Genomic DNA, 121896 nt, shown 5'->3' on the forward strand with positions numbered 1-121896 from the left:
CTGGGGACTATAAAGTAGAGTCCCCAAGTTCAGTTCGCTCTCTTGGCAGCTCTCAAAGAACTCTTGACCGTGACTCTCAACAAGGAGAGACCTGCCTAGCAGCTGCACCAACCAAGTAAGTCCCCAGTCAACGCACGCTACGAGATAGGCGCTCCTAGCTACTATTCCATACCAGCTTGAAACCCGCAGACTCAGAACCGGCCAAAGGCCATTGTTCCTCTGACCTGGTGGGCCATTTGAAAGCTAAGTATAGGCCTTTAGTTATAGTGATAATCTAGTAAGTAGAGTTTTATACATGAGTAGTGATTGACTGTGTGTATAATAAATGTGTTTTGATTTGAAACTTACTAACTGGTGTATTGAGTTATTGATCAGCACTTGGCTTTGAACCTCGTGATGGTATCAGAAAGAGACCTGGCGACTCTAGAACAAAGGTTATTAAAACAGAGCAATTAAGTAAAAGCATAACGAGCAACAGGCCTCAGCAATTTCCTCTCTTGCCTTCTTCAGTATTCTGGGGTAGATCCCATCAGGCCCTGGAGACTTATCTGCCTTAATATTTTTCAAGACGCCCAACACCTCGTCTTTCTGGATCTCAATGCGACCCAGACTATCGACACACCCTTCTCCAGTCTCAACGTCCACCAATTCCTTCTCTTTGGTGAATACTGATGCACAGTATTCATTTAGTACCTCGCCCATTTACTCTGGCTCCACACATAGATTCCCTCTCCTGTCCTTCAGTGGGCCAACCCTTTCCCTGGCTACCCTCCTGCTTTTTATGTACGTGTAAAAAGCCTTGGGATTTTCCTTAACCCTATTTGCCACTGGCTTTTCTTGACCCCTTTTAGCCCTCCTGACTCCTTGCTTAAGTTCCTTCCTACTTTCCTTATATTCCACAGGCTTTGCCTGTTCCCAGGATGAAGGCATTGTGCACACTGCCTGGATCCCGGACACAGACATGCATGATGTGCAGTCGGTGGTCACACACCAACTGCATATTGAGGGAGTGGAAGCCATTCTGGATTGTGAAGAGCATCCACTCAGGCAGCGGTGCTCATAGGGGGACATGCATCCGTTGATTAGCCTTTGGACCTGGGGCATCTCAGCAATGGTGGCGAATCCAGCTACCCAGGCAACCTGGTCGGCTCAGTCTATCTTCAGGTTGATGTATTGTGCCCACCCCCCGGCCTCCGTTATAGCGCAAATGCACCTGTGCACAGAGATCTGGGATATCCCAACAGGTCCCCATTCGGGCCTGTGGCATAAACATTTAGGCCAAACATTACCTTGAGGGCTACCAGGAGAGGGCATCCTCCCACAAAAGCCACAGTTCCAGATGTTCCATGATCCGGCAGATATGCCGTACGGTCTCCCTGGTTGGACAGAGTCTTCGGCAAAATGCACGGTCTGGCAGTCCTTCAAACGATAGGCATTGTAGGTATACATGAGACCTGATGTGATGTCTCCGTCCCATCTCCTCCTCAGCCTGTTGAGGGGCTGGCTCTCCATCCTCACCAGCTGACCCCTGCTGTTCTGGAGCAAGCTCCAGTTCTGCACGGCCTTCCACAAGCAACTCCAGCTTGTGCAGCCTATGTGTGGCCACTAGGGCTGTGGTGGCTAGGCTGATGTCAACCATTCCTGGTTGGATACTGAACTCCATTATCTTTAGGGGGTGAAGGCCAGTCATGTTAGCATGGTGAGTACTCCCATGCCCAACCAGGTCCAACAGGCTCCATGGTGGCCCTGGCTTGCACTGCAGTGCTTGCCCCCGCATGCCTACCCCGGCCGTTCTCCGCAACATACTCCTGGCCCTGTCTGTGCCTGGCACCAGGGGGCCTCTAACCCCGCAACCTGTCCCTGCTGGCAGGGGTACCAGTGGCTGACACTACCAATGCCAGCCATATGCTCTGCGGCCCTGTCCTGTAGCTCCTGTGGTGTCTACTGTTGGGGTCCTCCTTGGGTGGGTCGTGTGATACCCCGTTAGCAGGATGGTGCCAGGTTGAGGTGGGGTAGCGCAGTGCACTACCAACCAACGCATGCTTAGTGGCATGCGTGCGGGCAGGACCCACGGATGGGTTTGATTTGATTTGATTTATTATTGTCACATGTATTAATATTAAGTGAAAAGTATTGTTTTTTTGCATGCTGTACAAACAATGCATACCGTACATAGGGAAGGAAGGAGAGACTGCAGAATATAATGTTACAGTTACAGCAAGGTGTAGAGAAAAGATCAACTTAATACGAGGTAGGACTATTCAAAAGTCTGATGGCAGTAGGGAAGAAGCAGTTCTTGAGTCAGTTGGTCCATAACCTCAAACTTTGGTATCTTTTTCCTGACGGAAGAAGGTGGAAGAGAATATGCCCGGGGTGCGTGGGGTCCTTAATTATGCTGTCTTCCTTTCTGAGACAGCGGGAATTATAGATAGAGTCAATGGATGGGAGGCTGGTTTGCGTGATGGACTGGGCTACATTCACGACCTTTTGTAGTTTCCTGCGGTCTTGGGCAGAGCAGGATCCATACCAAGCTGTGATACAACCAGAAAGAATGTTTTCTATGGTGCATCTGTAGAAGTTGGTGAGAGTCGTAGCTGACATGCCAAATTTCCTTAGTCTTCTGAGAAAGTAGAGTCATTGGTGGGCTTTCTTAACTATAGTGTCGGCATGGGGGGACCAAGACAGGCTCTTGGGGATCTGTATACCTAAAATCTTGAAGCGCTCAACCTTTTCTGCTTCATTCCCATTGATGTAGACAGAGGCATGTTCTCCACTATGCTTCCTGAAGTCGATGATAATCTCCTGTTTTGTTGACATTGAGGGAGAGATTATTGTCGTCGCACCAGTTCACCAGATTTGCTATCTCATTTCTATACTCTGTCCCGTCATTGTTTGAAATCCGACCCACGACGGTGGTGTCATCAGCAAATTTGAAAATTGAGTTGGAGGGGAATTTGGCCACACAGTCATAGGTGTATAAGTATAGTAGGGGGCTGAGGACACAGCCTTGTGGGGCACCGGTGTTGAGGATGATCATGGAGGAGGTGTTGTTGCCTATCTTTACTGATTGTGGTCTGTGGGTTAGAAAGTTCAGGATCCAGTTACAGAGGGAGGAGCCAAGGCCTAGGCCATGGAGTTTGGAGATGAGTTTCGTAGGAATTATGGTGTTGAATGCTGAGCTGTAGTCAATAAATAGGAGTCTGACATAGGTGTCTTTGTTATCTAGGTGTTCCAGGGTGGAGTGCAGGGCCATGGAGATGGCGTCTGCTGTGGACCTGTTCCAGCGGTAGGAAAACTGTAGTGGATCAAGGCAGTCTGGGAGGCTGGAGATAATTTATGCCATGACTAACCTTTCGAAGCACTTCATGATGATGGATGTCAGAGCCACTGGACGATAGTCATTAAGGCATGCTGCTTGACTTTTTTTGGTACACGGATGATGGTTGTCTTCTTGAAGCAGATAGGGACCGCAGATTGTTTTAAAGAGAGGTTGAAGATATCTGCTCTCAGTTCCTCTGGTCGCAGGCTGGCTTAGTTGTAAGACTATTAAAACCACAGTTTACTTCCAATTGTGTGTTTAGTGAATTGATGATCACATCAATTTAATAGTCTTAGAAAACTTTCAGAAAACTACTTTGGAATCAGCCCTCAAATCTGACCGACTAAAACTCGACCCGCAGGCTGCAGAGGCGAAGGAAATCTTTCTGCACTGGCTCAGATGTTTCAAGGCCTACCTGGCTGAATCAAGCACTTCCGAAACTACAGAGGAGCAGAAACTCAGTCTACTGCACGCAAGGGTGAGCCATCGTATCTCTACGCAACTTAATTGTACCACCTCATATACTGAGGCCCTGGCCATGCTCGACCGAATGTACGTGTGGCCCATCAACAAGGTCTACGCGCGGCACATTTTCACGACCCGCCGCCAGCGCCCCGCAGAGTCGCTGGAAGACTTTCTGCACGATTTAAAAGCCCTTGCTCGGGACTGCAATTTTCAGGCTGTAACAGCCGCCCAGCATATGGATCTCGCTGTACGTGATGTATACGTTGCAGGGCTCAGGTCCAACTATGTGCGCCAACGGTTGCTTGAGAAAGGAGCCCAGAACTTGGAGAACACTGTAGAGTTAGCTACAACTATGGAGGTCTCGTTCCGCAGTCTGAACTCGTTCCCCGCGGACCAAGCGACCCCATCATGGGCTCCCAACCAGCGACTGCCCCAGGCCTGCGCCGCGCGGCCACCCACTCACTATGCAGCACCAGTGTGCCATTTATGTGGGCAGCCCTAACACCCACGGCAGCACTGCCCGGCCCGCAACGTGACCTGCAGCAGCTGCAGTCGGAAAGGACATTATGCCAGAGTATGCCTAGCAAAGTCGAAAACTCCAAACTCCCCCACAGTCCACAACACTCCCCTCCCAAACTCACAGGCCCGCAGACCCCGTAATGCTGCATCGTGTCTGCCGACTCCGCCCCCACCCGACATGTGCGTCTCATGGGGGCCGCCATCTTGGCAACCCTCCTCCACGCGGCCGGCCATGTGCGACTCATGGGGGCCGCCATTTTGGATGCCATCTTCCTCGCCGCCCGCCACGTGCGATCCACATGAGTGGCCATCTTGGGCTCCATCCTCTCCAGTCTCTGAACCTCATCTCGAAGACTACGACCTCAGCGGACAGTCATCACGGGGCCACTCCAGCACAGCTGATCGAGCCGTCGACTACCCGTAACTCAGCACTTTCACGTTAGACCAGTCGCGTCCGAAACACCACCAGAACTCGATGATGACCATTAAAATCAACGGGTACAGGACACCATGCCTCTTCTACTCCGGGAGCACCGAGAGCTTCGTACACCCTGAACTGGTAAGACGCTGTTCGCTCCCTATCTTCCCTGCACGCAAACAATCTCACTCGCCTCGGGCTCACACTCAGTCCACATACAAGGGCGCACCGTCGCAACCCAAACGATTCAGGGCGCCAGCTACTCTAATTTCCAGCTGTACGTACTCCCCGAACTCTGCGCCCCACTCTTATTTGGACTCGACTTCCAATGTAATCTCAAGAGCCTCACACTCAGTTTCGGCGGACCCCTGCCCCCACTCACTATCTGCAGTCTAGCGACGCTAAAAGTCGACCCCTCTCCACTCTTTGCTAACCTCACTCTGGACTGCAAACTCGTAGCCATTCGCAGCAGGCGGTATAGCCTGCAGGACAGGGTGTTTATTAGAACTGAGGTCCAGAAGCTCTTACGTGAGGGAGTCATAGAGGCCAGTAACAGCCCCTGGAGAGCTCAGATGGTGGTCGTCAAGACCGGGGAAAAATTCCGAATGTTAGTGGACTATAGCCAAACCATTAACCGGTTCACGCTCCTCGATGCATACCCCCTCCCCACGATTGCAGACATGGTTAATCAGATCGCCCAGTACCGCATATTCTCCACGGTGGAACTGAAGTCTGCTTACCACCAGCTCCCAATTTGCCTGGAGGACCGCCACTACACCACGTTCGAGGCAGATGGCCGCCTCCTCCGTTTCCTCCGGGTTCCCTTTGGCGTCACGAATGGGGTCTCGGTGTTCCAACGAGCGATGGACCGAATGGTGGACTAGTACGGGCTGCGGGCCACGTTTCCGTACTTGGATAACGTCACCATCTGTGGCCATGATCAGCAGGACCATGACGCCAACCTCCATCGATTTCTCCAAACTGCCCAGAAACTTAATCTCACTTATAACACGGAGAAATGCGTTTTCCGCACGACCAGGCTAGCCATCCTCGACTATGTCGTGGAAAACGGAGTCCTGGGCCCCGACCCGGACTCTTACAACTACCTCTCCCTCATTGCCCCAGGGCCCTCAAGACGTGCCTGGGATTTTTCTCTTATTATGCCCAGTGGGTCCCTCAGTATGCGGACAAAGCCCGCCCACTATTTAAGGCCACACTCTTTCCTCTGTCAGCGGAGGCCCGCCAGGCCTTCAACTGCATCAAGGAGGACATCGCCAAAGCGACCATGCGGGCAGTGGCTGAATCCGTCCCCTTTCAAGTGGAGAGCGACGCCTCAGCGGTTGCTCTCGCAGCCACTCTGAATCTGGCAGGGAGACCAGTCGCCTTCTTCTCCCGAACCCTCTCCGCTTCGGAACTTCGACACTCCTCTGTCGAAAATGAAGCCCAAGCCATCGTGGAAGCCATACGACACTGGAGGCAGTACCTCGCAGGTAGGAGGTTTACCCTCATCACTGACCAAAGATCGGTTGCCTTCATGTTTGACAACTCGCAAAGGGGCAAAATTAAAAATGATAAAATCCTGCGTTGGAGGATCGAACTCTCCACCTACAATTACGATATTATGTATCAACCAGGGAAGCTCGACGAGCCCCCAGATGCCCTGTCCCGCGGCACGTGCGCCTGCGCGCAAGACGACCGCCTGAAAGCGATCCACAATGACCTCTGCCACCCGGGGATCACCCGGCTCGCCCACTACGTCAGAGCCCGAAATCTGCCTTTCTCCACCGAGGTAAAAGCCATCACCAGGGATTGCTCGATCTGCGCGGAGTGCAAACCGCACTTCTATAAACCAGACAAGGCCCACCTGGTAAAGGCATCCCGGCCCTTTGAACGCCTGAGCATCGATTTCAAAGGGCCACTCCCCTCGACCAATCGAAATGTGTACTTTCTGAATGTCATCGATGAGTTCTCCCGCTTCACGTTTGCCATCCCGTGCCCCGATATGACCTCCCACACAGTCATCAGAGCCCTGCACAATATCTTCACCCTGTTCGGTTCCCCCCCAGCTACGTACACAGCGACAGGGATTTGTCCTTTATGAGCGACGAGCTGCGTCAGTACCTGCTCGACAAGGGCATCGCCTCGAGCAGGACTACCAGCTACAACCCCAGGGGGAACGGCAGGTAGAGAGGGAGAACGCGACGGTCTGGAAGACCATCCTACTGACCCTCCGGTACAGGAATCCCCCGACCTCCCACTGGCAGGAGGTCCTCCCCGATGCGCTCCATGCTATAAGGTCCCTCCTATCCACCGCCACATACCAGACCCCTCACAAACGACTATTTGTTTTTTCTCGGGGCACTACCACGGGGGTCTCGCTCCCAGCCTGGTTGAGGACACCGGGCCCAGTTCTCCTCCGGAAGTACGTCCAGGCACACAAAACAGATCCGCTCGTAGACAGAGTGCTACTACTCCATTCGAACCCCCAATACGCTTTCATTGAATACCCCGACAGCCGTCAGGACACCGTTTCCCTCCGGGACCTGGCGCCTGCAGGATCCAACTCCACCACCACTACCGCCGAGGTACCCCCCACACTACACCCCACCCAACCCCCCGCGCCCTGCGCCCCCACACCTATATGTTCACTGCCCATGCTCCGTGCCACCCCCGTCGCCCGTCGCACCGGTCAGGTATGAACGCTTGGACCAAATCACCCCCGGAGTCCACCATCATACCCTCACCGGCCGCCACCACCCAGCCAGCCAAAGAGGCTGCAACCCCGGTGCTTTGTGATCCCAAAGGACGACTCGGCCACCGGACCAGCTCAATTTTAGTCCCGTCACCTCCGCCGGACTTGATTTTTTTTACAGGGGGTGAATGTGGTGAATTATATGCATCGTAATTCACACTGTATTGTCTTGCGTTGTATTGTGTCCTTGTGGGCTCTGTATGTGAGCCGTTGCACGGCTCTGCCTATAGGGGGAGATGAGGAGTTTGTACTTGGCTCCACCCTTGACTCCGCCCATGGCTCCTCCCACTAACCGGAAGTATAAAGTACTGCAGCCAGAAGGCTGCTCTCAGTTCCTCTGGTCGCAGGCTGGCTTAGTTGTAAGACTATTAAAACCACAGTTTACTTCCAATCGTGTGTCTAGTGAATTGATGGTCACATCACAAGACCTCAGGATGTTTCGTTTCAAGGCTATTTGTGGTGGTGAATATTTTGTCCCGTGCGATTTTCACATTCGCATGGGGTGGGATGTAAACTGTCATCAGGATAACGGAGCTGAACTCCCGCGGAAGGGCTGGGGGGAGTAGCGTGCGACGACCAGGGGATGGGCCATGGGATTGGGATGGGGCTCAGCCGGGGGGAGGGTGGGCACCTGTTGGGACCATACCTGCAGTGTGCCATATGTCCTTTGTGTGGCACACTGGCTGTGCCTACTTGTCAGGGGCAGGCTGGATGGGGGCAGGGGTGTTGTGGGCAAGCAGCACTCGGTGAGAGTCGGTGGTGTTGCAAGGTGGGCTAGCTGATGGAGCCACTATTGGGATGTCTGCCCTGCGAGGGGCAGTGTGCCAGGCTGGGTGCTGATGGCCATGGTGCATGTATCTGCCGGTCGGAGCACGCTCCGCAACTCCCTTGCTGACCCTGCAGGGGGCAGCGTTTGAATGGGTGCATTGGGGTGTGCCAACACCTGGTGGGCAACGGACTGCACTGGACCACACCTATCCATTAATGGGGCAGCTGGGGTCTGTGGATCCGTCGGGGGGATGGCCAGGGGAAGGGAAGGGCACCCAAATGGGCAGTGGCACTCTGCGCATCTACAGGCCACAGTTGCCACTCAGTGTGGTCCGCAGCCAAATGGCTGCCTTACAAACCGTGACAATGTAGGTCCGTGCCTGGACAGCACAATCCCGGAGATCACCCCAACCCCAAGGCCCATCCCCTGGTCGTCGCCCGCTACTCCCCCCAGCCCTAGCAGGCACTCCCCAGCCAGTGGCACACATGTCAGTCCACCATTGCGCTTTTGGATAAATTACCTACCTCCTCTATCTCCCTCAGCAGCCACGGCTGTTTCCCGATTTTAAATACCACAAGTGAGCCACACCATCGTCACTTCAGCCTTGCGGAGGCGGAGCATCGTGGGAGGCCAGAGACAATGGCCAGGCCCGTTAAAAAGTTGTTAATGCATACTACTGTACATTTTGATTGCCCATGCCGGAACGCAGTGTGGAGTGCATTCATGCCACTATTGAGGCACTGGAGCATGGCGCTCTGTTGGATGCCCAGTGCCGACCTCAATTTTCGGCTGAGGCCATATTCACCACGCGATTCGCAATTCCAGCGTCGGCCGACAGAGAATCCCGCACAATAAATGTGAGATGATTCATCTCAGTCTCCTCTGGTGGTCCCCAACATCACAGATGTCAGTCTTCAGCTGATACGATTCACTCACCATGATATCAAGAAACAGTGAAGGCACTTGATATTGCAAAGGCTGTGGGCTCTGACAATATTCCGCCAATAATACTGAAAACTTGTGCTCCAGAACTTGCCACACCCCTAGCCAAGTTGTTCCAGTACAGCTACAATACTGGCATCTACCCGGCAATGTGGAAAATTGCCCAGGTGTGTCCTGTACACAAGAAACACAAATGCAGTTACCACCTTATTAGTCTACTCTCCATCATTAGCCAAGTGATGGAAGGAGTCATCAACAGAGCTATCAAGTGGCACTCACTTAGCAATAACCTGCTCACGGATCCTCAGTTTGGGACCCGTCAGGGTTACTCAGCACCTGACCTCATTATAGTCTTGGTTAAAACATTGACAAAAGAGCCGAATGCCAGAGGTGAGGTGAGAGCGACTGTCTAGACACCAAGGTAGCATTTGACCGAGTATGGTATCAAGGAGCCCGAGCAAAACTGGAATCAATGGGAGTCAGGGGGAAAACTCTCCGCTGGTTGGAGTGATACCTGGCACAAAGCAGGATGGTTGTGGTAGTTGGAGGTTGGAGTTCCTCAGGGTAGTGTCCTAGGCCCAACCATCTTCAGTAGCTTCATCAATGACCTCCGTTCCATAAGGTCAGAAGTGGGGATGATTGTGGATGACTGCACAATGTTCAGCATCATTCGCGACTCCTCAGATAATGAAGCAATCCATGTCCAAATGCAGCAAGACCTGAGCAATATCAAGACTTGGGCTGACAAGTGGCCACTTACATTCGCGCCATGCAAGTTCCAGGCATTGAACATCTACAAGAGAGGATCTAACCATTGCCCCTTGACATTCAATGGTACTCAGGAACTGAACGGGACTAGATATATTAATACTGTGGCTACCAGGGCAGGTCAAAGGCTAGGATTTCTATGGTGAGTAACTCACCTCCTGACCCCCCCCCCCCCCCCCCCCCAAAAAGCAGATCCACCATCTACAAGGCAGAAGTCAGGGGTGTAATGGAATACTCTCCACTTGCTTGGATGAGTTCAGCTCCAACAACACTCAAGAAGCTCGACACCATCCAGGACAAAGCAGCCACTTGATTGCTCCCCCTTCCACAAACATTCAAACCCTCCACCACCAACGAACAGTGGCAGCCGTGTGTACCATCTACAAGATGCACTGCAGGTTCCTCAGAGAGCACCTTCCAATGGCCACTACCATCTAGAAGGACAAGAGCAGCAGATATCTGGGAACCCCACCACCTGGAGGTTCCTCTCCAATTCACTCACCATCCTGACTTGGAAATATATTGCCGTTCCTTCACTGTCGCTGTGGCAAAATCCTGGAACTCCCTCCCTAACAGCACAGTGGGTGTACCCACACCTCAGGGACTGCAGTAGTTCAAGAAGGCAGCTCGCCACCACTTTCTGAAGGGCAACTAGGGATGGGCAATAACTGCTGGCCTAAAAAGTGACGCCCACATCCTATAAATTTATTTTCAACATTATGGCCTCAGGACACCTACTCCCAACCCGTCCGAGGAAGAGTCCCTTATTTTCCGGGATTGGGTGGAGGCGTGACGGTGCAGGCCGGATGGGCCAAATGACCACATTCTGCACTGCAAATTTTATGATTTTGTATTCCATAAAGGTTTCCCTGTCGAGCACTGTGTACATTATGGACTAAGATTGTCCTCAAACTCTCCAGGGGCAACGCCTAGGGACAGCCGCGAATGTAAATGCGTCGAACTGTGGGTGATTTGTTCAATGAGGTTAACTTTCAGTTTTCCTCAGTGTGCAATCCGGAGGTAGCCTTCCAGCAGCATGAGGAAATTCAAGAGCAGGAACTACAACTCCCGCAATGCAATGTCAAATGAGGCCGGGTGACTTTCGGGTCGTAAATGATTAAATTTCAGAACTTCACTGATTTCTGACTTTAATAGGAACGAAGCTCGGTACTCCAAGAAACGCAGGTTTGGCACATTTCAGCCGTGAGCCCCCACCCCTCCTGTCAGTGTGAGCTGTTACCAGGGAAGGGGAAGCTGCAGCTTTCTCACTGAGACACTGACCGCTCCCAGCCTGACTTGTCCGGCTCGCTTCTCGCTGTAAGTTTGCGCGCTTCCCTCCTGTTTGCAGCCGTGACCTTTAAACATCGGCTCGGTACCGGGGAATGTGTCCCATTCGCCCAGTGCCCGCTGTCCGCTCATTCTAGCCAGTCATTTATTTGCTGTTTAGAAGGGCATCTGAGTGGTATCATCTCGGGCAAAGAAATAAGAATATACCCTTATTTTTACTTTGATTTGCAGTCCGGGCAGTTTCCCCATTTTATCAGGGGGAGAGTTTTGGGAGTTGCAGTGATGTTGCCGGAGCAGAAACATCGTGACCTGGAAGGTGTAAACTCAGTTTCCCTCGCCGCAGATAACAAACTCCAGGCTGCTGAATCAATGCAGAGGAGACAAGCTGGTCACGCAAAAGCCAAATATCTCACTCCTACAATCCAGAATCCTTACAGTGCAGAAGGAGTTAGGCCCATGGAGTCTGTACCAGCCCCCTGCCCTATCCCCGTAACCCCACCTAACCTTTGGACACCGAGGGGCAATTTAGCATGGCCAATCCACCTAACCCGCACATTTTTGGACTGTGGGAGGAAACCAGAACATCTGGTGTAAACCCACACACACCGGGAGAGTGTGCAAACAATCACTGTGGAACTCTTTGCTGCAGGAGACTGGAGACCAACTCACTGAGTGTCTTTAAGATAGTGATGGATAGGAAGGCACAAGGGGCAGTGTACGAACATGGTGAAAAGGCGAGTAGGATGCTGGCTCATCAGCTCCGTAAGCGGGATGCGGCTAAGGAGATTGCTGGAGTGAGAGACAAGAGTGGGAATGTGGTGCGGAAGGGGGTAGAGGTGAATGAGGTCTTCAAGGACTTTTACGGGGAACTGTACCAGTCGGAGCCAACGGGGGAGAGGAGGGGAATAGAGAGGTTCCTTGACAGGCTTTCTTTCCCGAAGGTGCAGGAGGAGAAGGTGGAGGGGCTGGATGCGCCGATTGAGCTGGAGGAGCTAGTTAAGGGGATCAGGCAGATGCAGTCAGGGAAGGCACCGGGGCCGGATGGGTTCCCGGTGGGATTTTATAAAAAGTTTGTGGACCTAGTGGGCCCCTTGCTGGTGCGGACACTCAACGAAGCGTGGGAAGGGGGGACTTTGCCCCCGACGATGTCACGGGCGCTGATCTCGTTAATTTTAAAGAAGGACAAGGACCCCCAGCAGTGTGGGTCATACAGGCCCATATCTCTCCTCAACGTGGATGCTAAGGTGCTGGCAAAAATCCTGGCCACCAGGATAGAGGACTGTGTGCCAGGGGTTGTGCATGAGGACCAGACAGGTTTTGTGAAGGGAAGGCAGCTGAACACGAATGTGCGGAGATTGCTGAATGTCACTATGATGCCGGCGATTGAGGGGGAGGCAGAGATAGTGGTGGCGCTGGATGCAGAGAAGGCCTTCGATAGAGTGGAGTGGGGGTACCTATGGGAGGTGTTGGGGAGGTTTGGATTTGGTGAAGGGTTCATTAGATGGGTAAGGCTGTTATATGAGGCCCCGATGGCATGCGTGGCTACGAATAGGAGGAGGTCGGAGTACTTCCGGCTTTACCGAGGGACCAGGCAGGGTTGCCCCTTGTCCCCCTTGTTGTTTGCACTGGCAATCGAGCCGCTGGCGATGGCATTGAGAGATTCAGAGAGGTGGAGAGGCTTGGTGCGAGGTGGAGAGGAACATTTATTGGCGGGAGGTTTGCGGGCCTGGGGGAACTGGAAGATAAATTTGGCCTTCCCCAGGGGAACATGTTCAGATACCTGCAGGTAAAGGCGTTTGCTAGGCGGCAGGTAGAGGGATTCCCTTTGCTGCCCTCGCAGGGGACGATGGACAGAGTGCTTTCGGGGGTGTGGGTAGGAGAGGGGAAGGTGTCTGACATCTATAAGGTAATGCAGGAGGTTGAGAAGTCGTCAGTGGAGGAGCTGAAGGCTAAATGGGAGGAGGAACTCGGGGAGCAGATAGAGGATGGGACTTGGGCGGAGGCCTTGGAGAGAGTCAACTCCTCCTCCTCATGTGCGAGGCTTAGTCTCATCCAATTTAAGGTGCTGCACCGGGCCCATATGTCCGGGACTAGGATGAGTAGGTTCTTCGGGGGTGAGGACAGGTGCACCAGATGTTCGGGGAGTCCTGCGAACCACGCCCATATGTTCTGGGCATGCCCAGCACTGGAAGAATTCTGGAAGGGGGTGGCGGGGACGGTGTCGAGGGTGGTTGGATCCAGGGTCAAACCAGGGTGGGGACTCGCGATTTTTGGGGTTGGGGTGGAGCCGGGAGTGCAGGAGGCGAAAGAGGCCGGTGTCCTGGCCTTTGTGTCCCTAGTAGCCCGTCGAAGGATTCTGTTACAATGGAAGGATGCAAGGCCCCCAAGCGTGGAGACCTGGATCAGTGACATGGCGGGATTTATAAAATTGGAAAAGGTCAAATTTGCCCTGAGAGGATCAATACAAGGGTTCTATAAACGATGGCAGCCTTTTCTGGACTTCCTGGCTCAGAGATAGGTAACTGGGTCAATAGCAGCAGCAACCCGGGGGGGGGGGGGGGGGGGGGGGTTGCATTATTGTAGTGTTTATTCTGTAACTGTATAGTGTGTTAATTTGCGTTGTTGTTAAAATGCTGGGTTGTTCATGGGGATGGGGCGAATGTATATGATTGTTAATATTATTGTTATTTTCGGTATTTTACTAAGGTGCGTTATTGTTGTATAAAATCAAAATTTCTCAATAAAAATTATTTTTAAAAAAAAGATAGTGATGGATAGGTTCTTGATTTTAATTGGGGGATTAGGGGTTATGGGTAGAAGGCAGGAGAATAGGGATGAGAAACATAGCCATGATTGAATGGCAGAGCAGACTGGATGGACCGAATGGCCTAATTCTGCTCCTCAATCTTATGGTCACCGAAGGTTGGAATTGAACCCAAGATTATGTCGCTGTGAGGCAGTAGTGCTAACCACTCAGCCGCCCTGCTGCAATGAAGGATATAGGGGGTGGGGGTGTTGTTATGCTGTTCGGATAACACAGGCTGCTACTTGATGCAGTCTTAATTAAAGGATGCTCCAGACTCTGAAATGAGTTCAACGTGTTTATTGAACTATTAACACAGTTCTGAAATGACTCTCTGCTAATCTAACTGTAGTAACTCAGTCTAACTGTACCAGCTTCCTCAAAGCCACGTGCTGGAGTGTGATGCTGCTGATCAACCCTGTCTAACTCTCTAGATGTCTGTCTGTGGAAAGAGGCAGGGTGTGAGTGCCTCATCCCTTTTATAGTGTTAATGTCATGCCCCCTTGTGGTGATGCCACCTCTGAGTGTCCTGACTGCCCATTGGTTGTGTCCTATTCTTAGCTTAGTGCTCATTGGTTGCATGTTTGCATATCATGGGGGGGGGGGGGGGGGGGTTTCAAGAAAGAGATGAATTTTATTAGGAGCAAAATGTTTATATATATATATATATGTTGTAAGGGCATTTTCTTCCATGACAAATCAAAGGGCAAATCGGTTACTCAGTTTTTTATCCCACACCATTTCACACATTGATTTTGTTTAGCTTTCTAGCAAGCAGCTTTTATGCTTCAGCAGAAGGGTAATAAACCCTCTTCACCCATCCCCACTCTGCACAAGGGAGTAAATAGACTTCAAGTCAACGGATGATTTACTGCACACAATAAAGTCCAAATGTTGGATTCTGCAGTAAAACCTGACAAATCTGAGCAGGGCAGACAGCATCTGTGAAGGAATTAAAGCTGGATTAGCATATCAGATGCAAGACCTTTCATCAGTACTAGAAGATGTTACAGATAAACAGCTTATAAAGAGAAACAAAACGAAGGAACTGCGAAGTGAGGCAAATAAGCACATCCATAAAAAATCTGTAAAATTATTAGGTTAAAAACGGGGTGATTAAATGGCAGATGTGATAAAAAGATAAAAGGAGACACAATGAGGAAAAGTACAAAAATAAAAGATATATAACAGATGCAGAAGTGGTGAGAAGCTTGTGAAGTCCAGCAGATTCTAGTGGCCCAGGGACATAGCAAAATAAAAATGCAGGTAAGCACCAAAGGTGCAAATCATCCTGCTGACTTTGTGCCCATCCCCATACACCAACCCACAACCTCCTCCATACACAATCCTACATTAACAGTCCCTATTGGCCAAGACAAAATGGAAGCTGGGGTTAAAATCATAACTTGTTCATTTTAATGCTGGAGGACAGCAAAAAGAACAAGGTTCTCCTCCTCAAGCTTCAAGGTGCAAGGAGGGAGTTCGGAGTGACAGATAATTAAAGTGACCAGTGACTCTGCTCTTGCAGATGAAACAGATGTTTGGCTTTCGTTTGTGTCTCCAGTGTGGATGAGTCCACACTATGAGCAGTGAATACAGTGTACAATGTTGAAAGAAGTACAAGTAAATCACTGTCTCATCCAGAAGAATATTTGAGGTAATTTGCTATTCATGAGAGCAGCGGCAAGCCACGGGTGATAAAGTAGTAAGAAAATTGCATGAACCTATCACACAAGGTCATTGTGAAATCTCTGTTCCCCCAAGCTTTTTGTTTGTAAAACTGACTTTTAAAATTGTACATGGCCAAACCTTCCGAGGAGTGGTGATCACCATTGGATTGCCACTCTACTACTTTTGCAATAAGATGGAGCTCCGCACTTCTGGCCTGGATGTCTGAAAATGTTCCCTTCAACGCATACCTGTTCTCAGAGTCCTTCGGTGCAGTGCAGGATCATTGTGGGAAGCTAAGCCATCCCCTGTTGCTATGGCACATGTTGCCATATTAGTGAGGTAAGTGGGTAGGATAGTGAGGTAGAGTCAGGTGGTAATCGGAGAGGCAGGGGAGTTAGCTGTATATTACTTAGGAACCCTCCAAAATGTTTTGACTCTAACTAGGGAGTTTTCCATGGACAGCTGAAACTTCCCGGGCAATTCCTGCAGAGTCCTTGTATTGAGACTTCAGAAAAGTTACTTAGTGCATCCTCTTGGAATACATCCAGTTCCCAATCATCCAGAGATCAGAAGATCAGGCTCTATTCATTATCCATATGGAGAGTATTTATTTTTGAGTCATTTCTTACTTCCTTTATCATATTGATCTTTAATGGATGGTATCTATGTATTTTTAGTAAAACTTTTGATGGGAAAAATAAATAGCAGGAGTGTACCATATGGCCTGCTGAGCCTGCTCATCATTCAATGCGATCATAGAATCCCTACAGTGCAGAAGGAGGCCTTTCGGCACATCGAGTCTGCACTGACACTCTGAAAGAACACCCTACCTAGGCCCCACTCTATTCCTGTCACCAAGTAACCTCACCTGACCTTTTGGACACTAAGGGGCAATTTAGCATGGTCATTCCACCTAACCTGCACATCTTTGGACTGTGGGAGGAACCGGAACACCCGGAGGAACCCCACGGAGACACGGGGAGAATGTGCAAACTCCACACAGACAGTGACCTGAGGTCATAATCAAACCCGGATGCCTGGTTCTGTGAGGCAGCAGTGCTGACCATTATGCTACTGTGCTGCCCCAGACTAATCTTGGGCTTCAACTCCATCTTCCCGTCGACCCCTAATATCCCTTAATTTTCATACAGACCAAAAATTTGTCTATAGTCTTAAATGTACTCAAAGATGGAGCATCCACATCCCTCATGGATAGAGAATTCCAAACATTCATGACCCTTTAAGTGAAGTAATTGTACCTTATCTCAGACCTACATGATTGAACCCTTATGCTGAGACTGTGTCCCACTATTTTACGCTCCCAGAATTGCAGTGGCAATCTCATTGCACCTACCCTGTAAGCCCTCTCAGAATTTTGTAGGTTTCAGTGACATTGGCTCTTATTCTTCCAAAGTAAAATAAATTCACCATAGTCCCAGATGGCCATAGGCTGCTTTCCCTTTTGAGGGGGAGAATTGCCTGGTGGTGATTTAACCTGAGGGTCACCACACATCAGGCAAGAGGCAAGGTTGAGAAGTTGGGCCTTCATGAATAACCTCAGCCTGCAGAGGAATTGAACCCGTTCTGCTGGCAAAAGCACCCATTAAGGAATATTACTGAAATAAAAACTGAAAATTCTGGAAATGCACAACTGGCCAGTCATTGTTTCAGAGAAAGGGTGGGTAATATTGTTTTGTGTGTGACCTATCATCAGAGCTAGAAATGTATAGCTCTGATGAAAGAATTCACCTGAAAAATCCTGGCCTATCTTTGTGTTTCTCATATTTTCAGTTTTTAAATCATGTTTCTAATATTTGTTTAAATTTTTTATAAAGAGTTATTTCTGTTCAGCACTAAAAGAAATTGGTAGCCTTTGGATTTTTTAAGTATTTACAAATCCCACATCCTTCACATTCATTGCTCAAATGCCACAGTCTACACTTTCCACATTGAAAATAATTTACTCATTATATATATGTTTGCCAGTTTAGGCAAAGCAAGGATGGCAGAAGCTGAAAACAATCCTGAGAAAGAAATGGTCAAACAGTTCCATGAGAATGCAGCTAAAGGAGATGCAGCAAAATTGTCGACTCTGCTAAACTATTCCACCTTTCTTGTGGATGAAGTGGATGAAAAAGGCTGGACTGCTTTGATGTACGCTAGCAGGAATGGACATTCCCAGGTTGCTCAGCTGCTTCTTGAAAAGGGGTAAAAAAGCAGAATTTAATGAATAGGTTGAGTTATCTGTCAGAACTATAGCTGTGAACAATGCAGCTGTCTTGCTGGCTCAGGTTAGATGAAATTAATCAGGTTTCCAGGAACTTTGGGGTTCATGATCTTTCTGAGCTTAAACAGTAAAAAAAAATGTATATTTAGAAAGTTACAAATAATTGGGTATGTACTTTTGAAAATATAATTAAATAAGCACCTAGTCATTTGTTAGTTTGTGATTCAGATCAGGAACTTAAATAAAGTTCTGCTTGGCATTCCAGCCTGTTTCTACAGCCTCGTGCTTTGGGGATATTGCTGCACAGCCTTCAGTTGAGTCTATGAATGCAAACGTCTGCATTATAGAGTTTAGAATGGGCAATTTGCTGCTGTTCTATGCATTGGTGCCATTTCTTTTCTTTAAAGTATAGTATTTTTATTCTCCTTTTTCACATTTTCTCCCAAATTTACAACCAACCAACAATAAACAATAATCAGCAATGAATGCAATGTCAATCCCCATATCAATAACAACAATCCTGCCTCCCACCAAACCCCCAAACATTAGCCCGCATGATAACATAAACAAATGACAACAAGGAATCAGGAATCACCCATAGTCAACATTAACACATACAGTTCCCCTGACCCTTCCAGCTCCCCTCCCCCCGTAATGTTCGATGTAATCCAATTCGCGAAAGTGCACAATGAATAACGCCCATGAATTGTAGAACCCCTCCATCCTTCCCCTCAGTTCAAATTTGACCTTCTCAAGCATCAGGTCCCCCCGCTGCGCCAGGGCACAGGGTGGAGAGGTTGATCTTCACCCTAACAGGATCAGCCTTCGGGTGATCAATAAGGCGAAGGCTACAACATCTGCCCCTGCGCCCGTTTCCAACCCCAGCTAGTCCGACACCCCGAATATGGCCTCCCGAGGTCCCAGGTCCAGTTTCACGTGCGCCACTTTAGAGATTACTTTACCCTAAAAACCTTCCAGTAATCCTCCAGCTTTGGACAGGACCAAAACATATGAATGTGGCCAAATCAGTGTAATATCGTCCAGGTTAAAACATTTCAGCAACGATCAACAAAGACCGACTATGTCGCCTGTTTTAACCACCATGGCAGCATCAATTTAGTTCACAGCTAGTTTGTAAACTTTTGGAAAAAAACATGGTTTAAAAACAACGGTCAGATTCCTGAGTGTGCAAAGCCTAATTTCGTACATGGTGCGCTTTTTTTGTTTTCTTCCAGGTGCAACACGTCGTTTTCAAATAATTCAGGACAAACAGCTCTAGATATTGCAAAATTCTGGGGGCACAAGAATGTTGCTGGTTTGTTGGCAAATCCTAAACCTGGTGCTCGGTCAAGAATGTGGTCTGACAGCCCAGAAGAAAGTGAGAATTATTTCAGCAGAACTTTGCTCAATAGGCTGAGTGAAAAAAGAAGCAACTCTGACTGGTTAAAGGACAAGGAGCTTCAACCAACCACTGTCTACATTTTGTTTTCCAATTTAAATCCATTGGTTACTTCAGCAAAATGTGAAGATTCCAGAAAAGCTGGCATCCACCTCTGCAGATTGCAGTACGAGGACGTAGAGCAGACCTTGACCAAATCAGAATTCACTTCTATTTTCCTCGGAGCAGAGCTGCAGAGAAACCATTCTGGATCTTGTGTTAAATTGGGAGAAGGAGGTGCCTTCGCCGAAGATGATGGACTTGTTGCTTGGTTTGCGATAAATGCAGATTTTGTTGCTATAGAAAAATTTAAGGTTAAATACCCAGATTGTCGCTTTCTCCAGCCACTCATCCCACATATATTGAATTTAAATAAAGAGGAAGCCGGTGAGTATTCACGTATTTCATAACTGAATTAAAGTCTGGATGCATGGAAGTAAATAGAAAAACCTATTCAGCCAATTGCTTTACCTGCATTTTCAGACATAAAATTACTGCAAAAACCTCAGTTAAAAACAATAAAGGCAGGGAATAAGGAAAGTGCATGAACTCAATCCTTTCAATCTCCCGAAGATAGGTTCTGCAAAATTTCTCACTGACGCTCCCCAGAGTAAATTTGAAACTTGAATTCTCTGTAATGTATTAAGCAGTTGCCTTCCTTGATATGATATTGCACTGGCCCAAATCATCAATAACTCAATTGATTATCTTTTCTTTTTTTATTCTTAACCATCAATTTCACTCCTAAACAGATCTTTATAGAGTCATAGAGGTTCACAACATAAAAACAGGCCCTTTTGGCCCAACTTGTCCATGCCGCCCAGTTTTACTACTAACCTAATCCAAATTGCCCACAATTGGCCCATATCCCTCTATACCCATCTTTCCCATATAACTGTCCAAATGCTGTTTAAAAGACAAAATTGTACCCACCTCTACTACTGCCTCTGGCAGCTTGTTCCAGACACTCACCACCCTCTGTGAACGTATTTATGAATACAGCATTAACTATAGTAACTAGGAGTCTAATCCGTCACTTACAGAATCATAGAATGGTTACAGCACAGAACGAGGCCATTTGACCTGTCTATGTCCATGCCACCTGTCTGCGAGAGGCAGTGGCATAGTGGTATTGTAATTGGACTAGTAACCCAGAGACCCAGGGTATTGCTCTGTAGACATGGGTTCGAATCTCACCAGGACAGATGGTGGAATTTGAATTCAATACAAATCTGGAATTAAAAGTCTTAATGATGGCCATGAAACCATTGTCGATTGTTGTAAAAACCCATCTGGTTCATTAATGTCCTTTAGAGAAGGAAATCTGTCATCCTTACCTTGTCTGGCCTATATGTGACTCGAGACCCACAACAATGTGGTTGACTCTTAAATGCCCTCAGGGGTGGGCAATAAATGCTGACCCAGCCAGCGTCGCCCACATCCCATGAACGAATAAAAAAAAACTCAGCCAGAGTTTCCTCGGAGCCCTGCCAACTTTTTACCATTAGATAATTCTCCAATTCCTTTTTGAAAGGTACAATTGAATCTGCCTCCTTTGCAATCTCAGGTAGGACATTCCAGGCCCTAACCACTACTGCATAAAAACAGTTTTCCCCTTGTTGCCTCTGGTTCTTTTGCAAATATTTTAAATTGGTGTCCTCTGGTTCTCAACCATTCTAACAATGGGAACAGTTTCTCCCTATCAGCTCTGTCCAGACCTCACATGATTTTGAACACCTCTCACTATACAAAACTCAGGACTCTCCTCATCTGGAAACTTTTAAAGATATGTTCACTTTATTCTTATGTCCCCCAGTTCTACATTCACAGTCCAAATGCAATGATTTTTCAATCTGTGTAATCCCTTTTAACATTTGAAAAACCTGGTCCATATTTCCTTTTCACTAATGAAAACCAATTCAGTTCCACAACACATGATTGTTATGGGATAAAGATGGCTTCAATAAGAGGGATCAAGAACACTCATGGAAACATTTTACATTCATAGTTTGAAGTTGTCCATTAACATAGCGATTTTATAGCCGTATTCAATCCACCGCCCTTGTAAATTATTAATAATATTATACTTAGAACATATAAATGTTGAAGGCCTTCTTTTGAAGATTAGTTTTATGGCTTAAGTTCAGTCTTATCCAATTCTTGATTCGTGACAGTTTCCTTTACTAGGAATCTGCCCAGTGTTCAGTGCTTCAATCTTGCGTGTTCTTTAGGTTTGCCAAACTCACTCTGCTTAAATGCATTTTGGCACCCATATGTTTAAAATGTGTAGCATATTGAGGTTGTAGGTAGTAGAATCAATAATGCAGGAATGTTTTAGAATTGAAAATAAGTAACACTGCATTCTCACACCATTTCCCAGATCTCCCATGGTACTGGGGCAATTATAATCAGCTCCCAATCATGAATAGAGCGAAAAGAAATATCAGGCACAATGCAAAATGGGAAACCAAATTACTGTGAGCTCATTTCACTCTACTAGCCATCAATGTTCTATTTCCGGACACTTTATACCTTTCCTTGGATATTTACATTATTAAGAAAGTGAGATTCTGATTTAAAAGCTTTTGTTATGACCAAGGGAATCATATAAAAGCATATCAAAAGAAATACGCTGGAAACACCCAGGCAGCAGTTTTTCTTTATTCCTTCACAGGGATGTGAGCGTCGCTGACTAGACCAGCATTTTCGTGCCTGTAATTGCCCTTGAGTAGGGCGATGAGTCACTTTCTTGAACTGCTGCAGCCCATGTGGTGTAGTCAAACTCACAATGGAGAGAGTTCCAGGATTTTGACCCAGCGACAGTGAAAGAACGGCGATATAGTTTCAAGTCAGGATGGTCTGTGGCTTGGATGGGAACTTGCAGGTGGTGTGTTGGAAGGTGCTGTCGAAGGAACCTTGGTGAGTTGCTGCAATGCACCTTATAAATGGTACTGCTGCCACTGTGTGTTGGTGCTGGAGGCATTGGATGTTGAAGATGGTGGAGGGGGTGTTAATCAAGCAGGCTGCTTTGCCCTGGATGATGTTAAGCTTCTTGAGTGTTGTTGGAGCTACGTCATCCAAACGAGTGAAGAGCATTCAATCACACCCATGACTTGTGCCTTGTAGATTGTAGACAGGCTTTGAGAAGTCAGGAGATGACTTACTCTCTGCAGAATTCACAGCCCCTGACCTTAATAACCACTATTAGTGTCACAACTAGGCTATATTAACAGTGCAATGAAGTTACTGTGAAAATCCCCTAGTCACCACATTCCGGCACCTGTTCGGGTACACTGGGGGAGAATTTAGAATCTCCAATTCAATAACAGCACGTCTTTCAGGACATTTGGGAGGAAACCAGAACACCCGGAGGAAACCCACGCAGACACAGGGAGAACATGCAGACACCGCAGACAGTGACCCAAGCTGGGAATCCAACCCGGGTCACTGGCGCTGTGAAGAAGCAGTGCTAACCACTCTGCTACCGTGCCACCCTGCTCTTGTAGCTACAGTATTTATATCAATTACCCAGTTCAATTTCTAGTCAATGGTTGCCCCAGAATGTTGATAGTGGGCTATTCAGCAATGGTAATGCCATTGAATGTTAAGGGAAGATGGTTGGATTCTCTCTTGTCGGAGGTGGTCAGTGCCTGGCACGTATGTGCGACAAATATTACTTGTCACTTAATAGACAAGACCTTAAAATTGCCCAGGTCTTTCTGCATAAGGGAAAGGTTGCTTCAGTGTCTGAGGAGTCACAAATTGTGTTGAACGTTGTGCAATCAGCGAACATCCCCACATCTGATCGTATTGATGAAGGGACTGAAGATGGGCCTAGGACACTACCCTGACGTCTGCAGCTGGGATGTCCCAAGACTGAGATGACTAATCTCCAACAACCACAGCAATCTTCCTTTGAGCCAGTTTTGACTCTTAGGAACAATTTAGCATGGTCAATCCACCTAACCTGCTCATCCTTGGACTGTGCTCATATTGAATCATAGAATTTACAGTCCAGAAGGAGGCCATTAAGCCCATTGACTCTACACTAGCCCTTGGAAAGAGCACCCTACCTAAGCCCACAACTCCATCCACCCTATCCTCGTAACCTAGTAACCCCACCTAACCTTTTTGGACACTAAGGGCAATTTATCATGTCCTGCACTTTTTTGGACTGTGGGAGGAAACCGGCGCACCCGGAGGAAACCCACGCAGACACGGGGAGAACGTGCAGACTCTGCACAGAGAGTGACCCAAGCTGGGAATCGAACCTGGGACCCTGGAGCTGCGAAGCAACTGTGCTTACTGAGTCAATGAAAAGTGCGGGAAGTGCAGGTTAGGTGGATTGGCCATGCTAAATTGCCCCTTAGTACACGTTAGGTTACGGGGTGGGGTGGATGGGGGAGTGGACCTGAGTGGATTGTTCTTTCGGAAGGTTGGTGCATATTGGATGGGCGAAATGGCCTCCTTCTGCACTTTAGAGATTCTATCACATGGTGTGATGGTAGAGTGGGGGATATGGTGAGGTTACAGATTCTGGGTATATATGGTTCTGCTGCTGATGATGGCCCAAGGCGCATGACGGTTGTCCAGTTTTGAATTGCTGTATCTGTTCAAAATCCATCCCACTTAGCTTGCTGGTAGTGCCACACAACAAAATGGAGGGCATCCTCAATGTGAAGACAGGACTTCATCTCCAAGAGGACTGTGTGGTAGTCACTCCTACCAATAATGTCATGGACAGATGCATCTGTGACAGGTACATTGGTGAGGATGCGGTCTAATACGTTTTTCCTTCTTTTTGGTTCCTTCTCCACCTGCTGGAGACCCAGTGTAGCAGTTATGCCCTTTAGCACTCAAACAACTTGGTCAGTAGTGGTGCTACCGAGCCAGTCTAGATGATGAACATTAAGTCCCCACCCACGGTACATTCTGTGCCTTGGACCCCCTCTTTGCTTCCTCTAAGTGGTGTTCAACATGGAGGAGTACTTATTCATCAGCTGAGGTGAGAAGGGGTGAGTGCTCATGTTTGACCTGATGCCATGAGACTTCATGGAATTCAGAGTCAATGTTGAGGATTCCCGGGGCAACTTCCTCCTGACTGTATCCCACTGTGCTGCTACTTCCGGTGGGTCTGACCTGCTGGTTGACATCAGGGATGGTGATGTCTGGGACATTGTCTGTAAGGTATGATTCCGTGAGTATGACTAAGTCAGGCTGTTGCTTCACTAGTCTGTGGGACAACTCTGCTGAATTTGGCACAAGTCCCCAAATGCTCGTAAGAAGGACTATGTAGTGTCAACAGATCTGATTTCGCCATTGTCATTTCCAATGCTTAGGTTGATGCAAGGTGACACATCCACCAGTTTCATTCCTTTTCGAAGAAGTTGTAGCAGTTTGATGCAACTGAGTGGCTTATCAGGCCATCCCAGAGCGCATTTAAGAGTCAACCACGGAATAGTTTTTACGACAATTGACACTAATTTCATGGTCACCATTACTGAGATTTTTTTAAAATTCCATATTTATTAACTGAATTTAAATTCTGCCAGCTGCCATGATGGGATTCATATCTGTAACCTCGGAGCATTAGCCTTGACTTCTGGATTGCTAATCTGATGCCATTCACCCCATGCCCTTCCGTAGACAGTGAACAATAAAGTTAATGTTTCAAGTTGATAACTTTCGTCGAACCAGAAGATGTTGCACAATAACAATTACAAGTTTTTTAACTGGTACATAGCCAAGAAAAAGGCAGTAACGGTCTGGAGTTGAGGGAAGGACAGGAAAGGATAAGATGAGAGAAGTTGTGGCGGTGCAAGGCATGTAGAGGCAATAGTGAAAGACGTCTTGCATTTATATAGCACATTTTACTATCGCAAGTCATCCCAAAATGCTTTGCAGTTAATTAATACTCTGAAGTGTAGTCGTTGTTGTTGCAAAACATGGCAGCCAATTTGCGCACAGCAAGCTCCCACAAACAGCAATGCAAAAATGACCAGATAATCTGTTTCTAGTGATGTTTATTGGGGGATGGATTATGGCATGACACCAGGGATAACTCCCCTGGCCTTCTCTGAAATAGTGCCATGGAATCTTTTGTACTCACCTGGAAGAGCAGAAGATTTAATTCAAACGACAGTGCATCCACCTATACAGTAATCCCCAGTACCGCAGCAGAGTATTGGCCTTGATTTCTGTGCTGAAGTCATAAAATGGGACTGCAGCCAACAAACATCTGACTAAGAGAGTCGAAAGTGCTGCCTCTAAGCTGCCATTCTGACAAGATGAGAAATTAAAGGGGAAAAAATGTATCCAGAGGATGTGTGGATAGTACAGCAGAGTAGCAGAGGGGAAAGAAAGCATTGGAAATCTGGCAGAAAGGAAAAGACCAACAGGATAATGCTTAAAGTCCACCATCATCACTTCTGTCAGTTCATTATCTGACCTCCACCGAATCAAGGATACTTTTTTTCATGCCTTTTCCCCAGCTATGTACCCACTGGTTATCTATTCACCTGTATCATCTCTGAGTTCTGAAGAGAGATGTTTGACCTTAATAATGAACCCTCTGCTGCTCTTTCTGCAAGTGCTACCTGAGCTGATGAGTGGTTCTAATATTTGATGTGTTTACTTCAGATTTCACCTGTAATATTTTGCAAATTTTGTGTCTATATTTCTTGATGCAGGTTGTATGTATTTTCTTTTAGGTGTGGTGGCGCAGGCCAGGTCTGTCCTTGCCTGGCACAGTAGGTACATGTTCTGTCCTACCTGTGGAAGTCATACAAAAGTTCTAGATGGTGGTTATAAGAGGGCATGCTTGAAGGAAAACTGTCCGAGTCTCCAGGGTATTCATAATACTTGCTATCCACGTGTAGGTATGAGAAATTTGTGCAAAGCACACCTTCTTCTTATATTTGGTTTGCTAAGAGATTGTGCAATTTTGGTTTAGTTTACTGTCAGTTTGTAAATTTAATTTTGCACTGTAACAAACAATGAAATTGATCATTTCCAGAGCAGCACAGTAACTTAGCACATTGGGCAACGAGTGCTAGTCAGCGCAGAACAGGGGGTTAAAGGTTTTGTACTCTTTTTCTCACTTAACAAAGTTCCCAATCTCAGCAATGCTATAGGAGAGTCAAATAAAAGACATGTGGGCTTCAGTGATCCATTTCCTACACCTGGATCAGTGCAGCAGTGTCAAAAGCCTTTGAGCAGAACAGCCAAAACTATTGCTCAGCCAAGAAATATCAGGGTTTGATAGGGGAGCGAGTAACGTGATTTCATAGTAACCAAATGAAATACTAATGTTAGTTTTTATTCACATTCATGCTGATCATGAATAAACAGAGTGAAGTGCAGAAGATAACAGTTTCATTATGTCTTCAATTTGGCAGAAGTGCACAAAATCTTAGAGGAAGTGGAGCAATCTGTGTATTATGTACATGTTATGCCTGTTTGTCCAAGAAGTTATCACAATGTTGTGGATGTGGTAGATCGTGGGAATTCTGTGGGATCCAGTTGTTACATTGCTACCGACACAGTTACTCCTTCATGAATTAGGTTTGGAAGTCATTACACAGCAGAACTGGAACATGATTCAATGGCTTGACACTACACATTTTGATGCTGTATTTCTAATACTACAAATGCAAAGTCAGCACAATATTTTTGGTATACTGCAGGCTTCTGTTTTTCGCAAATGAAATTAAATTCATGTAAAGCAAAGGTAGATTGGGTTACGATTTGAATGGTACACATATTATTTTTTTCAATACATCTTTGTGCCAAAGACTTTCTTGTTTAAAAGTAACTAGAAATTAACCAAATTACATGATCATACAATTTTACGTCTCTTACTAAATATGTAACTAGCTCCACTGCAGGATGTTTTTTTAATTCATTGGCTGTGGGCGTCGCTGGCTGGGCCAGCATTTATTGCCCATCCTTAATTGCCCTTGAGGGGGCAGTTAAAAGTCAACCACATTTAGTGGGTCTGGACTGGAGTCACATATAGGCCAGACCAGGTAAGGATGGCAGATTTCCTTCCCTAAAGGGCATTAGTGAACAAGATTGTTTTTTACGGCAATGGTTTCATGGTCATCATTAGACTTCTAATTCCATAATTTTTTAATTGAATTCAAATATCACCATCTGCAGTGGCAGGATTCAAACTCGGGCCCCAAGAGCATTACCCTGGTTTTCTGGTTTACTAGTCAATACTACTATGCCACCGCCTCCTCATGTTACGTTGTAAGGGTCCAGCTTACCTCTGCACATTCCTCTCCCTTCAGAAATAGGTGTTGCAAAATCACAAATGCACTTTCCATGAACTTTTGTCCATTGAAAATGTATTGTTGGAAATTGTTGGCTGCTGGCTGCGGTTTGTGAAGGTGTGCTGAGTTGCAGGTGATATATCTGCCATTATTGAACATTTAAAAAATAGGTATCATAGAGGCAGGATATGAATCTTCCTTCACTACATTCCAATCTGGTGGATCTACTCAAGTACTGAGATTGCAGGAGGATATAGTTGGGTTCATGGAGTAGACAAATAAGCAGATAAAGTGTAATGAAGAGAACTGTGAAGCGTATTAAGGATAAAAGAACAATGAAAGAGTGCTGTAGCTTTATATGGTCAGAGGCTTAGGAAAACCTATACATAGAGTGAGTGACGCTAAAATGATTTTTAAAGGTTCAGTGTGGGTAGAAAAGGCCATTCACAAGAAAAAGCTGTTGGAATTCCTGGTTTTATATGAGTTAGAATTTTCTCTAGATATTGGGTTATGCTGTAGGTCGAATATTTCATACAATTCTGCACACCCCATTTTAGATGTACATACCTGTTTCAGCTAGAGGGGTGAAATTTAACATAGCAGCACCCTTTAATTAAGTGCCTATCAGGCAGTTAATGGGGCAGTCCCAGGTTTTCCCTGAGGTGGTAATCCTGCCCCTGACATCTGCAAGTCAATCAGTGGCCGACAGCTGTGCCTTGTTTGGCAGTGCCACCGAGAGGCATTGGCTGCTGCTGGGAATGCATCCACCTACCACAGGACCACCCAGGATTGTCAAGGGACCAAGGCCCAAGTGAGGGGGCATCATGGGGGAGGAAGGGGAGATGGGTAAGAAAGAAGGCAAAGGAGTGGCTGTTGGAGCCCCTCTCCCCATCCCCCACCTCTTCCTGCTGCAAGATTCCTTGATCAGACATGAGTGCCGGATAAAAAGGGACCAACCCCTACTAGCAGCAGGGGGATGAGGTATTAAGTGGGCATCAATTTCTCACATAAATACCTCAATCAGTGGTAGGGCAGGAAAACTGTCCATGAGCCTTCCCAAACCCCAGACAGTGGTGGGAAGGCAACAAGTTCCCACTTCACTCACCTGATTAAATGCTTTCCCTGTTGCCCAGAGAGGGCATAAGTTCTGCCCGTGGTCTCTCTTTTGTCCTGTTGTTTGATGTGTGACATACAATACTTGAAAGAGACAATTTCAAGCCTGATTTGTTTTGTGCTAATAAAGGAAAATGAAGAGATGTAGCACGTCTTCACATCTATTAGTTCTCACACGAACAAGTGAAATGACTATTCTTTGAGCAAACAATACAAATATTTTGCACCAGCAAAATCCCCAAAATAACAATGAGATGGGTGGCATTTGAGAGAGGAATGTTGTGAAAGCTCAAAGGTGAATTCAATTTTCCAACATGGTTGAGGAGAAAGTGGGTCAGAGAAAAAAAGTTTGGCATGTTACAGACTGGTCTCTGAGCCATGATATTCAGGGGGGGGGGAGGTGGTCAGAGGAAAAAAAGACAGCCATGTTACAGACTGGTCTCTGAGCCACGATGTTCGAAGGGGGGGGGGGGGGGGGTCAGAGAAGAAAAGGCTGCCATGTTACAGACTGGTCTCTGAGCCACGATGTTCGAGTGGGGGGGGGGGGGGGGGGGGGTCAATGCTGGAAATATAGGATTTCTAAATTTTCCTCCTGAAGAACTCCCTGGTTTCCTCATGATGTGGAGATGCCGGCGTTGGACTGGGGTGAGCACAGTAAGAAGTCTTACAACACCAGGTTAAAGTCCAACAGGTTTGTTTCAAACACGAGCTTTCGGAGCACGGCTCCTTCTTCAGGTGACCTGAAGAAGGAGCCGTGCTCCGAAAGCTCGTGTTTGAAACAAACCTGTTGGACTTTAACCTGGTTTCCTCAGATACTGGATCAACAAATTCTAGCAGCTATGTGAACAGCTCGAGGCTGATCGCTCCTCCATTTATCTCATCTGTCGGACATAACCACTTTATCCCAAATATTGGAGTACAGTCTGAGTCCCTATCTTCTCACACCGAGGCAAGAGCACTGCCAAAGTGCCAAGCTTTGTGAGGTTCATCCATCTGAAGTTTCACTTAATTCCTTCTGTCATATTTTCAGTCACTTCCATTTATGGAACAAAGGATGGATTGTATAACTGACTGTGCAGAGCATTCTGGTGTATCAACCTGGATGTATAAGTTTTGAACAGGCATCTTTTTCAAGCATTTATCCCGTTAAGGTATGCATATATTTTATTAAACTATTATGATATTTTTATTTTCTACAGATCCAGTTGTACTAATGCTGGTCATTCATCCTGATGGCAATAGTTGCCTTCTGGGAAGACAGAAGAGTTATCCTCCAGGAATGTTTTCCTGTCTGGCAGGATTTATTGAACCAGGTAAGAGAAGGTTTTGTGTCATATGAAAAATCAATTTCGCTGTTTTATTTTGAGATGTCTTTATGAAAGCAATGTAGTTTAACAGGCTTGGAAAAAGTGATGCATTTGACTGCTTGGCCTTATAATGGTTGTGGTGAATGTAACATGATAATTCACACTATATCTTTGTAAGCGCAGTAGCGTTATCCAACCACTAGGGGGAGTAGCTCTGGGAATGTGCAGGAGCTTGTACAGGGCTCCACCCTTGGCTCTTCCCACGACTCCTCCCCCTAGTGCTGCTGTATAAATACCCTTGTCCAGAGTCAGCCTGCAGTTCACTGAGAGTTCATCAATGGGTAACAGGCTGGCTCTGTAGTAAGTCGATTAAGCCTAGATTCATATCGGAAACACGTGTCTGGTGAATTGAAGGCTCCATCAATGATGCAGCTCTGCTGCCTTGCAACAGATTCTCCGAAATAGCCAGATGGAAGAAACTAGTAGAAAATATGTCCCTTAACTTAACCGAGACACATCATCAAGTTCACTGTCACTGTCCATGTGGAGTTTGCACATTCTCCCCGTGTACGCGTGGGTTTCGCCCCCCAACCCAAAGGTGTGCGGGGTAGATGGATTGGCCACGCTAAATTGCCCCTTAATTGGAAAAAATTAATTGGGTACTCTAAATTTTTAAAAAAATAGTGGTAATATGTTAATAGGAAAACAGTGGGAGAAAAACTGAACAACCAGGGACTATGGCCATGTGGGGAGTTTGGTAGGATGTGTTGGGACAAGCCAGGGGAACTGAATAACAAAAAGCAAAAGAAGGGATTCAAGATGGAGGGGAAAGTTCACAGCCTAAAGTTGTTGAGCTCAATGTTGATTTGTAGGATGGTTATACGGACTCGAAACATTAACTGTATTTTTCTCTCCACAAATTCTGTCAGACCTGCTGAGTTTATCCAGCATTTTCTGTTTTTATTTCCGATTTCCAGCATGAAATGAAATGAAATGAAAATCGCTTATTGTCACGAGTAGGCTTCAATGAAGTTACTGTGAAAAGCCCCTAGTCGCCACATTCTGGCGCCTGTTCGGGGAGGCTGTTACGGGAATCGAACCATGCTGCTGGTCTGATTTCAAAGCCAGCGATTTAGCCCAGTGTGCTAAACAGCCCCTTAGCATTATTTTAGCATTATTTTGCTTTTATGCCCTTAAGTGTGGCTCTGTATACATAAAGCTATTGCCTAAAATAATAAGAGGGAATATTCATGAGAATCGAGACAAGGTATAAATTTGACGAAAAATTCAGATTTTTGGGGTGGAGGTGATGAATCATGGTTTAGAGAAATCATGGAGGAAGAGGATTCAGCTTGTGTTTGTCACTTTAAATGAAGTCATTTTTTAAAAAGCAACAACCGTCCTGTTTCTCGTAAGCGTCCAAAAGCCGATACCAGCAGAATAGGGTGCTCTTACCAAGGGCCGGTGCAGACGCAATGGGCCGAATGCTTCCTTGTGCACTGTAAATTCTATGATTCAACTTTCAACTTTAATTTAGCAACCACTATAACCTGATAGCAAGAGAACATTTGTATTCCATAACAAGAACCAATGTATAACATAAATATTTAACAGGCTTGTTCTTCAATATGACAAAAATATCTATAACAAATCTGGGGCGGGATTCTCCCGCAATCGGCAGGATGGCCTGACGTCGGAGTAAAAAGTGGCACGAACCACTCTGGCGTCAGGCCGACTGGAAGTTGTGGAATTCTCCGCACTTCCAGGGGCTAGGCCGGCGCAGAGGGGTTGGCACCGTGCAAACTGGCGGCGAAGGGCTGGCGTGCTACGCGCATGCGCGGGCTGGCGTGCTACGCGCATGCGCAGACTGGCCGGAATGTTCTGGCGCATGCGCAGGGGGGTGTCTTCTCCATGCCGGTCATGGCAGAGCCCTACAGAGGCCAGTGCGGAAGGAAGAGGTGCCCCCACGGCAAAGGCCCGCCCGCAGATCGGTGGGACCCGATCGCGGGCCAGGGCACCGTGGGGGCCCTACCCGGCGCCAGATCGCCCCGCGCCCCCCCAAGGACTGCACAAGCCGGCCTACCAGCCAAGTCCTGCCGTATGGGACCCTGTCCATTTCAGGCCGGCGGGTCTGCCAGAGTGTGGTTCCAGGGATGAGAAATGTAAGTTCTGAGTATAGATTGGGGCGGTTGGGAGTGTTCACTTTGGAGAGAAAGCTCAGAGGAGATTTGGTAGAGATGTTCAAAATCATGGGGGGCTCAACAGAGTAGATAGGGAGAAACTGTTCATGCTCGTAAAAGGATCAAGAATAAATGGGCACAGATTTAAAGTGATTTTCAAAAGAAGTAAATATGTGAGAAAAAGAAAATTCACACAGCGAGTGGTTCAAGTCTGGAATGCACGACCTGGAAGTGTGGTGGATGCAGATTCAATTGAGACATTCAAGAGGGCAATAGATTATTATTTTAATAGAAACGATGTGCAGGGGTACTGGGAAAAGGCAGGAGAATGGCACGATTGTCATAATGCTCATTTGGGGACGTGAAGGGCCAAATGGCCTTCTGCACCGGAAACATCCTGTTATCTCCCTTCAATTTGTAAACCTGAATATTAACAGAGGGAATTATTGGGAAAATGGCAATCTTTGTGGTAGTTTTATAAAGCACTTTACTTTCGTTAACAGGGGAAACAATAGAGGATGCTGTTCGAAGAGAGGTCGCAGAAGAAACTGCAGTCAAGGTTGGGCATGTTAAATATGTTTCCAGTCAGCCCTGGCCAATGCCTTCATCTCTCATGATTGGTTGCCAAGCTATTGCAGTAACAACAGAAATTATTGTGGACAAAGAGGAAATTATAGATGCCCGCTGGTTCAGTCGTCAGCAGGTAGGGAAAACTATTGACACTCTTGGACTACAACCAGATTAACTGATGCTGTTTTTGTTACTAGCTGTGTGAAATAATAAAATATGATCTGAGCAAGTATAAGTTGGTTCATTGGGAGATTAAATGGCAGAGGAGTTGATGGTGCAGGACCAGGGGGCGCTCTGGGACAAGTAAATAAATATTTTTGCTTTCTGATGCAGCTATTCATAATTCTGCTATTCATATCTTCTCTAGACATATCTTTGTTTTTTTAGTTGCCCCAAGTGCCACTCCCTTTGGCCTGGCATCACCAACTCTTTTGTCCTTTAATTTCTCCTGTCTTCTGTTGCACGTTTTACTATGGGCGTAAAACGCGTTTATTGGAGTGTATTAACACGCCTCCGAGTTCGACGTGTGCTTAACACTACTAGGCTCTGTTCTATGTAATTATTTAGCTCTGGAGTCGCCAGTTGCCGTATAGGCAACGTCACAAGTATTCCAAGGTCAAGTTCAAAGTAATAAAGACGATACACCGATTAGTAAAGTTCAAACGATCAATATTTATTATACAGTTATAATAAATACTCATGCACACACTAAGAGACTAAGCTATAACTAAACTTAAGCAAACAGAATACTTATCTAACAGGAACAGGCAAGGTCAGAGAACGAGGCCTTCGTCCTGGTCTGGCACTGCAGCCTTCAGCAAGCGTTCTGGTACTTGGGAGTCTAGTGGGCTTGGATCGCGTAGCGAGCGTTGAACTTACGGTTTCGGCGGCTGGTGCTCAACGGCTGGAGTCAGGATGCAAGATGTCAGTCAGAACCGGAGCACGGGTTTAACAGACCGGGCTCTGTGGGGGATTTGCTTTTATACCCCTCTCTAATGTCCTTGCCCCCTTCTAGGCGGGCTCTACCTTTCGGTACCGATTGGAACGTTTCCAAACGGCTACCTTCGAAATCCTCCAATGCGGGGCTTCCCTCGATGTTGGGGGGTGGTTTCGATATTCGTTACTCTGGTGCCATCCTGTCTGCTCCACCAATTAAGTGCTACATTGAGATGGAAATGTTGCCATTGTGTGTGCCTGGATCTGGGCCGCCTCATCAGAATGTTAAGCGCTTTGCCATTAACACCTTTGGCTTGGAGATCTGCACCTGGCCAGAAAACTGGTTTGCTGCTTGCAAAATGCTAATTAGTTGAGAGCAGGCTGTCTGTTCTCACTAAACAGGCTTTCCCTGCTGTCTTCCATTTTAGTTTGGCTCAGTGTCCATTTTGCGTGGCCAGCATGGCTACATTCCCTCCTTGTGATCCTCACAATCATACTATTGTGAAGGATCACCTATGTACTTTGCCTTCCTTGTGTTCTGACCTCTTGCCAGTTCCTGTTCTACTCTGTTCCTAAACTATGGGAAGAAGAGAAAAAAAAATTTTAACTAACATTTCTACTTGGCCCTATGTCAAAGGGACATGCATTACTACAACTGGGAACCTCTACCTATCACTATTAACCTTAACCTTAACTTAACATTTCATCACTCTAAAATCTTAACCATTCACACCACAACATCACACTTCCCAACTCGGCAGTCGAGTATGGAACAATATAATACATGGCTGAATTTTTATTTACAGAGTGTTGTAATCAGTGAGGGGTTGAGGGGTTTGGTGGAATCCGAAGATGGGGGATTGAACTCTATAGATGGGTGAGGTGCTGGAACGAGAGGCTCTCCTCTTCCATTTCCTCAACCTGAGGGTCTGCACTAGTATGATGAGGATCGCGATCACCAACAGTGATTCGATTATATAGGACATGGAGTACCACGTCATGAATTTAGTACACCAGGTCTGAACCTCGCTGATCAGAGCTGAGCACTGGGGGTTTGCTGTAATTGAAACATTTACGGTGGGGGTTGTGGGGGAAACGTGTCTTGTTTCCACACATATACATATGACATTAAACAGTAATAAGTGGGCTTCCATCATTTTGCTGTTCTTCTTCTTTCTCTTCCTTCTTCCTCCGGTATTGACAATCCTGGCTTCGACCTCTGTCTCGTCCTTTGAAACCTTTGGGATCAAGCACAGTATCTGTCAATACACGGTTTAAGACCTTTACTTGTTAGTGCATCTGTCTTTCAAAACCCAATTGACCCTTTAAAATGACTGGCTAAGTCACACCCTGTGACTCCCCTCATTTTTTTCAAAAAGCGAATTTAAAGACCAGCATACACCTAACAATCCTTCCTTCTGCGAGCCGTCTCGCAGGCTTTGCTGATTTACCATCCGAATGTTCCCGGATGTAAATAGCATGTGGGATGGTGGCCGAAGGGCTACCTAACGTAAAATGAAAACAAACTTTGAAATAAACATCCGAATGAGTAGCGTATGGGCCGCGACGGGTACGAGTTGGATGGGATCCCCGGGTAGGGCGTGCTGTGCCATACCCGAGCTTGGCTGACCAAGGGTTGGTTCTCAGACAGGGCGGGTCCTCAGTGCCGTTTGTCCACTGCCTGAGTAACCTGGAAAGAAACGGGTACGAATGTGTTGACCATGACTTGCAGCCTCTATTTCGCCGAATAGAGGGGCACCTAAAAAACCAAGGGAGCCAAGATGCTCCAACTGAGGACATCACTGAAGTTCTCAGAGATATCTGCGGACAAGCTATTTGGCGTGTGGCCTTACAACTTTGGAAAAGATCTCCAATCAAACCGAAGTTCTCAAAGGTATCTGCGGACAAGCTAACGTGTATGTGAGGTGGTCACAATCTTTTCAGCTGAAAAGAAGATGTCCATCCTCCAGCTGAACAATGTACAATCCTGAGACAAACAAACATAAAACGAAGACAAACATACGTGCAGGTTCCATCAGAAAGGACATCGTTTCCCTCAAACGATTCCTATTTTACATCATCTGGACACCTCACTTTGATTCTGCCTCTGTGAACAGGGTCACAAAGGGGTTGCCGTGTCGGGAGTCAGACACCGTGTCGTCCTGCTCTCCCGGATCCCACACCCTTGTGTGGATCAGGCATGCAACTTTGGAATTGTGTGACCGGGGGTCACTCTCGTCATTGCGGACAAGTCTGGAGGAATTGTCCCTGTGCCATTGTGTAGTGTCGAGTGTGTTGTCGGGGTAGTCGGGGTCGGGTGGTGGTTCTGGATATTTGAGGTAGGTGACTTCCATGGGGTCACTGGAGTCGGGGTCGTAGTTGGTGCAGTGTGGGCTGTATGGCTGTGTGCTGTCGCTGTCTTCAGAGTCAGTGTCAGTCCTGCTGTCTCTGCTGTGGCAGCTTGTGGGCGTGTCGGGGCGTGGTCTGTTGTGGTCTGGGGGCGGAGTCGTGGGCGAGTCCGTGGATGAACTGGTCTGTGAGGGGGATGGTGGAAAAGTGTCTCTGGTGGGCGGGGTGAAGTGTTCTGCTGCATCCAGCAGGACATGGTGAGCATGGTTGGCCTGTGTTCCATATGCCTTTAACTGGTTTATATGGAACCACGCGGTCTTCCCATTAGGATACTTTATCCTGTAAACGGAGGGGCTAATTTTGTCCGAAATTGAGTAGGGACCGGAATATTTTGGAGCCAAAAAACTGCTGGGGTTATAAACAGATAACATTACCTGTTGCCCAACCTGGAATTCTGTAGTGTGTACGGTCTTATTGAAACAGGCAGTACGTTGCTGTCGGCGTTTCCCTAGCTGGACTGCGGCTGCGAGCTGTGCAGACCTCACAGTCTCAACTAGATCTTTAACTGCCTTTTCATGTGTGAGGGCCGTCACTTCGGGGCTTGTCATGTCCAGTCCTAAAAGGAATTCTGTACCTTTCATAGGGCATCCGGTCATGAGTGTATGTGGTGTGTATCCTGTAGATGTGGAGACAGTGTTCCTTATGAACATGAGTGCAAAGGGGAGCACTGAATCCCATGTGGAATTATTCTCTTGAACCATTTTCCTAAGGGTAGTTTTTAGGGTCCGATTCATGCGCTCCACAATCCCGCTGGACTGTGGATGATACGCAATATGGAAGTTCTGTTTGATTCCGAATATTGTCAGGACATTCCTCATGACCCGTCCTGTAAAGTGAGATCCCTGGTCCGAATCGATACTTCGTGGTAAACCCCATCTCGTGAAGATGTGGTGGGTCAGGATCTTTGCAGCTGTCTTTGCTGTGTTTGTTCGTGAGGGAAATGCCTCTACCCATTTGGTAAAGGTATCTATCACCACCAGAACGTATTTATAGCCATTCCGACAAGGGGGCAATGGACCTATAAAATCGATCTGGAGGTTTGTCCAAGGGCCGTTAACTGGGCGAGTATGCCGAAGTTGTGCCTTCTTAGAATACCTCTCCGGGTTATTCTGAGCACAAATCAGGCAATTCTCTATGTAATGTGTGACATCGGTCCTGAGATTAGGCCACCAACAGAGTTGCCTGAGGTGCCTTGTTGTTGCATCAATTCCCTGATGCCCGTGTCCGTCATGGAACAAGGCAATCATCTGATTCCTGTCCTGCTTCGGGACCACATAAAGTTGGTCCTTAATGATCACACCCTCATGTGTGGTCAGTGTGTGTTTAAAGTGCTCGTACGCAGGCACAAAGTTTCCCTTGAAAACCTCCCTGAGGTCTCCGTCCTGTTTCTGTGCTGCTACGAGATCTTTAACCTCTGTTTGTGAGACTTGTACTGCGCTCACAGGGGCGCTAGCTGGTGCGCTAGCTGGGGGGGTCCATAAGTGTCCTCTCCTGGAACCTGCCTTAGCCAATGCGTCGGCTTTTACATTCCCAGGGGGTGATGACCTATGGTGGCTGCGAACTTTTATTATGCCGAAGGTCCTGTCCTTCGCTTTCTCTAGGATATGCTGGAGTAAGGAGGCTGATGGAAGGGGTTTTCCGTCTGCGGAGACAAAACCTCGTGTCCTCCACAGGGGCAGAAAATCTGTTAGGCTATTGCAGACATATAAGCTGTCTGAATATATGTCTGCTGGGCTGGGGAAAGAATCGGGGTGGTCCACTATGTACGCTATGGCTGCTAGCTCTGCTGCCTGCGCGCCTAAGTGACCTGGTAACTTAAGAGCTATCTCTTCGAGAGCGCGCCCCTGCGCGTCCTCTACATAGATGCCGCATCCTGTGATACGCTCACCATTTAAAACTGTGGAGGAACCGTCTACATAAATCCTCAAGGGTCCACACGTGTCTGTGGGCTGGGGGCTTTGTGCGGGGTTTCCTAGCTTCCTGGGGGGTGTTTTTGCTAAAAAGGGTCCTGTGTTATGCAGGGGAGCTACAATTTCACAGTCATGGGGCTGTCCGGGGTATTGGAGGTTGTCTGCTAAATATGTGTGTGTGCGTGTCCGTTTTACAGTAATGTCCCGTCCTTGTAAAAGTAGGGTCCACCTAGCTGCCCTAATCTGGCTAACTGAACCGTCCTTCAGTCGACCGTCTAGTAGTAGCTGTGTGGGTGTATGTTCGGTTAGAATGGTGATGGGGTTTAGTCCGGTTATGTATGAAAAATACTGTACTGCCCAGAAGACAGCAAGGAGGTGCCTCTCACAGGCTGAAAATCCTTGTTCTACCGGGTCTAACAGTCGGGAGGCATAAGCCACTGGTCTTAGCTGCTCGTGCCGTTCCTGAAGCAACACGGCCGAGAGGGTTAGATCTGTGCTAGCTACCTCGATTGCGTACGGGGAAAGTTGGTCGGGGACTAGCAGCGCGGGTGCTGCACTAAGGGCTCGTTTCAACTCTTCCACAGCGCCGGTATGCTGCGGAAGCCATTCCCAGGGGGCTCCTTTCTTAAGGAGGTCTGAAAGTGGGGCGGCTTTTGTCGCGAATCCGTCTATGTGGTTCCGACAATAGCCAACCAGTCCTAAAAACGACCGGAGGGCTGAAACATTCTGGGGAAGGGGCAATTTGACAATCGAATCAATTCTTTTGAATTCGATCTCGCGTTTGCCGTGCGTCATGACTGTTCCCAAATACATCACTTTACTTTCCAATATTTGGGCCTTTTTCGGGTTAACTTTACAGCCAATTTCAGTCAAGAGTCCCAGGAGTTCGGCCAGAAGCGAAATGTGCTCTGCCTTTGTGTCTGTCTGCAGTAGTAGGTCGTCTACATACTGTACCAGACATTCGGGTCGGGAAAATTTTTCTAATCCACTTGCCAGCTGTCGGTGGAAAATGGAGGGGGAATTGTGGAATCCTTGTGGGAGGCATGTCCACGTGTACTGCTGAGTTTTGAAAGTGAATGCGAATTTGTATTGGCACGCTTTTGCCAATGGTATGGACCAGAATCCGTTACTGATGTCCAATACCGTGAAGTACTTGGCGTTGAGACCCTGCTTGAGCATGGTCTCGGGACTAGTAGCTACCGTTGGGGCTACTGCGGGGGTTACTTTGTTGAGTTCCCGATAATCGATGGTCAGACGCCATGATCCATCGGGCTTCCTCACTGGCCAAATAGGGGCATTGTTGGTGGAGGCTACCGTTCTCAGTACACCTTGGTCCAACAAGCTACCTATAACTTTTTCTATTTCCACCTCTGCTTCAAGGGGAAATCTGTATTGCTTTTGCGGTCGGGGGTCCTGTCCGGTAACATGAACTTGTCCAGTCATTCTGCCACAGTCATGACGGTGACTTGCAAATGCTGTCCTGTGTTTGTTTAGTAGGGCCTTAATTTGTCTGTCGGTGTGGAGCGTAGTCAGGTCGAATGAGTACTCTCCCACTGCGCTAATCCGATTAGCGTAGTCTCCTACTGTGAGGGTGGCTGGGGCTCTGTCTGATCTAGCCATTCGCCAGACACACTGGTTCACTGGGTCAAACGACAAGCTATGAGCGTTCATAAAATCGATCCCCAGGATGTGTTCTGCTGTCCGGGGAAGATTTACTAGAACTACGGGGTGCCTTGTGCTAATGTTCCCTAGCTGGATCGCTACGGGTGCTGTGATATGTCCCTGCTGCGAGTGTCCGGTGAACCCGCTAAGTGTGATGGTGGAGGTGGTCGGCCACGTGTCGGAGTGTGCCGTGGTTGTGGAGTTAATGGTGGTGCGGGATCCTCTTGTGTCCCACAGTAACTCTATGGGCTTCCCTTTGACTTTTGCTGTGACTACGGGCCTCCCTGATGAGTCCCATAGTGTGTCACAGACCCAAGTGGGGGAGCCCGAACACCGTCAGTTCGTCTCGTCCACATTGGTGGGTCCTGACTGTACTGCTACATTGTGGATGGGTTTTGCCTTACTGCGGTTCAGAGTGCCTGTCTGCTGGCCTCTCTGAGATCGCTGGGGTGCATTACACTCTTTTGCCCAATGCCCTAACTGTCCACAGTTATAGCATTCCTGTCCTTTCTGTTGTGGGCTGCTCTTGCCTTCATTTACCCATGCGGGCTTCTGGTGCTCTCTGACTGCTTGGATATCTGCAGCAGCCTGAGCCTCTTCTGGGGATCTAACTTTTCCTTTTCCCTGAAGCGATTGCTCCCAAGCGCGGGACAATCTTTTCAGGACCCATTTTTCGTTATGGCCTCTTCTGAGGGGTCATAGCTATTGCAAGCGCTCTGTCCTGCTTCTGTTGCGTGTGAGATAATTGTGCGCGTCCACTTAACCATGTTTTCGCGGGTTAAATGCGCTCTATCTAGCTGTCCGAAAACTGCGCTGAAATGAATCCACAGCCTTCCTGCGAATGCTGTGGGGTGTTCGGATCTCTTCTGCCTGCACTTATTCAATCCTTCTACGGGGTCACCTCTATTGTACCCGATGGCATCTAAAATGGCGGTGTGCATCTCCTCTAGGCTGCCTCCTGCCACGTTCTGTGGGTCGGGGAGGGCTGCTACTACGCTCTGGTCTAAGCTCAGCACGGTGAGCTTAACCTGCTCTCTCTCATCCAGGCCGTACATGGTAGCCTGCTGTTTCACTTTTGCGAAAAACTGGTGGGGGTCTGCGGTGGGGAGGAACGGAGTGATCTTTTCACAAGCGTCCCTTAGCTGGGTTACTGTTAAAGGGGTGGTGTAAGTTATGTCTGGGGCGCCTTCTGATTCGGCTTTCCTCTGTGTGGTTACGGGATTCATGGGTGCGGTTATGGTCTGAGCTGTGGGGGGTTGGGGTGCCTGTCGTTTCTGCTGAGCTGCGGGCGCACATGTTCCCTGAACATAACGCTGCGCTGTCTCGCTTAATTCCTGCCAATCTGGGGCATTTTCCCCATCTAACTGTGCTCCAAAGGTGCTTTGGAAGCCATTCTGCACCGAAAGCAGAGATTGCAGTTCCGCAATCTGTTCCCTGCATTTCGCGTGGTCAACTGTGCTTTGTCTTTGTTCGGTCGTTGCAGCATGGAGTGCTCTCAAAGCTGCTTTGAGATCAGAACATTGCCTCTGCAATGCCTCCACCTGCTTCTCCGATTCCTGTCTTATCAGAACGGCACGTTGCACGTCCTGATAGGCTTTCTCATACTGGGTCTGGGAACTGTTCAGATGGGCTAGACAAGACTGGTGAGCCCTCTTGGCATCATCCACCTCTCTATCCTTCTCTGCCAACTTCCCTTTAAGATCCAGGTTCTCCTTCTCGATGTCCCTGACATCGACCTTACTCATCCTATTCCTCTCTTCTAAATCTGTCCGGAGCGTCCTGATGACCTCCTCTGCGCCTCGCAACTGTGCCAAACAGGACACAATCGCCATCGGCTTGCGTGCTTTACTTAGATTCCTTTTGTGTATTTGAGAGAGGTTCTCCCACCAAGTATGACCTATACTCCCGGGACCTGTCTCCTCATTTGCACAAAACTCTTTCCAAAGGGGCCATCCCTTTCCTTGTAAATATTTGCGGAGTTCCAGCTCCCACGTGGGACACTGGCCTACCCTGCTACTGCTGCTGGTCGCTGCGACCACAAACTTTGCTGGATCCATCAGACGTTCCATTGCCTGCATGGCCATTTCCTCTGACTCTCTTTTTATAATTTGGAACAGGGGGTTGCTGGGGTGGTGTTTCGAGAAAAGGGTACGGCTTACGCTATTTTCCGATCACAAAACTACCGAAAGTTTGTCGCAACAAAAAGCTTTCAGTTTTACCTTACAGCCCTGTTAGTACGCATGCACTAAACACACTTCCGAATTTCGCTTATTATTTTGAACACCTTGAATACTTGTGATCTCTTTCTTTCTCTGCAATTTGGAGTTCTAATTCAAATTTCAGGGTCCTGGACACTGTGGTGTTTCCACTTACAACAGGGTCCCGGCGGATGTCGCCACTAAATGTTGCACGTTTTACTATGGGCGTAAAACGCGTTTATTGGAGTGTATTAACACGCCTCCGAGTTCGACGTGTGCTTAACACTACTAGGCTCTGTTCTATGTAATTATTTAGCTCTGGAGTCGCCAGTTGCCGTATAGGCAACGTCACAAGTATTCCAAGGTCAAGTTCAAAGTAATAAAGACGATACACCGATTAGTAAAGTTCAAACGATCAATATTTATTATACAGTTATAATAAATACTCATGCACACACTAAGAGACTAAGCTATAACTAAACTTAAGCAAACAGAATACTTATCTAACAGGAACAGGCAAGGTCAGAGAACGAGGCCTTCGTCCTGGTCTGGCACTGCAGCCTTCAGTAAGCGTTCTGGTACTTGGGAGTCTAGTGGGCTTGGATCGCGTAGCGAGCGTTGAACTTACGGTTTCGGCGGCTGGTGCTCAACGGCTGGAGTCAGGATGCAAGATGTCAGTCAGAGCCGGAGCACGGGTTTAACAGACCGGGCTCTGTGGGGGATTTGCTTTTATACCCCTCTCTAATGTCCTTGCCCCCTTCTAGGCGGGCTCTACCTTTCGGTACCGATTGGAACGTTTCCAAACGGCTACCTTCGAAATCCTCCAATGCGGGGCTTCCCTCGATGTTGGGGGGTGGTTTCGATATTCGTTACTCTGGTGCCATCCTGTCTGCTCCACCAATTAAGTGCTACATTGAGATGGAAATGTTGCCATTGTGTGTGCCTGGATCTGGGCCGCCTCATCAGAATGTTAAGCGCTTTGCCATTAACACCTTTGGCTTGGAGATCTGCACCTGGCCAGAAAACTGGTTTGCTGCTTGCAAAATGCTAATTAGTTGAGAGCAGGCTGTCTGTTCTCACTAAACAGGCTTTCCCTGCTGTCTTCCATTTTAGTTTGGCTCAGTGTCCATTTTGCGTGGCCAGCATGGCTACACTTCCACCCTGTCACAGATCTTCCCTTTTGTTATTTTTCCAACTCCCCTGTTTCACTTGTTTAAAAGGAATTACATTTCTAACTTTCTGATGTAAGGTAATCAACCTGAAACATTTACTTTTGTTTCTCTCTCCAAAGGTGCTGTCTATCCTGTTGAGCATTTCCTGCATTGACTGTTTTAATTTCAGATTTCCAGAGTCTGCAGTATTTTGCTGTTTTTTTGACTTGGTTACAGAGCAGAGCTTAAACTCAATTTGTGACACAGCCTTACTAGTGACTGTTTTTCTCTGAAGTCTACACGTATCCTTCTCTCAAATAAACTGATTGTGTGATTAAATTGTGTAGATCAGGGTAGTGTCCTAGGCCCAACCACCTTCAGCTCCATCATAAGCTCAGAAGTGGGGATGTTTACAGATGACTGCACAATGTTCAGCACCACTTGCGACTCCTCAAATAATGAAGCAGTCCATGTCCAAATGCAGCAAGACCTGGACAATATCCAGGCTTGGGCTGACAAGTGTCGAGCTTCTTGAGTGTTGTTAGAGCTACATTCACGTCACACAAGTGCCAGGCATTGACCACCTCCCACAAGAAAGGATTTAACCATCGCCTCTTGACATTCAATGGCATTACCATCGCTGAATCCGCCACAACAACATCCTGGTGGTTACCATTGATCAGAAACTTAACGGGACTAGCTATATTAATACTGTGGTTACAAGGGCAGGTCAAAGGCTATGAAACCTATGGTGCGTAACTCACCTCCCCCCCCCCACCCGCCCCAAAGCCCTCATCATCTACAAGGCACAAGTCGGGAGTGTAATGGAATTCTCTCCACTTGCCTGGATGACATTCAAGAAGCTCGACACCATCCAGGACAAAGGAGCTTGCTTGATCGCTCCCCCTTTCACAAACATTCAAACCCTCCACCACAGACGAACAGTGGCAGCCATGTGTACCATCTATAAGACGCACTGCAGTAACACTCGTGCCCGCTGCCAGCTAGAAGGACAAGAGCAGCAGATACCTGGAAACCCCACCAGCTGGAGGTTCCCCCCCCCCCCCCCCCAAGTTGCTCACCACACTGAGTTAGAAATATATTGACGTTCCTTCACTGTCGCTGGGGAAAAATCCCTCCCTCACAGCACAGTGGGTGTACCTACACCTCAGGGAGCAGTTCAAGAGGGTAACTCACCCACACCTTATGAAGGGCAACTAGGAATGGGCCAGGCAATAAATGCTGGCCTCGCCAGCAGTGCCCACATTCAGTAAATTAATTTTTAAAAATCAGTCTTGCATATTGCAAAAGTGCTGAGAACCACAACAGGTATAGAATTAAATTGCAAACCTGCTTCAATTTTTTAAAGTTAAATTAAATGAATGTAGTTACACCTATTAAATATTCCAGACATTATCTGAAAATCAAATCTCGCAGGAGAAAATTAATTCAGTTTAAACACTGAAGTGCTTGCTTTTGTTTTTTGATATCACAGATCGCTGAAATCCTGACACAACATGGTACTGGTCCAATCAGCATCCCACCACCACAAACTATCGCCCATGGGTTAATAAAAAAATGGCTTAAAAAGAATGCAAATCTCTGAATACACCGGTTGATCTGTCAATCTTGGTAAGAAGATCACAGCAATCTTCCCAAAAAGAGAAGACACCATACCTGAAATGGTAGTTTGAAGATTAATTCTGAAATGAGCGCTCACTAACCTATCAAACAGGTCTCATGAACATTTGCTCATTTGTTGATTGAAAATTAGTTTGGAATTTTCTGACAAACGGGCAACATTAATTCAAATTGATTTGGAAATTTATGCTTCTAATTCTGTGAGTGATTTGCACTATAATCAATTCAGAGTGGCTTCTCAAGCCGTGCCAGAAGTTTTTGATACCTTTCCCAGACATCTGGATGTGTTTTGTCACAGTTGTCAGAGCTTTGCACCTCTTCTATTTTCAGAATTATTTTGCTTCAAGTACCAGATCGTAACAAATCGGCCTAAAGGTGCTGATCTCTTACAAGTTAGAAACAAGACTTAATTTTTGCCCTACAGAGAAATGTGCATAAAAAATCTGTTTGCATCCATGAAAAACGTAAGGAATAATGTTCACTTTTATCTCCAGACCAATGGCAGTCAATAACATCATGGAAAAGAATTTCAGGAGAAGTGTGAAAAGAGCTGCCGGGTTGCTGTTACTCATTATTTGCCGAGCAACAATAGGTGTGCATTACATTATATTCTTTATAGGGCATGCTGTGATGGTGCTGAAATTACCAGGCCTGTTGCAAAAACAAATATATTCATCATGGTGCACGGCTAAAAGTGCCAAGTGGATGAGCCATTCCGGCGGGAGAGAGAACTCATGGATTCAGGTGCTTCTCCTGTTCCACATCCTTTATTCCACCCCACCTCCACTTTAACCCTCCCGCTCATGATATTTTTTCCCCTTTTATGATTCACCAACCACAAAACGGTCCCAGATAAAATATTGATGCCATTGTTGGCATCAGGGGCTAGATTCTCCGCACCCCGACGCGGAAATCGCATTCGGCGATGGGGCGGAGAATCCAGTTTCCCGTATGAAAAAGGGACTGGTGCCGGTTCAGTGATTCTCCCCCCTAAAAGTGGAGTACTTGGGTAGTACGCTGCGCCGATTATCCACCACCTGAGGCCATTGCCAGAGGCCTATCCCACTATTCTCCGCCCCTGACCGGCTGAATTCCCGATGGTGTGGACCACTCATGGTCCTGCCGTTCGGGATATTCGCGGGCTTGCTGCGGACTCAGTCCATGGCCTCCTCAGTCGGGGGCGAGCCAATCGGAGGGCGGGGGGGCCTCATTCGGGACTGGGGTATTTTTGAACGGGCGGTCCGGGTCATGTGCACAACCGATCTGGGGCACTATTTACGCATTCCAGGTCCGTGGTCTGAGTCCGCCATGGAGCCCGGCAGAGCTGCTGCCGAGCTCATGCGCGGCCTCCGACCCAGAAGTGCGGGGGGCCGTATTGGCAGCTGGAGCTGCGAGCTCCACGACAACTGCCTGCTAGCCCCTCTGCAAGGCTGTGAATCTGTGGCTTTTTGACCACAGTTTTCACGATGGCGTGGGGACATAGTCCTTGAAATGGAGAATCCAGCCCTGAGGTTACAAATATTGTCCAATGCATGTGCAGCATGTGTCACTAATATTACGAGCAGCAGTGATATAATGCAGCGTTAGCTTCTTTGCATCCTATAGTGAACCAATTGCGCCTATTAAACAAACCAGAAGAAATTTTCTTCTTCCAAGGCGCATGAACAGCACGCCTCCCCCATCCCAACCTCCCCTCAGCACAACCTTCCTCTCCCAGCACACACACACATACACACAGCATCCAATCTAAAATTACAGGAATTTCATTTTCCATTTTTAAACCGAGACCACTCTCATGACTGTTGTTGCAGTGCTGCTGCTGCTGCTGACCTTCGGGTAGCTTTGTGGTTTTCTCGCGGGCTTTTCAAACTCCAAACCACAAAGATTTCTGAAGGTCAGACGCAGCAGTACAACAATTCAGTGAAGCTGACATTTCAGACCGACTTTTTAAAAATTGGAACTGTCAGCCTGACAGTTCTGATTTTATAAAACTCAGTCCTTCTCATCAGCACGTCTGGCTGCTCAGTGTGAATGACTTGAGAATACCATTTAAAACACTGAGCCCAAGCCCCCACAAGGCCCAGGCCCCGGTGTTTGGCAGCAACTGCACCCCACCCCCATCCCACTCTGAGCCCTGATCCAATCTCCTCTTGAGGTCCAATGAGCACTGAAAACTTGTGCTCCAGAACTAGCCGCACCCTTAGCCAAGCTGTTCCAGTAGAGCAACAATACTGGTATCAACCTGCTAAAGTGTAAAATTGTCCAGTTAAATCCTGCCCAGAGAGAGCGGGCCAAATCCAACCCAGCCAATGATCTCCCTCAGTCTGCTCGCAATCATCAACAAGGTAATGAACAATGTCATTGACACTGCTGTCAGGCAGCATTTGTTAACCAATAGCTTGCTCACTGATGCTTAGTAATAAAATTGCATTTCCAAAAAATGTTTTAAAATAGCAGTTGTGTAATTCTTTTTTAAATTTAGTATTTTCATTGTTGATTTGTACACCGTATATAATACTATATTGATCGTAAACATATGAACGTGCTTGTGATCAATTCCTCAATGTCCATTTGCCATGCAGTGTCAAGAAGGCAGCTCACCACAACCTTCTCAAAGGCAATTAGGGATGGACAACAAATGCTGGCCTAGCCAGCGAAGCCCACATCCGATTTTTAAAAAAATATCGATATTTACAGTTTTTTATAACATTTCTGTGAATTCGTTTTTAAAATCTTTTCAGTGACACAAAACAAAGTGTGAAACTCTTTGACACAACCTCAAAGATGTAAATTATAATTGATCAAAATTGATATCTAGTCAGAAGTTCGTTCCATACAAACCTATTATTCCTCTCTCCCATGTTATTCCCCAGTCAAGAGGCTGAAGCTTGTCAGTCAACAGAATCTTTTATCTGAATCTCAAAGAAATCGAATTGCTGGTTAAACATCTGGTGACAACATTCCCAATGCCTAGACAAACGGCTGCATTGTGTCTTTTGTGTCTACAGTAGAAAAGCATTTCAAATATGTTCTGACTACGTTTAGCCTGCAAGTTTCTGGGACAAAGTCTCATTCAAGATTTTAGAAATTTATCTCATCATAGAACATAGAACAGTACAGCACAGAACAGGCCCTTCGGCCCTCAATGTTGTGCCGAGCCATGATCACCCTACTCAAACCCACGTATCCACCCTATACCCGTAACCCAACAACCCCCCCTTAACTTTACTTTTATTAGGACACTACGGGCAATTTAGCATGGCCAGTCCACCTAACCCGCACATCTTTGGACTGTGGGAGGAAACCGGAGCACCCGGAGGAAACCCACGCACACAGGGGGAGGACGTGCAGACTCCACACAGACAGTGACCCAGCCGGGAATCGAACCTGGGACCCTGGAGCTGTGAAGCATTTATGCTAACCACCATGCTACCCTGCTGCCCCATCCAGTGCTTTACATTTGCTTTTGTCTTGGAAAGGAATTAAATTACTTGGAACATTTAAAATACTTTGAATGATAGATTCAGTTTCACTAACTATTTATAAGTATGAGTTGTTTTTACAAGATCATCCTTCAAACAGGCGCTGAAGATTGAAATACTGTAGTGCCTGTTCTTGTAAGATAACTTGCAATTGTGGAATGTGCAGTCTGGTTTTCATCCCTCATTCAAGCTGTCAATTCCAGAAAAGCAATATCTTCAACTTCTGAAAGATAACCTCAAAGAATATAAAAGCAAAAAAAGAACTATTGGGCTTTAAATTCTATCAGTCGACCATCCTCTCAATACACCCTATCATTTGAGAATCATAGATTAAAGAGAATTCTTTGCAAACAGCTGGATGTAGGAATGTTCTTTGAGAGGTATTGCCGCTTTCAACTCTGAAAGATCCACTGGTGCCAATTGTTAATTTTTGCAATGACGTGTTTTCTGCACTGCAGTCAATTAACATTTGACATTTAATATGATTTAGAAATGTAAATGATGCTGCTGGCAATATCTATGCATGCAAAATTACCAATCGTAGCGGTAATAATGATGGCAATCTTGTTCAGGGGAATTGCTCAGTAGCCCAAAATCAAACAGAGAATACTCTGCATCTGTGCTTCATATTTGGTGTCATGGACACTCGAGGGGAAAATGATAATCCCTAAATTATATGTTGACCATTCTTATCTACCTTGTTATGGATAGGGGAGAGACAGCCAAACTCTGTCTGTCTTCCTCTTGCCACCTGTCCGTGAGCAAAAGGTGTTTTTAATTTGATTTTAAAATATTACAGTCAACTCTCGTCGATCGTGGGGATTCCATTCCCTCCGCAAAATTTTGCGAAGGGTGAAATTGAATGGTAAGCTTGCACATGCACGGTCCTCACTTTCTACATGGGAAAGATGAGAGTCCAACTGTTTTACATGAAAGTATAAATTGCAGACGTCCAAAGTTTGGGCCATGAACCCCGATTTTCCGTACATACACCTTCAAGTGGGTAACAAATTCACAATAGAAGGGGCCACATATGACAGATATTGACTGTATTTCACATTCAAAACCCCAAAGAGGAGTGTTTGTAAATTTCCATTCCACACACACACACTCACAGTAAAGTTGCTGATAGAGAAAAGATTTTTTGTGATTTCCAGAGTCCAAAATTAGAGTCCATTGAGGAATTCTTTCGCATAGGCATTCAAGTTTAATTGGCTGAAGATTGGAGTTTTGGGGCGGGATTCTCCAACCCCCGCCGGGTCAGAGAATCCCGCCCCGACGCCAGCTGCCGTATTCTCTGGTGCCGTTTTTCGGGCGGGGTTCACGCCATGCTGGTCCGGGGCTGTTGGCAGCGGCGCCCCCCGGCAATTCTCCGGGCCCCGATGGGCCGAGCGGCCGCCCGTTTTTGGCCAGTCCTGCCGGCATGGATTACGTATGGTCGCACACATACCTGGCAGGTAAGTCGGCTGGGGTGATCCTTGGGGGGGAGGGGGGGGGATCCGACCCCGGGGGGGCCTCCACGGCGGACTGGGCCGCGATCCAGGCCCACCGATCTACGGGCGGGCCTGTGCCGTGGGGCACTCCTCCCTTCCGCACCGGCCCCTGTAGGGCTCCGCCATGGCCGGCGCGGAAAAGAGAACCCCAAAACATGCAGGTGGTTCTACGCATGCGCGAGATCATGCCGGCCCTTTGGCGCATGCGCTAACTCGCGCAGTCTCTTCGGCACCGGCTGGAGTGGCGGCAATCCCTGTGACGTCCACTTAGCCCCAGAGACAGGTGAGAATCCCGGCCACAGTGATCAGTTTTATTTGGCCCTGATACCACAAGATGAAGTAGGTACGTGAAGTCACAACCAGTTTTGTATGAAATGGCACAAAACCTTCCAGCAGAGACAGCATTGGTGAGCAGGCAATTGTTCTGCCTGGAGGATCTGCATGGAGGGACCTACTTCCTGTGTTAAGAAAGCAGACTTGACTATTTCTCAGTTCTCAAAGGCATATAAAGATTTCAAAATGGTAATTTGGGTCATGTGGCCCTCCTCTGCACAGTGACTTCAGAAGGGATGTTTCTCCAGTGTCTTCAACTGGCTTTGATTTCAGGACTGAAATATGTCATTAGTTATTGAAATAGCTACCATTCATATTGAGGGTGTAGTGTTGGGAAGCTATTGTCCAGGCAGCTCCACTGACTTCGCTAGCAAGATGAGCTTATCAGACAAAAGTTTTTTTAAATAATTTAGAGTACCCAATTCTTGTTTTCCAATTAAGGGGCAATTTAGCGAGGCAAATCCACCTACCCTGCTGAATCTTCGAGTTGTTGGGGTGAGAACCACGCAGGCATGGGAAGAATGTGCAAACTTCACACGGACAGTGACCCGGGATCAAAATCGGGTCCTTGATGCCGTGAGGCAGCAGTGCTAACCATCGTACCTTTACGTTAGTGATGGAAAGGGATAAGTATACCCCGCAGGGCAAGAGTTATAGCTGGGGGAAGGGCAATTATGATGCCATTAGACATGACTTAGGATGTGTAGGTTGGAGAAGTAGGCTGCAAGGGTTGGGCACACTGGATATGTGGAGCTTGTTCAAGGAACATCTATTGCATGTTCTTGATAAGTACGTACCAGTCAGGCAGGGAGGAAGGGGTCGAGCGAGGGAACCATGGTTTACCAAAGAAGTGGAATCTCTTGTTAAGAGGAAGAAGGACGCCTATGTGAAGATGAGGCGTGAAGTTTCAGTTGGGGCGCTTGATAGTTACAAGGAAGCGAGGAAGGATCTAAAGAGAGAGCTAAGACGAGCAAGGAGGGGACATGAGAAGTCTTTGGCAGGTAGGATCAAGGAAAACCCAAAAGCTTTCTATAGGTATGTCAGGAATAAAAGAATGACTAGGGTAAGAGTAGGGCCAGTCAAGGACAGTGGTGGGAAGTTGTGTGTGGAGGCTGAGGAGATAAGCGAGATACTAAATGAATACTTTTCGTCAGTATTCACTCAGGAAAAAGATAATGTTGTGGAGGAGAATGCTGAGACCCAGGCTATTAGAATAGATGGCATTGAGGTGCGTAGGGAAGGAGTGTTGGCAATTCTGGACAAGGTGAAAATAGATAAGTCCCCGGGGCCTGATGGGATTTATCCTAGGATTCTCTGGGAAGCCAGGGAAGAGATTGCTGAGCCTTTGGCTTTGATTTTTATGTCATCATTGGCTACAGGAATAGTGCCAGAGGACTGGAGGATAGCAAATGTGGTCCCTTTGTTCAAGAAGGGGAGTAGAGATAACCCCGGTAACTATAGGCTGGTGAGCCTCACGTCTGTTGTGGGTAAAGTCTTGCAGAGGATTATAAGAGATACGATTTATAATCATCTAGATAGGAATAATATGATTAGGGATAGTCAGCATGGTTTTGTGAAGGGTAGGTCATGCCTCACAAACCTTATCGAGTTCTTTGAGAAGGTGACTGAACAGGTAGACGAGGGTAGAGCAGTTGATGTGGTGTATATGGATTTCAGTAAAGCGTTTGATAAGGTTCCCCACGGTCGTCTATTGCAGCAAATAGGGAGGCTGGGGATTGAGGGTGATTTAGAGATGTGGATCAGAAATTGGCTAGTTGAAAGAAGACAGAGGGTGGTGGTTGATGGGAAATGTTCAGAATGGAGTTCAGTTGCGAGTGGCGTACCACAAGGATCTGTTCTGGGGCCGTTGCTGTTTGTCATTTTTATAAATGACCTAGAGGAGGGCACAGAAGGTTGGGTGAGTAAATTTGCAGACGACACTAAAGTCGGTGGAGTTGTAGATAGTGTGGAAGGATGTTGCAGGTTACAGAGGGACATAGATAAGCTGCAGAGCTGGGCTGAGAGGTGGCAAATGGAGTTTAATGTAGAGAAGTGTGAGGTGATTCACTTTGGAAAGAATAACAGGAATGCGGAATATTTGGCTAATGGTAAAATTCTTAGCAGTGTGGATGAGCAGAGGGATCTCGGTGTCCATGTACATAGATCCCTGAAAGTTGCCACCCAGGTTGATAGGGTTGTGAAGAAGGCCTATGGTGTGTTGGCCTTTATTGGTAGAGGGATTGAGTTCCGGAGCCATGAGGTCATGTTGCAGCTGTACAAAACTCTGGTACGGCCGCATTTGGAGTATTGCGTACAGTTCTGGTCGCCTCATTATAGGAAGGACGTGGAAGCTTTGGAACGGGTGCAGAGGAGATTTACCAGGATGTTGCCTGGTATGGAGGGAAAATCTTATGAGGAAAGGCTGATGGACTTGAGGTTGTTTTCGTTAGAGAGAAGAAGGTTAAGAGGTGACTTAATAGAGGCATACAAAATGATCAGAGGGTTAGATAGGGTGGACAGTGAGAGCCTTCTCCCGCGGATGGAGGTGGCTAGCACGAGGGGACATAGCCTTAAATTGAGGGGTAATAGATATAGGACAGACGTCAGAGGTAGGTTTTTTACGCAAAGAGTGGTGAGGCCGTGGAATGCCCTACCTGCAACAGTAGTGAACTCGCCAACATTGAGGGCATTTAAAAGTTTATTGGATAAGCATATGGATGATAATGGCATAGTGTAGGATAGATGGCCTTTAGTTTTTGACTTCCCATGTCGGTGCAACATCGTGGGCCGAAGGGCCTGTACTGCGCTGTATCGTTCTATGTTCTATGTACCGCCCCTCTCAGCAGATAAAACTGACCGTCCTTTGGTTCCTTTTGAAATGTGCCTGATAGTCCCAGGTGTGATATGAGTCTGTTCGCAGCTTCTTAGGCATAATATGTTTTGATGTGCGAGCCTCCTGGTATTGCGATTATCGGGTCTGTACACTGAGTTGTAAGATCCCAGAAGCTGAGGAAAGAATGATTTTGTTCTTGAAATTTCAACAGGTTGTACAATTTGTAGCAGCCATCTTTTGGTTCAGCAGGAAATACATGTTGTAAAAATAGCAAGGATAAAGTATTGCGGTAAGGGCAAAGGATAAAGTTTTGCAGGTATGGTCGTGCACTCACAGCTTGCGCGGACCAACTGGCAGATGTGTTCACAGACATCTTTAACCTGCCCTACTCCGCTCCGAGGTCCCCACCTGCTTCAAGAAGACCAGCATCATACCGGTGCCAAAGAAGAACCAGGCAACGTGCCTCAATGACTACCGTCCGGTGGCCCTGACTTCAGTTGTAATGAAGTGCTTCGAGAGGTTAGTCATGAACTGCATCACCTCCATACTCCCAGAACGCCTTGGTCCACTGCAATTCGCATACCGCCGCAACTGGTCCACAGCAGGCGCCATTTCCCTAGCCCTACACTCATCTCTGGAGCATCGACAATATGGACTCCTACATCGGACTCCTATTTATTGACTACAGATCCGCCTACATCATAATCCCAGCAAGCTCATATCAAAGCTCCAAAACTTATGACTTGGCTCCTCACTCTGCAACTAGATCCTCGACTTTCTGACCCACAAACCACAATCAGTAAGAAAAAACAATACCTCCTCCAGCGTGGTAGCACAAGAGTTAGCACAGTTGCTTCACAGCTCCAGGGTCCCAGACTTGGGTCACTGTCTGTGCGGATCTGCACCTTCTCCCTGTATCTGCGTGGATTTCCTCCGGGTGCTCCAGTTTCCTGCCACAGTCCAAAGATGTGCAGATTAGATGGATTGGCCAGGCGGAGATGGTTAACAGATTCAAATTACTAGCGGTACACATCTCCAAAAATCTATCCTTGTCCACCCACATCGACGCTATCACCAAGAAAGAACAATAGCACCTATACTTCCTCAGGAAACTAAGGAAATTCGGCATGTCCACATTAACGCTTACCAACTTTTACAGATGCTCCATAGAAAGCATCCTATTTGGCTGCATCACAGCCTGGTATGACAACTGCTCAGCCCAATACAACAAGAAACTTCAGAGAGTCGTGAACACAGCCCAGTCCATCACACAAACCTGTCTCCCATCCATTGACTCCATCTACACCTCCCACTGCCTGGGGAAAGCGGGCAGTGTAATCAAAGACCCCTACCACGCATCTTACTCACTCTTCCAACTTCTTCGATTGAGCAGGAGATACAAAAGTCTGAGAATACGCGCGAACAGATTCAATAACAGCTTCTTCCCCGCTGTTAATAGACTCCTAAATGACCCTCTTATGAACTGACCTGATTAACAATATACCATTGTATGCTTCACCCGATGCCGGTGTTATGTCATTACATTGTGTACCTTGTGTTGCCCTATCACGTATTTCTTTTATTTTATTTTCATGTACTTAATGATCATTGAGCTGCTGGTAGAAAAATACTTTTCACTGTATCCCGGTACACGTGAGAAGAAACAAAATCCAAATCCAAATATGGGGCAATATCTGCTGGCTATTCATGCTGGTGGGATCTCCTGGTCGTATCCCCACAGCGGGTTTCCCAGCTGCGAGGGGTAAATTCAATGGGAAATTCCATTGACAGAGGATCCCGCCACCGGCCAATGGTGAGCGGCCTCCCGCTGCCGAGAAACACACTGCGGGGTGGCCAGAGAATCTAACACACTCTTGATGCAGTTGTATTGACAGAGACTTGGAAGCATAGCCCCTTTGTGGGGAAAATATGTGGCATGAAGTGACAATGAGCACAAAACTGACTTCAAACATAGAACAGAAAACAACATTTATTATATTAAAGAATAACAAGTAAATTGCAACATCGGTAAACCGAAAAGAATGAAAAATGTGCAATAGTTTAAACAATGCCAAAAGATTTAATTAGACAGCAAACAGTGAGCCCCAGAATAAACTAGAATTATTGGTCAGATAATGAACAAGGATATGACAAATACTTTTCCAATTTAAAAGGTGCTGGTTCAGAGCTTCAGCCCACTGATAACACAAATTGAAAATCCAAATGTGCACTGCACTCAAAGAGCAAGTGGAGAAGTTGTCTCCTTAAACTCCATTATGAAATGGTTCAAATTTTATGTTTGTTGATGATGGACCTCAATGCTCTAAGGTGCCCTGCTGACTATTTTAAATTGCCTGCTTAGCTCCGATGTATGCTGTACCAACTTTCTGACTCTTTTGTTAAAATTAGAGGGCTAATTTCTGAATTTCTGCTATGAGTGAAAAAGCTTGCGCAGGAGAGTCAGAAGAAAGCTTCACCACCAAGACCACTCAACAGAAATTCAGGGAAATGCTGCACGATCTTCCAAAAAAAATCGTATCTTCTGAACTTTCCAATATATTGCCCATTGCAAACAATTTGTGGATTCATTGCATTAAATGTTTGATATAGAATTATATTACTTGAAAATTAATTCTCCTCTTTTATGTACCATGCTGACAGAGAAGCTGACAAAGCCTCTCAACAATATATGTGTTCAGTCGAATATCAAGTGCCGTTTTCCTGTTGACCTGTTTAAAATCTGATTTATCCAGAATCTAATCGCAGTTGATGAGTGTGTATTTTCAGTAATGGACCCATCTGATTGACATGTCCTGCCTTAATAGACTGTCATGGTGAAGTAGCTGTTACAGGAGAGAAAAAAATTGTCAACAACTTTATTGAAATACTTGACTAATTTTACATTCAACATAATTATATCACATAAAAACTGGAAGTTTGACAATAACAGTAAATGTTTCTGATATTAATAGTGTGGCTCATACATTGATTGATTGGAAAGGCTCTGTATAGCTTTGTTCATGACACCAGGACATGTCAATGTGATTTACAGCCAATTAAATACTTATTAAGTGTAGTCACTATTGTAATATGGGACTAGATTATCTGTGTCAGTGATATTTGTTCAGAAGTAAATATTGGTCAAGAGTGCCCCCACCCCCACACACTCGCTTCTCCAACAATGTCAGCTGCAGCACCCAAAATTGTCACAAGTATGACAAACCCAAGGATTTTAATATATTATGGATTTATAGATCAATAAATAGAATTTAGAAACATAGAAAATAGAAGCAGGAGGAGGCCATTCGGCCCTTTGAGCATACTCCGCCATTCATTATGATTATGGCTGATCATCAAGTTCAATACCCTGATCTGCCTTCCCCCATACCCCTTGATCCCTTTAGCCCCAAGAGCGATATCTAATTCCTTCTTGAAATTACACAATGTTTTGACCTCAACTACCTTTTGTGGCAGTGAATTCCACAGACTCACCACTCTCTGGGTGAAGAAATTTCTCCTCACCTCAGCCCTAAAAGATTTACCTCCTATCCTCAAATTACCATCTCTAGTTCTAGACACCCCCACCGTCGGGAACATTCTTTCTGAGTCTACCCTGTCTAATCCTGTTAGAATTGCTCTATGAGAGCCCCTCTCTCTCTTCTAAACTCCAATGAATATAATCCTAATCAATTTAGTCTCTCCTCATATGACAGTCCCGCCATCCTAGGAATCAGCTTGGTAAACCTTCACTGCACTCCCTGCAAATCCTTCTTCAGATAAGGACACCAAAACTGCACACAATACTCCAGGTGTGGCCTCACCAATGCCTACACAATTGCAGTAAACCATCTCTATTCCTATTCTCAAATCCTCTTGCAATGAAGGCCAACATTCATTTACTTTCTTTACTGTCTACGGGTACCTGCGTGCTTACATTCAGCAACTGCTGCATGAGGACACCACTGTCTCGTTGAGTATCCACCTCTCAATTTACACCCATTCAAATCATAATATGTCTTCCTAGTTGTGCTACTAAAGCGGATAACCTCACATTTATCTATATTATACTGCATCTGCCTTGCATATGCCCACTCACTCAGCCTGTCCAAATCCCACTGAAGCATCTCTGCATCCTCCTCACAGCTCACCCTCCCACCCAACTTTGTATCAACTGCAAATTTGGAGATAATACAGTAGTTCCCTTGTCCAAATCATTAATATATAATGTGAACGGTAGAGGTCCGAGCACAGATCCCTGTGGTACCTCTCTATTCACTACCTGCCAATCAGAAAATGACATATTTATTCCAACTTTTTGCTTCCGGTCTACTAACCAGCTTTCTATCCATCTCAAGGCACAACCCATAATCCCATGCGGTTTAACTTCACATATTAATCTTCGATGTGAGACCTTGTCGATAGCCTTCTGAAAGTCTAAATAAACCACATCCACTGGCTCTCCCTGGACAACCCTGCTAGTTACATCTTCAAAGAATTCTAGTAGATTTGTCAAGCATGACTTTCCTTTCAGAAATCCATGCTGACCTTGTCTGATTACACCATGGGTTTCCAAATGCTATGCTATGAAATCCTTGATAATTGACTCCAGCAACTTCCTACTACCGATGTTAGACTCACTGGTTTATAGTTGCCTGCTTTCTCTGTACCTCCTTTTTGAATAGTGGGGTTACATTCGCTACCCTCCAATCTATAGGAACCATTCCAGAGTCCAAAGAAATTTGGAAAATGACCACTAATCAATCTACTATTTTTAGGGCCACTTCCTAAAGTACTCTGGGATGAAGATTATCAGGCCCTTGAGGTTTGTCCGCCTTCAATGCCATTAATTATCAAAAACCATTTCTTTACTAATACTAATTTCCTTCAACTCCTCACTAAAACTTGTGCTTCTCAGAGCTTCTGATACATTATTCATGTAAAGACAGGAGGCAAGTGCGAATTTAGTTCCTCAGCCATTTCTTTGTTCCCTATAATACATTTTCCCCCCTTCTGACCATAAGGGATCTACATTAGTTTTAATCAATCTTTTTCTCGTAACATACATATAGAGGGCTGGATTCTCCGTTCTGCCACACCAGATTTCTGGTTTAGCACGCAGGCGGGATGCTCCGTTTTGTGGTCAATGTGGGGCAGCCCACGCCGTCGGGAAACCAGCAAAACTGAGAATCCCGACGGCGGAGAATCCAGCCCCTGCTGTTCGGTGAATTGGACATTCTGAATTCTCCCTCAGTGTGTCCGCTGTCTTTCCATTCAGTAATTTTTCCCAGTCCGTCATGGCCAGCTCATGCCTCATACCATCATAGTTACTTTTATTGTGGTTCAGGTCTCAGAATCAACTACCTCACTATTCATCTTGATAAAGAATTCTACCATATAATAGTCACTCATCCCCAAGTGTTCTCTCACAATTAGATTGTCAACAAATCCTTTCTCATTGAACAACACACAGTCCAAGATGGCCTGTTCCCCTATTGGTTCCTCAACATACTGGTCCAGAAATTCCTCCTCTGTTGTACTGTGAGTAATTTGAGTCACCCAAGCTATATGCAGATTAAAGTCACCCATAATCACAGATGATTACGAAATCAGCATCGATGAACAGTGAATCCCACCCAGTACATTTTCAGCAAGAATCTACATAGTTTCACTGTGTCCGTTCTTAATCCCATTGTGAAAACAGTATCAATTATGGAGGATCTCATCCAAATCCAAAGGCACATTTTGGCGCACCACTGTCTGTGTGGAGTCTGCACATCCTCCCCGTGTGTGCATGGGTTTCCTCCGGGTACTCCGGTTTCCTCCCACATTCCAAAGATGTGCAGGTTGGGTGGATTGGCCATGATAAATTTCCCTTAGTGTCCAAAATTCTATGATTAACCTAGGATAAAAGTTCGGCACAACATCGTGGGCCGAAGGGCCTGTTCTGTGCTGTATTTCTCTATCTCTATCTATCTACATGCATCTCTGATTTCCTGTCTAATGCTATTCCCACCATTACCACTGCAGATTGATGATCTGTATATCACCCTACGAATGTTTTTTGCCCCTTGATATTTTTTAACTCGACCCAGATAGATTCCACATCATCTGCACTAATATCTTTCCTCAATATTGTATCAATATCTTCTTTAATCAACAATGCAACTCCACCACCTTTTCCTTTCTGTCTATCCTTCCTAATAACGGAATAGCCTGAAATATTTAGTTCTCATCCTTGATCACCTTGGAGCCATGTCTCCATAATTCCATCTATATCATATCCCTTTACATCCATCTGTGCAACTAATTCATCTATTTTATTTTGTATGCTCCCCGCATTCAGGTACAAAACCTTAAGGCTGATCCTTTTAACATACCTTGTCCCGTTCCTACTATTATTTTACAGCATTATTATCTGATTCGGACCCTTGATTTCTCTGCCTGCCACTTTTCGTATTCTCCTTTCTGTCTTTTTACCTTGTTCTTGATTCCTCCTGCTCTGAATCTTTATATAGGTCCCACCCCCTTGCCATATTAGTTTAAACCCTTCTCAACCGCTCTAGCAAGTACTAACAAGATCTCAAATGATCATAATCGCAGTTATATTTCACTGTTTGCCGCAATGAGAAAAGATACAGAGATGCCACACTCTGAAAGGTTTATTAAGAATATCTCATATTGCTCATACAATCTAAAATGGAGAACTGCAAAGCCCGTGCCAACACTCTGCTGACATCCCTGTACATCACGTGATGCTTCACCAGGGATGTATGCTCTGATACATATAATAGTCACTAATCATTTGCGATTACCAAACTCTCTTCAACCAACTATTGTGGTGTCATCATGGATCATACAGGATCAAATCTTGGCAAATGCTATCTGTTTCTTGGGTTTCTTAACCATCTGAAGTTGACAGGGTTTTTATCATCTGTGGAGATTCACAGCTAAACCTCCTTTTTGTCAGTCTTTCAGATGCACAGCGAGCATTTGTTACCTTTCTGAGCATGCACACCTGAAATTTCCACACAATTTCCTTCTGTGGGAAGCCATTAAAAATAGGCAGCTGTTTACACTATTCCTTCAAGGAGCCATTAAACTTTTAGCAAAGCAGGGGTTCGGAAGAATGCTGCGGAGGTTCTCCTGCACTTTAGTCTCTCAGGACAGAATCTTCCCAACAATGCACCGAGTGTCGCCACATTACAGGAATCATAATAAAAATCTTTATTGTGACAAGTAGGCTTACATTAACACTGCAATGATGTTACTGTGAAAAGCCCCGAGCCGCCACATTCCGGCGCCTGTTCGGGTACTCAGAGGGAGAATTCAGAATGTCAAAATTACCTAACAGCACGTCTTTCGGGACTTGTGGGAGGAAACCGGAGCACCTGGAAACCTGGGTGCTCCGGCTTCCCCCCGACAAGTACTAAAAGACCCTATTTCCCTGGAGCGTGTGCAGAGGAGGTTGAGAAGAATGTCGCCAGGGCTAAAAATGTATGGCTACGAGAAGAGACTGGATAGGTTGGGGTTATTTTCCTTGGAACAAAGAAGGCTGAGGGGTGGCTTCATTGAGGTGTGCAAAATTATGAGGGGAAGAGATAGAAATGAAATGAAATGAAAAACACTTATTGTCACAAGTAGGCTTCAAATGAAGTTACTGTGAAAAGCTCTGAGTCGCCACATTCCAGCGCCTGTCTGGGGAGGCTGGTACGGGAATTGAACCGTGCAGCTGGTCTGCCTTGGTCTGCTTTCAAAGCCACCGATTTAGCCCAGTGTGCTAAACCAGCCCCTGGGCAGCCCTGGGGCCCACTGAGTCGTGATGGTCTTCGTCATTCACCGAGGCGGGCGGCGCGACTCACGCTGGGCCGATTTTTGGGGGGGCCGGAGAATTTGGAGGATGGCGGGGGCAGGATTCATGCCGACCTCCGGCAATTCTCCGACCCGGCGGGGGAGTGGACAGAGTGGACCGAATAAAATTGTTTCCCTTGGTGAAAAATTCTAGAACAGGGGACATCGATTCAAGATAAGAGGCAGAAGGGGCACGCCTCCTTCAAATGCTTAGGGCTCTCTCCACTTCCACCCCACCTTGCTGGCATTGAACAAAGAACAAAGAAAAGTACAACACAGGAACAGGCCCTTCGGTCCTCCAAGCCTGCGCCGACCATGCTGCCCGTTTCAACCAAAACCTTCTACACTTCCAGGGTCCGTATCCCTCTATTCCCATCCTATTCATGTATTTGTCATGATGCCCCTTAAACGTCACTATCGTCACTATCGTTATTGTGCTGTCCCATCTCCCTCTACCCCCTAACCATACATTTTGTGTCCCAATGGGGCTCCCCAGAGGGCCTGCCCTTGACAGTACCAACCGGCCAGGGTGGCAATGCCAGGCTGGCATTGTAAAGAGGGCAGTGCCAGGGCATTGCCCGAACATGTCCCACATCACCCAGAGGCTTTTTGAAAACCAGTAGTGATTCGCAAAACAGTGTGTGATGTCACGCTAATTGGGTAAGAGGATGAGGTGTGGTCCAACGTTACGGCTTTGAAGCCGGTAAGTAGATATTAATTTATCAAAAATAAGCATGAACGCAATCACATTACTGGCGGGGGGCAGGGAACATCTCAAACTGAGATCACCAGAGTAAATCCTGATTTTGGCTGCTCGCGAGATTTAGCGTCCATTACAGGATTTGCACCCATGATCAACAGGGTTGCTCAATCGTGGCCTCCGTTTCTGATTGCATTCACAGAAAAATTCAATTTGTTCTGATTTTCCACAGGAGATCTTTCCCTATACCCCTGCAAAGTCTCTGTGCTCCAATACCTGCCTCTTTGCTCCACAATTGGTGGACAGGTCTTCAGCTGTCAAGGCCCAAAGCTCGCTAAACCTCTCCATCTTCATCTTTGAAACACTTTTTAAAATTCTGCCTCTTTGACTCAGCTTTTGGTCATCTGACCTAATATCTCCATGGAACCATTGAATCCCTACAGTGCAGAAGGAGGCCATTTGGCCCATCGAGTCTGCACTGACCCTCTGAAAGAACACTCTACCAAGTCCCACTCCCCCGCCCTATCCCTGTAAACCCACCTGAGCTGCACATCCCTAGATATTGAGAGGAAATTTTATCATGGCCAATCTACCTAACCAGCATCTCTTTGGATTGTGGGTGAAAACCGGAGCACATGGACACAAGGAGAAAGTGAAAACTCCACACAGACACCCAAGGGCAGAATTGAATCCGGGTTCCTGGCACTGTGAGGCAGCATTGCTTATCACTGTGTCACTTCTCAATGCAGCTTGGTGGCAGTTCTGTTCGATAATCACTTTTGTGAGGTGCTGTGGAGCATGTTACTATGTTTTAATAATGTGCTGTGGTTTTCTCATCTCCCATAGTTGTAGCAACTTGCTCAAAAGGAATGTGCAAGATGCAGGTGATAATATCACTAATTAAACCACTCCACATCCTTTTACTTAGGTTTTGGAAGATATTTGATCACTGCTGTTGTAAATTTTTATTATCTATTAAATGGATAAGTAGAGCAGGTATTGTAGCTGAGATGCTGTGTCCTCTGGAAATATATACCATTGGCACACAGCTGTTAATATTGCCTCAGACTCAGTTTTACATGTTCTACCGCCTGACAATTAAACTGGCATTTGCATAAACATAAACTTATGACATGAGTAAACTCCTGTATCTCACAAAGGACAAAATAAATCACTTCATTATATGTAGCAGCATTATAAACCCATGAGTGCAAATTTCCTCAATTTGGTACTTCTTAAATTTACACCAATTTCAAAAAGAACTAATTTATATTTTGCTTAAAGTGTCATTCAGACAAAATCTTCACAAATTAATTTACACCCTTGTGACATTATGAAAAATGTAAAGAACTGTAAGGGTTAATGTTATGTCCAAATCAATCACTAGAGGGAGCTAGATGCAGAACTATATAAGGCATTGATGCTAAGCCTTCTGGGAGAGAGTGTTGAGGAGAAGGCTAGAAGGCAGACTATAGGAAAGATAGTGTGAGTGAGAGCAGATCATAGTTGTATTATTGTAGAGTTTAGTAGTAGATGAGTGTAGATTGCATGTTTATTATCAACTGTTTGTTGTACAGGAGTAAGTGTTGAATCCAATTAAGTAGTGTAAATAAATCTTTAGCTTGGTTTAATATAAAAGCTAGTTATGGTCTTTGTGAACACTGTGCCAACCATCCTCGAATTCGAACCATAAAGAGCACCACAGCCCTTACAAAATGTAAGCTGCGGCATCTTTATTCATACACATAACACCAATGGGAGTTATTGATCAGCAAAAACAATATGAAAAACATTGCAAAGGCTTTCGAAACAGTTAGAATCACTTTTTATCCCACGGCACTCAAAAGTACATGCCATTCGTAACAAAAAGTGATAAAAGTTTGTTGACTTAAATTGCCCTTATCTTTACATCAGTCCTGTAATGTGATGACAGTAGACTGTTAATCAGGCAGAGGACATAATAGTAAGAAATATTATGAAAACGAATTATAGCCTTACCTTGCAAAGTCAGGCATTTTTGATGCAATATGGTGGAATTCTGAAAGGTTTATACGTTCATCACCATCCATATCTATATCTTCCATAATCTTGAAAGGAACAATATATAAGTATAAATATCATTCAAATAGCATGCAAGTCATTCAAGGAGGTGGTAGCGTAATGATATTGTTACTGGACTAGTAAACCAGAGACCCAGAGTAATCCTCTGGGGACCCAGGTTCAAATCCTGCCACTGCAGGTGGTGAAATTTGAATTCAATAAAATAAATCTGGAATTAAAAGTCTAATGCTGACCATGTGGAAGGGGGGTGGGAATCAGAACAGTGAGCCAGCAAGTGTAGAGACTGGGGGCGAGCATGGTACCAGGGCCAGGCTGGCTAAGAGGAAGGGCAAGCTGGAGGAGGTTGAACTCAGTGGTCCTGGAGGTCTGGAGTGCTCCTGTGCTGTAGTGTTCTTTGTATGAAACTATTATTGTAATAAAAACCCATCTGGGTCACGAATGTCCTTTAGGGAAGGAAATCTGCTGTCCTTTCCTGGGCTAGCTTACACGTGACTTCAGACCCACACAAATGTGGTTGTCCCTTAACTGCCCCCTCAAGGGCAATTAGGGATGGGCAACAAATACTGGCACCGCCTGCAACGCCCACGTCCCATGAACGAATATAAAACGTTTATTTATTGAAAATTATTATTATTTCAAAATTTGTTCTGACATAGTTAAGATTCAGTGCACATCACATTTATATGCATTTTGGGTTAGGGTTATGGGCAGGGTTAAGGCTGTCTGTAGAAAATTACAGCTTCTGTCTTGTTGCAGATGCTTGAATTGCAATTCCAAGATTCTGTTCACATCAGCAATCTGAATTTGCTCCAGCAATGATAAAACATTAAATAAGGCTACATCACTTCAAAATAATGCAAGATGTATGGTTAATTTCAGCTCACATCAAAAGGCCATTGGAAATTTGGGGCGTTTGATGAAAACTGAAAATGTGAGGGGTTTTTTTTGTTGTATGCTTTCCATTAGTTGTTTGAGCACGGACCCGAATAACTGTTAAGTTTTATATGTCAAACACAAATTCTTCAATTCCTCAACAAAGTAATCCAAGAAAACAAACCATGTCTATAATGATCCTCATCTCCATGTCATTAAGAATTTTGTGACTCTCATTTCCAGTGATTAAGGTTAAGAATTGACTCAAATCTGTACGCTCTATCGCGCCACTGTCGTTAAAATCTGTTCAAAACAGAAAAAAAGTCTTTAATATTCTTCTTCTCTGCATTTAATTAAAAACATGTGCATCCATTGGGATTTATTTTAATCCTGAGGAATAGAGAACACTTTATGGATTTACTCTGATCTTTGCATGGTTGCATTCCAGGGACAGGAAGTCCAGTCCACTTTGCACACTTCTACTGTAAATCAGATTGGCATGTGGCAGAAAGATCAAACTATGTCAACACCCAAAAAAGCTGCATCCCAGCTTTCGACAGCAGCTTCCATGATCCTTTGATTGGGGCCGATCCTCAACCTACCCCTAACATGATCATTGGGAGTACCATTTTGTTACAGAACTGCAATTCCCTTCTCCGCTGTTAATAGCGAGCTGAAGTGGATACGTTTCTAAGTTTTGTTGCTGACTGTCTGTCCTACCTCTGGCTCCTCCAGTCCCACAAGAAAGCTATTACAAGGATTTTATGGAAACAGGCTGGGGCGCAGGAGCACATATAAATCGGGTGGGATTACAGGGGGTGACATACCTGTCACCTTCTACCTGCTGTTGGTATTTTACAAGCAATGGGGAAGGTGGTGGGTGGATGGCCCTCCCTCTATCAGGCCAACTGAGGCCCTTACTAGGCCAATTTAGGTATTTTAGCAGCGGTGGGTGGGCATTTTTGCCAAGGGGGAAGACGACCAAGTATACCTGGTGACTTCCCGATGGCTCATGGAGTGTCTTCTTGATTGGGCAGCCAGTAACCAATGGGAAGCCCCCTCCCAGTGGCAAGGGTCACCCCATCAGTAGCAAACTCCCTGTCCTCACAAACAAATTGCCCTAACCTTCAGGGCCTACCTGAACGGCTCCGGCAAGCGCATCCCAATTGTCAGGGTTAGGGGGCCTTCTCCTTTGTTTCTGCTGCCCCCTGGTTGCAATTCCAGCTGTGGCCATCACACCGATGGCGCTTCTGGGACTGAAGAGCTGCCGGCACTCTAAATGCTTGACAGCTCTTGGGGCGGGACCAGGAACTCCGACACTCATGCAATGCAGTTAGGGCTGCCAGAACCAGCCAAAGTGGGTTGTCCCAGACTTTCCAACCAATGGTCAGTTGGGGCCATCACCACCTCATGAAATCCTGGCCTGTGTTTTTTTTAAAGAAATTCATCTTACTTTTCTGACCCTGATTGCTGTTCCCAGCAGATTGTGCCTGGTGTGGAAGCTACCACTGGTTCAAGCCTAGATTAAAATAATAGGTCAAACAATGATGTCTTGGGAGTCCTATCTGCAGATTCAGACTGCACCTGTCCAGTTTGAAGTGGGGGTTCTCGGCAACAGTATTTTAAAATTGCAGTTTGCCGGATGGGGGCAGGAAAGGTCTGGGGAAGTTCCTCCTTCCATTTTAGATGCTATCCTTGCCTAGTTTTAACCTGGCGGGAAATGTTAAATTTAGCCCCGAAGTATTTTGTTTCAAGTTAACCTTGCATAATTCTCAAAACTAAAACACCAGTCGATTAATGAAGTCAAGTAATTACCTCAGTTATGTTTTGTTGTAGTTGGAAAAGGTTAATCGTTTGCACCCATGACAGAGAGACAGAAAACGAGACAGGAAAACAGTGTCTTCCTCTTTCGAATTTAATTTCTTATAAATAAAAAGTAGTAAGTTGAATTCTGAAAGCAAACAACTATTATTTGAGGTAGGTATTTCAGGAGGAAGAATGAGGGGAGAAGGGAATCAAGTTTTGAGACAGGTTTCTGACCTCTTGCCACTCAGCTTTGCATAGAACAGGTGAGTGTGAAAGCTAATGAAATGGATGGATATTTGAGATTGAGGTGAATAACAGCATAATGTGTTGGGAAGAAAGAGCCGAGTATAGAGTTTAAAGAGGAAAGGATAGTGATGGGAGTGAAGAGATGGTGAGATTGGAATAGAGTAGTGGATGGTGAAGGATCGAGGAGTTAGCGGGAGTTGGTCAAGGAATGGGATGGGAACCATTCAGGGCCAAGTTTTCCCAAAATTCTCTGTCCAAACTACAGCCTGCAGTCACAGATGGCTTCTTCCCTTCCACACAATGCTACCAACTTGGACTTTAAACTTCAAAGGAAAGGAAATGGAAATATAAGCGAGAGGCAACAATACAAAAATGCAGGGGGTGGATGCTGTTGTGAAGAAGGGGAGAGAATCAAGGTGAACAAAAGCAGACAATAATCAGAAGAGAAAATCGAGAGAAATAAAACAAAAACATCCAGACAGCAGAGATGTGAGAGTGACCATATTCTCAAATTTATCAAATGCAATGCTATGTATTTACATACATATGCACACACATATATACATAGTTGTCACCACTTAAGTGTCCACAAATTAAGGGCAGCATGTGGTGCAGTGATTAGCACTGGACTGCAGCGCTGTGGACCTGGTTTTGAATCCAAGCCCTGCGTCACTGTCCGTGTGGAGTTTGCACATTCTCCCCATGTCTGCATGGGTTTCACCCCCACAACCCAAAAGATATGCAGGTTAGGTGGATTGGCCACGCTAAATTGCCCCGAATTGGAAAAATAAATAATTGGGTACTCTAAATTTTTTTTTTTAAAGTGTCCACCATTATAATGGGACTTATATCAGCAGAGACACAATGGGCCGAATGGCCTCCTGTGCTGAAATCATTCTACAGATATCGTCCATTCTGGAGTATAGGTTGGGTGGCAGGAGCAGGAATGAGGAGAGTGACTTCTGCTGGCCACGCGTGATCTTGTGCTGTTCAGCTTATTACATATGTATGCACGAGGAAGATGGCAAATCCTGTGACCGGAGCTGGGCTGTCTGTCAGCTTTTTACTTTCATTTTAGGCGGTTTGCTGCAGGTTATGTTTTAGTTTTGTTTTCAGTGTTGGCGCTGAAGCCAGACAGAGCAGGTGTACTGTTGATCTCTCTGCCATGAAAAGAGTATCTCCTGATCATTTGGTGAATTCAGAATTATAAGCTAATGTGCTTCTGTTAAAAGGTGTTTCTTTTGTCTTCTGGATGTTGTTTGGGAAGTTATTAAGGATTACTTAGTGTTGTATTCTTTGGGGGTTGTATTTGAATTAACGGTTGCTAAGATGTTCACTGTATGTTTTAAAAGGTTAACTTGAGTTCATAGAATAAACATTGTTTACTTTAAAAAATACTTTTCCATTTCTGCTGTACCACACCTGTAGAGTGGGCCGTGTGCTCCCCATACCACAATCTATTAAAAGTTGTGGGGCAGGTGAACTCCATGATACACTTTAGGGTTCTCTAAACCCTGGCCCATAACAATACAAAACACTCGGCGTAAGGTGTCCACCGTGGCCGCTGAGGTACAGACAGGCCTGTATAGACAGCTACTTGGAGTGGGCATCCACCAAAACTAAAAACATCCTGCCCAAGAAAAGGCCCATGTAGTCAACATGGCCTCTGACCCTGGGCGACCTGGTCATTCCCAACAGTGGAGAATGGCCGACGGAGGTAGGTACTGTTGAGTCTGACAGCCGTGACATTGATAAAACCATTGAAGAAATGGTGCAGCAATGCCTGGCCACCATTATAGCTGCGAGCCAGCATCTTCATTTTCATTTGCCCTGGGTGGGCACTTCACAGCTCCTGTAAGAGAGATCCCCTGGCTGGTGGTGGAACAACGAAGCGCGAGCCCAACAAGATCACACCATCCTTGCAGATCAGTTCATCTCAGCAGGTTAATTAGGGTCTCAAGTGCTTGGATTTCTCATAGTGCCAACCAGTCTGTATCATCCGCTTTGCTTTCGGCAATATGGGATCCCATTAGGTCCAGTTCCGAATGTGGCCTGTCAACACTGGCAAGGTGTCCAAGAAATTCAAAGCCAATATGTTCTCCTGGGGTACTGGTGGAGGTAGTTCATTTTTTGGTAGGGGGAGTCGGTTCAATGCATCTGCATTGGCAATCTGCATATCCGGCCTACGCTGGAAGGTATAGCTGTAGGCCGCCAGCAGCAAAACCCAGTGCTTCACCCTTGTAAAGGTTGTTGGTGGTATTGGTTTGTCCTCCCTCAAGAGGCCCAGTCGTGACTTACGGTCGGTGATTATAAAGAATCGCCATCCGTACACATGTTGGTGAAATTTCTTCACACAATATATGACTGCTAAACCCTCTTCTCAATTTGACTATAGTTGCACTGCACTTTTGAAAGGGTCCTCGAGGCAAAGGTGATGGGGCACTCAGAACCATCTCCCATCTTGTGGGATAATACTACCTCTGTACCACAAGGGGACCATCACATGAGAACTCAATTGTTTTCCAGGGTCGAAGTGAACAAAATGTTTAGAGGAATGCAAAACTTGCTTCACCAAGCAAAAATCTACTTCTTGAGGCTCCCTCCATTGCCACCGTGGATGTTTCTTTAGTAGCTGGTGTAATGGTGCCAATGTTGTGGCTAAATTCGGAATGAACCTGTCATAATAATTTAACCTTCTGGGGAAAGGTTTGAACTCATTTACATTCTTGGGTGCTGGTACTTCACGGAAAGCCTTGACTTTCTCCTCAGAGGAATGCAACCCTGTTGCATCTACATGGAAACCTAAATACGTCACTTCTGAGAACTGGAATGTACATTTTTCACATTTGATGCAACCACCCGTGTTCTGAACCTTTTTAATAACTCCTCCAGGCTAGACATGTGTTCTTCAGGGGTGGTGCTGGTGACTAAAACATTGTGGCAGTGGACCATCACCCTGGGAATTCCTTGAAGGAGGCTTTCCATCGTACACGGGAAAACAGCACAGGCTGACACAACAGCAAATGGCAACCTTGCGTACTATAGGCCCTTAATGAAAGGCAAAGACTGGTATCAATATAGGCACAGAATACAATATGATAGGTCTTATCTCTTTGGCTCCGGGGTCCACACTACGCACCTGGGGCCCTGCGTTAACGTGCTATTGGGTTTGCACGCTACCATGCGATTGGCCCCGAGCCAGTCACGTGGTCTGCAAAGCCCACCCCCATTAAAGGGGCCACACTACCACAATCCTCAATCTGTTTCTTCGAGTTTTCCGTATCTGCTTTCAAAGTCTGGAATTGCTTGTCCATACTGCGCAGCTCCAATTTCAGGTTCTTCAGACTGGATCAGAGTTCAAAGATTTTGGGTGTTAATTCTGCATTCAAACAATCGTTCTGATTCATTGGCAATTCCTTCTACTTTGTGGGAGCACCTACTTTCTCTTACTATTCTCTGTTCTTGATATTTATTTCAACCATTTCATTTTTTAACAACTCAGTGGTCCCCAGTAGGTTTGCGGCATCCAGTGCTTGCCCTTCCAGCTCCTTGATTTTTCCAAACTTAGTTTCTCTTTTCTTTCGCCACCTGTAGCAGAGTTTCATCCTTGTCCTTCATTTCAGTTTCACTGTTATTCAGGTCTGTCTCCAGTGTTCCAGTTCTGTAACTGTGCTGCCTGCCTGTGGCTTTATTATCTACTTTCCACTAGAATGCTCCACAGCTTTCCCTTCCTTCATAGTCAGCTAGCTTAGCACTGCCACCTGCTGTTGTAGTTCAGGATTTTCTGTCAGCATTTTCAAAAATATTTATTTTGAAGATTTCTGGCTGCTACTCTGTTTGCTGTCATTATGCAATTTACTTTTGCAATAATTCCAGGAGACGCGGAGTGAAATGACTAACTTCTTTCTTTTATACTGAAAATAAAGCCACAACTACAGCACACAAAACAAACGTTCCAGCTCAGGACTATCGGGAACTAATGGTCTAGGTCTGGGGGGCGCTGCATTCAAAGATCCCGATAACGAGCCCCAGCTGGGCAGGCCTTCACCCACTCTCCACGGGAACTCATTCTACGAAACCCAGGAGGAGATCAATCAGTGATCCCCCCGTGGTCTTTGTGAGTGTTATCACATCCTTTCCCCCGAATCATACCCCTCATTCCCACAAGATAAGGCCTCTTTCACCGCTTGGCCTCGAATCAGTGGCAAGTGGAGTCAGGTCGGGGGGGCATGAAGCGAACTGGGGATCATCGCTTCCTTGTTGAGCACCCAAAGGCCACAATCAGAGGCTCGTCTTCGGTGCTGACCCCCGGCGGAGGATCAATCTACTCAGTCTCTATTTCGGACTCCCAATCTTCATTCGGGAGGAACGACTGGAGGGCCCTCCATAGGCTGAGTGCCCTTGCCGGAGATAGTCGAAAGGGGCATCAACGGCACCATCTCTGCTGAAATTGTCTCCACTGGACTGGGTTCCCTGCTTCTCAAGTGATCCAGGTATTCTTTCACTACCTTCCCTTGGACTTTGACTTTATAGGAAACTGGACCAGTCTTTTCCAGCATGATTCCTGGGATTCATTGGGAGTCATCTAAGTTCCGCATATAGATGCCATCTCATGTTCTGAAGATCCTTTCGGTCTTCTGGTGTTGTAGTTCCTTTTTTGGGTCTCCTGTTCTGACTCCACCTCCAAGTTGGGACAGCAGCTGAGCCTGGTGCACAGTCGTTGTCTCATTAACAATTACACTGGTGCAACTCACGTTGTCGTGTGGAGCGTGATTCTATAATCAAAGAGGAACCGGGCCAATTTCATATCCAGGGAACCAGCAGGGGGTACCACTATCGATATGAAGACCTCTGTTATGCCATGTATACAGAAACTTTACCGGAGTTTTTCTATTGTGCAAGAGAAGTCGTGGAAGACATACGATGTACTTCTAACCAATTTAAGTCGGCATCGACCATAATAAGGAACATCGATCCCAAGAACAGGCCAGTAAATTCCACCTGCACCCGTGTCCATGGTCTTCCTGGCCATTCCCATTGGTGAAAAGAGGCCAAAAGTGGGAGCTTTGGATTCTCCTGGCAGAAGGAGCACTGCATCACCCGATTCCTGATGTCTGTATCAAGCCTGGGCCACCAGGCATAGTTCCTTGTGAGCATTTTTGCCTTGGATACCCTCGGGTGTCCATTGTATAATTCTGTCAGGATTAGATGCTGAATTGGGTGGGGAACGACTATTCAGGTTCCCCACACGATGATGCCATCTTCCACACTCAGCTCTTGCCTGGGCTTCATGCCATCCATGGGGGTGTACTCAGATTCCACCACTGAGGATCATATGGTGCAATTTTGCCAATCTGGGGTCCTTCTGGGTCCATGCTTAAATCTGTTTTGTGCATACTGGCAAGGTATCCAGGAGGGTCAAGGTCATGATCACTTCTTCCAATGTCGGCAGAGTGGCCAAGCTTGTGGGCAGTGGGAGGTGTCTTAGGGCATCCGCATTGGCAATGTATGTTGCTGGGCAGTGCTCGAGAGAGAGAGAGAGAGAGAGAGAAAGTATTCGTAGGCTGCTATCAGTAATGCCGAATGTTGGATCCGAGCCGAGGCGATGAGGGGAATCGCTTTATAATTTTTGAAAAGGCCCAGCAGGGGTTTACGGTTTGTTACGATTGTGAAATGTCGGCCAGAGATAGCAGCCAATCTTTTCTTTCCAATCTGAGAATTACATTTTTTCCACGTCCACCAAGGTTCTGGATGAAAATGTCTCTGTGCCATCTTCCCATTGATAGGAAAGGACTCTCCCTATTCCAATAGGAGAGACATCATCTGTTCATACCGGTTAATACCATGTGCTAACAGTCTAGACTGGTCAGGATAAGTATAGGTCTTCAGTTTAATCTAACATAGTGTCGACCCACAGTGAAAGTATGTTCAACAGTTCCTAGCTTAATAAAATAGTGTTGTACTATTTCAAGTGTTGGTAGCCTGTATATGTTACTGCTAAGGTAAACGCAGTCTCTACAGATCCAGAGTACCCAACATTGTCAAGTTGAGGACTTGTGCAAATTAAGTTGGAAAAAAAGTTGTCCTTCCAACTTTCAATCACTAAACACATCATGGGAGATCAACTAACAACTGTTAAAATTTATTTGCATTTAATTACCTTCACAAAGGCAAAAGTGTTGAACAATATATAACTCAGATTAATTCCTACCCATGATTCTGAATGCATATTCAGCTTTCACACTGGCTGGAGCTGCCTCACTAAAAGCAGAAAACATATCAAGGAAATCTTCAAAAGAAATGCTGCCATTATTCAGTTTGGATGTTGAGAATATTTTACAGATCCTTCTCTTAAATGGATTTGCCTGAAATTAGAAATGTATTATATATGTAAAATATCTTGGATGCCAAACAAAAATACAGAATCAAGCAGAGAATGTTTAGAAATCAGTAAACTGCTCAAAAAGGAAACATGAATAGAAAAATGTAAAGAACAATAACAAACCACTTGAAGTATATTCAGGAGTAAGTGAAAGGTACAGAGGACATTGTTTCCTAATGATAGTGGGGAAATAATGTTTGAGGACAGGGGAAAAGGTAAAATAATCACATTTTTAACACTATGAAGAAGCAGAAGAATGCTTAAACAGGCTGCAAGGGAGCAAGCGTGAAACCATTAGAAAGCTGCTTTAACATAAACTAATAGCATAGCTTCAACAATATCGATACAAACTTGAGAATGGAGTTGTTTGCAAACGTCTGGATGATACTCTGCAAAGAACATTGAAATAAGTTAACATTCCAATAAATTAGAAAGTAGCTCAAATTTATTAAATGGTGCAAGGGATGAACCCTCCAATTATAGGACTCATTGATGTCTTGTGGTTCCCATACATTCAAAATGATCGCACTTTTAAATTCAAATGCTGGAGCTTCATCATATGTATTTCTCAGATCACACCCCATGCTGTGCATGATGCATTGTTGAGTCAATACACAGACCAGAGTGCGGGTATTTATGTATACTGACGCATGAACACATAGCCTCCATGTAAAATTGAATGAATATAACAATATACTACCTTGATAGCCATTTAGGAATAGTACAAGAGATCACCTCAAAGAACTGGAACTGATTAGAAAGCCATTTGGGTTCAAAATGATCAATGTCTTTTTGATCAGTTTTCTGGACTTCTTTGAGAAGTTTCTGGATCTGGTGAGTAAGATGAGGTAACGGGTGTAATTTGCCTCCAACTCACAAAGACATTGAGGGAAATCCTCCATTGGCTGGCGCCGAAATCAGGAAACGTGATTGGGCAGAGAATAGATTCCGACACCATAATCGCAGCGGGCTCCAATTTGACGCCAAATCATGATTCTCCGTCACGTCAACAGTGTTGTCAATGCGGTCTGGAATGCACGTATAGCGACACTATTTACATATCATTAGCGGAGATGGCCAGGTATTCTCCGGGGTCTCCGCGATTCTCCGGTTCCGATAGCCTGAGTTGCCGATGGCGCGGTTCATTTGTGTTTCTACAAATCGTGAAACCGGTTTCGTGGCTGATGAGGGAGAGAGAGGAGGAAGAACACAGAGTGGCGCGACTGTAGGCTGCCGAGCCGGATACTGGCTCAGCTGGCTGGGGTGGGGAGGGGGCCTGCCAGGGGGAGGGGGGAACGGGCTGCTGAAAGGAGGGTGATGGGGGAATGGGCTGGGTGGCCAGGCTGACCCAACACGGATGGTGTCAAGTCACGGACCACCATTACCGTGGCCTGCAGGGCAGCCATTTTACTGCACACTCCACTGACCACCCAGCTTGGCCCCTGATTCTGCAGAGTGACATCGGTTGTATGGGTACCCCCACTCCCCCACCCCTGCACCTCATTCTCCGCCTACACCCCTCACCTGGCCGCCACTCCCCAGTGGGGAGTCACGTGGCCCACTCAGGGCAATGCCCACTGTAGCCCCTACAGGGGACGCCGGGCAAAGGCAGCAGAGCATACCGCTGGCAAGGGCAGTGCCAGCCGACGGTACCCCTGGCATTAGGAACAGGTGCCACGGCCAGTGGCCCCCATAGTGCCAGGCACCAACAGGGCCAGGGGTGCGGGGATGGAGGGGGGGCCATGCTGGGGCAGAGCCCGCAATGCCAACGGGGCCACTATGTAGCCTGTTTGACCTGGTTGAGCACGGAGGTACGTATCATGCTGACATGTCGGGAGGAGTGGGGATGAGGGTGGGAGTGAGGGGGTGGTGAGGATGGGGGTGAGGGTGTGGTGAGGATGGGGGTGATGGTGAGGGTGGTGCGGGTTAGGGTGGTGTGGGGATGACGGTGAGGGTGGTGTGGGGCTGGTGAGGGTGAGGGTCAGGTTGAGAGTGGGGGTGAAGGTGGGGTTGAGGGTGGGCTTGAGGGGGTGGGGGAGAGTGTGGGTGGGGTGATGCTGAGGATGATGTGGAGCTGAGGATGGTTTTGGGGTGGTGTTTGGGGAGGGGATTGACACGTGTGTCCCGGGGAACCGCAACTCAGCAGGGTCTCACTTCTCACCCTCGGTACAACGCCACCCCAGCGACCTCTCTTTCCTTCAGGCTGCCGACCACGTCCTGGACCCTTTGCTCTGTCAGGGTGAGTGGCCACAGGTCCAGCGGTCCCCTTGTAGTCTTCGACTCCCGACGGTTATGGCAGCCTTCTCCTGGAGGCTAGGGGATGGGGTCCGACGCATGCAACTCAGAGAGTGGATAGCTAGTGGCCTCAGTGGCTAGAACATCTGGCCATGGCAGCTGGTATGGGTGCTGGCAAGTGCTGTAGGATGGAGATTCAGCTGCCATCCTGGGAGGGTTGGATAGGGTTACGGGTGTGTGGCACGCAGATTAGTGCCAGGGGCACAGTGTTGCCTACTCGCTCTGGCCACCCTGAGGATGTTGTGCAATTTTTTTCTGGCACTGCTGGACGGTGTCGCCAATGGCACTGGCTACCTCTGCCACTTGTGCCCAGGCACGCTGAATGGCGGCAGCTGGCAGCCTCCCTCTCGGGCTGGGGTACAGGGTCATCCACCTCTCCTCTACCACATCCAGGAGCATCTCCAGCTTAACGTTGGTGAAGTGTGCAGCTGCTCTCCTTGCTGCCATCTTGTTGGCTGGGATTTGGGGTGAAGTGTGTATATGCAGCTGCAGCTTGTCAGCCTCCTGAGTGTTAATCATGAAACTGGCAAATCCAGCACCGTTTCTCATTGGAATCGATTGTGTTCCATGTGGCACCGATGTTGGCCCTTTAAAAGTAGTGAAATCGGTCCAGGTGCGGCGCCATGTCGTAGAACGCAACGAATCCTGCGCTGGCGTCAACTCTCAGAAATGGAGAATTCGGCCCATTATGTCAATTGAAATCTTTCATTTCTTTTACAGAAAGCAATCACTGAAATTTGGGCCACCTTTGAAGACTGTCGCAAACTGCATATGAAGGAAAACATACTTAAGAATTGGAAGACAATCACTGTAGACTTTCACTATGAAGAAGCATTGAGGAAAGGGTCATGGAGGATGGAAAACAGAAACACAACACTCCATAATGATGAATACAGGTTCAGATGATCATAAAGATAATTTTACAAATTCACTCTTCTGTGGTCAGTTTCACCGATCAAGAGTGTGAATCAGGCAATGCCTGACCACAATTTCAAAGGGCGCGATTCAGTGGTCATGAAACTAAATCCGCATTCGGGCGCGTTTGGCAGGGTGTTTCTTAGTAGATGCAGCGCTAAGATTAATCCCGCTATTCACCGGCAATTTGTTGGTTTTTTGGGCCTCAGAGGGTTTCTCCCTCCTGAGGCCACACTTTAGTTGATTTCCTGCACAGGTGGGTTGATCTCACCAACGGGACCGGCTCCTCACAGATCAGGGAGTCATTTTGACTGGATCTCTGAAGCTCCCCATTTCAGGCAACCTCCTGCTTTCTGAACCCCCCCCCCCCCCCCCCCGGGCTTAGCCCACAACCTTCTGGCCCCTGAAACCCCCATCACCTCTTCTCTAATTGGCAAGGCCCTCCCCCTGGGGTTCGACCCCTTGCCGTGTCAACCTGCCAAGGTGCCCAGGTGCCAGGGAGTTGCCAGGGTACCACCTGCCCTGTCCCCGACTACCTGGGGGTCTCTAATGGCCTACGAGAATCCCCGACATGGTGTCACACCTGGTCTATGTTTGTGGAAGCCAGTGCTAAACGGTTCCCAGTCGAGAACTCACAGGTGCAGCCGTTAACCCCCAGTGCCAGGTGAATATGGCGTCTGTGTGTTTATGAGCGGCATGGTAGCACAGTGGTTAGCACTGTTTCTTCACTGTGCCAGGGTTCTAGGTTCGATTCCCGGCTTGGGTCACTTTCTGATTTTGGGATTTGTGCTCAGTTTCTTTATAATAATATATGCAACAGTAGTGAACACGCCAACATTGAGGGCATTTAAAAATTTATTGGATAAGCATATGGATGATAAGGGCATAGTGTAGGTTAGATGGCCTTTAGATTTTTTCCATGTCGGTGCAACATCGAGGGCCGAAGGGCCTGTACTGCGCTGTATCGTTCTATGTTCTATACCCTTTGGGGAGGATGAGCAGAGCCGGAGTAGGGGTAGGGGCGAAGAACATGGGTAGTTTTCTCCTCACTACATTCGAGGAAGGTTCCCTATAGTTACAGTTTTCAGGTTTTCTTCTTCAGGCCCAGGCAGACTGTATGTTATCCTATTGAGGACTTGAGTTTGTTGGACTTCCCTTTAGGGCAGCAGGTCAGCACAAGGGCAGCACGGTAGTACAGTCATTAGCACAGTTGCTTCACAGCTCCAGGATCCCAGGTTCGATTCTCGGCTTGGGTCACTGTCTGTGCGGAGTCTGCACGTTCTCCCTGTGTTTGTGTGGGTTTCCTCCCGGTGTTCCGGTTTCCTTTCAGAGTCCAAAGATGTCAGGTTAGGTGGATTGACCATGCTAAATTGCCCTTAGTGTCCAAAAAAGGTTAAGTGGAGTTACTGGGTTATGGGGATAGGGTGGAGGCGTGGGCTTGAGTAGGGTGTTCTTTCCAAGGGCTGGTGCAGACCCGATGGGCCGAATCACCTCCTTCTGCACTGTAAATTCTATAATTCTATGAGGGGATTCAGTCATTTTTCTTGATGTGGACTTCCAGTGGCAGCTACGTGGTGAACACTTACACACGTGGTGACTCCCGCCAGAGTACTTTGATTTTGGTCCTTTTTTCCTGGGTTATGTGCGACTTTTAGGAGGAAATTAGTTCAGTTCGGTGAGATAGGATCCCCTCATACGAGTGACATCCAGAAAATATAATGCAAGGCAGAAGTGGGACAAGGCGCCGTTGTTAGACTGAGCGATTAATCGAGCTTCAGTAGGCGGGAACATGGTGGAAGCTTCTGCTGCATCCGTGGCCCCTCCGGTGGACTGAGACTTTGGCTAGCTTCCTGACAGACAAATTTAAGTAGCAGCGGCAGTCGGTTGCTAAGGGCCTGGAGAAGGCACTGGAGGGCCTTTAGCCCCTATTCAGGCGGCCTGCTCATGCAATTGGATTTCTCCCTGGAGACAGAGGTGATGTTGCTGGCTGAAGAATATAAAGTGCTAATGGTTGAAGTTGATCTGGAGAACTGCTCCAGAAGGCCAAACCTAAGAATAGTTGGGCTGCCGGATGGTTTGGAGGACTCAAACTCTGTGGACTATATGTCGAAGATGTTTGGAAAGTTAGTGGAGGAGGGGGGTCTTGCCAACCCTTCCTAAATTGGAACGGGTCAATCAGTCGCTGAGGCAGAAGCCACCACAGGCGATCATAGTCAGGTTTCATAGCTACTTTCAGAAGGAAGACATGAGGTGAACGAAGAGACAGCCTCTGATGAGAATGTAATCAGAGCCTTTAACTCATATTTCAATCTTCGCAATAGAGAGGGTGAAGTTTAATCAGCTCAGTCAAAAACAAGGTGAAGGGATTGATTCATTCGTCAATAAATTTGCCGAGCTGAACGTTTGAGTATGGAACACGAAAAGATAACCTAAGATAGAATACAGTAAGAAGTCTTACAACACCAGGTTAAAGTCCAACAGGTTTGTTTCAAACACGAGCTTTCGGAGCACGGCTCCTTCTTCATTTCACCTGAAGAAGGAGCCGTGCTCCGAAAGCTCGTGTTTGAAACAAACCTGTTGGACTTTAACCTGGTGTTGTAAGACTTCTTACTGTGCTCACCCCAGTCCAACGCCGGCATCTCCACATCATGGCTAAGATAGAATATCCATTGGCATTTTACTTGTGAATCTCTCTGACTTCTTGTAATCTTGGGAAGATTTAACTTTAAGTAAAGTTGTGCAACTGGTCTGACAGGCCAAAGAATGGAGTCAAAATTAAGCTTTTGTCAGAGATGCAAGGGAAATTTCCCACGATCAACCTAATGAAGTTGTTCAATTTGTGGGTTGTAAAACTGAATATATAGCAAGGCTGGGACATGCTGAAAAGGCACCAACTGCCATTTGCCAATGTCCCCCCCCCCCCCCCCCCCCCCCAATGGTGGGTAGAAGGTCCACAGGCAGGAAAACTGCCCTGCCAGAATTGCGCAGTGTCATGGTATTTTAAAATAGGCTGCTGTTACAGGACATTTGTATTTGCAAGACCAAAGGAGAAATCTGTTAAAGAAACCGCTGCCATTCAAGAAACTCAATGCTGCGAATCAGTCTTTGTAGATAAAACACCATTCCTACGACCAGATGGGCACATTGTAGATCTTTAATTTCACTTTGTGGTGATACTAGATGAAGCAAGAGACAAGTGCAGGTTGGGAATTTACAGTCATGGTTGAGCTCTGCACCTAACTGCTGTATCAGAATGTCAGATCCAAATGTCCTACCAATAACTGGATTAGTTCACTTCTCTCATTGTACTTGACAATTTTAATTGCACATCCCTGGTTCCAGTTTCCAGTTGCTATGAACTAAGGGTTGCTATCGATTTACTGTTCAGATTTCCTTGATAGTCGCACACCTGTACAATCAAAAGCTACCATTTTCTCTGTGCCGGGGAGGAGATATTTGCTGTGGTAAAGTACTTGGGCGGGATTCTCCGTTGCCCGACACCGAGATTATAATTGGCGATCCGGCGGAAAATCGACTCCGATGCCCAAATCGGGGCCGGCACTGGTTTGACGCCGGTCAGCCATGCTCCGCCCCCTTGGAAATGGTGGCAGCTGGTTGCGCGCCATTGCAACGGCATTAGCGCATCATCGGACGGCCCTCCCGTGGTGCTCTGCCCCTGATGGGCTGAGTTCCCGATTAGTGGGACCCATGTGGTCTCAGCGGTCGGGAACCCGGCGTGGCGGCTGTGGACTTTATCCAGCGCCACCACATTCGGCCGGGATCTGTGCCGCTGGTCAGGGGTGCTTACACGAGGATGGGGTAATGGCAGGGGATGGCCAGGGGGTGGCCTGTGGGGTAGGGGATGGCGGGTCAGGTCCGGGCACGGCCAATGCCATGTTGTAAGGCGCGACCGTTGCAAGTCATCGGCCGTGCACATGTGCGGCCAATAACCCAGCCATTCTCCAGCCGGTTCTCGGCACGGGAGATAGGGGTTTCACTCGCCAACACTGCTAGTCCCTCTCAGGTCCCGGAATCGGTGAGGGGATGGCGACGATTTTTTCATTGTAAACCTCCCGCGAATTCTCTGTTCTAGCCGGCACTTAGCTGCTGAAACGGAGAATCCAGCCCCTTGTATTTTTGGCTTACAGTGTTTATTAATAACCTCACAGCAAACTTGAGATAGGATGAACTCAAAGGGTTAAGTTATTTGTAGGCTCCCAAAACATGGGAGGAGGATAGGAATGTTGCTTCCGGTGCACTCATGCAATGTAAGAGGGAGAGAGAAAAAAAAAGATTTACAGGGCAAAGACCAGAGAGACAATAACTATTGTTGCATGTGGGTTCCAGAGTCCTTAATCAAAGTCCAATGAGGTATTCCTTCACCGAGGCCAACGTGCTGAAAACCAATGCTGGCTAATTGACATTTCATATTGATTTCACTCAAAGAGTTAAGCATAAACATATGAATCAGTCTTGTAGGCAATGGTACAGAAGCCCCAGTGAAAATAGTGTTGATGGGACCAAATATTCGACTCAAGCAAAGCTCCTTTTCTGTGGGGCTATATCTGGATGATAAGATGGCAGACTGAGTTTCCAGTGCCACAAGGCAATATTATTGGCTTCACAAACTAGAGGTCCATGTCACATGTCTACCACCTCGCCACATTGTCTTTGACAAGTGATATGTATCTTTTGTCAGGTTCCCTGAGATGGTTAAATATCTCAACGATTTAGAATTGAAATGAATGTTGCAGGGCCCTTTGTCCTCGCAGCCAAATATACTCTGGTCGGCCAGCCTGGGTTATGAAATGCAGGTGGCCTTTGTATAGCTCTATTTGATTTTGGCCTGTACAACCCACAATGTGTCATTAGTGGTCTTACAATCCCGACCAAACCCCAACAGTTGCTAGGCTTTTGGACAGAAACACCAATATTGTTATTTAGTTTATAAGACTGTGAGGAAAGGGTACTTTGCTCCAGGAATGATTCTATGCACAAATAGGGATATGGTGTATTAAAACAAACTTTATTATTAACACGGTCTTAAATTAACTTCAATCACATAAAATAAAATAGCTTACACTTACCAGTTAAACAATGCTTAACAATAACACAAAATACTTCAACTTCTAACCAATCTCTTTTCATCTCCAATCAAGCAACCCCATCTCAGGTCAAAACCCAATTTTAAATACAGATAGGAAACCCAGGAAGACTTGCTATACAGAGATATATTGGATAAACTGCTTTGAGAGACAGATATCCTTCAAAGACCAGCTTGCAAATTCTTGGCTATGTCAAACTACTGTTTAACTTCCCAGAATTTGGCAACAGAACTCCTGTTCTGTTCAGTCACATTGATTTAACTAAACTATTTCTCCAGAAGCTGCTGGTCTGTTCACATCCCAGTCTAAACTAAACTCAACACCTGACTGCTTCAGATCCTGGCTCTTCTCATTAACCAGATCATCTTGATCCCACCAACTGTGTTATGTTAAGGCTAAATTCATGTCTCTAATTATCTACTCCCCAGGAAACCTTTCTATGAATAAAATTACATTAGCCCCATTTCATCAAATAATATCCATGGCTGGAATGAAGTATGACCTTACTTTTACAATATCTTAGTTACACCTCTGTAGCCCCAAAGTCCAGCTGCTTTTCTAACCAGGATTAAAAACATTACTGCAGCAGTCAGATAAACACTGTAACCCAGGCTTTTAACCATTTATTCACCAGTTACATATAATAAAATATATATATGAAATTCCTACATTTATCACAGCAGCTCTCCAGAGATAACAATGTTCAAGTTTCTTTTGTACTGTCAAGTAACTCCGTTTGTTCAGGGGTCACAGACAGCCATGGATTCAGCCATTTGTCCAGTTTTATTTTTTTAGAAATAGCCATGAGCATCTGTATATATCTTATAAAAATATACAGTGTGAGGTCTTAGTTCCCTCGCATCACTTTAAACTGGGCCTGGAATGAACTAGTTGTGACCATGTTTTGTAACTGACTTGTTTGTGAAGAAAGATAATGTGATAGCAACCCCTTTATGTAACAAAACACTGATTTCCAGGGTCAGAGAGCAGGAGGACCTTGAGTGGGGAACAACAAAAAGAACTTGTAGTCCCTCTCTCTCTATCTCTCTCTCTCTGGTTCTCTCACCAGCCATTCTGCAAGCCTCTACCCTGCCTGTATTCTGACAAATCAAACAATGCAGTAACCACCATCATCAAAATCAGCTACTGACGTCAGAGGAAAACACAGAGACTGGTATTTTCCATTCCGGTTTTTGTTGGGCATGTTTGATAACAGGAGCGGAAAGTCTCGCGAGAAGTTCAAATCACATTTCACACCAAAGTCAATGTGTGATGCGGTTGTCCCCTCCCTGTCAATGACGCAGCACACTACCTGTACGTTCAACATTGAGAACATTATTTGAATACATTAACATATCATTATCAGGCCTCAACACCTGGATCATTCACCCTCAATCCACCCCCCGAAAGCAAGTCCATTCACGTAAGTGTCAGGACAGACCGGCATGAAACCCAGCTGGTCTCCTAAGGCGTGCAGTTGGTGAGCAGACCGCTCTGAGGGGCTCAGGTGAGTGCATCACTCAGGGGACAGTGCCCTGTTAGTGTCAGGTAGTGGGGCGGGGGGGGGAGATGTGAGGCGGCGGGATGCTGATGAGCACTAGTGCGCTGGGGCAACCATCTAAAAAGCTGCCCTGATATTTGAGAGGTTAGCTTGCTAGCGTGGTTAAGCTCACCCAGTCAGCATTGTCATGGGGCCCACCCACATTCTTCTGACTAAGTCCCAAATGATACGGCGAAGAAAGTCGCCATTATTGCCAAAGGTTTTGATGGCGTTTCTCCTGCCACTATCTGCTTTTGCCGATATTAGGGAAAATTTCTCCCAGCGATTGTCCATCATCACATTAAGTCATCTTGACACAGAATCTGGAAAGATCATCAGAACTAGCATTAAATCATAAGTCTACAGGATCCATGTATGATTGGCTTTTTATTCAGAGACTCAAACAATTTAACCTACCCTTCCTCCCTCTTTGTAACTTGCTTCGGATGCATATGTGCAATAGATTGGGTGTTAAATACAATAAATACTATTTTGTTTTCTTTTAAACTTACAAGAAAACCATCTGTGTGTACCTTTACAAGCACAGCATTTAAATAGTTAAACACTAATTGAGTTGGTAAGCAAACTCTTTTAAAAACTCCTGATGCGGTCAACTGAGAGATAGAAAGATTCCACTCTTGACATGAACGTAGCACAATAAACAACGCACAAAATAATTGACAAAATAATCAATTTTAATCAAATCAGCACCCTGTCAGTTTGCTCCTTACCTTTAACTCATTGATTTGCACCATTTGTTGCATGGGAGATCTCACGGTGCGTCGTGTAAAATCTTTAATATGTTCTGGAACCAGTTCCTTAAATCTCTCAGAAGCTCTGAAAGATTAAATATAAATGCAATTGTTATCCCTTGATAAACATTTTCGTATTAAACCTCTATATGTTAAATATTCATGCTATCAGTAAATTGGTTTCATTTTCCAGACAGTTACATTGGTTTGCTTGAAAATTATGTGAATGAAGAATGATTTACAAGGCAAAAAATAAGAATAACCTTCATTCGTACAGTACTACTGTATTAATCTTTGTTATGCAGGAAAAGTCGCAAAGCAACCGTTTACTCACTGCCAGATTCCGCAAACAGAATATTAGGTCATTGTTAATCTCTGATTTGAGGGATGAGTATTTACCAGGGCATCCGGAAATCTCCCTTTTTTTTTCAAATGGTGCCATGTGATCTTTTACATCTAACTGAAGAGATGGTTAAAGTCTTGGCTTAATAGTTCATTTAATTTCCTTCAGAAGATAACACCATGAACAATGGCGTGTGCTCTCAGTGCTGCATTGAAGTTATCTGCAATTATGTTATCAATCAGTAAAGTGGAGCTTGAACACACAGCTTTCACCCTCAAAGCCAGGAGCACTGCCAACTGAGTCAAACTATAACATGATGATGCCTGCCAATTAAAGTGCTTTTCCCAGCATAACATGAGCATGCAGGAACCAGAAGAGAAAACGTTTATGGAACTTGCCAGCTCATTTTATTCAAAGTGCAGGATTTCTGACCTTGCTGTCTACAGCTGTTCTTCTCCAAAACACAGACTATATGACAACTTTATTACATAGACATGTGAAATTTAGAAAGGGCACAAAGAGGCTAGTTATGTTTCTCAGTTTCATTGCAGGTAACTATTATCTTCCTCATTTCAAAATAGCCAGTTAAAGCCTATCTTATTTGTTGGAAATCTGCTTCCGTTTTGTTACCATTCAAATCAGTTAAAAGCTAGTCTCCTCTTACTAGATTTAACTGAAAAGGACAAAAAACAAAAAAGCAATGTCTTATGGCACTGAAAGCAAACTACGAACAAATACCATTACATGAGCAATTGAATGATAGACCAGCAACCTGCAAACAACAGAGGATAAATTGCCTTTATAGTTCAATAAGCAGGCAGTGCAGTGCAGTGCCAGCTGCTCCAAGTCAATGCACAGCTAACATCCACCATGGAAATGGCACTGTCACTGGCAGTCAAGGTGACAACTCTCCTCCAATCTTAATCCTCTCACTCCTTTCATGTTAGGCTGGGAGAACATCTGTTGGATCAGATAATTTGCTGTTCGCACATATATCAGGTTGAAGCACTTCCATTGCTTTTAATAGCCATGATGTGGAGATGCCGACGTTGGACTAGGGTGGGCACAGTAAGAAGTCTTACAACACCACGTTAAAGTCTAATAGGTTTATTTGAAATCACAATCTTTCGGAGAAGGGCAGCACGGTAGCACAGTGGTTAGCATTGTGGCTTCACAGCTCCAGGGTCCCAGGTTCAATTCCTGGCTTGGGTCACTGTCTGTGCGGAGTCTGCACGTTCTCCCCGTGTCTGCGTGGGTTTCCTCTGGGTGCTCGGTTTCCTCCCACAGCCCAAAGATGTGCGAGTTAGATGGATTGACCATGAGAAACTGCCCTTGGTGTCCAAAAAGTTTAAGTGGGGGTTGCTGGGTTGCAGGGATAGGGTAGATATGTGGGCTTGTGGCTTGCTCTTTGTAAGGGCCGGTGCAGACTCGATGGGGCGAATGGCCTCCTACTGCACTGTAAATTCTATGATTCTATGAAACTCTATGATAATAGCTCCTTCATCAGGTGAGTGAAGAGGTAGGTTACACAAACACAGCATATATATGCACGGTAGCAGTGTGGATAGCACAATTGCTTCACAGCTCCAGGGTCCCAGGTTCGATTCCGGCTTGGGTCACTGTCTGTGCGGAGTCTGCACATCCTCCCCGTGTGTGCGTGGGTTTCCTCCGGGTGCTCCGGTTTCCTCCCACAGTCCAAAGATGTGCAGGTTAGGTGGATTGGCCATGATAAATTGCCCTTAGTGTCCAAAATTGCCCTTATTGTTGGGTGGGGTTACTGGGTTATGGGGATAGGGTGGAGATGTTGACCTTGGGTGGGGTGCTCTTTCCAAGAGTCGGTGCAGACTCGATGGGCCGAATGACCTCCTTCTGCACTGTACATTCTATGATAGACAAAACCAATGATGCAAGACGATACTTTGAATGCGGGTCTTTGCAGGTAATTACGTCTTTACAGGTCCAGACGGTGCGACCGGAGAGAGTGATAATCACAGGTTAAAGAGGTATGAATTGTCTCAAGCCAGGACAGTTGGGAGGATTTCACAAGCCCAGGCCAGATGGTGGGGGTTTAAATGTAGTGAGGCATGAATCCAAGATCCTGGTTGAGGCCATACTCATGTGATTCTGCATTGTTGTGCATCCTGGAGAACGCTTACCTGAAGATCAGAGGCTGAATGCCTTTGACTGCTGAAGTGTTCCGACTGGAAGGTAACATTCCTGCCTGATGATTGTCGCGCGATGTCCGTCCATCCATTGTCGCAGTGTCTGCATGGTCTTACCAATTTACACGCTTCGGGACATCCTTTCCTGCAGCGTATAAGGTAGGCAATATTGGCCAAGTCTCATAAGTATGTATCGCGTACCTGGTGGGTGGTGTTCTCACGTGTAATGGTGGTACCCATGTTGACGATCTGGCACGTCTTGCAGAGGTTGCCATGGCAGGGTTGTGTGATGTCATGGTTCTCCTGCAGACTGTGTAGTTTGCTGCAAACAATGGTCTGTGGTGGCGCGGGTGTTTGAAAGTAAGTAATGAGAGTGTGGGGATGGCCTTGGCAAGATGTTCGCCTTCACCGATGACATGTTGACGGCTGTGAAGAAGTTGTCGTAGTTTCTCCGCTCCGGGAAGTATTGGACGACAAAGGGTACTCTGTTGGTTGTGTCCTGTGTTTGTCTTCTGAGGAGGTCCGTGCATTTCTTTGCTGTGGCACGTTGGAACTGTCGATCGATGAGTCAAGCGTCATATCCTGTTCTTACGAGGGAGTCTTACAGAGTCTGTAGATGTCTGTTACGTTTCTCCTCGTCTGAGCAGAACGTCTGCATATGTCCATAGGGGATGGCTTCTTTAATGTGTTTCGGGTGGAAGCTGGAGAGGTGGAGCATCGTGAAGTTACCTGTGGGCTGGCGGTAAAGCGAAGTGCTGAGGTGACCGTCCCTGTTGAGATGCATGTGTTCAAGAATTCAAACGATTCTGTAGAGTAGTCCATGGTGAGTCTGATGGTGGGATGGAACTTATTGTGTCATTGTTTCAGTGATTCTTCACCATGGGTCTAAAGGAAAGAAATGTAATTGATATATCTGGTGTATAACATCGGTTGGATGTCCTGTGCTGGGAAGCGGTCTTATTCGAACTTGTGCATGAAGATAGAACATAGAACAGTACAGCACAGAACAGGCACTTCGGCCCTCGATGTTGTGCCGAGCAATGATCACCCTACTCAAACCCACGTATCCACCCTATACCCGTAACCCAACAATCCCCTCATTAACCTTACACTACGGGCAATTTAGCATGGCCAATCCACCTAACCCGCACATCTTTGGACTGTGGGAGGAAACCGGAGCACCTGGAGGAAACCCACGCACACACGGGAGGGACGTGCAGACTCCACACAGACCGGCCCAGCCAGGAATCGAACCTGGGTCCCTGGAGCTGTGAAGCATTTATGCTAACCACCATGCTACCGTGCTGCCCCAAGATGTTGCTGTATTGAGGTGTGAATTTAATCCCCATGGCTGTTCTGTGTGTCTGGATGAAGAACTTGTTGTCAAAGGTGAAGGCGTTGTGATCCAGGATGAAGCAGATGAGTTGTAGAATTGCGTCTGGAGATTGGCAGTTGTCGTTGTTAAGTACTAAGGCTATTGCAGTAATGCCATTGTCATGGGGGATGCTGGTCTAGAATGCTGAGACGTCCATTGTGATGAGGAATGTTCCTGGTTCAACTGGTCCATGGGTGCTGAGTTTCTGTAAGAAGTCCGTTGTGTCGCGACAGAAGCTGGGGGTTCCTTGTATGATGAGTTGCAAGATGCCCTCGATGTAGCCAGAGAGGTTCTCACAGTGGGTCCCATTGCCTGATACAATAGGATGGCCTGGTGTGCTCGCCTTGTGTATTTTTGGGAGGCAGAAGAGATCTCCAATGCGGGGAGTACGTGGGATGAGAGCAAATAGGGTGATCTGAAGGTCTAGATCCAAAGTCTTGATCAGTCTGTTGAGTTGGTGTGTGTGTTCTTTGGTCGGATCTACTGTCTGTAGTGTTCCTGGTTGTTGAGTTGCCGGTACATTTCTTTGCAGTTGTCCGTTCTGTTCAGTATGACGGTAGCCCCACCTGGATCACAACATCTTCACCTTCGACAAGTTCTTCATGCACAAGTTTGAACAAGATCGCTTCACCCAACAGGACCTTCAACCCATGCTCTACACCAGATGGGATGGGCGTGGTCCAGTGCAGCCAATGCCCACCAGGTGCTGGTACTCCTCAGTAAGCCCATCCGAGGCACTGTCCCACAGCAGGGGAAGAGCAGAGCACACACCAAACAGTGGACGCATGCACTGTGGCCTTTGCCGTACAGCCTACAACTAAGTGCCACCCTGCTGGTGGGATACAACACACCCCACCGAAGGAGGACACCCTAAGTAGACTAAGCAGTGGGGCATAGGACGGGCCATGGAGTGTTGCGCTGGCATGGGTAGCACCAGCTACTGGTATCCCTGCCAGCAGGGACTGGGCCAGGGGTGCAGTGTGGGCGGTAGAGCGTCAGTGGGAACAGCCAGGGGGTAGGGGTGGGAGTGCGGGAATCAGGGGGCAGGAGCCAGAGCCAGCCCGTTGGACGTGGATGGGCACGGGAGCACTCACCATGCTAATATATCAGCCCTTTACCCCTGCAGGCAATGGATTTTGGAGTTCAGCCAGGATTGTATGGCATCTGCCTGGCCACAGTGGCCCTTGTGGATGCACTGAGGTTGCCCTAGCAGGATATCTTGGGGAGGACCCTGCAGAACAGGAGCCTGCACAAGAGGAGCAGGGACCAGCTGACGAAACTGGAGAGCTGATCGCTCAACAGGGCAAAGATGAGATTGGAAGGAAACGATGCCTCAGGTCCCATTATATGGGCAGCGCCTCTCCTTTGAGGACCTGCCGGACTGAGCTTGTCGCTGATGACAGCGACTGAGCAGAGAGACCAGATAATGGGACACCTGGTACCATGCGGGTATGGGAAAGGTACCTGCTCCCAGCGGCAATCAAGGTGCCGGTCGCCCTGAACGTTTTTACCACATGGTACTTCCAGGCGCCAAGTGGGGATCTGTCTGGGATCTTGCTGGAAGCTTGAGAAACTCGGCATCACCACCAGCAGCAACCAAGCCTCCCCCAGTACCACAGTCGAAAACAATACAGGGAAATCTATTGTCAACTTGTCGGACTACACCCTTCAACCAGATGAAATCGAAGTCCTCAGCAGAGGGCTCAATTTCTGGATTACCACCAAAATGGACCCCATCAGTCTCGCGGCAGACACGGAGGAATTCATCAGGCGAATGAGGCTACGGGAATTCTTCCACAGACCCCAAGAGGCCGACAGCGAACCCAAGAAGACGACCAATGAACCGGAACAGCAGACCGCGAGATCTGCGGTGCAGCAAATGAAAAGGAAAGAGTCGAATTGGACCCCTCCGGAAAGCCGCTGCCCTAGACTCAACATGTATGCTCAAGCCGTCGGAAGTCGTGTCAATGCCAGATTCATTAGTCGCATTCACAAGGCAGCCCCGAACGTCACACAAGCACAACGCAACGCCATCCGCGCTCTCAAGTCCAACCGCAACATTGTCATCAAACCAGCAAACAAAGGAGGGGCCACCGTCATACTGAACAGAACGGACTACTGCAAATAAGTGTACCGACAACTCGACAACCAGGAACACTACAGACAGTTACCCGCAGATCCAATCAAGGAACACATCCGCCAACTCAACAGACTGATCAAGACCTTGGATCCAGACCTTCAGAGCACCCTACGTGCTCTCATCCCACGTAATCCCCGCATTGGAGATCTCTACTGCCTCCCAAAAATACACAACGCCAGCACACCAGGCCATCCTATTGTATCAGGCAATGGGACCCACTGTGAGAACCACTCTGGCTACATCGAGGGCATCTTGAAACCCATCGTACAAGGTACACCCAGCTTCTGTCGCGACACGACGGTCTTCCTACAGAAACTCAGCACCCATGGACCAGTTGAACCAGGAACATTCCTCGTCACAATGGATGTCTCGGCACTCTACACCAGCATCCCCCATGACAACGGCATTGCTGCAACAGCCTCAGTACTCAACACTGACAACTGCCAATCTCCAGACGCAATTCTGCAACTCATCCGCTTCATTCTAGATCACAACGTCTTCACCTTTGACAACAAATTCTTCATCCAGGCGCATGGAACAGCCATGGGGACCAAATTCGCACCTCATTATGCCAACATCTTCATGCACAAGTTTGAACAAGACTTCCTCACCACACAGGACCTGCAACCGATGTTATACACCACATATATCGATGACATTTTTTTCCTTTGGACCCACAGCGAAGAATCACTGAAACGACTACACGATGAGATCAATAAATTCCATCCCACCGTCAGACTCACCATGGACTATTCACCAAATTCTGTTGCATTCTTGGACACACTCATCTCCATCAAGGACGGTCACCTCAGCACTTCGCTTTACCGCAAGCCCACGGATAACCTCACAATGCTCCACTTCTCCAGCTTCCACCCGAAACACATTAAAGAAGCCATCCCCTATGGAAAAGCCCTCCATATACACAGGATCTGCTCAAATGAGGAGGAGCGTAACAGACACCTACAGATGCTGAAAGATGCTCTCGTACGAACGGGATATGGCGCTCAACTCATCGATCGACAGTTCCAACGTGCCACAGCAAAAAACCGCACCAACCTTCTCAGAAACCATTGCAGGCATGCCCGAGGCCCAGGGGTTGACAGATGGGACACACGTCCCTCTACGGGCACCAGCTCTTGAGGGGGAGCCATTCATCCACCGGAAAGCCTTCCATTCGATGAATGTACAGTTGATGTGTGACCACTGTCTGCACATCGTGCACGTTTGTGCCTGGTATCCAGGCACAGCGGGGTGGTGATATGTTGGAGGAGGAGGAACGGCGGGCCTCGTCCAACGAGGAGGATGCGGAGGAGGGCCAGGATGGGCAGGACATGGGGCCAATATAGGCACAGGAGGATGCACGACGTGTGCGCCAGGCTGCCTTGCACAGGACAGCCTGATTGCCTCAAGGTTCGCCAACCATGGAGTCTGGCCACTGGCAGCTCAACTGCGCATTCCCTCCATGTCCCCCTGCCTTGCACTCCGTCCCCCCCACCCCAGCACCCAGCCTCCATGCTGCCCACCAGCTGCACCAGTGTTTTGGCCCTTGGCTGGCAGTAGCAGCGGGTCTGGCCAATGTGGAGGGGGATGATGATGATCCGCTCCGTCATGAGTTCTGGTTCTCCGCATCATTTGATAGAATTTGACTCCTGCCCTGGTGTCACATTCCACTGCCGTCCAGATGATTTCTGCATGCTTGCTGGCCATTCAACCACATGGGCCCACAGACCCTCAGTGGAGGCGGGGATAGCGATAGGCTCCAGGGAACGGTTATTGGGCTGGTGAATGGTGATGAGTCACTCACTGGGTAGGCCCTAGCAGACGGCGCCGCCATATCATCAGCTTCCCACACACACCCTCTCCACCCCCCACCGCTCAGGTGGGGGAAATTCAGAGACGCACCAGTGTTCCAGCATCTTCCCTGTGGGAGTCACCTTCATGGGCCCCATCACATCCTCTTCCCTCAGTGGTGTCACACTTGCTGTTTTCCAATCTGCCGGAACCACCCCATAGTCCAGCAAATTGTGGTAAATTACCACGAGCGTATTTGCTATTTCCCCCGCAATCTCTTTTAGTACCCTGGGTTGCATTCCATCAGGACCAGTAAACGTGTCTACCTTGAGCCCCATTAGCTTGCCCAACACTACCTCCTTAATGATAACGATCGTTTCTAGGCCCTCACCTGCCATAGCCACCTTGCCAACAACTATTGGCATGTTATTTGTTTCTTTCACTGTGAAGTGCCCCAGGAACCCAAAACACACCCATACCCACCAACACAACTTCCAAAGTCACATTGGCCTTTCTGAAAGTGAACCCTCAGAAGGCGACGGGTCCGGACAGAATCCCTGGTCGTGCTCTCAGAGCCTCTCAGAACCAGCTGGCAGAGGTGTTCGTGGACAGCTTTAACCGGTCCCTACTCCGCTCCAAGGTCCCCACCTGCTTCAAGAAGACCACCATCATACCGGTGCCAAAGAAGAACCAGGCAACTTGCCTCAATGACTACCGTCCGGTGGTCATCAATAGTAATGAAGCGCTTCGAGAGTTCAGGTCAAAACATGTATGTTTTTAAGAAGCAGTTAGATATAGCATTTGGGGTAAAGGGGATCAAAGGATATGGGGGAAAGCAGGATTAGGCTATTGAGTTGGCTGATCAGCCCTGATCGTAATGAAGGGAGGAGCAGGCTCGAAGGGCCGAATGGCCTCCTGGTCCTATTTTCTATGTTTCTATGTATTTGCATTCATTTACAGCCCCCTGCCAGCGCATGATCGTGAATCTCGTTCCTGCCGCCAGCTTGGGTCGGAGCATCGCAATCGGGTCAGCGCCTGGCGTCGATCCTGATTTTGCCCCGGCGCCCAATTCTCTGTCCCATCGGGAAATGTGATCCAGGCATCCCAGGATGGAGAATCCAGCCCTTCATCTCCCAAATGGAGAATTCAGCCCTAGATCTGACTGTTTGATCCATGATGATAAACATTTGAAATGAATTTTAAACTGAGTTGGTCGAGGGTGATAACATTAGTCAGTTTAAAGAGAATTATCCAGGTGATGAAAATAAATTGAATAATATAGGTATTGATCAATGTGTTCTCTTTTCCAGTTCTGGGATGCTCCAATGGACCAATATGTTTATTTTTCTTGTCCTATGTTCCTGTATTCCTATCTGTGTGAGAGTGCAGATATTCCTTTGAAGATTCTGTTAGATTCATTCCTCACATTACGTTACATGTATCAACATACATATGTTATGCAAATCATAATTTTTGAAAATGTTTCTATCTGTCAACACATTCATGTACCTCTTGTTATAATTCCACAATGTATCAAATGAAATTGAACATTAACTTACAGAATGGGATTTTACTCAAATAGTCAATCGATGGAGGGCATAGGCTAATACTGAGAATGAGAAAACACAACAGGGTTAATGATGGTATGCAAGCATCTTTCAGTGGAATGCCTCAGAAGCAGGCCTTGAATATTTTATTACTGAACTTCTGATATTCCATATTTCTGATCAGAGAACTGGACCTTCTTTTCTCTAGACTGGAGCTGTCCTTTATTACAATAGTTACTTTTCTCTCATTTTCATCTGTTTGTAGGAGGTATGATTGAGATCTAAGTGTTGGAATTCAACAGCAATCATGTCTCTGAATTAAATGATTTTGTGTTCAAGTCAAACTCTGGGATCTGAGCCTATAATAAGGTCAAAGTGTCAATTCAGGGAGGGAGTGCTGCATTCTCAGAAATTCAAAATCAACTCAAGCTAAGCCAATATCTTATGCAGTGAAAAGCAAGGCAGTTAAGTAAAGTATTCACAGATTTCAAGACAGCTCAGATAACAAAAGAATAACTCACAGCTCTTCAAGATAGTCTGACTTTTTGTGATGGTGATTGAGTGATAAATATTGATCAGAACATTGGGAATGACTCCCCTGGTCTTTTTCAAAATAGTACCCATGGGATCTTCTACAGTCCCCGGAAAGGGTAGATTGAGGGTCGCATAGATACATGCAATTTAGGAGCAGGAGGAGGCCTTTTGGCCCTTCGAGCCTGCTCCGCCATTCATCACGATCGTGGCTGATCATCCAACTCAATAGCCTAATCCTGCTTTCTCCCCATAGCCTTTGATCCCATTCTCCCCAAGTACTATATCCAGCCGCCTCTTGAATATATTCAAAGCTTTAGTATTAACTACTTCCTGTGGCAATTAATTCCACAGGCTCACCACTCTTTGTGTGAAGAAGTGTCTCCTTATCTCTGTCCGGAATGGTTTACCCTGAATCCTCAGACTGTTACCCCTGGTTCTGGACACATCCACCATCAGGAACATCTTCCCTGGATCTACCCTGTCGGTCCTGTTAGAATTTTATAAGTCTCTATGAGATCCCCTCATTCTTCTGAACTCCAGCGAGAATAATCCCAATCTCTCCTCATATGACAGTCCCGCCATCTCTGGAATCAGTCTGGTAAACCTTCGCTGCACTCCCTCGAGAGCAAGAACATCCTTCCTCAGAGAAGGAGACCAAAACTGCACACAATACTCCAAGTGTGGCCTCACCAAGGTACTGTGCAATTGCAGCAACACATCCCTGCTTCTATACTCGAAACCTCTTATAATGACGACCAACATACCATTAGCCTTCTTTACCACCTGTTGCATCTGCATGCTTACCCTCAGTGAATGGCGCACAAGGACACCCAGGTTCCGCTGCACACTCTCCTCTCCTAATTTACAACCATTCAGGTAGTAATCTGCCTTCCTGTTTTTGCTTCCAAAATGAATAACCTTACACTTATTCAAATTACACTGCATCTGCATCTTGGTTTGCCCACTCGCCCAACCTGTCCAGATCTTGCTGTAGGATCTCTGCATCCTCATCACAATTCACCCTCCCACCTAATCTGGTATCATCTGGGCAGATGTAATTATGGGCAGCACGGTAGCATTGTGGATAGCACAATCGCTTCACAGCTCCAGGGTCCCAGGTTCGATTCCGGCTCGAGTCACTGTCTGTGCGGAGTCTGCACATCCTCCCCGTGTGTGCGTGGGTTTCCTCCGGTTTCCTCCCACAGTCCAAAGATGTGCAAGTTAGGTGGATTGGACATGATAAATTTCCCTTAGTGTCCAAAATTGCCCTTCGTGTTAGGTGGGGTTATGGGGATACGGTGAAGGTGTTAACCTTGGGTAGGGTGCTCTTTCCAGGAGCCGGTGCGGACTCGATGGGCCGAATGGCCTCCTTCTGCACTGTAAATTCTATGATCTGCAAACTTTGAGATGTTACATTTTGTTCCCTCATCCAAATAATTAATATATATTGTGAATAGCTGGAGTCCCAGCACCAATCCCTGTGGTACCCCACTGGTTACTGCCTGCCAATTTGAAAAGGACCCATTAATCCCTACTCTTTGTTTCCTCTCTGCCAACCAGTTTTCTATCCACCTCAATACATTTCCGACAATTCCCATGCGCTTTAATTTTGTACGATAATCTCTTATGCGGGACTTTGTCAAACTCCTTCTGAAAGTCCAAATATACCACATCGACTGGCTCCCCCTTGTCGACTGTACTGGTTACCTCTTTAAAGAATTCCAACAGATTTGTAAAGCATGACTTTCCCTTCATAAATCCATGCTGACTCTGACTGGTCCTATCACTGCTTTCTAAATGTTCCGCTATAAAGTCCTTGATAATGGATTCAAGCATTTTCCCTACTACCAATGTTAGGCTTATTGTTCTATAATTCCCTGCTTTCTCTGTACCTCCCTTTTTGAATATCGGAGTGACGTGAGCTACCCACCAATCTATAAGAGTCTATAAAATCCCGGAAGATGACCACCAATGCATCCACTATTTCCAGAGCCACCTCCTTAAGCATGGTGGCACAGTGGTTAGCACTGCTGATTCACAGCGCCAGGGACCCGGGTTCAATTCCGGCCTCAAACTCCTGCCTGTGTGGAGTTTTCACTTTCTCTCCATGTCTGCGGCGATTTCTTCCAGGTGCTCCGGTTCATTCCCACAGTCCAATGATGTGTAGGTTTTGAGGATTGGTCATGCTAAATTGCCCCTTAGTGTCCAAAGATGTATTGGTTGGTGGATTGGCAATGCTAACTCTCCCCTTAGTGTCCAAAGATGTGTAGGTTAGGTGGAGTAAGGGGGATAGGGCAAGGGAGTGGGCCTGGGTAGGGCGCTCTTTCAGAGAGTCGGTACAAACTCAATGGGCCAAATGGCCTCCTTCTGCACTATAGGAATTCTATGGTTCTACAGGGCTTTGGTTTGACATCTCATCTGAAAGGTGGCATCTCTGGCAGTGCCCTCACTACTGTACTCATAGAATGATAGAATCATAGAATTTACAGTGCAGAAGGAGGCCATTTGGCCCATCGAGTCTGCACCGGCTCTTGGAAAGAGCACCCTACCCAAGCCCACACCTCCACCCTATCCCCATAACCCAGTTACCCCATCCAACTACTAGAGTGTCACCTTTGATTTTATGCTGATGTCCCAGAGTGGAACTTGAACCCACAGTCTACTGATTCAGAGGTAATAGTGCTCCCAAACGAGCCATAACTGACAATGCAGTGAAAGTAAATAACGGAAAATTTGGGTTGGCACATTTGCATCGTTGACCCATCCAACTTGGATGATTCTCCTTCCTCCACAGCAAGTAGGCTGACAAAGGCTGGGCTTCACCCAGCATCTAAATAGTAGTGGAGAGGGGGAGTTTGGGTTCTCAGCCAAACACAAGGACTATCAGAAGAGTGTGGCGATGTAGTCTGGAGTGGCAATTGAACGTCCACTGAGAGCAGTTTTCAGCAACAGGGCCTCGTAAAGTATTTTTACTTCCATTAAATACTTGTTATTTTCGTCAACTGAATAGGGAAACAGTTGGTACTTTTCTCTCTGACTTCTTGCAGCAGTTGTTCATCTACAGCTGCATTCTTACTTCCCTGCCACCACCAAGTTTCATCAGGCAGTCTTAGTGATTCAGTTAGTTTAACACTACCAGCTTGAAATGAGAGCCCAGGTGTGTTTAATAGTAACTACTTCCAAACGTTTGTTTTTATTTATGGGAGTGGCATTTATTGCCCATCCGTAACTACCATTGAATGAAATGGCTTGCTGGACTATTTCAGAGGGCATTACTGTGCCATGTAGGCCAGATTTCCTTCTCTAAAGGGCATTATTGAACGAGGAGTAATTTTACTTCACTTGACAATAGTTAATGGTTATCATTAGACTTTTATTTCACTATCTGCATAGTTCTATTCCAACCCGGGTCCACAGAGCATTACCATAGTGACAGTGCCACAACACCACCACCTCCACATATTATTACAACGATGTATAGAGACAGATAAGCACACATTTCTCTCTGTATTCTAGAGACAAACAATTTGATATCACTGATACGCAACATTAGCTACGCGCTTAGTATCTGTTAACGTTTATACTATATTGTTCATTGCCTCGAAAATTCAGCCCTAAATGTATTTTGTAAATTAAAGAGGTGGAAAGGTTAGAAACATTTGCTTTAGTTTTAAAGTTTATGAAAACATCTGACACACTTTGATTTAAAGAAATTGGGTGGGATTCTCCATTGGCTGACGGCGGAATCGGGAAACACGATTGGGCAGAGAATAGGTTCCGATGCCAAAATCGCGGTGGGTGCCAAATTAATGCTAAATCGCAATTCTTCATCACCACGACAGCAGCGCAATACAGTAAACACACTTGGCATATCATTAGCGGGCCTGATCCGGTATTCTCCGGGGCCTCCACGATTCTCCGCCTCCGATGGGCCAAGTTCTATATTAAAAGAGTGACCTCCGCCTGGGTACTCAGTTCATGCAAAATAGATTATTAAAGTATTTAAATCAAATGCAAGAACCTCCTTCGGACGCCTACGGATGAGAGCCTTTGATGACCACATCTGTGCTGATAACAAGTTCCCAGTGTACAAGGCAGTTATCCTCCCAACTCTTTCATATGGCTCAGAAACTTGGACTGCGTGCAGATGCCACCTCAAGGCCCTTGAGAGGTACAATTATAATGCTGTCAGAGATTAAGTCTCTGCATCAGCTGGGAGGGCAGGCGTACTAACATCAGCTTCCTTGAAGGAGCCAAGAGCACCAACGTCGTGGCCTTGCTCATCCAAATCCAGCTCTGCTGGGCCAGCCATATGTTCAGGATGTCAAGTGCCGACTGCCGAAGTAAATCTTCTTTTCCCAGCTCAAGGAAGGCTCCCAAACAAGAGAACAAAGGAAGCACTTCAAAGACACATGGTTTACCTCAGGAAACGTAACATAAACGTCAAGGCCTGGGAAACCCTTGCTCAGGAGAAACCTGCTTGGAGGAACCTCCTGATTGAAGGGCCATAACTCTTCGAGGACACCCGACGTCAAGAGGAGGCCCGGGGATCAACCCTGGTTAAGTGAAGAGCACAGGTGAGTATGCCAGGAACAACATCTGGCGTACCTAAAAATGAGGTGTCAACCTGGTGAAGCTACAACACATGACTACTTGTGTACTAAACAGCTAAGCAGCAAGTAATAAACAGAGCTGAGTGATTCCACAATGACCGCATCAGGTCTAAGCTCCATGGTCCTGCCACATCCAGCTATGAATGGTGGTGGACAACTAAGCAACTCACTGGAGAAGGAGGCTCCACAAATATCCCCATTCCCAATGAAGGAGGAGCCCAGCACAAAAGACAAAGGCTGAAGCAATTCCTCAACCAGAAATCCCGAGTGGATGATCCATCTTGGTCTCCTCTGGAGGACCCAGCATCCCTGATGCCAGTCTTCAGCTAATACGATTTACTTCACATGATATCAAGAAACAGCTGAAGGCAATGGATACTGCAAAGGCTATTACCCTGACAATATTCCGGCAATAGTACTGAAGACTTGTGCTCCAGAACTTGCCGGGTCCCTAGCCAAGCTGTTCCAGTACAGCTACAACACTGGCATTTACCCGGCAATGTGGAAAATTGCTCAGGTGTACCCTGTACAAAAGAAACAAGACAAATCCAATCCAACCAATTACCACCCTCACAGTCTACTCGCCATCATCAACAAAGTGGTGGAAAGAGTCATCAACAGTGCTATAAAGCGGCACTTACTCAGCAGTAATCTGCTCACGGATGTTCAGTTTGGGTTCCGTCAAGGTCACTCAGCTCCTGACCTCATTCCTGCCTTGGTTCAAACAAGGACAAAAGAGCTAAACTCCAGAGGTGAGGTGTGAGTGACTACCCTTCACATCAAGGCAGCATTTGACCGAGTATGGCATCAAGAAGCCCGAGCTAAACTGGAGTCAATGGGGATCAGGGGATAAACTCATCGGTGGTTAGAGTCATACCTGGCACAAAGGAAGATGGTTGTGGTGGTTGGAGGTCAATCATCTCAACTCCTCCTCCTCCCTCGGGTGTCCGATGGCCCCCAGGCTACTCCATGGGATGGGGAGTGAGCGGCGTTATCCTCTGAGGCTCCCCCACCACCTGGCGCTGTCAGTCCTGGAGGCCCGGCCTAGTCTTGATCAGGGTCTGAATGCTCGCGGCCATGGAGCACAGGGAGTGGACCATCTCCGTCTGGGACTGCGCCACATCACCCACTGACTGTGCCACCACCTTCTGGGTCTGTGTCACATCAGCCAGTGACTGGGCCATCTCCCTCTGTGTCTGCGCCATGTTGGCCAGCACCTGGGCAATGCCATCGATGATCCCAGACATAGCCTGCTGTGAGTTGGCCACGTTCCGAAGCGCCGCTGTGATGTCAAGGTGGCTCTGGGACATGGCTGCCTGTGAGGTAGCAACACTGCCACAGAATTCCCCAGGCCATGGATATGCTGATCCATAGCCAAAACCATCGCCCTCAATGCCTTCCCCGCGGACGCCACCCGTGCGGTGTTGGCCTGGTAGTCACACATGGTCAGCACTATTTCCTGCTCCTGCACGTGGTTGGACACCTCCACCTGTGCCTGTAGATGCTGGACGCTCACCGACAACCACTCATTTAGTCCCTGGCTCTCCGATTGCATCTCCACGATCAATGGGACTGTCCGTTCCAGAAGCCCAAAATCCATCTGGACAGCAGCTGGTCCCTGGGGTCGACCCGCCCTCCGACCATCTGCTCCCTTGGGTGTTCCTACCTCCACCTGTCCTAGATTTTGACCGGTCCACTTCTGGATCAATGACGTATTGAAGTCCCCTCCCATTATCAGGTTATGTGACTCTAAGTCTGGGATCTTACCTAACACCTGCCTCATAAATTCCACGTTGTCCCAATTCAGAGCATATATGTTCACAAGTACCACTCGCACCCCCTCCAGCTTCCCACTCACCATTATATACCTACCCCCCTTGTCTGACATGATTCTCCCTGCCTCAAATGCCACTTGTTTGCTGATCAAGATCGCTACCCCTCTGCTCTTTGAGTCCAGTCCTGAGTGGAACACTTGACTAATCCACCCCTTCCTCAATCTCGTCTGGTCTGTCACCTTTAGGTGTGTCTGTTGGAGAATTGCCACGTCTGCATTCAGTTCCCTCAAATGCGCGAACACGTGAGCCCTCTTGACTGGCCCATTCAGTCCTCTCATGTTCCATGTGATCAGCCTGGACAGGGGGCTTCCAACCCCCCCTCCCGCCCACCGACTTGCCATCATCCTTTTTAGGCCAGCCTCGAGCTCGCGCCCTCCGTTTCCTCGAGTCCCGACTCGGGCTGCCGCCGTTCCCGACCTCCCATTTGTCTCCTAGTACCAGTTCCTCCCCTGTCAGCAAAGAAGCTCCCACCCTCCCTTCCCCCTAGCAACAACACTATAAACCTAATCCCCCAAGTCAAGCTCCAACTTAACACCTGCTCACCCCCCACTGCGCTTCCGAGAGTCAGCTGACCCATGCTGACTCAGTACCTCCCGCCCCTGGCACCAAGCAGCCTGTCTCCCTATTGTTTTCTCCTCTCCCCCCCCCCCACATGAATAAACATTTTAAAAGCATCACATTCCCCAGTAAACAACCATCAGAAAAAAAGTGAAGAAACAGTCACTTTAGAAAAATAGTCACCCAAAAAAGCAGAACCAAATTCAAAGTCCATTCCCCCTCTAACAAGGTCCCTGCAAGACAAAACAACCTTTAACCATCCACACAACTGATTATTCACATAGAGCTACTTAAATTTATACAATCCAGCACCACAAATCGCCGCCACAGCACTTCTCCATCTCCAAGGCTTAAGTATCTTTTAATTTGCCTCCAGCTTCATTTCTTTAATAAAGGTCCATACTTCGTCTGGCGTTTCAAAGTAGAAGCCCCGTTCCTCATGTGTGACCCATAGACGGGCTGGGTACAGCATCCCGAACTTCACCCCCTTCTTAAAGAGGATTGTTTTTGCCCGATTGAACCCAGCTTGCCTCTTGACCAAATCCGTTCCCAGGTCCTGATAGATGCGCAACTCACAGTTCTCCCACTTGCTGCTCCGTTCTTTCTTGGCCCACCTCAAAAAGTGTTCCTTGTCCATGAAATGGTGAAACGTACCACCATGACCCTCGGCGGCTCGTTCGCTTGGGGCTTCCTCGCGAGGGCTCTGTGCGCTCTGTCCAATTCCAGGGGCCGAGAGAATGCCCCAGCCCCTATCAACTTCTCCAACATGTCCGTCACATAGGCCCTCGCATCCGATTCCTCACTGACTTCAGGGAGGCCAACAATTCTGAGATACTGCCTCCTGGACCTATTCTCCAGGTCCTCCAGCTTCTCCTGCCTTCTTTTCTGGCGGTCGTTCATCATCCCTACCTTGTTTTCCAGCACGGTTATATACTTCTCGTGCTCGGACAACTTTTGCTTGACCCCCTGGATCACTCTCCCGTGGGTTTCCTGATTCTGAACCACTTGATCAATCGGACCTTAATCGGGTCCTGCGCGTCCTTCTTCAGCTTGGCGAAGCAATCCTCAAAAAACTTCACCAGCTGCTCCGTCGCCCACTGTGTCGTCTCCACACAGCCCTGCTGCCCCGCCATGGTGTCCCGTGTTACCAGCTCGACTTGCGTCTCCCTTATAAGACTTTGTCGTCTCACACGGCCACTTCTGGTCCAATTCTCCATATACCGGAAGGGGAATTCTCCTCACTGTCTCACTCTTCACCGATTTATCCCATAAAATCCGAAAACAACTGGGAAAAAAAGGTCCAAAAGTCCGTTACAGGCGGGAGCTATCAAATGTGCGACCTACTTCACCATGGCCGCTACCGGAACTCCGATGATAAGAGACTCTTGATAGTCAATGACTATACTACCCGGGTGTGTTATCCGCATCCACTTTCCCCATGAAATTACCATTACCGAATCCCCCACTGTCAACATTGTGGGGATTACTATTGACCAGAAACTGAACTGGACTAGCCATATAAATACTGTGGCTACAAGAGCAGGTCAGAGGCGAGGAATCCTGTAATGAGTAACTCACCTCCTGACTCCCCAAAGTCTGTCCACCACCTACAAGAGTGTAATTGCCTGGATAAGTGCAGCTCCCACAACACTCGAGAAGTTCGACATCATCCAGGACAAAGCAGCCCGCTTGATTGCTACCACTTCCACAAACATTCACTTCCTCCACCACCAAGAGTCTATACTATCTACAACTTGCACTGCAGGAACTCACCAAGGCTCCTTCGGCAGCACCTTCCAAACCAATGACCACTACCATCCAGAAGGACAAGGGCAGCAGATACCTAGGAATCCAATCAGCTGGACGTTCCCCTCCAAGTCATTCACCATCCTGACTTGGAAATATAGCACCGTTTCTTCACTGTCACTGGGTCAAAATCCTGGAACTCCCTCCCTAATAGCACAGTGGGTATACATACACCACATGAACAGCAATAGTTCAAGAAGGCAGCTCACCACCACCTCCTCAAGGGAAATTAGGGATGGGCAAGAAATACTGGCCGAGCCAGTGAAGCTCATCCTGTTAAAATTAATTTTAAAAATAAATTTGTGTTATAAATGCGCCCTTCTTTAATTCTCTAATACAGTGTTCTTCAAAGTCGGAGGATGTCGGGAGGGTCGCGGAGCCGTTGTCAGCAGCGCTCTCGAACGCGCAAATCCCCGCGCAGCAGCCGGCTTTTCACAACGCCGGCTGCAAGCGGCCGTGAACATGTTAAAAAAAAATTCAGCCGCATTGCGCATGCACGCACGATTCGCCGTGCGGGCACTATTTTTTTAAACAGTTGCAGCTTTTTTTTTTACAAGTTCTGCAGTGGTTTTTATTCATTTATTTATTCATTTTTTTTTACAAGTTCGGGGGGGTTTATTCATTTTTTTCATTTATTTTACTCATTTAATTTTTTTTTACAAGTTTGGAGGGGGTGTTATTTGATAAAAAGTTACAGGAAAAAATTCAGAACTTTGGACAGATGGAGACTCCATACTTTCCGACACCAGAAGGCTTCATCTTCATCCAACAGGTTCCATTGGAGGAGCGTGTACGAGGGCCAAAGGGACCCAAAACCATTTCCTCCATTTTTGTCAGCAGCATACAAGGTAAGAGAAAATGGTGGGTCGCGCAGGTCGGCCGGGTTGTGTCCCGAAGGTTGGCTGGTTGGTAAAAATGGGTACCTGGAAAAAAGGTTTGAAGAACACTGCTCTAATATATCAGGGAAAGGAATGGTAATCATTGTTGGATTGCAACTGTGCTCCTAATTTCCTGCCTTACACTGGAGCTCCACATTTCCCTTCCAGACTGAAGTACCATCAATGACCACGAGACAAAAATGGTGAAAATATTGAGGCTTTATTGTACAAGATGTTGTGCCTCCTGCAGCTGGAACCAGAATGGCTGCAGCGCAGGAGAGCATACACTTTTTACATTGCCTGCTGGGAGGAACCAGCAGACTTGGATTTACTGAGTTACCTTTAGTACAGTGGCAGTACCGTAATACGCGTGGTGTGTTACCAATGGTGTTTACCACATTCACCCCCTGTTTTTAAAAAGAATTCCAGCGGGGCTGAAAAACAATGTTACAGATTGGGTCTGTCGGAAGCCTTGACCCTCCACCGTGATCGCCTCAGTCCTGGTGGTGATGTGGGTGCTGATGTGGTCACCTGCGACTCCGGGAGTGGGTTGTCCTCTCCTTCGTCACCCAGTAGTGGATCCGGTGAGGGGGTGGATGCTGCTGGGGTGGGGCTGCGGTGAGGTTCCCTGGTGGGAGGGTGGGCGGTGCAGAGGCGAGGGGGGCAACCGGAGGGGGAGGGGACTGTACCAGGTCGGGGGTGGTGACGGTTGTGGGTGAGGACCCAGCGGGTGCTAGGTCCCGGAGGGAGATTGTGTCCTGTCGCCTGTCGGAGTGTGCCGTGTAGGTTTATTGTGGATTTGCATGGAGGAGGTGGACTTTCTCGACAAGGGGGTCCGATTTATGATTCCTCGCATGCTTCCAGAGGAGGACGGGCCCAGGAACCATCAGCCAGGTTGGGAGCAAGACCCAGGAGGTGGACTTCCCAGGGAAGGCAAACACACATTCGTGAGGGGTCTCATTAGTAGTCGTGAACAGGAACGACTGGATGGAGTGGAGCCGAAGGGCCAGCAGGACGGCCTTCCAGACTGTCCCGTTATCCCTCTCCACCTGTCCGTTTCCCAGGGATGTAGCTGGTCGTCCTGCTCGAGACGATGCCCTTGCTGAGCAGGAACTGACGCACCTCATCACTCATGAAGGAGGGTCCCTAATCGCTATGGATGTAGGTGGAGAAACCAAACAGGGGGAAGATGCTGTGAAGGACCTTGATGACCCTGGCAGATGTCATGTCGGGACATGGGTTGGCGAATGGGAAACGGGAATACTCGTCAATTACATTGAGAAAGTACACATTGAGATCAGTGGAGGGGAGGGGCCCTTTGAAGTCTATGCTGAGGCACTCAAAGGGGCGGAAGGCCTTCACCAGATGCGCTCTGTCTGGCCAGTAGAGTGTGGTTTGCACTCCGCGCAGACTTGGCAGTCTCTGGTCATGGTCCTGACCTCTTCGATGGAGTAGGGCAGGTTACGAGCCTTGATAAAATGGAAGAACTGGGTGACCCCCGGGTGGCAGAGGTCATTGTGGAGAGCCCGGAGTCGGTCCACTTGTGCGCTGACACATGTACTGCGGGGATAGGGCATCGGGGGTCTCATTGAGTTTCCCCAGGCGATATAAGATCTCGTAGTTATAGGTGGAGAGCTCAATCCTCCACCTCAAGATCTTGTGATTCTTGATCTTGACCCGCTGTGTATTGCTAAACATGAAGGCAACCGACCGTTGGTCAGTGAGGAGAGTGAGCCTCCTGCCGGCCAGATAATGCCGCCAATGTCGCACAGCTTTCACAATGGCTTGGGCGTCCTTTTCGACAGAGGAGTGCCGAATTTCGGAGGCACGAAGGATGCGGGAGAAGAAGGTCACCTGGTTGAGGGTGGCGGCCAGAGTCATGTCCGATGCATCGCTCTCCACCTGAAAGGGGAGGGACTCGTCGGCAGCGTGCATCGTGGCCTTGACGATGTCTGCCTTGATGTGGTTGAAGGCCCGGCGGGCCATCAGGGGAAAAACTGTGGACTTGATGAGTGGGCGGGCCTTGTCCGCATAATTAGGGACCCACTGGGTGTAAAATGAGAAAAACTCCAGACATCGTTTCAGGGCCTTGGGTGAGGGGGAGTTCCAGGAGGGGGTGCATGCGATCGGGGTTGGGCCCTAGGCCTCCATTTTCCACAACGTAGCCAAGGATGGCTAAGCGGTTGGTGCGGAATATGCATTTCTGCTTATTGTAGGTGAGGGTAAGGAGTTTGGCGGTATGGAGGAATTTTTGGAGGTTTGCATGTAGTCCTGCTGATCGTGGCTGCAGATAGTGATATTATCTAGGTACGGAAACGTGGCCCACAGCCCGTACTGGTCAACCATTCGGTCCATCTCTCGCTGGAAGACCGAGACCCCATTGGTGACACCGAAGGGAACTCTGAGGAAGTGATAGAGGCGGCCATCTGCTTCGAAGGCAGTGTATTGGCGGTCCTCCGGGCGGATGGGGAGCTGGTGGTAGGCGGACTTCAAGTCGACTGTGGAGAAGACTCGATACTGCACAATCTGATTGACCATATCAGATATGCGTGGGAGGGGGTACGCTTCGAGCTGCATGTACCGGTTGATGGCCTGACTATAGTCGATGACCATCCTCTGTTTCTCCCCAGTCTTAACTAACACCACTTGAGCTCTCCGGGGGCTGTTACTGGACTCAATGACTCCCTCCCGCAGAAACCGTTGGACTTCCGACCTGATGAAGGTCCTGTCCTGGGCTCTGTACCGTCCGCTCCTCGTGGTGACGGGCTTGCAGGCCGGGGTGAGGTTTGCAAAAAGTGAAGGTGGATCGACCTTTAGGGTCGCGAGGCTACAGACGGTGAGGGGTCCGCCGAACTTCAGAGTAAGACTTTGGAGGTGGCACTGAAAATCGAGAGCTCGCAACAGGGCAGCGCAGAGATGGGGAAGGATGTAGAGTCTGAAGTTGCTGTACTCTACGCCCTGAACGGAGAAGGTTGCGACGCAGTACCCCCGGATTTGCACGGAATGGGATCCAGAGGCCAGGGAGATTTTCTGGGTGACGGGAAGGACCGGGAGGGAGCAGCGCCTTACCGTAGCAGGGTGGATGAAACTCTCTGTGCTCCAGGAGTCAAAGTGGCAGGTCGTCTCGTTCCCGTTGATCTTTACAGTCGTCGTAGCGGTCGCGAAGTTGCGGGGCCGAGACTAATCGAGGGTGATGGAGGCGAGCTGCAGAAGATGTTGGGAGTTGCTGGGCTGATCAGCGGTGGCAGAAGTATCGGCGGGCCGCGAACGGCCAGGCGAGCATGGGTCCTGAGGTGCGGTCCAAGATGGCGCCGAAGATGGCGGCGCCCACGAGGCGCACATGATGGACGACATCCAAGATGGTGGTGCCCACGGGCCTGACGTGGTGGGTGGCGGAGAAGATGGTGGCACCGCTTGATCGCACATGGGGGTTATAGCGATGCTGGACCTGGAAACAGCAATGACCGATCAGGCCTTGCAAACGGAGACAAAGTGGCCCTTCTTTCCACACCCGTTGCAGGTCATGCTCCGCGCCGGCAGCGCTGCCCGGGATATTTGCTCTGGCCACAGAAATAACATTTGGGCCCTCCGGAGTTGGCTGGCTACTGCGCCGCACAGCTTGCGGTGTACCCGAGTTGGTAGATGGTGGGGCCCACGATGCCCACGTGGGTGCTGCGCAGTCAGAGGTGTAGGCCTCCAGATTATGGGAGGCCACTTCTAGGGAGTGAGCAAGCTGCACAGTCTCTGTAAGGTCGAGCGTACCCGCTTCCAATAACCGCTGGCAAATGTAATTAGACTTAATGCTTGTGACATAAGCATCTCTGATTAGTAGTTCGGTGTGTTGGACTGCCGACACTGCCTGGCAATTACAGTTCCTACCAAGTATCCATAGAGCCCACAAGAAATCATCCTGAAAATCCCCTGGGAGTTGCCGTCTTGTGGCCAGGAGGTGCCTGGTGTACATCTGATTCACAGTCTTAATATATTTTTAGAAGCGCCATTGCTTCTGTGTAGGTGGGCACGTCCTGGATGAGGGGAAAAACTTGTGGGCTCACCCGTGAGTAGAGGATCTGGAGCTTCTGCGGGTCTGAGAGTGCTTCAATGGCTGCTCCGAGGTATCCTTCAAAGCAGGCTAGCCAGTGCTCGAAGGTGGACATGGCATCGGCTGCATGAGGGTTCAGCACCAGGCGATCAGGCTTGATTAAGATGTTCATCTCTAAAAATCTTGTGCAATAAATTAATGTACCATCAATGACCACAAGACGAAAATGGTGAAACTATTGAGGCTTTATTGCACAAGATGTTGAGCCTCCTGCAGCTGGAACCAGAATAGCTGCAGCGCAGGAGAGCATACACTTTTATACATCACTTACTGGGAGGAGCCAGCAGGCTGGGATTTACCGTGTTACCTGCAGTACAGTGGCAGTACCGTATTACGCGTAGGGTGTTACCAGTGGTGTTTAACACGCAGACGTCTGACTCGGACCTGCTGGGAAATGTGAAGAGAGCTACTCCTGGAGTCCTTCAGTGTCGTGCAGGAGCATCAGAGGAATTTAAGCCACCCTCACTATTTACGGCACTAGCTGCCTCATTCCAATAAGTTTAAAAGCCCCGTTGTTTAAAACCCACTTTGACAAGTTGTAAGAGAAGTTAAGTGTGTAAGGTAAGTGAGTGAGGGGTTAGGGCCGCTCATGGTTGGGGTGTCAATGTATCATTACAAACTGGTTTTGATCCTTCCAACTTTTCCTGGGTAACTATTCTGCTCAGTAATTTGGAACAACCTGAAGTCTCTGATTTTAACTCAGAGTTTGGAAGGGTTCCAGATAACTGCCCAATGGAAGTTTACACTTCCTCGGCAATTCTCTCCGAGGGGTTCTCCAGTGCATCTTCTGTCCAGGGTATGAACCTCCAGAGATAGGGCGATTTGGGCCTTAAAATAACTCTTGGTGATGTGGGTAGATCTTTACTTTCAATTTTTATGAATGAGATACTTCATAAGACAGATATCTTTTCAAATGTTTCCTTTAATTTGAGGTTAAATAGAATTACTTTAATAGGGGGATGGTGAAATCATACTTTTTGTTTTAATTTTTCCAATTAAAGGGCAATTTAGCATGGCCTACCCTGCATATCTTCGGGTTGTGGGGATCAGGCCCAGGCAAACAAGGGGAGAAGCAGAATGTGTAAACTCCACATGGACAGTGACCCAGGTCCTCAGTGCTGTGAGGCAGCAGTGCTAAGCACCGCGCCACCGTGCCACACTGTGAAATCTACTAAACTCTGCCCAGAGATAGGTCCATGTGCTGAAACCAATTTTTCCACGTTGACACAAAAGAAGGTCTGCTGGTCTTTCTGGACTCAAAGATACAGGGCTGGATTCTCCACCCCACCATGCCATATTTCTATTTCACCCCGCCGGCGGGATGTTCTGTTACGCTGGCCGGTCAATGGGGTTTCCCATTGTGGGGCAGCCCCACCTCGTCAGGAAACCCCGGGCTGCCGGCAAAATGGAGCATCCTGCCGGCGGAGAATCCAGCCCGCAGAGAGGGAGGCAGAAACAGCTGCTGCTGGGAGAAACAGTGGAAAAGTCTGTTTTGTATTACTCATGCAGCAGAATGCTACGAAGAACTGATTTTCTGTTCGAAGAGAAGGGATGGGTGGAGACTGGTGAGGATTCATCCCGCAGCGCCAGTTCTCCTTACCAAAAGTAAGCACTCGCAATCCACACCCGGCGGGTCGGGCTTCTTACCCATTTAAAGTTTGAGATCGTTTCAGCACCAAGACCTCTAATCATTCTCCAGAGTAGGCCTTGCTGCCAGATATCAGTTCAGGGATACACAGAAGATTGAGAAGCACAACTTTCAGACAACACTGGAAGACCTGAGCTGCTGTGACAGGGAAAGGGGAGCTTGCTGCAAAGTCAGGAGGGGTTTGGAACTGAACCTACAAGGTTACAAATCTGCTGATGGCATAATATACAAATGGGTCATAAAGTTGTGTTAATTTGTTAATGGGGAAGGTCATTTTTTGTCATTTGGGGTAGCAGCTACCTATTAAATAATATTCAGTTTATGTTGATTTAATTTTGTTAGGATGAAAGAACTAAAATGTGAAACCTTGTTGTGCGATTCTTTCAGTTGTTCACTGGGAAATTCAAATCTCGTTTTAAAAGCTACCGGTCTCTATGGGGATTGGAACTCAATAAACTCAAATTATACTCTTAAATATTCAGATAGCTATTTAAAAGTAGAAAAAAACAAATGCAATCAAAAACAACCATATATTAGGTTCACTTAGGATTCTGCGTCAGGACTATGTAAAGTTCCATTATCACATCTAATAAGCAATTGAGTCAGTGTCATATCAAAACACAGTTTAGTCAGAATTTTTTTTAATTGTAATTATTGTATGTGCCATCAAAATAATAATTGATAGAAAGTGAGTAAGGCTGTTATATGATGCCAACTTCCTCCAACCCCATTACTCACTGTTATATTTCTATAATTCTGCAATAATTTCAAGATAATATTACAAAGAAAAAGCATCAACTATTGCAGCAGAGAAAGGCACCTTAGGATAACCGGGATGCTTGAAACCCAGAATATTCACCATCAGGATCAGGAAAAGTAGTTCTGATTATCCAAACACAGCAACTGGGAATGATACGTTTGTTGTTGTCGCCCAAACACCCATGTTGCCACATGATGTACTGCCTGTATGCTGCATGTCTCAGTTCACGGTTGTAGTTTTCAGCAGGGAGTGAGTGGAGGCCAAACAACTCATTACGATATATCAGCATCAGGTGCAGCACTGCTTCATTCAAACACAGGTTCGCCATAGCACAACTTTTACTGATGCAATATTGCTCTGTCTTCCCACAGCACACTTTCTCTATGTCAGTCGGCATCTCCCAACAAAAGCCACAGACACACCAGTTGGGTACTTCTGTCGAAGGTCCATGGGGATAATAGTTCGATGGAGCATCTTGAAGGAGGTCTATGATCAATCCTGGATTCCTCTTTGCCAGCCGCACAAAAATGCCTTCAAGCTTTGAACGGCTAAGTTGGGAAGCCAAAGTCTGCAAAGAATTGTAAATAATAGGTGAGAATGCCAACAATGATTCTTGGTCAGCTACTTTCTAAAAGTTGGGTACAAATTTGGCCTCTGTAGCACCACTGGAGACAGTGCTACGGAAGCCCAGCACCCTGTTACTGGGGCACACTGAGAGTTGACCTTACTGCAACAGGTATAGGGGATGCAGTGGCAGTGCCTCTAAATCAGCAACATGATAAGGGGTTGGAACAGAGGCTGTTGGAAAGTCAAGCTCTGCACCATGCTCCTTACTAATTTGAAGCCTGATTCCTCCATACTCTTTAACAGTGCCTGGCAGGCCAGAAAATGGAGCCAGCATCTTGATGTACATGCCCGTTCAGTGTTCTCTTGTACCCTACCCTATCGAAGTCAGCCTCTGCAGCAGAATTGGTCTGCGACCTTGCTGTCCGATGAGCTGTCAAAAAACATCCTTTACACCGACCTGGTTACAGCCCACTAACGCCTGGTGATTTCCTAGGCTGACACCAAATCTATTGTAGCTTCCAAGGTACAGGCAATGCTAGTGTGTCAGCTGGTGACTGCAGGTGTCAGGGCAAGTGACGGGCCTCTTCATAAGTACTCTTGCTCTCTCTCTTCCTCCTTGGGTTGCTATGGCTGGTCAGACAGGAGTTCACTGGTGTCTAAAAGCAGAAAATTTAGAAGAGGAAAGTTGGCCTGAGGGAAGAGGGTGATGGGGAAAGCAGTAAAAGGCCCATGGTTACACGTAGCTTGCTCATTATGTGAGATGAGAGGATGAAGGTGAAATGAGAGTTGAGAAAAGACATCCTCAATGTTCAACCTCAATGACACTGGCCCCATGATGCTAAGAGCCTTCTCTCAACAGTGCTCAGGGGATATAGGTGTCTTTGTTCTCTGACAATTTTGCATTATTCCCTTCTATTGTGTGCCACCTTGTACTGCAAGAAAGGGAAGAATGTCAGTGATCATGTCACATTGTCATTGGATGGCACAATGCCATAACTGAACAGCTCAAGATATGTTGAGGTTACAAGAGGTAAGTGTGAGGCTGACATTATCAGTAGATATGCAGAGTTGACAGGGGAGGGGGGGTTGTACCAGAATGCCAGGGAGTACTGATGGATAAGCGATGGAGGTATGGTGCATTGAGCAGTACGAGAGGTGGGTTGTGTGGTGGGTATGAGATGTCAAGAAGTGCCATGTAAAAATGCATGTACTGACCATGCACTGCTGCCAGGATGTCAAGCCACCCTGGCCACCTGCTTCCCCTCCCTTCTGAGGGTCACCTTAAGAGCCATCCTAGCCCACCAACACCACCACCGCCCCCAACCTCAGATCAGTGATGTTTTTCTTCCTACCTCCACCACTAAATCCACCAGCACCCCAGCCAAGACCCTGGCACCGTCTCTCTGACCCTGGTGTTTCATTTTCCGTGTTTTAAATTGCAGCAATATTATTCAGTGTGGCTTCTCTTTAAGAGGGTGGGCAGCCTATAAGAGCAGAAGGCTGATTGTACCTTGTGCTATTAGCAAAACACTGATCAGTCACCAGCAGAACACAGAGGTAGCCAACAGCTTAACAATTGGTTGGCCCTATGCTACAATAATGGTGATGGGGTGTGCAGCATTAAATTTAAGTGCTGCCCACCTTCATTGAAATCGGCGATGGCTGATAAGGTTTGCAACCCTCATGCCCCGAAAATGGGGTAAGTCAATATTAAGCCCTTAATGCTTTACTACAAATATATATGAGTACATCTTTTGTGGTTACTGTCATATTACCTGGATCTCTTTATCCATTTCCACCTCAACTTTCTGTTGTGCTTCCTTACATTTTATAGCTTCATTGGTAGATGTTATTGAGGTGCTAGTTCGTCTTTTCTTATTCCTTATTTTATTACTGGATGATGGATAACTTTTAGGTCGTCCTTTTCTAACTTCTCTTCCATTTCCTTCTCCTTGTGTAACTGATTCAGCCCTGTTCATCATTATTAATGGTAACATTTAGCAGCAATGAACATCTTTCATGTTTTTTTTTCCTCTCTTTTATTTCGCATGACTTACATCTGAAATTATCAATTTTATTTTGCGATATACTTTTCATTTCTGCTGGTCAATATTGCCCACGGTCTGGGCTACAGTGCCCTGACTACCACAGCCCTGAATCTTCGTAAAGATTCATCAAAGTAAGGTGAAAATCAAAATACTGTGGATACTGGAAATGTGAATTAAATACAGACACTTCTGAAAATAATCGGCACATCAGGTTGCTACAGCGGAAGAAATTCATGACTTTCGGAACATTACCAGCATCTTCCATTCATAAGAGTAAGAGATGAGACTTAGAGACATTGAGAGTACTGCGCTAAGCTTGAGGGGACTGTCTTAATAGAAAATTTTTAATCTTTCCACAAGTCTGATAAGGACGTCAATGTGTAATTCACTCATTTACCTAATTTACCATTTGAAGTTCAGTGTAAGGATTTAGACTAATATGATGCCCTGCTCTTCCAGGATTCAGGATCAAATGCAAACCTATGAATTTACAGAATATTGTTCTGTGTTGCTCTTCGTGTGGCCATTGTGTTCCAGGATCAATTATGTAATCCCTCTATGTCCAGTGGATGTTCATCCCTCTTATTTTAAAGATCAACTTTCTTCACACTGGCTTTTCTCACTGCTATCTGATTGCACTATTACAGAAGTAATTTATGACTTCAACTGCCAATTTAGACGCTTCAGAGCAAATATTTGTAAATATTTCAAAACTCCTCAGAAAGAAAAAATATGATAAATATCAGGAGCTGGAAACATGGTTAAAGGAAACCACATCACATTGCTGTCGGGCCACCATTACTTCTGCAATGTCAGGAAAGATTACATTCATATTTCAAGCTTTGCACTATGCTTTCCCCACCCCACGTTATTTCTTACTCTCTCCCATTTTCACATCCTTTATGCCTCTGTGTACCATTCTATGGCTAACACATGCTTTGGTCAATGTTCTCCTTAGCCATAGACAGCATAGTATGACTCAAATGTGTCTATTTTTGTCTCAGTTCAGCTGGATATATTCTCATGACAGTAAGGCTATGACAAAGCGTTTGTAAAAAAAACGTATCTGGTCATTCAAGGGCAAGAACATGGCAAAGAGCACTGATCGCTTCAGGGTGTCAGATCACATAGCTCCACTTTCTCAAAGGCAAATTCTCTTGTCCTTTTCTCCTATCCCACATGGGAAAGTGCAGCATTTTGCATAGTTTCTATATTTATAAATTGTAGGAAACTTACCGAATAATTTCATGTTTTGTGAGAAACGTGAGCTCCTACAAAACGAAACAAAGTACGGTATATCAGTAAACATGTTAAAAATCCTTTAAATGGAATGATTATGACAATATATTTCTCCAGGGATGAACATGTGTATGTCTTCACAATTTAACCGATGAGGGTGCAGTGTGTGTAGTGTTAAAATAGGAATAGAGATTGATTTTCAATCCTGGGTCAGGAATCCAGTTATCGCTGGCAACACGGTGGTGCAGTGGGTTAGCACTGCTGCCTCACGGCGCCGAGGTCCCAGGTTTGATCCCGGCTCTGGGTCGCTGTCCGTGTGGAGTTTGCACATTCTCCCCGTGTTTGCGTGGGTTTCGCCCCCACAACCCAAAAATGTGCAAGCTAGGTGGATTGGCCACGCTAAATTGGCCTTTAATTGGAAATAATGAATTGGGTACTCTAAAAATTTTTTAAAGCAATCCAGTCATCGGTTCAGTTCCTGGTGTGACTCCACAGCACCAGCTCATGCAATGCCATTTTCAATGGGGATTAACTAAGTGATCTGGGGCTGGGTTTGGCGCCTAATCGATAGTGTCAAAAGCAGCCCAGAAGAGGGACACAGTCACCCAAGGTCACTTTGAAAAGGTGGGCAGAAGCCATGCCTGTTGCTGCTGTTCAGGGAGATGAATGGCATCGGGTCGATGCTGCCAGAGGTTGGCAGGCACTGGCAACCCCAGACGTTCAGGTGCCTCCCAGAGTTGCTCGCTGAGATTGTGGCTGAGAGGCACAGGTTTCCCTTTGGAGACCATGGATGGAAGTGGCGGAGGAGGTAATCGGTCTTGGCATCACAGGAAGAACGTGTATACAGAGCTGCAAGTGCTTCAATGACCTCATAAGATCTTGGAAGGTGAATGGCAAGTGACACCTGGGTGACAGGCCTTGCCTACAGCAGTGTGGACGCAAATTAAGCCGACTGTATGCCCACAGTGTTCCCTAACAATATCAAAGTGCTAAGACGATAATGTTTTAAGTTGTCTCCTTTAATTCAATAGCATAGAGTATTCTGGAGAGGAGGCTAGCGATCATTTTAATTCTGTCTGGAGACAAGCCCATATCATCAATAACCAAAAACCCATTGAACATTAAGCGACAGATTTCATACCTTGACAGAAAAGTGGGACAGCTGTTTTTCTGGACATAGAGGCATAGAGGGAGAGAGATTAGCAACTACTGCTATGAAGAGCAGAGAAAATTGTGATTTTTGAGTTAGCTAACAAGCAAAATGCTGGTGAGAACCGATTCTCTGTACAATCAGATGGGACTTGTAGATATTTAAGGAACAAGGAGTCAAGGAAGTGGACTTTGCTGCTGGATATAAATTTGGGGATTCTCAGAAGACAGTGATGTAATTTTCAAAGGATACTGGAAGTCTTGACCTGTCGTGCACAGGACACGGGAGCCTGCTAAATGTTAAGAGGAGCTTTGAACTAAATCTTAAAGGCTTCATCTTCTGATTAGGCATGTTACAGCCCTCAGGAATCAACACTGAGTTCAACAACTTTAGGCTGTGACTTTTTTTCTCCATCTTGACCCTTCTTTTTATATCTGGAACACTTTTCGTCCCAATGAAACCCTCCCCCACCGGGCCATCTGTCACTTGTTCTTTTGTTTTGCTTTCACTGAGCATTGACCTTTCTTTTTTTTTATATAAATTTACTCTACCCAATTAATTTTTTCCGATTAAGGGGCTATTTAGCATGGCCAATTCACCTACCTTGCACATCATTGCGTTGTGGAGGTGAAACTCGCGCAGACACGGGGAGAATGTGCAAACTCCACACGGATAGTGACCCAGAGCCGGGATCGAACCTGGGACCTCGGCACAGCCAGGCTGCAGGGCTAATCCACTGCGCCACCGTGCTGCCAGCAATAACTGGGCGGGAAGATCTCAGAATTGAACCCTGAATCAAAAGACCGTAACTTTTATATTTTTTATAAAACATGGAGGAACAAAGTCACAAGACCACTAATTAGTTTTAACAAGAAAAAAACATTTATTAAACATGAAAAAATTGATTATGATACAATTACAATTACTTCCCCCCACCTTACTTTAACAATTACACACAGATTTTAGTTTAACATGTATTAACAAAGTACATCTTAAGCTACCATGGGCTCATGAACATCCAAAGTCCCTTTTAAGCACAAAAGATGACGATGGTAAGACACACTCCTGTCTGTGGATTTCTCCTCAAAATACCCCCAACTGATTCTTGTACTGTGAGCCACCTTGTCCCATTGAACTCTGGCTTCCACACAAGTTATTTCAAACTCCACTTTCAAAAGTCACACTTTCAAATCTTCATTTATATTAGGCTTTCCCTCCGCTGCTTCCACCAAAGATTCTCTTTCAGGTTTTACACCGCTCCCTTCAGATTTCCTTTGTCTTAAAGGCTTTTACACAAACTCCAAGGTCTAACCACCGATTTCCACAATTATTTCAACTAACATCTCCCAAACTGTAGTAATTTCTCACAAACATTAGTACTACTGCAGATATATTTCTGGCCTCACATAATCCAATGCCTTTTCAACTCTCTGTGACTTTACTGAACAGCAACCTACATTGGTTCCCAGTTTCTTCTGTTCTAATAACTGCAGACTTCTTGGAAACCTCTCTTCATTTCTCTGGTTATCTTAACTAGATGGACTTTAGTTTTCCGGCATCTATTACTCCATGGTATGGCTTTTTTTCTGGCAAGGCTGAGAGAGATGTTCCCTCAATCGCCATCTAAAATCAATTGCTCCTAGCAGAGCTGCAAGAGCTGTCTTCTCTCTCACTACCTATCTCCAACTGCATTCAAATTATCTAAACTAAAACTTAAAAGTTTCTCTACTTTACAAGTCCCAGTTGCTAAGCAACCACTGCTAGTTTATTTACTCTTCATGCAATAGCCCTCACTGAGCACAATAGAGTCACAGTTAGAATTAAAACCAACCCTCACATATACAAATACCTTTGTCCAGTTGAATCTTATAGGTCCCATCGATTGTGGAGATGCAGTCACAGAGTCAGGGACTACATGAGGGTTGCCGGTGATCATCCAGCACCTACAGGTGCAGTTGGAGGAATCCAACCGCGTGCAGGAGAAAGAGGTGGTGTTACCCATGCATGCCACCAAGGCCAACACCGCATGGGTGGCGTCTATGGTGCAGGCATTGGGGAGACGAGGGTTTCGGCCATGAATCAACATGTCCAAGGCGTGGAGTGCTCTGTGCAGGTGGTGGTCAAGGCCCAGATCAAGGCTGTCCTCTCACACGCAGCCATGACACTGCAGCGGCACTCCTGAGCTTGGTCCAGTGACATTGTTTCATGGTCGAGAGAATCAGCGGCAACATGACACAGACACAGAGGCGCCAGAATACCACAGGATCTCGGACCCCCCCCCCCGCCCATCCCTGGCGCATCACAAGGGCAGCGAGCAGAACAGGGTTGCCCCCTCATGAACGCCTCCACCTCCGCCACCCCAGGGACTCAATGGGACTGTGTGATGGAATGGCCAGCTCGTATGAAGTGGGAAGTGCTACCATGGGCAGGAGTCATTAATTGTCAAATGATGTGAAGGACCAGAGCTCATCGCAGAGAGGGTTGTCATGATCCTCCATCTCATTGACCAGACCCGTTGTTACAGACAACCCAGGGCCCCCCACCCCGCAGTGCGGCAGGTGTGTATCATGGAGGTGCTGCAAGTGGGGGTGTGGTCGGGGGTGGGGTGAGGGGGGAGAGGTGTGGGTGGGATGCGGTGTCCGTGCCCCTCGTCAGTCCCCCCCACCCCTCAGTCGGTGAACCTGGAGGCGGTCAGAGCGTCCCGTGCGCGTTGGCCCTGGTGCACACATTGTGCAACCTCCCTTGCCTGCCCAGTCCCCATGTCCTGCCCAACCTCGTCCTCCCTCACATCCTCCTCATCGGACGAGTATCGATGTTCATCCTCCTCTTCCAGCATGTTGCCTCTCTGCTGCGTGATGTTGTGGAGGACACAGCTGGCGGCCACGGTGCAGGCGACCCTCTCCACACTATACTGGAGGGCCCCTCCAGAGCGGTCCAGGCATCTGACACACATCTTCAGGATGCCGAAGCACCACTCGATCGTGCCCCTGTTCACACCATGGGTATCGTTGTAGCGTGTCTCCGCATTAGTCTGTGGCCTCTGGATCGGCGTCATCAGTCACAACCACTGTGGATAGTCCCTGTCAGCCAGGAGCCAACCCGCCAGCCAGTGGGGATGCCTCGAATAGGGCAGGAACAGTCGAGTGTGCCAGGATGAAAGCATTATGCACAATGACCGGGTATCAGTGGTGCATCTAATATTCACACCTGTACCTGTAGCTGTATGTTCATCGAGTGGAACCACTCTCTGTTTGGGAACATCAGCCTGTCATCTACTGGTGCTCATAGGGGGACATGCATTCTGTCAATAACCCCCTGGACCCGGGGCATCTCGGCAATGGCAGTGAATTCCGTTGCCCGGGCATCCTGGTGGGTTTGGTCCACATTGAAATGGATGTATTGTGCCACCTGGGCATCTAGGGCCTCCGTGACGGCATGGATGCAACTGTGCACTGAGCCCTGTGAGATCCCGGACAGGTTCCCACTCGCTGCCTAGAAGGACCCCGTGACGTAAAAGTTCAGGGTGACTGTGGTCACCGGGAGCAGTTGTCCTCTGCCATTCCCCCGCAGTGCCTGGTGTGCAGATACGTCACACTGTCCCTCTGCTCATCTGGAGTCTTTGACGGAATGCCCGGTCGGGCAGGCTGCCGATAAACACGAGGCCTCATGTGGCACCTCCTTTGCAGCTCCTCCTCCTCAGCCTGTTGGGCGGCCGGCTCTCCTTCCTCACCAGCTGCCTCCTGTTCCTCTGGGGCAGACTCCACTACTGCAGCTTCCTCATCCTTGATCAGCTGCAGCTCGTACAACCGCTGTGCATCTCCCAAGGTGATTGGCAGGAAGGCCACCATTGCTGCCAATTCCAATATCCATTGTCTGCAGGGGAGTGAAAAGCCAATATGTTAAGATGGTGTGTACCACCCTTGCCCAACCAGGTCTACTGGGCTACCCGGTCGCCCCAGTTGGCACTGCAGACGATGCCCCATATGTTCTCCCCCTCCCCATCCCCGCACCCCTGGCTCTGTCATTGCATGGCACCGCGAGGGCCTCTATCCCCAGCACCCGTCCCTGCTGGCAGGGGTGCCATCAGCTGACGATTCACTTGTCAGCAGTACGCTCTGCGGCCCTCGTCGGTGCCCCCCTGTAGGGGCTCATTTGGCCTTTTCCTATGGGCGGGCTGCGTGATGCTCCGCCAAGTGGTGGCGGCTGGTTGGAGGGCATGGTGGTATGACGGAGGGTGGTGGGGTGGAGAGTGGGGGCTGGGGTGCGGGGATGGTGGGGTGGGGGCACCCATACGGCCGGTGTCACTTTGCAGGGGCCAGGGTGGATGGTCAGTGGGGTGCGCAGGAAGATGGCTGCCTTGCATGTCGCGGCAATGGCGGTCTGTACCTGGACACCCCCGTCGCATGGCCTTCCCCGTTCCCCCGTCACACTCCCTTCCCCCCTTGCCTCCCCTCCCTGGCCTCCGGCCTTCGGCCCTGGCAAGGCCCCCCCCTCCCCCCCACCAACACCAACCAGCCCGGCCAGTGTCAGGAGCGGCAGCCCACGGCCGTGCCTCTCCGTGTCCGACCTCCTCTCTTTCCCTCATCAGCCACGGCACTTGTTCCACAATTTTTAAAAGAAGAAGTGAACCTCTCGCCGGGAATTCCTCCAGTGGAGGCAGAGAATCGCAGAGGCTCCAGAGAATACTGGGTCAGGCCTACTATTGATATGCAAACTGTACGTGCGGAGTGGAATGCATTGACGCCATTGTTGAGGCACCGGAGAAATGCGATTTGGTGTGATCCTAGCATTTTGATTACCACGATTTCGTCATCAAAACCAATTCTCCTCCCAATCCCCTTATCCAATTTGAGCATCGGCCGGCAGAGAATCCCACCCAAGATTTGTTTCTCAATATTGGCCACTTTTACGCAGAGGCATGCCTTATTGGTGTCAGACTGATGGCACAGCTCGCTTTCCCAACTAGCTGCCACCAGTGTGTGATGTAATTTCAGTGTATCTTGATGACCTTGTTGTACTTCCCATACATAAACCTTGCAACCCATGAAAACCTGAGGCTGCACTCCTGTGGTTCCTGCCTGGAGAAAACGTGTATTCTTTAGCTCTCGCATAATCCTAGATTACTAGTGTACTTTCTATCTATCCAGTCCAACACAGAAGACATTATTACCACGGCAATCAAGTTGATTTCAGAGATTGAAATATGGAACAGCAGACGCTTTTGCACAATGAAAGCAATAAGTGGCCTAATCTTGTGAAAGTAGACTGCTCCTGACAGCACTGACAGTCTCTTTCTCAACATTCTGTAGCACAGTTCTTTCACTCTGTTTTACTCAGAAGAACACTTGATTCCGTCAATTTCATGCTTCAATCTTTTCCTTTAATGCCATAGACTTAAAATCTATCTTTTTTTTTAAATAAATGTTATCTTTGTCATTCCAGGTGATAGATTTGATATCGTATTAACAGTTCGCTTGATAATACCATGTTCAGGATGAATGCTGTAAGTGATGTTATTTCCATCTCCAAAACAACGGCTCATAATTCCTTTGTTATCTCCATCGCATACATTCTGCGGGATTCTCCATCAGCAGGATCCTCCGCTTCACCGCAGCGCACTCACGCCCGCGAGTTTCCAGATGGCGTAGGATGGCTACAGAGGGAAATCCCATTGTCCGGCTGCACGAATGGAGGATCCCTCTGCCGGTGGGGGCGCACCGCACCGGAAAACGGGACTGGTAGGACGGAGAATCCCAGCCATTGATTTTACGCTTAAATTAAAGAGATCAAGGAAATACAGTTTAAAAGTATCACACTGTTTATGCACCATTAATGCGCTTGCTCCTTATTTCCGTATCATTTTGAAATCCGTCCCCAAAGCCTCTTGGTATTGATTTTCTAAGAGTGTGCAGTCAACTACCACTGTGCTCAGTCTTTCTGTACTTTTACCATAGAACCATAGAGAAGTTACAGTGCAAAAAGTGGCCGTTCAGCCCATTATCTCTGCACCGGCCAAGAAGGAGAAAAAAGAAACTAGCCGCTCATTTTAATCCCACTTTCCAGCAACTGGTGCAGGTTACAGCACTACAGCCAAACTCTGGGTTACAGAGACTCATGAAAACAGGTGCAGTGACTTCCCAGGTCATTTGGAAATGAGAAGTTTTGGAGTTCTGAAGAGTCTACAAACTTTACTTGATGGTCTCGCTTCATAAACATTTTTTGGCTCTTTACCTTAAAGAGTTTTGCTCCTTGAGACTTGTACTTGACAAGCCACCCCCAAATCAACCTAGTACTTTTTCAAAAGCCCACCAAAACATTCTCAAGACCACTCTGGAGAACGTGTGACTTTCCATATCGGCATATCACGTTATGCCACCTGTAGGGAGGAAGAGGGAGAGCAGCACTTGGAGGCATAAAGTGTAAGCCAGTATGGCAAGACTGTCAGTCCACCAGGTATAATCCGCAGCTGCATGTGATTCAGGCAGCACAGATTCTTCAAGGATCTACCGCAGTATATATATATAAAGAGAGAGAGAGATGGTGTAGGATGAAGAGGTTTTACTTCTTATAATAGTAGTTACCTGGTACTCCTTGAGCTGAACCTGTGACAGTCGATCATTGGAGAAACGCCACGGGAACGTTAAATTTTGAAAGTTCCATGAGCTTGGTTTTAGAATATCAAATAATCTTGATTTAAATCCATCTGCCATCTTTTCAGCCAATATTCATACACCTTATTTATCAGTCCCAGGAGCAACAGATGACACATGCAGTGGGAATGAGGAGGAATGTCAGTTATCCAAGCTGGACTGGCTTTCAATCATTGTAACCAATGCCACTCAACAGTTAGCATTCCATTCTAGAACATGGTTTTAAATTTTACAACAACTATTCCAAATTAATTAAAAATCTCTGTTGCTAGGATGCGAGCTTTTGTGATGTCGCTGTGTTTTCTTTGCTGATTTTTCAGCCTTAACCCTTCCTTCAAATAACGACAGGCAAGCAAGGGCTTTGGTGCTAAAACCAAAACAGTTAATATCAAAACAGCAGAGCCAGTTAGTTGAGAAGACACTGGCCTGGGACACGTTAATGCTTTCATGCAATATTATAGAAATTATACATTTCATTTTCCCTATATTGACCATAGTATTCAATGATATTTGAAATGAGAAACTGCGATGATAATGATTGTGACATTAGGCAATTAGGTGGCCCATTCTGCTGATGATGTGAAAGCTGCATAAATTAGAGATTTTACTTTAATCTAGCTCTGTCCTATGACTGGCCAATGACTATGGGCGGGATTCTCTGACTCCCCGCTGGGTCGGAGAATCGCCGGGGGGGGGCAGCCGAATCCTGCCCCCACCGGCCGCCGAATTCTCCGCCACCGGTCTTTCGGCGGGGG

General features: G+C 47.0%; 2 protein-coding genes across 10 annotated transcripts; one reads left to right on the top strand and one right to left on the bottom strand.

Annotated features, from left to right (window-relative positions):
• Positions 1-11155: 11155 nt before the first annotated feature.
• nudt12 (nudix (nucleoside diphosphate linked moiety X)-type motif 12) lies at positions 11156-76014 on the top strand. Of its 8 annotated transcripts, XR_005461626.1 has the most exons (9): positions 11168-11269; positions 17700-17921; positions 19176-19765; positions 26089-26256; positions 29967-30080; positions 32758-32957; positions 44586-44722; positions 45226-45323; positions 75804-75897. XR_005461626.1 is itself a non-coding variant. In XM_038805153.1 (8 exons), the coding sequence occupies exons 2-7, from the start codon at positions 17716-17718 to the stop codon at positions 44694-44696; spliced, it is 1389 nt and encodes a 462-aa protein (XP_038661081.1). In that variant the 5' UTR covers positions 11168-11269; positions 17700-17715; the 3' UTR covers positions 44697-44722; positions 75804-75976. The 8 variants fall into 8 exon arrangements, 6 of the variants coding, with proteins under 6 accessions (XP_038661078.1, XP_038661081.1, XP_038661080.1 ...); XR_005461627.1 differs by lacking the exon at positions 44586-44722 and having other exon boundaries at positions 75804-75883; XM_038805153.1 differs by lacking the exon at positions 45226-45323 and having other exon boundaries at positions 75804-75976.
• Positions 54845-121331, bottom strand: LOC119970480 (calcium and integrin-binding protein 1-like). 2 transcript variants are annotated; one of them, XM_038805157.1, is made up of 7 exons: positions 121073-121331; positions 113339-113373; positions 83375-83480; positions 72618-72771; positions 64539-64657; positions 63419-63507; positions 54845-55715 (listed from the first exon to the last, which is right to left on the bottom strand). In XM_038805157.1, the coding sequence occupies exons 1-7, from the start codon at positions 121199-121201 to the stop codon at positions 55691-55693; spliced, it is 657 nt and encodes a 218-aa protein (XP_038661085.1). In that variant the 5' UTR covers positions 121202-121331; the 3' UTR covers positions 54845-55690. The 2 variants fall into 2 exon arrangements, with proteins under 2 accessions (XP_038661085.1, XP_038661084.1); XM_038805156.1 differs by lacking the exons at positions 54845-55715; positions 63419-63507; positions 64539-64657; positions 72618-72771; positions 83375-83480 and adding exons at positions 109352-110055; positions 111830-112025.
• Between the last annotated feature and the right edge of the window lie 565 nt (positions 121332-121896).

Source organism: Scyliorhinus canicula, chromosome 8, assembly GCF_902713615.1.
Source record: "Scyliorhinus canicula chromosome 8, sScyCan1.1, whole genome shotgun sequence".
NCBI lineage: Eukaryota > Metazoa > Chordata > Chondrichthyes > Carcharhiniformes > Scyliorhinidae > Scyliorhinus > Scyliorhinus canicula.

Excerpts from the sequence above, each read along its gene's own strand:
- nudt12 (XM_038805150.1), top strand. The coding sequence starts at position 17,716 with ATGGCAGAAGCTGAAAACAATCCTGAGAAAGAAATGGTCAAACAGTTC. Across the intron at positions 17,922-19,175 it reads CAGCTGCTTCTTGAAAAGGG|GTGCAACACGTCGTTTTCAA; the intron begins GTAAAAAAGCAG and ends GTTTTCTTCCAG. Across the intron at positions 30,081-32,757 it reads GGCAGGATTTATTGAACCAG|GGGAAACAATAGAGGATGCT; the intron begins GTAAGAGAAGGT and ends TTTCGTTAACAG.
- LOC119970480 (XM_038805156.1), bottom strand. The coding sequence starts at position 121,201 with ATGGCAGATGGATTTAAATCAAGATTATTTGATATTCTAAAACCAAGC. Across the intron at positions 113,374-121,072 it reads TTCAGCTCAAGGAGTACCAG|GAGCTCACGTTTCTCACAAA; the intron begins GTAACTACTATT and ends TTCGTTTTGTAG. Across the intron at positions 110,056-111,829 it reads AAATGGATAAAGAGATCCAG|ACTTTGGCTTCCCAACTTAG; the intron begins GTAATATGACAG and ends AATTCTTTGCAG.